Below are 144,179 nucleotides of genomic sequence, written 5' to 3' on the forward strand. Positions count from 1 at the left end.
AACGGCATGGTATTGGTACCAAAATAGACATGTAGATCAATGGTACAGAATAGAGGACACGGACACAAACCCAAATAAATACAATTTTCTCATACTAGACAAAGGTTCCAACAATATGCAATGGAGAAAAGATAGCCTCTTCAACAAATGGTGCTGGGAAAACTGGAAAACTATATGCAATAGAATGAAACTAAACCCCTATCTCTCACCCTACACAAAACTCAACTCAAAATGGATCAAGGACCTCGGAATCAGACCAGAGACCCTGCATCTTATAGAAGAAAAAGTAGGTCCAAATCTTCAACTTGTTGGCTCAGGATCAGATTTCCTTAACAGGACTCCCATAGCACAAGAAATAAAAGCAAGAATAAACAACTGGGATAGATTCAAACTAAAAAGCTTTCTCTCAGCAAAGGAAACTATCAGCAATGTGAAGAGAGAGCCTACAGAGTGGGAGAATATCTTTGCCAACCATACCTCAGATAGAGCGCTAATTTCCAGAATCTATAAAGAACTCAAAAAACTCTACACGAAGAATACAAATAATCCAATCAACAAATGGGCTAAGGAAATGAACAGACACTTCACAGAAGAAGATGTACAAGTAATCACCAGATATATGAAAAAATGTTCAACATGCCTAGTAATAAGGGAAATGCAAATCAAAACTACCCTAAGATTTCATCTCACCCCAATTAGAATGGCAATTATCAAGAATACAAGCATCAATAGGTGTTGACGAGGATGTGGTGAAAAAGGAACACTCATACATTGCTGGTGGGGTTGCAAATTAGTGCAACCACTCTGGAAAGCAGTGTGGAGATTCCTCAGAAAGCTTGGAATGGAAACACCATTTGACCCAGCTATCCCACTCCTTGGCCTATACCCAAAGGACTTAAAATCAGCATACTACAGAGATACAGCCACATCAATGTCCATTGCTGCTCAATTCACCATAGCCAGATTGTGGAACCAACCTAGATGCCCTTCAGTTGATGAATGGATAAAGAAACTGTGGCATATTTATACAATGGAATATTACTCCGCAATGAAGAATGATAAAATTATGGCATTTGTAGGCAAATGGTCGAAATTGGAGAATATCATGCTAAGTGAGATAAGCCAATCTCAAAAAACTAAAGGACGAATGATCTCGCTGATAAGCGGATGAGGACATATAATGGGGGGTGGGACGGGCTAGCATTAGGTTTAGGGTTAGGTTTAGAGTTAGGCCAAGGAGAGCAGTAAGAATGAAGGAAAGAAGGACTGTGTAGAGGGAAAAAAGGGGTGGGAGGGGTGGGAGGGGTGGGAGGGGTGGGGGGGAGGGGGAAAAATGTAATAAACATCATTACCCTATGTAAACGTAAATAAATAAATAAATAAATAAAAAAAATAAAATAAAATACATTCATCTTTGGCATAAAAAAAAAAAAAAAAAAAAAGATCACAAGCAACAATAGGTGTTGGCAAGGATGTGGTGAAAAAGGAACACTCATACATTGCTGGTGGGGTTGCAAATTAGTGCAGCCACTCTGGAAAGCAGTGTGGAGATTCCTCAGAAAGCTTGGAATGGAAACACCATTTGACCCAGCTATCCCACTCCTTGGCCTATACCCAAAGGACTTAAAATCAGCATACTACAGAGATACAGTCACATCAATGTTCATTGCTGCTCAATTCACCATAGCCAGATTGTGGAACCAACCTAGATGCCCATCAATTGATGAATGGATAAAGAAACTGTGGCATATATATACAATGGAATATTACTCTGCAATGAAGAATGATAGAATTATGGCATTTTTCAGGCAAATGGATGAAATTGGAGAATATCATGCTAAGTGAGATAAGCCAATCTCAAAAAACTAAAGGACGAATGATCTCGCTGATAAGCGGATGAGGACATATATTGGGGGGTGGGAAGGGTTAGCATTAGGTTTAGGGTTAGGTTTAGGGTTAGGGATAAAGAGTGTGGTAAGAATGAAGGAAAGAAGGACTGTATAGAGGGAAAAGAGGGGTGGGAGGGTGGGGGGGAAGGGAAAAAAAATAATGAATCAAACATCATTGCCCTATGTAAACGTATGATTACACAAATGGTGTGCCTTGACTCCGTGTACAAATGGAGAAACAACATGTATCCCATTTGTATACAATAATAATTAAAAAAAAGATAAAAAAATAAATAAATAAAACTCTAAACCTTACCCACCATCTTCTAAACCAATAAAATTCTGGGTTGTCTAAAGACTATTGGATATTCCTATTCCCTACATCAATAGAAACACTGCCCTCCTAGTTAATGCCAGACTATTGAGTATCAACATGACACTCCATCTGAAATATCAAGGTGGCCACCTATTCTAGCTAACAACCTTGGATGATTTATAAAATTCCAAATTACAGAAATGACAAAAAACACACTGACTAGAAGGACAGTACAACTCTTCAGTCCTATCAAAATAATCTTACTAAAACTTCATCTCGTCTGCCAGTATGGGGAAATATTATAACCTAAACGAGATTCAAGTTTCAGGTGCTCCTCTATGTTAAGAGGTAACAGAATTCGGGTTATAACCTGGGAACATTAGAAAGCCATCTTTGCAACCACACCTTAAAAATTACCCCACTGAACAGCCACTTTAATCTCATAGTGATCCAAGCCACCCGCTTTAGAAAACCAGTATGGGTCTCATTGAAATCATTTTTAAATAAGGACACATTATTAAACAAAATATCAGCCTATTGTCAAAATAGAGCTTCTACTTGCACAGCCATCTTCCCTTGGGAGGTCAGCTCCAACCTAGTCACTACTGAATGCTTAACTACTACTCACTTACGAAAACTCAACTGAATGGATTCCCATTGACATATAAGGGAAGTTCTTACATTGGGAAAATAAAACCTAGGGGACAATACCAGACCACCCTGTGGCCCCTTCCAACCTCAGATGGAACTGTGTGGTTAGAAACCTATCCAAATGAGAATCCAAAAATAACAAAATAATTCACATTTTCTATCAAACTTAGCTTCTTTATGGAGACACCAGAAATCTTCTCCTTGTGTGGAACAAATTCTTACTTTTGTCAATCAGCCAACTGGATGGAGACATATGTACTGATATATCTAGCTCCGAATATAGATACAGCCCCTAAAACTCAATCTTTAATCACAACTTTAATGACAGCTAATAGAGTAAAAAAAAGCTATACAACTGATTCCCCTCCTTGTATGGTTGGGAATAACTGAGGGAGTTGGCACAAGGGTTGGGGTGCTAACCACTTCCCTCTCCTATTTTCAGAGTTTGTCTAAAAGATCTCTCTGATAGCATAGAAGAAATAGTAAAAAGCATAATGACCCTCCAAAATCAGATAGAGTCATTAGCAATGTCACTTTCTAAAACAGGGGTGGGGGACTTGATGTGACAACTGCTGCAAAAGGGGGATTTTGTCTCTTCTTGGAGGAAGAATGCTGCTTTTATGCAAACCAATCTGGGATTATTATGGATGTAGCAAAAATATTAACAGACTATGCCCCCAGAATCCAAGAGCAATTGTTAGAGTCACAGGGATCATGGTCAAAGTTGTGGAACTGGATGTCTTTGAAAATGTCATTAAAGGTGTGATTACTACCCCTGGTAGGACCCCTTGTGATGTTCCTTCTGGTTCTGTTGTTTGGATTCTGCCTGTGAAACCAAATAACATAGCTTATCTCTTCTCGTTTAGAAGCCCTCAAACTCGAGCTGATACTGCAGCAAGGCTGATCCTACAAATGGACCCAGGTACTCCACTGTCTCATCTTGACCAGATAGGGTGAGAGTTCCATAAATCCCAAATAGGCAGGGACAACAGTTCCCACTGTCAACCTGAAACAACTGTAAGATGAGACCACCAGCTCCTTATTCACCCAGAAAGAATTTGGGGATTGCATCTCTCAGGGGGAAATGTTAGATAGGATGTCAAGATGGCAGAAGCAGGGTATAAGAAAGATGCTGCTGGAGGACAAGGCAAGAAAATGAATCATCATGTCCCTTAAGTCCCAATACCATGACAACTCCCACCACTGAGATTTATCATCATGACAACTCCCAGCACAGGTTTGATATTTCAAAATGACCAATGGCGGCAAAGTGGTCAGTATTTTAGTTAGTTTTTCTAAAGTACCAATGGGGAAAATTGGACAATATTCTAATCAGGTATCATAAGGTAACCAATATGAGCAACTGGGGTAAGGGTCTTCAGTCCAGTCCATATAGAAAAGAGAACATCTCACAGCTTGGCATATAAAACACTAATTTTCAGACATTGGGGCCTTGAGTCTCTTTCTCGCTGGGTCTGCTCTGCTCTACATTATGGAGAGCTACTCTCACCTTCACTTTTAATAAATCTGAATTTGCCTGTTATTTTATGTGTCTTGCTCCATTCTTTGTTTGGGACACCAAGGACCTGAACCCCAACTGGACACCCCAACAATAACAAGGGCAAGAAGAAAATTATGGTTCAAAGCTAATAATACTTTTAAAAATGTCTTTCAATACTACCTTTTTGCTTTTCAAAATTACACAAGCAAATGAAGGACTATAACTTGCTCTTTCTTATTCTAAAATTTTTCATAATTAATTTCTTAATCTAACTGCTATTTTCCCCATCTGACTTTAAAATAACAAAATGCAGCTACCTGACCTGGTGGCTTAGTACCTAGGGACAAAGACCTGGATTCCATTGCCTTCCCAAAACTTAAAATGAAGAAAAACATATTTCATTCATCAATAAGTGAATGATTATACTCTTCTTGAGGTAAGGATGAGCATAAACAAATCTACCTCATAATCAACAACTGCTTCTTAACTACTCTGGTCAAATTTCTGATAATTTTACTTGTTAAAAGCAGTTTTGTTTAAATTCTTAAATTCTGAAACCACTAATAGTTTCCTGTCTGAGGGTAAGATTTTGACAAGAGGTAAAACATATCTGGAGCTTTAAAAAGCCAATAGGTATGAAATGGACAGCAAAGAGAGACTCCAGGACCCACTGGGCACTAAACATGGCCCAGTTTCAGTTTTGTGATGCAGCTGGATCTCACAATTCAGAGGCAATTAAAATTACCAACAGTCTGCCTAGCTATGCTTCCTTAGAACTACCTAGGCCCTGCTACTGTTCATAACAAACACAGACTGTTCTCTCCCAATCTAACAAACTATCATGGAGAAGCAGACCCAGAGAATGGGAGATTGATTTGGAGTTTTGCCACAAGCTGCTGGCATTCTGAATCTTCTACATAAACTTCTGAGATCATTCAAGAGAACTCAACAAATCATTCACTGAGGTTGCCAGAAAGCAATGAAAACTTCACTGAGTTGTCTCTTGGAGCGCTCTGGGCAGTTTCCCATAAGGAGGAGGAACAGGGATGTGTGACAACACCACATAGATGTTGTCTAGGAGACTCTAGCCAGGGCTGGCAGGCAGGTGCTCTGGCACCTTCACCACCACTGGTCCAGATGCCCCAGTTAGGTACCAACATAGAGCAAGCTGAGCAGGTACAGCAGGAAGATGCTGGTCTGGGGAAGAGGCAAATTCAAAGTAATGCAGGCCCTGGAGCTGCTGAGATCACATACTCAGAGACTCTCAGCACAAGGATTCCTGGAGGAATTGAGGCCGTGAGTGTGTGTGAGGACTGCCAGAGTGTATCAGCCTCAAGTTATTCCAAACACTACAGAGGATTGTTGTCTCCCATATTAGACTGAGAGGATCGCTAATATCAGGCTCAGAGTCAGTTGGAATGAAGCGTGACTCCTGTGATGTGTAGGCATTTCACACTTCGGCTGATTTGGAGGAAAACACACAAAGCAATCACTGGCAAAGTCATACAATTGTGTTAGCTAACCTGACCCGGTGTCCTTGTTGTATCATTAATTTTTGCTAGTTTGTGATTATTCTGCTTTATTTTCATTTTTATTAGCAGAACATGACTTCATATCTTGGGGCAAATAGTGTTGTCTATTAGTAATAAAAAGAGATACTTTTACACCTTGTGAACAATAACTCCAAGGCAAGTTGCTCACATCTTTTCTTGTTCATAGATTTTTCTGCAATTATTTAATTATCTCATTCTGATTAGAAATCTAAAATATGGAAGGTAATATTAGGAAAACCCAAGAGATTTTTTTATAGCAAAACCAATTTTAGTCAAGTTTTCCTTTAGATATTAAACTGTAATATTTTTAACTTGAAATTTCTAAAATTAATTTGGCCATTACTTAATATTTATAGAGTACTTTAAAATTTCCTAGTGTTTTACAACCAATGCTGAGATTTTCTTTGCAACATTCCAAAAAGGTGTAAGCAGTAAAATTTTTCACCAGGAACAGAACAGGAAGTTCTGAACTGCCATGAAAAAGAATATTTTTATAAAGCATTTTGGGTGGTGAATGTGATAGGGAAGTCAGCTGCTTATCCATTTTACCAATTTAATTTGGAGTAAATTCTGCCAACATTTATTTGAACTCAGCTGTGACAATAATCTTCCATGGTTTAATTCTGATTAGTTCTAATAAACCCTGGCAAAGAACTAGAGTTTAATATTAGTGGTCTTGAGATCAGGGGGTTTAGAGCTGGAAGACTCAGAGGTCAGTAATTGCAGAATAACTCTGAAAAACAGATGGAATGGAATTAAAGTTTTCCAAATATATTTTTTCTTCCACTCTTTACAGTTTAAAGTCTTTTGGTACAGAAATATTATTTTCCCATGTCCAAAATCCACAAGACTTCAGTATAAGCCCGTTTCCTCTGGTTTAGCTCTCTCACCAGAAGTGCCAGTTTCTTGGACCACATGTCCTCAATTGAGTATTTTACTCTCCACTTTCAGGCTCCACTGAGACTGATTAGGATAGTTCCTAGATAATATGCCACTGCATACATAGTTTGAAAAGAAAAATGATAACAATGGTAGAGAGAAGACAATATTCTACTCAAAAATCGCAATATTACAATGCAACTGATTTGAATAAGCATTTAACAAGTTTCTACTATGTGCTTAATATCACATAGTATATTATTCATAAAAAGAAAGTGACTTCTTTCAAGAAAATAGAATTACATCATGAAGATAAAAAGTACAATTTGACCATAAAAATCACAATCAATTAATATAAGGCAAATATAGATTGCATAGATAAACAGTTAAGATGGTCACTGTGAAGTAACAAATATTTTAATAGACGAGAAATGACTTTAACTGAAACTCAAAAGAGAAGTCTACCTGAGAAGAGAAGGAAAACATACTGTCCATCAAGGAAGCAACAATTAAAGCACTGATTAATTAGAATGCTCCTTCTTAGGTTAGTGATGGAAAACACCTACATGGAACAGGTGTTTTTACTGGGGAGAAAAGAAACTTAGATTGAATAAGTTAGAGAAATTTTCCCTTCAGGCTCTGTAATTGATGTACTTGTTCCAGATGTGAGCTTTGATTTGGCTTGAAGAAGAATTCATTAAGGCAAGACAATTAGGAATGGTGTTGGGTGACAATTCATTATCTCATGTTCATAAGACACATATAAACAAAGAAACAGAGACAGAAAACCATGAAGGCAACGGTTTAATGGAAGAATATTTTAAGACACTAAAAAGAAAACACAAATTAGTTTAAGTCCACTAAAGATAGATTTCTTAAGAAATAAAGAGAAATAAAGGTAAAGATATTTAATTAAAAACTTTCATCATCAGACTAATCTGTCATGCTTTCAACTGTTGTATAATTCTAAGTTCCTTCCCAAGATTTCTTAGTTTCTGTACTGTGTTCTTTTCTTATATACTCCACAACGACTCCATGTTTTTGACTATTTGTTCAGTAACTTCAAGTCTTTCCAACATATACACTTATAAACAGGTATGGGTCCCACATTTGCTTTTCAGTTCTTGAACTCTGCTGGGTGTTGATAATAGAAGTTTCCCAGCCATCCCCCATATGCATTGCATCAGAAAGAGAATTCCTACATTTTTCCAAGACCCAGAAAGTCAACAGACATCCCCCACGTCCTCTAGAGGCTATCAGATGGACTAAGTCTTGTTTTCCGTCAGCAGTTTCTCTATAGCAGTCCTCACTTAATCTCTCTGCCTCCAACTCATCTATCTTCATTCCTAAAAGAAATATTTGATAAAGCTAGTCCACTGCAACAAAAATGTAATGGACTATTACTATTATTATTTTGGCTGTAGAATATATTCTGAATCTCACAGCTTAACCATCAAGATCTCATTCTCTCTTTACAGACGTCAAACAACCCTGGTGTTTTTCCCTTTCTGAATTATGATGTCTGCTTTCCAGTACAAAAACCATGACTACATATATTAATCCATATTTGAAAATCCTCTTTGGTTCTGTCTCTTTAGAAAACTAATTTATTGTTTTAAAACCAAACTCAGAGGTGTCTTCTTTGATTCCCTCAGTCAAATGTAATAACTAACTCTACTAAGAAGCCATCCATTTACATATAGTTCTATTGGCAATTTATCAAACACTACACTTATATATCCTTCCATTGGCAGTTTGTTGAACTATCAGATTTTCAGTCCACAAGTTTCACACACATAGCAATTCAAAAAATATTACAAGATTTTAATTGTGGCCTTTAACCTAAAGTAAGATGGTAATTTCTGGAAGAGAGCAATTTCTAAAGTAAGGAGTAGTATATACTTGTCCATTTTTTATAAGCCTATAAATTTATTGTTTATGGGATCCTTCCCTCTCTTCATACTCACACTCTGTACAATGCCAATGCATTAGACATATATTAAAAAATAAAAAAGAAAAGAAGAAGGACCAAAGAAACAAAAAGCTCTATGTAATTACATGGTTTCTATGACACAAAGAGAAACAAACAAAAAATGAATTGAGCTCAGTTGCAGTGCTATTCTTGCAGCAGCTGTTATATGCACACTAATTACATAGATTTCTAATAAAATATTGCTATTACTATATTATTTAATACAATTACCCTGGAAAGAAAATTTGGAAAAAGTAGAATAACAGACTCCAACATCACTTAGGTTTTAAAAAACTAGATGATATCATAAGATTCAGGCACTAGTCATATAGAACAAGTAAGTCTATTTTTCCAGAACTCATATATCTCATATAGCTATTATGAAGATTAATGAAATAACACAATAAAATGATGTTATACAGTTCCCTATTTTGATTGCTACTATGATTATAATTGTATTACTTAAAATTGTGGAAAAGAGTATTCAGACTAGAGTACAAGACAGACTTAAGTTCCAACATTTGCCAGTTTGTGACCTAGGATAGTTACTTAATTTTGCTAAATTCCTATATTTTTAAAAAATTTTACCTAAAAATAGTTTTAGGTAGAACTTCACAGTTTTAAAATGAGATGGATATTGCAACTAACATGAAAACTAGCACACAGCAGATACTAAAAATAATGATTCTTTTAATTTATGCAAAACGGCACATTTTTCATTTTTATTTTTACTACCATAGCTTTTTATAAACACAATAGTTTCTCTACTAATTATATCAGTATTTAATAGTTTTTTTCCTCATGATAGATATAAATTTTTCAGTGTTCATTTTTGTTAGAGGCCTTTCAGTGGGATGACGTTTAGGCTCTGACTTTTCTAAAATTAACAATAAACATAGCGTCTATTTGTGGGTGTAGGATTATAAAATTGAAAGAAATTTCAAGATGTAGCCTCTGTGATTGCTCAGTGAGTGGTCAAAACCCCTCACAACTCTAGTCATTTTTGTCCCTTCCTCAAACATTCCAGTGGATCTCAATTATCACCTTACCATCAATGTGTTTCCAGTATTATCTGGATTTAGCTTAAAGAGAATGAAATCTTGTACACAGAAAAAATTCATTGCTTTATTTCTGTTCTTGCTAATTTACATATAAAGCACTGTTATTTTTTTACCAGTTCTGAAGGAATTGACAGACAAGTGTGAATCATACAGAGAAGCGAAGGAAATGAGAATGCCTCATTTATTAAAATTCACTTATTTTTTCCAGTGTTCTGTTAAATTGTTTGCATGATGTATACATTTCTAGTTGCCATGTGATGACTAGTACAGCTGAAACAATGGTAACAAGACATTTATCTACATGGTTTCAGATTTAAGTGAGCATTCAGAACATCTTAAATAATAGTCCCTATGTATCTTTCTTCAGTGCAATCAATGCTTCTAGGGCATGTGAACATTTGATCTTTAGACATTGCTCCCAGACAGCCAAGAGGAGACCTCTCTGTCATTAATTTCATGTTATACAATTAGGTCAATTAACTGGTATAAATAGAAATGACATTGAGCTTTCCTTCTCTTCCAGCAGAACGTAAATCTTTCAACAATCTTTCCTCCTGGAATTGTCATTTATTAGAGTTGAAAAAATTTCTTTTGATTAATGACCTTATTTGAAGAAAAATGAGTTTTACTAATCAATATTTTCCTGTGGAGTGTCAGTTTGGGAGTAAGACCTCCTTACTGCAGTTTATGGGTATTTATGATTTCTAAGTATCTGCTAAACTTCCCAAATACACTGACTGTAAGTTTGTTATGATTCATTGATTTAAAAATATTTTGCATAGTTTTACAGAGGAATGGTTTAGTACAAAACATTATTGGTAATATTGCCTTTCTCATAAGTCATTACTTTTGTAACACTGAATCGAAATCTTTTTCCTCCTGTGTATATTGATATTTATTTGTATAAATACAATTTAGATTCAGTTGAATCAGTATTGACTGCCTAACCAAAAGTTCTCCTCTTGCTACTTTTCAAACTTTCATTTAAACTGCTTGACTATAGTTGTGGTCAGAAAACAACGATCATAAATTTCATTAAATACGTTGAACTACTACATGTCCAAAACCTTCCAAAGAGATTTTATGTGTGTACTGAGACACACATTTAGTGCTCCATCAGGAAGTTCACAGTTCTGCTTCATCCTTCTCTTCCTGCTTACACAAGAGTTTGAAGGTCATCCAGAGATTAGAGTCTTTCTTATGTGTTTCCCAGGGATGAGCACAGCTTTGCTTTTATATGTATACTTTCAGACTATCAGGTCTATGTCAAAGTCCTGCTTTTCAAATCCCCCTATGAATATCTTCTTTGCTAGCACTTTTTTTTTAAATGTTGATTCTGTCTTGTTAATCCAAATTGGTACCAAAGCCTCAGGCAACTGCAATATTAACCACCTGCTGCTGATTGTTTTTGACAAACTTCCTAGGAATAAGGCTAATTAAAAAAAAATATGACTTGCACAGAGCAAGCTGAATCAGGACAAACAGAGACAAACTCTTAACATTGGAGCTTTTCAGGAAACTTGAATATAAGACAAACAATGACAAATCTCTGGGGATGGGGCCCTTAGTCAGCTCCCAACTTATTCTGCCCTCCGTGGTGGCTAGGCTGAAGGTTTTTATAGCTACTGGGGTTGCAAAGGATCTGGTTTTCAACAGACAGTATATATATTGGGAAAGGAGAATAGAAAATGGGAAAGTTAAGACATTATAAAGTTTGCTGTTTTGATCAAGATTAAGCTGCTTTTCTTGAATAAATGCTCTTTGGATTCTTCCAGGTTTTTATTTAATTCACACAGTTCTGAAGGAGTTGATTTTGACAAGTTTTGCCACTTATCATTTCTTTTATAGAAGAGTAAATTTTCAGGATCCTTCCTCTGCTATTCTGGAAGTACTTCTCTCTAGATGCCAGGTTTTTGTTTTTTGGGTTTTTTGTTTGTTTGTTTGTTTTACTTATAGTTCAGTGCTCTTCCTCTTCCCCTTCCCAAATATTTATGAAGGGCCTAGGAGGTTGTTCTGTACTTTGAGATCTGGCTATGTAAGCAATAAAGTCACCAAAATAAAGACATGCCCCAAGTTTTATAAAACCACCACGAATCTCTATGGGAGATGCTTTTTTTGCCAAAAAGAAAGAAAGAAAGCCTCAGCAGTCCTAACGTTTAGATGTAGAAGTGGAGACACTGTTTTAACAATCATCCAACTGCACATTTTACAGATAAGAATATTATGGATTGCATGATTTTGTCCAAATCACAATATCTAAACTGCAAGAGCCAGGTGATTATTCCTCCCTATCTCTCATCCTCAATTCAAAATAAGTTAGACAATTAACACACTTTGTTAAATTCTAAGAGTATCTTACACTAATTGTCTCAGAACAGATAGAATATAAATATACTTCAGTCCATTTGTGTTGAGATAAGAAAATAACACAGATGGGGTGGTTTATAAAGAAGAGAAATTTATTTCTTGGCAATATGGAGATCCATTCAGTGCCCAGTGAAGGACTTCTTCACATGACAGAAGAGACAAGTGCAGTGAGTGCCCTCAGATGAGGGAAGAAAGGGAACAAAAAGAATTTAAGCCAGTTCTCTTTAACCCTTTTATAAGGCTTTGTCCTCATGATTTAATCATTTTCCAAAAGGCCCCAACTGTTAATAAAACCACAATGGGATTGAATTTCAACACATGAATGTTTGGGGCATTCAGAACGTAGTATTTGGGGAAAAAATGATTTTGGTTTATGAATTTATAATCTAAGAATTAAATAGGATTTACACACATGAAAAACAGAAATGTGATTAAAATATTAAAAAATAGGAACTAAAATATTTTGATTTTTAGTTTTCAAATGATTGATTTAATTAATCCCAATGAGAGAATCAGGAAAAGATTCCTATATCTAGCTCATGAATTTAGGCTGTAAAGGAAACGTTCACCCCAATTCATGACAGCCATCTTGCCCAAAGCACCAGTTATCTTTCCTAGATTTTTTAGCCAGCTTCATTTTTTCTGTAGCAATTTACTCATAGGCTTCTTTCAGTCCTTGATATTTAATGATATATTTCATTTTATCCACCTGCTTTTCCTGATGAACTGTGTTCACCTCTGTTTTAGTTAGCTTTTGCATCTCTGTGACCAAAATACTCAACAAAAATAACTGATAGACAGGAAAGTTTCTTTAGGGCTCAGTGTTTCAGAGGTCTCAGTCTATACATGACCGACTCTAGTGCTCCATGCCTGAGATAAAGCAGCACATCATGGAGGCAAAGCCTGGTGTAGGAAAAGCTGCTCAGCTCATGGTGGGTTCAGGAAGTGGGCGGGAGAGAAGAAGGAAAAGGAGAAGGAGGAGGAGGAGGAGGAGAAGGGGCTGCAGGAAGAAAAATTCTTCCAGGGCACACCCCTAGTAATCCACATCCTCCAGTCAGACCCTACCTGCTTACAGTGACTACCCAGTCAGTCCATTCAGATTTGTCATAATCTAATCATTTACCTCTGAATATTCCTGCATTATCAGGAGCTTTTAGGGGACAGCTCATATCCAAACCCTAACAACCTCTAAAAGCTGATATTGCTATTCTGTGTCCCAAAACCCCTAAATGAGACACATAATATGAATCTAACAATTGTTTCTTCAATGGATAAATTAAATAATACTTTAGTTGGCGTTTACTTTATTGGGCAAATAAAGACTTGAAATGCATACGAGCCCATTGTCTTCATCCTAGAGGTGAATGTAAGTGGGTTTAAATTGATAGACCATCTATTGATATTCAAGGGGAAAGACTCAGTTCAGTTGGTTTAGATGGAGGGATTACCAAAAGCAATCTACTGGTAAGTTGTTTTCTTAGATGAAAACAATTTCCCAAACTGTGCCTGTTAAGGTTGGGTAAGTTAACTTTCAAAAGTCAAGAAAGACGTGCACAGATAGAGTGAGGTGGCAATAGAGGGTACAGATTAAGAATGACTTCTTCTTGACCTGCATCCATCAACTGTACCTTGATGAGCTCTTAAACCATTTACTTTTAACAAAGGATAAACACTATGCAATCCAAGGGCTTGGTACATGATCACTCCCATCCACTATTTTATTCCTGCCTATAATTTTTAAGTTTGTTTTTTTATCAGCAGTGGATTAAAAGTCTTCCTCTTGGCAGAAATAAGGCTAAAGGATTTCATTCTTGTGACACATCCACTCTCACAGATCATGTACCATAATAAAGATGACATATCACCAGGTACAAAATCACTTAAAACTCAGAGGAAATGAGATTTCACATGTATGAAATGAAAACTTTAAAAAGAAATTTTTCCTTTTTAAGAATAGAATTATTGCCAGGTTTGGTGGTGAATGCCTGTAATCTCAGTGACTCAGGGGGACGAACCAGGAGAAGAGATTTCAAAGCCAGTCTCAGCAACTTAGCAAGGCCCTAAGCAACTCAGCGAGACCGTGTCTCTAATAAAATATAAAAAAGGGCTGGGGTTGTGACTTTGTGGTTAAACACCCTTGGGTTCAATCCCTGGTACCCCAAAAATAATAATAATAATAATAAGGAAAAGAAAGAAAGAATAGAATTATCAATTCAATCAATGAAAGAACCTCATTTTTAAACCTCAGTATGAATTGTAAATATGTATTTTCATTTTTATGAAAAGAATAGTCCTACAAGGAATTAGTTTCTTGTTAAAAAATCTATGAGAACTATACATTATGAAACTAAATCACGGCGATCCAAGATGGCGGCCTAGAGGGAGACTGCACCCCCGGTCGCTCCAGAACCCAGGAGTTAAGAAGGGGAGGCATTGAGAGACTCGGACTGAAGTGGAGCCACGGGTGAGTCTGCCCACTGGGTAAAGCTCGGCCCGGGTGGCAGGCCCAGATAGAGGTGGCTTATCGGAGCCGGGCAGGGCAGCTAGAGTCATCCACAGGCAGTCCTGCGCACTCCGGCCCCGCCCACACAGCCAGCTTCTCCAGGTTCTCGGAACGGAACTGGCCCGCTAGTGAGAGCCTGTCTGAACAGAGCACGCTCCGAGTCCCGGAGCTGCTGCAGTGCAGTGTACTCCTGCAAAGAACCAGCGGAGAGGCTCGATCTGCAGTCAGTCTCAGGGATAAGGTCAGGGCAGCCGGAGACCTCTTCAGGCGGCTCTGCCCACTCCGGCTGCGGGCTCTCTTCACGGGGCGATCCAAGATGGCGGCCTAGAGGGAGACTGCACCCCCGGTCGCTCCAGAACCCAGGAGTTAAGAAGGGGAGGCATTGAGAGACTCGGACTGAAGTGGAGCCACGGGTGAGTCTGCCCACTGGGTAAAGCTCGGCCCGGGTGGCAGGCCCAGATAGAGGTGGCTTATCGGAGCCGGGCAGGGCAGCTAGAGTCATCCACAGGCAGTCCTGCGCACTCCGGCCCCGCCCACACAGCCAGCTTCTCCAGGTTCTCGGAACGGAACTGGCCCGCTAGTGAGAGCCTGTCTGAACAGAGCACGCTCCGAGTCCCGGAGCTGCTGCAGTGCAGTGTACTCCTGCAAAGAACCAGCGGAGAGGCTCGATCTGCAGTCAGTCTCAGGGATAAGGTCAGGGCAGCTGGAGACCTCTTCAGGCGGCTCTGCCCACTCCGGCTGCGGGCTCTCTTCACGGGGCGATCCAAGATGGCGGCCTAGAGGGAGACTGCACCCCCGGTCGCTCCAGAACCCAGGAGTTAAGAAGGGGAGGCATTGAGAGACTCGGACTGAAGTGGAGCCACGGGTGATTCTGCCCACTGGGTAAAGCTCAGCCCGGGTGGCAGGCCCAGATAGAGGTGGCTTAGCAGAGCCGGGCAGGGCAGCTTGAGTCTTCCCAAGGTAGTCTTCCACACTCCGGCAGTGGGCTCTTCCCACACGGCCAGCTGCACGGTGCAGGCCCACAGTGAGAGCATTTCCGCACAGAGCCAGTTCCAAAACGTGGAACCAGTAGGGGGCTAGGGGCAGTATTCTTCGAATGAGCTGCTTTATCAGATTCCTCCAAGACATCAGGCTACTGAAGGCTGGGAGGTGATACACTGGAAATCTAGTGGGACACTATAAGCCAATAGTGGAAAACTGCAATATCTCAAGGTCCCATTGACAACTGACCATTATGAGAAAACAAGGGAAGAAAATGTCCCAAACAAACCTAGATACTACATCAATAAAACCCAATGACAGCAGAGCAGAAGAAATGACAGAAAGGGAGTTCAGAATGTACGTAATTAAAACGATCAGGGAAGCTAATGAGGAGATGAAAGAGCAAATGCAGGCATTGAAGGAGGAGATGAAAGAGCAAATGCAGGCATTAAATGATCGCACCAATCAACAGTTAAAGACCAAATACGGGAAGCAAGAGATCATTTCAATAAAGAGTTAGAGATACTGAAGAAAAACCAAACTGAAATCCTTGAAATGAAGGAAACAATAAACCAAGTTAAAAACTCCATAGAAAGCATAACCAATAGGATAGAACACCTGGAAGATAGAACCTCAGACATTGAAGACAAAATATTTAACCTTGAAAACAAAGTGGAACAAACAGAGAAGATGGTAAGAAATCATGAACAGAATCTCCAAGAACTATGGGATATCATGAAAAGGCCAAATTTGAGAATTATTGGGATTGAGGAAGGCTTAGAGAAACAAACCAAAGGAATGAACAATCTATTCAATGAAATAATAACAGAAAATTTCCCAAATCTGAAGAACGAAATGGAGAACCAAGTACAAGAGGCTTATAGAACTCCAAGCATACAAAATTACAACAGACCCACACCAAGGCACATTATTATGAAAATACCTAACATACAAAATAAAGACAGAATTTTAAAGGCCGCGAGAGAAAAGAATCAAATTACATTCAGAGGGAAACCAATAAGAATATCAGCAGATTTTTCAATCCAGACCTTAAAAGCTAGAAGGGCCTGGAACAACATATACCAAGCCCTGAAAGAAAATGGATGCCAACCAAGAATCTTATACCCAGCAAAACTTACCTTCAAATTTGACGATGAAATAAGATCCTTCCATGATAAACAAAAGCTAAAGGAATTTACAAAAAGAAAGCCAGCATTACAGAACATTCTCAGCAAAATATTCCATGAGGAAGAGATGAAAAACAACGATGCAAATCAGCAACAGGAGGCGCTAGCCTAAAGGAATAGCCAAATAAAGGAGAAACCAAATCATGTCAAAAACAAATATGAGTCAATTGACTGGGAATACAAATCATATCACAATAATAACCCTGAATGTTAATGGCCTGAATTCATCAATCAAAAGACACAGACTGGCAGATTGGATTAAAAAGAAAAATCCAACAATATGCTGCCTGCAAGAGACACATCTCATAGAAAGAGACACCCATAGACTAAAGGTGAAAGGATGGGGAAAAACATACCATGCACACGGACACAGCAAAAAAGCTGGAGTATCCATCCTCATCTCAGATAATGTGGACTTCAAACCAAAACTAGTCAGAAGGGATAAAGAAGGACATTACATGCTGCTTAAGGGAAGCATAAATCAGCAAGACATAACAATCATAAATATCTATGCCCCGAACATTGGCTCACCCACGTACGTCAAACAAATCCTTCTCAATTCCAGAAATCAAATAGACCACAACACAATAATACTAGGTGATTTTAACACACCTCTCTCACCACTGGATAGATCGTCCAAACAAAAATTGAATAAAGAAACTATAGATCTCAACAACACAATCAGCAATTTAGACTTAACGGACATATATAGAATATACCATCCAACAAAGAATGAATACACTTTCTTCTCAGCAGCACATGGATCCTTCTCTAAAATAGACCATATTTTATGCCACAAAGCTACTGTTAGTAAATACAAGAAGATAGAGATACTACCTTGTACTCTATCAGATCATAATGGATTGAAATTAGAAATAAATGACAGAATAAAAAACAGAAACTTCTCCAATACCTGGAGACTAAATAATACACTATTATATGATGAATGGATAACAGAAGACATCAGGAGGGAAATAGAAAAATTCTTAGAAGTAAACGAGAACAAAGACACATCATATCAAAATCTCTGGGACACTATGAAAGCAGTACTTAGAGGAAGATTTATTTCATGGGGTGCATTCAAAAAAAGAAGTAGAAATCAACAAATAAACGAGTTAACACTACAGCTCAAAGCACTAGAAAAAGAAGAGCAGACCAATACCAAAAGTAGTAGAAGACAGGAAATAGTTAAAATCAGAGCCGAAATCAACGAAATCGAAACAAAAGAAACAATCGGAAAAATTAATAAAATAAATAGTTGGTTCTTTGAAAAAATAAATAAAATTGATAAACCCTTAGCCACACTAACAAAGAGAAAGAGGGAGAAAACTCAAATTACTAAAATTCGGAATGAACAAGGAAACATCACAACAGACACGAGTGAAATACAAAACATAATTAGAAGCTATTTCGAAAATCTATACTCCAACAAAACAGAAAACCTTGAAGACATCAACAAATTTCTAGAGACATATGAACTACCTAAACTGAACGAGGAGGACATACACAACTTAAATAAACCAATTTCAAGCAATGAAATAGAAGAGGTCATCAAAAGCCTACCAACAAAGAAAAGTCCAGGACCAGATGGGTTCTCAGCCGAGTTCTATAAAACCTTTAAAGAAGAGCTCATTCCAATACTCCTCAAACTATTCCATGAAATAGAAGAGGAGGGAACCCTACCAAACTCGTTCTATGAAGCCAATATCACCCTGATACCTAAACCAGACAGAGACACATCAAGGAAAGAAAATTTCAGACCAATATCCTTAATGAACATCGATGCAAAAATTCTCAACAAAATTTTAGCAAATCGCATACAAATATATATTAAAAAGATAGTGCACCACGATCAAGTGGGTTTTATCCCAGGGATGCAAGGTTGGTTCAACATTCGGAAATCAATAAATGTCATTCACCATATCAACAGACTTAAAGTTAAGAATCACATGATTATTTCAATAGATGCAGAAAAAGCATTTGATAAAATACAGCATCCCTTCATGCTCAAAACACTAGAAAAAATTGGGGTAATGGGAACATTCCTAAACATTATAAAGGCCATCTACGCTAAGCCCATGGCTAATATCATTCTAAATGGTGAAAAACTGAAAGCGTTCCCCCTAAAAACTGGAACAAGGCAGGGATGCCCTCTTTCACCGCTTCTATTCAACATCGTCCTTGAGACTCTAGCCAGAGCAATCAGACAAACCAAAGAAATTAAAGGGATACGAATAGGAAAAGAAGAACTCAAACTATCCCTGTTCGCTGATGACATGATTATATATTTAGAGGAACCTGGAAATTCCACCAGAAAACTTTTAGAACTCATAAGTGAATTCAGTAAAGTAGCAGGTTACAAGATCAATGCTCATAAATCCAATGCATTTTTATACATAAGTGATGAATCTTCAGAAAGAGAAATTAGGAAAACTACCCCATTCACAATAGCATCGAAAAAAATAAAATACTTGGGAATCAATCTCACAAAAGAGGTGAAAGACCTCTACAATGAGAACTACAGAACACTAAAGAAAGAAATTCAAGAAAACCTTAGAAGATGGAAAGATCTCCCATGTTCCTGGATAGGCAGAATTAATATCGTCAAAATGGCTATACTACCTAAAGTTCTATACAGATTCAATGCAATTCCAATTAAAATCCCAATGATGTACCTCGCAGAAATAGAGCAAGCAATTATGAAATTCATCTGGAAGAATAAAAAACCTAGAATAGCTAAAGCAATCCTCAGTAGCAAGAGCGAAGCAGGGGGTATTGCAATACCAGATCTTCAACTCTACTACAAAGCAATAGTAACAAAAACGGCATGGTATTGGTACCAAAATAGACAGGTAGATCAATGGTACAGAATAGAGGACATGGACACAAACCCAAATAAATACAATTTTCTCATACTAGACAAAGGTTCCAAAAATATGCAATGGAGAAAAGATAGCCTCTTCAACAAATGGTGCTGGGAAAACTGGAAAACTATATGCAATAGAATGAAACTAAACCCCTATCTCTCACCCTACACAAAACTCAACTCAAAATGGATCAAGGACCTCGGAATCAGACCAGAGACCCTGCATCTTATAGAAGAAAAAGTAGGTCCAAATCTTCAACTTGTTGGCTCAGGATCAGATTTCCTTAACAGGACTCCCATAGCACAAGAAATAAAAGCAAGAATAAACAACTGGGATAGATTCAAACTAAAAAGCTTTCTCTCAGCAAAGGAAACTATCAGAAATGTGAAGAGAGAGCCTACAGAGTGGGAGAATATCTTTGCCAACCATACCTCAGATAGAGCGCTAATTTCCAGAATCTATAAAGAACTCAAAAAACTCTACACTAAGAATACAAATAATCCAATCAACAAATGGGCTAAGGAAATGAACAGACACTTCACAGAAGAAGATGTACAAGTAATCAACAGATATATGAAAAAATGTTCAACATCCCTAGTAATAAGGGAAATGCAAATCAAAACCACCCTAAGATTTCATCTCACCCCAATTAGAATGGCGATCATCAAGAATACAAGCAACAATAGGTGTTGGCGAGGATGTGGTGAAAAAGGAACACTCATACATTGCTGGTGGGGTTGCAAATTAGTGCAACCACTCTGGAAAGCAGTGTGGAGATTCCTCAGAAAGCTTGGAATGGAAACACCATTTGACCCAGCTATCCCACTCCTTGGCCTATACCCAAAGGACTTAAAATCAGCAGACTACAGAGATACAGCCACATCAATGTTCATTGCTGCTCAATTCACCATAGCCAGATTGTGGAACCAACCTAGATGCCCTTCAGTTGATGAATGGATAAAGAAACTGTGGCATATTTATACAATGGAATATTACTCCGCAATGAAGAATGATAAAATTATGGCATTTGTAGGCAAATGGTCGAAATTGGAGAATATCATGCTAAGTGAGATAAGCCAATCTCAAAAAACTAAAGGACAAATGATCTCGCTGATAAGCGGATGAGGACATATAAGGGGGGGTGGGAGGGGCTAGCATTAGGTTTAGGGTTAGGTTTAGAGTTAGGCTAAGGAGAGCAGTAAGAATGAAGGAAAGAAGGACTGTGTAGAGGGAAAAGAGGGGTGGGAGGGGTGGGAGGGGTGGGAGGGGTGGGGGGGAGGGGAAAAATATAATAAACATCATTACCCTATGTAAACGTAAAAAAAATAAAAAAAAAAAAAAAAAAAAAAAAAAAAAAAAAAAAAAAAAAGAAGAAACTTAAACCAAGAATCAATTTGCTGTGGTTGGCAAAACAAATACTTAATAAAAATTGACTTTAAAAAAAAAAAAAAAAAAAAAAAAAAAAAAAAAAAAAAAAAAAAAAAAAAAAAAAAAAAAAAAAAAAAAGAAACTAAATCACATTATATTATCTATATGTGCCATCCATTACTTTTAAAAATGCCAGGTGATCTATTTTGAGCTCCCTCAGTAAAATTAGATAGTTATAATTTATTTTATATTGGTTTGGGAACACTTACCATTCCTTTCTTGCTATTAAATATTATTGAGTTTTTATTGTTTTATTATTAACATCGTGTCTTTAGTCTCTTGATTTTTCTTTAACTTCAATGTCATGTAATAACTACAAGAGTCCATGGGGGAGAAATAAGTCCCCACAGTGTTGTATTTTGATGCCTTTCTGTCCATTCTGATGAAGATAAAGAGGTGGTTACTGTGAACTCAGTTAAAATAACTTCAATCTTTCCATCTGAGAGGACCTAGAATCCATTTTATGCAGACGTGTGTGTACATTATTTCTAGAAAGGTTAAATACAGTTGCACGTATACTGGAAGCCAACTCTTTCTCCTGACGCCAGCATGGAATTTGAAATCAGAGCACAGCCTGATTTGTTATGTATGTTGCACCACAACTGTGGAGGTGCAATTAGAAAATGGCTATTCTTTATTTACTTCAGAGCCTCGTTGAATTTCATAGTCATACTAGATTTATTTGATTCTTTCTTAAATTCATTTCTTCAAGTTTCTCCCACACATATAGCTGAACATAATTGTATGCAAAATGACATTTGATAAATCATTGTCTAGTAAAAACTGTGGCAAATACATTGTGGATAGAAGCATGAAATGACAAATTAGAGAATATCAAAATTGAAGTTCTCTCAAAATTTCATTTGCTGATCTGGTGTTTTCCCTCTTTCATGAATAAAACAATGTAAATGTTTCTTCCATAAATTCTCCATATCATGGCAGTTATTGAGATCATTCAGACTTTAACATTTCTCAAGAGAAATGATTTTCATTAGGAAAAAAGAAAAGGAGGGGAAGGGATGGAACTAGGGAGGAAGGAGCAGAGGGAGAGACAGAAAAAGAGGGAAGGAAAGAAGGAAGAAAGAAAGAAAGGATGGAAGGAAAGAAGGACAAAGGAAGTAGGTAGGTTGGTTGCAAGAAGCAAAAATAGTATGTGGAAATGTTTTGAATTAATTATAGAGCAGCATATTTTGCCCATTTATGCCAATATTGTCCCAAAGTAAAAAGAGTAACAAAAAGTATTCTTCTACAATTGCAAGCTTCAAAACTCTAAAAAGTTGGGCAGACATATTAGCTCTAGTGTTTTATATTTTTTCATATAACTTAAAAAGTTATGGATCACTACCACCTTCTCCCCAACAACTACAGTTACAGACATCCTCTGAAAGAATCCTACAGACTAAAGAGCATCTAAAGACAAATATACAGCTTAGTGTTGGTGCTACTTAATGCTTGCATTTTTGCATGCACCTGTTGGTTTGATGTCAAAATGAATTCAAACTTTGGAAACAAGAACAGTTATGGTCTCAGTCTCTCCTTTTATAACTTACTAGTGTGTATGTGAGTGTGTGTGGTTTGTATACACATGTGAATAAGAGAGAAAGGGATGTGCATAGAGAGATACAAAAAGAGATAGAGGAATTTCTAAATGTTAGGAAACTTGGTTGCTAGTAAGTTGATGCATTTTCTTGCTAATGTAGATATTAAGAAGAAAATGTGCAAATTTGGGAAAACATGGAGTGTTCTTATTCAGATAAGGGACATCTGTGGAAATTAAGATTGTTAAAAGAAAGTTTTTCAAAGTATAAAGACTTTTGTCATCTTTGAATTTTTACAAAAGAATTGAACTTATAACTCTCTGTAGTTTACTAAGAACTTAACAACACAATTTATGCAACTTAGCCAGAATAACTTCTTTTCCATTTCTGTTAGAGCTTAGAATATTTAACAAAATCTGTTTTTCCCTCTTGTGCCACCTCTGCACTGATTTCTCTCATTTTAACAAGAACACACCTGATTAAGGAGCAGATGTCTTATCTCTGGGTGGTTGGTCTATTTTTACATAACTATTATATTACAGAAAAGAGACTAAATTTGCTAATGAGATAACTGTTCTTTAAGTCTTTGATCTAATCATTTCCACTCCTGAAGAAGTAAAGTATCATATTCCATACACAAAACCAAGATGCTGCCATTACCAAAAGCATCTGGGACTTCACAGGAAAGAGATCTGAGCTCAAAACGAAAAGCCTTCCCAGTCTACTAACTCTGGGAAGGTTCCTAACTGCTGCCACTTTCAGAATTCAGATCTGTGATACACATGGATTTGATAAGAATATCTCAGGATTGCTATGGGGGGAGCTATAATTGCCATAGAGATTTTAACAACAATATCATATTATAAAATTATGATTGTAATTGGGGTAAAATTTTGTCTCAGTCCCAGTAAGGCAATGGCTCCTTCTAGCCACAAAGAGTTAAAACTTTCTACCCCATTCCTTTCAAAATATGCAGAGAAATGTTACTAAATACTCCAATTCTAGGATCCATTACTCTATTGAGAAAGACAAGGAATTGTAATACTGCTGAGTGGTTTTCATCTATAAATTTATTAATCAGCTAGTCTTACAAAGATAATGTAGGAAGAAATGTCTTTTAAATGAGAAAACAAAAATACTCAAGAATATAAGAAAAAAAGCTACAAATGCAAGAACTATTAACAATTTGCCTAATGAAACAAAATCACATTGTTCCATCAGGAAAAAAAAAAGAAAAAGAAAGATAAATACCTAAAGGTTACATAAACATGTTCAGCCTTCATGAAATTTCAAAGTTGATTGTCAAATAGTAAGGTGGTAAAATCCAGATAACTAATATTTTATGAGAATAATTTTTGGTTGGAATATGTGAAAGTTTACTGATAAAGTACTTACCTAACAAGCGAAGTTCTGGGTTCAATCCCTAGCACCACAAAATAATAAAAATAAAAATAGTAACAATAATGATAAGCTTACCATTCAAAAAGAAACTTTCATTACTTGAAAACTAAAAATATTTTTAATTCCCTCATGTGGTCCCCACAGATATGACCTCCTTTGGTTTCAAACTACTGAAGACAGTTGAGTACCATACTGGCATTTCAAGAAAAAAGTAACTCAGTGTAAGAGAAGAGAGCCAGATAGCAATCCACCTTACTGACTTGAAAACCAGAAAACTTCAGATAGACATCTGCTCTTCTTTTAATCCAGTGCCACCCTACTCCTCCAACCCCTCAGGGAAAAGTAAGGTGGCTATCAATCATACAACATCTGTGCTAGAATGTACTGGATACCTAGGGCAACGACTGAGAAAAAGGGTTTTCCTGGCAGCCACTAAAGCAACTACAGAGGGCCTTGTTCAGTTGTCCACCTCACGTGGCTGTCTCATTATTCTGCCTTAAGCACTGCACTTCATCTCCTCCATGCAACTTTCCAGCAGAGAACAGTAAGGACTAGGAAACAAGTAACTCCAACAGAGAGGTGTCCTGGAGAGAAAGCAAGCTTGAAGGGAAGGGTTGAGAAGAGTGCATCCACCTGAGTCAGGCCCAGGTATGGCATGAGCCTCTCCCCACTTGAAATACCCCAAGGGTGTCACTGTCAAGTAACTCAAATTCCTCCAGTAATTATGAAGTTTTTATTGGTGAACAGTGTGTGCTTTACAAAAGCCAATAGTAAGATTTGATCCCCAAGATTGAATATGTATCTTATTACAGCCACGACCACATTCATGTTTAGGGTCAAGAACTGAATACATTCAGAACTGGGGCCGTAGCTCAGTGGTAGAGCACTTGCCTGGTATGTGTGGGGCAATGGGTTCGATCCTCAGCACCACAAAAAAAGAAAAGAACAACCTGAATACATTCAGATTCCAAACACTAATTTCTAGAACTTCAATCACCGTTTAGGCACAATTATACTTGGGATGAGGGATTTTACAATAAATAGATGTATTACCACATAGATTAAGTCACTGTTTACATATTCAATATTTAACCAAGGTAAAGATTGATATTTCATCATTTATTTGAATTTTCAAATGAACTGATAGTGCCTTATAAGCCAATTTTGGGGAAATTCTAAAAATCATATATGACAATGTTATAAAATTAAATATTTGAAGATATCAAATAACTTAAAACACATGCTTTTTATTGATTTAAATTTTAAGTGGGAAGAATAGCTATTGATTATATTTCCCTTAAACACTAAAATGTTTTTATGGTAAGAAGAAAATTCTTCAAAATATCATTTGAATTTTGCTGAACACAAAACTTTTAAGAAATGTGTTTGAAAATTAATAAATCCTGGAATTTTCTCTATTCCTAAGAAGAAATAGTTGAGTCAATACTAAGACCAAGGAATCCCTTCAAAGAACACTATGTAGATAAATGTTAGGGTTTTAGAAACAATGATGTCAAATTACAAAATGATATCATGACTTTATAATCTGTCATTATAGTTTTCCTCTTTAAAACAAGAGAAGGCATTTGAGTATGCAAAACAGAGATAAGAGACAAGGTTCCATGCTGCCATCCATCTGCAGAAATTTATGCTGGCAGAAGGAGATGAGCCTGGAAGAACCGTGCAGAGGTAGACATGCGCCACTGACCAAGACTGATTCTTGGATAGCCTGGAAAATGATCAACAGACTGAACAGCAAGATCTTATTGACAGAGATAGGATTATATGCATAAAACCATTCTTGTGCTTTTAGCCTCAAATTCCTTTATTATGCACAGGTCTAAAACCAAAATGCTTCATCACGTTAAAATTTTGTTTTATATTATGGTAATGGTGTGGTCGAAAGAGTGGCTTCCCAGGTTTGTGTACAATGTTTTGATGGCTATACAGTTATCTGTGGTTTGTGACAAGCACTTTTAAAGTAGTCCAGAAAGCTGACCTTTTGCTGCTCACTTGTGTTTTGAAATAACTTATATGTATCTCATTTCTTTAGTTAATTGTAATGTTGGTCCATTGCAGTAATAAAATGGTTATATATTGAGTATCTAGGATGTACCACTCTGAACTGTTATATTATAACTGTTTATAACTTTGTAATGCTTTCATAAATGTGATTCATTACACTAATAAACATGCAAGACAACTTCAGCATCTTGCTATTTCTTTGCCCAAGTTGCTCTGGCCTTGATACTCGAAAGTGAATTTTACCTCTACCTTGAGTAGAACTTTAGAAAGTCTATGATTCAGTTTCACAAAATTATTTTATTTTGCAATATTATAGAATCTTATCATAGAAGAAAATTATAACAATGAGTTAAGATTGCTTAGAGTAGGAAAATATAAAAATTATAATAGGGTGAGAAAATGGAACCTGTTGTTAAAAGTTCAGGAAAAGAATTATTTAGGCTTTAGGCAAGAAGCGATAGTGAATTATGTACTTTTTAATAAATAAAGAATTTTTGGAGGGGTGAAGCAGAAGAGTATGGTGAGCATTTAGGTCAAATTGCAGGGTTTACATTTGATAAGGGACAGCATAAGGGCCTAGTTTCTGCTTTCAGTGTTTGTGGCTACTTGTCCAATTAAAAGTACTATGCAAATATTCTACAATTATTCTGTGGAGGTCTTGAAAAACAGGCAAGCATTCCATTAATGAAGAATTATGTAGCCATGTTTTTTAGTTTTTATTTGTTTTGATCTTTTATAATGTAGAATAATAGAATGCTCTATGTGTGGCTTCAGCTGTCCATTTTATCTTCATCCTACTATGCTATAGCACTGATGTCACTATTTGGTGCCAACCAGTTCCCAGAATAGATCTGAAAAAATCAGGTAAGACATTGAAGCACCATCTTCATCCAGAAATTGAATTAACTTAGCACTGGGCAATAAAATGACTACTGAGCTGAGACTTTTCCCAGCCCTACCCCTTATGTGTCAAGTTCATATGATGGTATGGGGTGGAGTCATACTTGTTTTCTTAATTCCTCTGAAGTCTAATTTAACTGATATTCTACTTTTTTCCCTAAAAACTCCAAGAGAGTATGATCTACACTTGTAACTAACCAGTGCCTACTATGATCAATTAGTGTCTCCCTAACCATGGGCACAACCATAAATACAACAGTCAGATGCCTGACTTTCTAATCTGTGAAATAATGATGATAAAGCTTGTATTACTTGCTTGATCTGAGAACCAATTGAGGTTGTATGACACATAAAATTGGAAAATGGCCAGGGTTCTAGTCTTGGTTCTTTCCTTCTTCAGCTTCCAAGCATCCTAACAGACTAGAAGCTCTAATGATGTCCCCCTCCCATTGCTGCTGTCACCACTTTGATGCTGATGATAGCAAAGTTTACCAGAGCCCTCTAAAGTTGGATATTATAGATGGGTTAGTCATTCCAACTCTATGTCTAGATATTTTGAGTGTTTGCCATCACTTCCCTTTACCTGCCACTTAGGACTCAGCATGCAACACCAATGAATCAGGCTATGTTGAGACAATATGTATCTGTGATCATAAAAATATGTGTACTTATGAGTCCAATTAGGATAGGATGTGCAGACTTATCTTAAACTAAATGCTAAAGTAAGTTCCCCAGCCCAGAAAGCATTTTGGGGTTCATCATACATAGTTGTAAATATGTTATGAGATAAAGCAAAGAGGATGGGGTAATAAAAAATTATACAATTGTAAGATATGTTAAAATGCATGGTATTATTCCAAAATAGACTATGATGATTTATGCATACAAATTCTCATCTCTAGAGTAACCACTAAAATTGGATAAGGGAAACAAAGAGGTATAGATAGAATCTAATAAAGGTTATAAAGTAGAATGATAAAAAACATTATTAATCCAAAGAAAGCAGAAAATGGGAATCTAAGGGGGAAAAAAAGGAACAGATAAAAAAACAAATAATCAGATGGTAAACTTAAATAAAACAATTTCAGTATTTACTATTAAATGTAAATGAGCAATATGCGCTAATTAGAAGGTGGAAATTTAAGAATGAAATAATAAGACCAAGCAAGCAAGCAAAATTCAAATATATTTTTATAAAAGTGATATACTTTAAATAAAAAGATTCATATAGAAAGATACAGAAGGGTTGAAAGTAAAATATGGAATAAGAATAAACACCAATCATAAGAAAACTAGTTTGTTATATCAGATAAAGTGAGCCTCGTGACAAAAATTGTTACCAGAGACAGAGAACAAACTAGAGAGATAAAGCAACAACTTATCAAAAAGTTGAGCACAGGGCTGGGGATATAGCTCAGTTGGTAGAGTGCCTGCCTTGCAAGCACAGGGCCCTGGGTTCAATCCCCAGCACCGCAAAAAAAAAAAAAAAAAAAAGAGTTGAGCACAAAAATATCAATTGTATTTCAGTGTGCTAGCTACCAAAAAAATAAGAAATAAAAATAAATAGTACAAAAATACATATCACTTAAATACAAATTTGGTGATGCACAAAAACCACATTAAAAACTGCAAAGCACTGCTGAGAGAGTTAAAGGATTTCAGTAAAAATATAGGTATACCATGTTTCTATGTAGGAAGAAGCAATAGTTTAATTATGGTAATTATACCTAAATTGTTTTATAAAATAAATACTGCAGACATAAGAGGGCATTCATTCTCTTCTCAAATTCAGCACAGGCATTCTGTCTAAAAATAATTTGAAAATGATTCCTCCATTCTCCTCTTCAGCTTTCACCAAGACAGACAGCTCACTTGCAAGTGACCTCAATAAGCATGGGAAGGCAAGCACCTGATATATGTGATACATTTTGCTTCCCTTTTATTGCTATCCTCTGGCTAGGCATTGCATATTGTAGGCTCTTAGAGAATAATCATAAATAAGTAAAGGAATAAAAAGGAAATTAAGTAAATCAGGGTATTGTTAAGTGACAGAAACTATACAGGATTAGCGGCATTTCAATAAATGGAAATAAGTGAGACTAACTAGGAATTGGTGTTGGGACACTGATTAATCCTTTGAAATCAAAAGTAATTTTGTTCCTCACTTTATACCTATTCCCAAATATATTCCTTTGAACAAACCACTTAGTGTAAAAATGAATGAAATCATAAAAAGAAATGTAGATTAATATTTCTATCTCAGAGGAAATAATATAATTCTAATAAAAATGGAGACACAGTCATTATAGTCTATAATTTTAAATTACAAATATCATAGGAAAAGATACCTAAGACAAAAATATCAGTAACAACTATCAGGAGGAAGATAAGTAGGGAGTGGGAAAAAAAAGTGCATATGCTAAATTCTTCATCTTATGTAGTAGAAAATAAATTTCTGAAATGAATCAAGATCCAAGGTTTGGCTTTTTTATGATACAAAAAAGGTATCATTATTATAATAATACTAATAGTCATAGTAATAGAAGTAACATGATAATAACCTTGTGAGGCAAGCACTATTATTCTAATTTTATAGAAGAGGCAACTGAAACAGATGAAAACACATATAAAAGGTTAAACAGTAAGTAGCAGATTCAGGAACATCAACAAAATTAAATTAATAAAAATGAGAAGATTAATGAGGGTAGTGAGAGGAAACAGGAATGAGAAAGTTAAAACACAAATTTCTTCATTCTTCTGATAGGAAATCCAAGGATGCTATTTAAAGTTGATAAAATAGTAAAGAGACCTTTGAGTAGTCTTTTATTAAAAAGATAATCTCTATACAACTAAACCATATACTCTTCAAAATTATGAAAACAATCATTTAAATCCATACAATATAAAAAGTCCAGGTACAAAGATAAAACTATAAATTAATAAAGCTTTAAAAACTAGAAGATGCAACAGAATATGATAAAATTCAGATCAATCATGTATGTTAAAAACTAAATCATAGTTTAATAATTAAAGCAGAGAGCACATTCAGAATCAATTTATTAGAAAAATATAAAATTATCACTTATAAGATGTATTTAAAAGAAAGACATAAAAATTTGCAATATAAGAGTAAATGGTTTGAATGTGACCCCTGTAGTTCATGTTTTGGAATATCCATCCCCAATGTAGCAGTGTTGAGAGGTGGGGTCTACAAGAACATGGTCTGGGTCATGGAGCTGTGGTCTTCATTGTGGTCTTTGTCCTGGGATTAACACCTATGGTGGGAATGGTTTACTCACCTCCCTCTCTCTCAGGCATGTGCTGCCTTCTACCACGGTGTGACACAGCAAGATGGCCTTCACCGCATGCCATCCCCTTGATCTTGCTCTTCCTAATCACCCAAATTGTGAGTCAATAAATTCAGAGGGTGTGTCATGCTTCTGTAGCAGCACAAAGGGGACTAAGACAGGAGGTAAAATCAGTTTAGGGCCCTGTATACAAACACCCAAGAAAAGAGTCACAGTTGGAAAATTAGTTATTTCCATTCTATAGGGAGACGTAAATAGACTGATGAAGAATAAACACAGGGAGGTGGGAGGGGAGAGAAAGGGAAGGTGCTGGGAATGAGATTGATCAAATTAGGTTGTGTGTATGTAAGAATATGGGATAAAGAATCCCACCATTATGCTTAAGAATAATGTAGTGTTTTTAAAGGCACATGCACAAAAATTTATTTTCTTCATTACACATGTATCTCAGAGATATTTCCATTTCAAGAGCCACCTTGTTTGTTTAGTCACTCTAGAGACAGCAATAGTGTGAAGCAGATAAGTTCTGGGGCTGGATCTTCTGTCTTCTTACGTGATCTCAGGTAAACCAGTTAGGCTTGCAATGACTCGGTTTCCACATATATAAATGGGCAGATTCATACACCTGATGATTGTTGTTTAATTAGATGAAATAATATCCACAAAAATATTGGCATAGTGTGTGGCCCAATAATGGTTTTATAAATATTATTAATCATTATTGGTACCATCAGAACTGGAATATACTGCTGAGTTAGGCAATGGGGTTCTTTCCAATTTTTTTACTATTAGGAATGATGCTGTGGCTATTCATAAGTACATCTTTTTGTACCTGTATCTATAAGATGGGATCTTGGAAGAAGTAAGAGAGTAGGAATTTTGCAATTATAATTTTTGATTAATAATCCTAACCTTCCCTCTGAAAATACCATTTCTATTTAAATTGTATAAAAATGTTTATTCCCCATAGTCTTGCCAATTCTGATTATTAGTCTTCATATAATCATGCCATTTTGATAGATGAAATACAACTTCATTTTTAAGATTTTTGTTTTCCTAATTAATGAGATTGATATGATTGAGTTCATTTGTATTTCTTATTGAGTTACATAATCATATGCATTGCCATTTATCAATTAAGTGGAATATCTACATTTATTTGTTCAAATTCTTTATATATATTTTGGATATTAATATTTTCATATAATAAGTGTGGTAACATTTGTGCTTCCTTATTTCCATTCTGCCCTTTATTTTTAAACTTTCCCAAGGTGATTTTGCTGCAGTGAACCATGGTGCTTAAGCACATGTACTCTGGAATCAGATTTAGGTGGTCAAATCTTGATTCTATCAGATTTTACATGTATGACCATGTACAAATTATTTAAATCTCTGAGCCTCTTTTCTTTTTTTTTTTTTTCCTGGTGCTGGGTATCAAACTCATGGCCTCGTGCTTACAAGGCAAGCACTCTACCAACTGAGCTATCTCCCCAGTCCCCTCTGAGCCTCTTTTTTAAAATCAATATTATAATATCAACTAGCTTGTAGATTTTTAAGAGAATTAAACTTTTAGTCATTATTTTTTGTTTTACTTTTATTATTCTGAAAGTTTTTCATTTATACCTTGATTATAACAGTATGACCCCAAAAATACAAACAGAACTGTAGGTTATTTTTCTCATGTATATTTTTTATATTATTCATAGTGACCTACAACTATTTCATAATAAGAATAATTGAAATGCAGACCCTGTTAAAAGAAATAAAGAAAATCTGTGCCTGCCTCAATGAAACAGAATCTCGGCCCAGGGTGTTTGTCTTTCTATTGACAGTTGACACTCACCGCTGTGAATTTGTGTATGAAAAAGTATGTGTGAAAGTTCGAGAACTACATCTTTGGGCAAACAATCTAAGGAGTACTTCACAGAACAGAAGATGACCCATGGAAGAGTGTTGGTCATGTGAATTGAGACAACTTTTATTTCCTCAGTTACACGAAGGACTCTGAGAATCAAAAGGCTGGGTCTAGAAATGGGTGCTATGTTACTCAGGGTTCTCCAGAGAAACAGGACCAGTTAAATGAAGATTTATAAAGAAATATGTAAAAAGAGTTTCATTATAAGGAACTGGCTCATATAGTTATGGAGGCTGAGAAATCTAGACCCAGGAAAGTAGTAGTATGGTTCTATTCCAAGCTCTTGAGAACCCAGAGGAGATCCACGAGGTAAGATCCATTAGGTGAGTCTGAGTCCTAGGGCAGAAGACTGTGTCTCAGCTCAAAGACCCCCCCTAGTAAAGAAAAAGTTTTTCCTACTCAGTGGTTTATTCTAAATCAGTCCTTCAACAAATTGAATGAGTCCCACCCATCCTGGTCAATGCAATCATTTTACTCAGTCTAGATTTGACAATTAATCTTACCAAACACACCCTCAAAGACACACCCAGAAGGAAGTTTAACCAAATATCTGTGGCCTTCTAAATTTTTGAAAAGTATTCTTCTCAGATCTTTACTTATTTGTTAACCAGCTGAGCATGCCAGTGCCAAATTGACATACAAAATTGACTATTATAGGTGACAACAAAGATGTTAAAGACATTGCAAAGATATAAAAATGAAAAGGAGAAAAGTACAAAATTAAAACAGCAAAACAACCAAAGTCTTTTCCCTTGAGTCATTTATCGGATAAAGTTACAGTATATTTTTCTTCACTGATCTTTCCCCATCTTTTTACTTTCTTAGGCCTGAGAAAATTCATGTTGAAAATACTTTGACATTAATCTCTATCATTTGCCTTCAAAATATTGGGCTCTGGAAAGAAGTCTCTGGACTTGAATTAATGGTGAAGTTCATTCCTCTGTTAGTAAAATGGTTTTATGCTGTCAGTTCTGAATATAAGAATATTCATTTTTAGATTCAGTCATGTTTGTCTTCAAGCTGTTTCAACCCCCTTTCCTGCCCCAGGGAAATGAGAGAGCATGGTGTAAAATCTCTATTCCAGAAGACCTTCCATCGCATAGCTTCTCACTTGACCATACCAAATGCCTCTTTGCTAGTTCTCATCCCTTACCTCTAATATATGTTTGAGGTGTTTTGTTATCATAGTCTCCCTTTTATGCATATTTTAGACTTTGTCAATGTTGACATTAAACCAGACAAAATTATCAAGATATGGCAGAAGCCAGAGCAGAGAATATTATAATGAATGCTTGCCTTGGTCTTGACATTAAATTCATAAAAACACTGCCCTGATTTAATCAACTCTGAGAATCTGCATCTATATTTCTATCTGATATTGAGCTTTAAATCAGTTAAACTTTTCAGATCTAGCATAAAAACAATTCTGATGATTTCAGATATTTCTGAAATATGCTTGTACAATTGATTTTCAAATCAACTTAATAGGAATAAACTTTAAAATATATCTCTGGCCTTTTATTAGAACCTATCAAGTTAATCTGAGTCTTGCTTCTAACATAATGTTTTCCATATATCAGCAAATGAGTAAGGAACTTTAACATTTCATCTACTAAATTTAAGATAATTACCCCTTCCTTTATTCATTATGCAACAGAGACTTTATATGACTAGGAAATTTGACATTGAGAATTTGGCAAAGTGAACAAATAGCAAACCTATAAACTGAATTCAGGTGGCTGGGTGTAGTGGTGCACACCTGTAATTCCAGTGGCTCAGGAGGCTGAGGCAGGAGAATAGTGAATTCAAGGCCATCCTCAGTAACTTAGTGAGACCCTAGGCAACTCAGCAAGACCCTGTCTCTAAATAAAATATAAAAGTGGCTGGGGATGTTGCTCAGTGGTTAAGCACACCTGGGATCAATCCCTGGTACAGGAAGGAAGGAAGGAAGGAAGGAAGGAAGGAAGGAAGGAAGGAAGGAAGGAAGGAAGGAAGAAAGGAAGGAAGGAAACGAACGAACTCAGGTGTATCTAACAAGTATTTTTTCCCCAAAATACTAGAGACGTAGAATGTGGCAGAGTAGTAAGTCTTCCTCTTAGCATTATCATTTTTAATTTTTTGAAAAATATTCTTCTCAGATATTTACTTGAGTTATTTGTTAACAAGTTGAGCATGCCAGTGCCAAGGACAGAGCTCTCTGGCATGCCATCAGGGAATTTTCTTTTGGGTTGGCAGCAACCCATTAGTCAATAAGCTCTCAGAAGAGTAATTCCACCAGCCACAGAGTGACCTAATTTTGCAAAAGCCCAACCCATATATCATCATATTTACAAGTGTACAATGAAAGACTTTGTCAAAAAAATACAAGCTAAAATCTGAAAGATTCTATATGCAGCATTTCCAAAGTTCCATATACTTGAGAATAAATTCAGTTCACTCATTTTATCAAATTTATTTGGTTTTATTTTGGGAATATTTTCCAGAGCCCATAGGATTTTAGTGTCTACTATGACTCTGAAAGACAGTGTATTTGCTATAATAAATGTGGCCCAGAGATCCCATTTTTTAATAAAAGAATGTATTAGATTTATTACAAGATTGGTGTCTTGTGGAATATACTTTGCTGATTCCTTGATTCATCAATTAATTCAGTCCAGACTCTCTAAAGAAAAATATGAATTGCAGTTAACTGCAGTTAGTTTTGTATAAGTTTATGTATCATCCTTCTAAATTTATTTTTTTAATTTTTACAGACTGCATTTTGATTCGTTGTACACAAATGGGATACAACTTTTTGTTTCTCTAGTTTTTCACAATGTAGTTTCATACCATTCGTGTAATTATACATGTATATAGGGTAATGATGTCTGCCTCATTCCACCATCTTTCATACCCCTGCCCCCTCCTCCCTCTCATTTCCCTCTATGTAAAATTCCTCCATTCTTCTCTTACCCCCCATACCCCCACCTCCATTATGTGTAATCATTCACTTATCAGGGAAATCATTCAGCCTTTGGTTTTTTGGGGATTGGCTTATTTCACTCAGCATGATATTCTCCAATTCCATCCATTTATCTGCAAATGCCATAATATTATTCTTCTTTATGACTGAATAATATTCCATTGTGTGTACATACCACAGTTTCTTTATCCATTTGTCTGTTGAAGGGCATCTAGGTTGGTTCCACAATCTAGCTATTGTGAATTGAACTGTTATAAACTTTGATGTGGTTGCGTTACTATAGTATGCTAACTGGACAAACACTTTACAGATAAAGATATACAGGTGATTAATAAATATTCAACATCTCTAGTAATTAGAGAAATGCAAATTAAAACCACCCTAATATTTCATCTAACTCCAATTAGAATGGTTATTATGAAGAGCACAAGCAATAATAGGTGTTGTTGTGGATGTGGTAGAAAAGGCACACTTGTACATTGCTGGTGGAGTTGCAAATTGGTACAGCCACTCTGGAAAGCAGTATGGAGATTCCTCAGAAAACTTAGAATGGACCCACCTTTTGACCTAGTTATCCCACTCCTCAGTTTATATCCAAAGGACTTAAAATTAGCATACTACAGTAATGCAGCCACATCAATGTTTATGTGTCATTAGTAGTCTGAGAGAGGGAAATACATAGATACACAGTATTCATACATGTGTACAAGCATGTGTACACACACGCAAACATGCACACACACACAGTTAATAAAATTCTAAAATTCTGATTGATATTGGTATCAATGTTTCCTTCAGTCTCTTCCATGGACATCCTTTGTACGTATCTCAAGCCTTCTGTGCTGAAGCCACACATGAAAATTGATGCATAGCTTGCTGTGCTGGTGCGTACCTGTAATCCAGTTGTTCAAAAGACTGAGGCAGAAGGATCTCAAATTTGATTCCAACCTCAGCAATTCAGTGAGATCCAATCTCAAAACATCAAAAGGACTGGTGATATAGCTCAGTGTTAAAGCACTCTTGGGTTCAATTCCCAGAACCAAGAAACTACCAACCAAACCAACCAAAAAACAAACATAAAAAGTGCTGCTGGATCTGAATATCCATTTTTCCCTATGCTCTAACAATCCTGCCCATCTCCTCAGATAGTGTTGTTAGCCAAGCATTAACCATTACTGTGAGGCACTGTCCCATAGATAGTATACCACCATATCTCCACAGAATCTCCAATTTCTTGAATTAGCCAAAACACTGGGTAATGAAGAATACCTTCCTTATTTGGTTCCAAATTCTTCCCACTACTTCTGCATACTATCTTTGAGAACTATTATTCCATGTCTTCTTACTTTCTCTACATTTTCCCCAATGTTTTGTGTGTAATATGATACATTATTTGTGCTTTCAGGTCCATTATGGTTTTCTCATCATCTTCCTTTTAGCTACTAGATTTCCAAAATCAGTGCTGCCTATGAAATTTTGGGCTTAAAATTGAGCTACTTATCTCTTACAGTGTGGGAACAGATTAATTTACATTATTAAAATTTCATATTTGGCACATCTCTGTCACCCTTTATTCTCATCCATGCGACAGTAGCAAAGCTCATACAGGGCCAGCACCTTATTTCTTCTGCATCTTGAATCTGTTGCCTCCTCTAGGCTTTTGTGAGGCCACTCCAGGAGACAACTGTGGATCTCACATCTGGAAGAATGAAAGAGTTACACATGGGTGACATGATCTATGGGGCAGAGGGAGACAATTCTGAGGTCCTTTCTATATGTCAGGAGTTCCAGCAAATCCAAGCTCCAGTTACTCATAGATGGTCGCAGGTTGTGTGCCCTTTTATTGTTTTTCCCTCCTTTGTTTCACTCTCTGCTGGCTCTTCTTGCTGCTACCTGCTACTACTTATTAAATAAACAATCTACAAACAAACCCCTGACTTATGGCTCTGCCATTGAGGGAACCCAGGTGAGAACAGGAGGCATTATAGCCTTCATGTTTTGTACATTGAAGCATTCATTTTTAGCAGTTTTTACAAGCAGAAAACAGGTTTTCTTGCCAAAATAGGGCATAAAGTGCATCACCCAATATTCCAATGTGCAGTGTGATTTTTCTGATCTCACAAACAAATGAAGTTGCTAAATAGAACACTCATATAGGCACCAGACACAGCATGCTTACAACAGGAAGGGAAAACTGCTGGATGGGTTACTGTTCAGCTTAGCACAGGCCATATCTTAGAACAGGAAAGTCTTAGATAGAAATACCCTGCACCACAATAGAATAACGGTAATATAAACAAATAAGTTTTTACCAATTCCCTAAATCTGGAAGTACCTCTCCCAGTGTCAAATGCATGGGATAAACCACTAAGACATGTTGCCATGATGTCTAGATTGAGCCAAAATAATTCCTTTAGCCAGAGGGTCTAGGGGTCTGCTGAACTAATTGGAAACAGTTCTCATAATGGTTTTTATATAAATGCACATAATTGTCATTGTAGAGCTATTTGCAGACATTCTTTTTAATGTTTTAGCTGTCTTAAAATTCAAAATTAGAGTACACATATACTAATTCATAGAAATACTGGGTTCATTCAGATGATCTATCTTAGGTATAACAGAAAAAGAAGCTTAAACTGGTTTACATAGTCTTTTAAAAAGTTAAATTCCCCTTCACAAAAGACAAGTATGGTGGATTCCCAGGTTAACTGATCCAGCTGCTCAACGGTAAAAACAAGGACTCAGGTTCCTTGTCTTCAGGTTCTCCGATGCCGATCTTCTCTCACCCTGGCAACAAGGAAGCCACAGTGTCCCCAGTGTCATTTCTACACATGCTCATGTCTACTTGTGCAGTGAACACCTGAACTTTTCCTTAGGAGTGTGCATTCTGAAACTCTGATCTTTCATTAGCAAAAATTTGGTTATGTGCCTAAAACTAAACCTATTACTGGAAATGGGATTATAATCAACATGGCTAATTTAAACTAATAGTCTGAGCTGACGTGAGTATGGAGTTAACCCCAGAGCTCAAGGCCCACATTTTACTTGATACATGAGTCAAAGGCAGAGTTAACAAAAATGGATAAAGAGCCCCCTACACCAAATAAAGTTTGTTTTACTTCACACACAGCAGCACAACATTATTTTTAAGTCACTGAAAAACCTGACTCAGAAAGATTTCTAGCACAATTTTCCAAATCAAAGATTTTTCTGCAAGACTAGACCATTATCTGAACACTGAGCATGATGAGGTCATCATAAGCTGTGCTTATTTTTGTGTGTGTTTATTGGCTTCTGTGTCACAAAGTTACACGCTCATGAAGTTCTTAACGTTTCAAAGAGGACAAATCAATAACTGATGTAATAAACCTATCTCGTGCCTTTTAAATTATATTCCTTTGTAATTTATGTATTCCGTATTTTTGATTGGTTGTTTTGCAATTTCTGTCCAGAAGTCTAATGGGCATCTTAAGGTCAAACCCAACATGAATGAACACTTCCTAATGTGCCAGTTGAAATTCACACTGTGATGAAGCTCTGACATTTACTGGGGCTTCTTCCCAGTGTGAATCTTCTGTCATTTTGACAATTGAATCTCATTTGGAAGAAAAGGATAAAAAAGACAAATCTACATCTTGACACCTTCTGGAGGTGATGAATCCCTGTTTTGGGTGAGGTTCAAAATAATTGAGGAATGGAAAGTAAATGAGAGAACAGCCTCATAGTAGCTTCAATCTTAACAGTCTGTCAAAACATCTTGTCAGGTTACAAAACAATGATTTAAATCTCAAATGCAACTTATCTTTCACCGAGGTGAGGCAGTTACACATGTGCGTGTAGACATATATGCATGTGTATATCTGAAATATTCTCCAAGTTTGCAGAATATGCCATGTCTTCCCATATTGGTAAAAATGGAGGAAGTAATCATATTTAAAAATCTTAATCACTATGACACAGAAAATAGAACTTTGCTACATTTTATTACTATTTGAGATTAATTTGATTGACATTCTAGAAAAATAAAGACTTACTAGATTAGTCCCCAAGCCCCAGCTGTGCTGCAGATCACAAAAAAATGATAACAAAAATAAAATCAAATAACAGGGAATCTGTCTTTAGAGGTATGTTTTGGTATGTTTTGTTTTTAAATTTATAATGTATGTTAATGATTTGTCATGTCTATGCCCACAGGATAACCATCTTTTACTTTGATTCAAAACTACATGAAGAACCCAAGTCCCTTTGCTTTCTCCTGCTTTGTAAAATAAATGAAGCAAAATTTCTGTTGTATGTTTGCTCTCATTGTATTTCTCCCTTGAAAATAAAAATAAATATATAATTATAACCATTGCTTTACAAGGAACAGCTGCATAAAAAGCATGTGATTTGTTTCAATTTTTAACAAAACTTTTGATTACTTACTTTTAAGCACTGGAGAAAGCACAATAAATAAAGCAGACAAAGTCTTTTGTACCCTATAGAACTCACACTGCGGTGGCTGAATCCATGTGCACAGGTCCTTTGGGTGGGAGCCCTGATGTGAGCATTGATTCCTCATTCTCCAGTGGCCTCTATCCTGGGGCACTGGGATTTCTGTGTGCTGGGCAATGAAGTCAGTTGTCTTGCTCCTGGAATTAACACAGATGAAGCCCCCATCTGACTTTAAAAATGGGGAAAAAAGTACATTATAATTCCCTTTCCCAATTCTCAAAAATTGGCTTTCTCCTACTTTTTCTTTGAAATATAGACAGGTATATGACCTTATAACATGCTTCAGTACCTTGTGGCATTTTAAAAGTATTGTTTTTAAAAGTGAAATATTGTTATTCAACACTAAAAATTCAAACATATTTGTTGCCAATTAACTGTTCTTTCTTCATCTGTTTATTCATTGAGGAGAAAGTGAACATCTCTCAGATACATAGAAGTAGTAAAATCCGGTAGGTGATAGAAAACAGATCTCACAGGATCCTATCTATGCTATTTTTCACTGAAACTATCAAGAGAGAATGAGAAAATTTTACTTAACTATGGTTCTTAAATCAGCCTCTGAATTTAAAGAGAACTAGACAAATGTATAATAATATCCTTTGTATTGCTTGACAGTGACAAAGAGTGCAATAAGCACTTTTATACTTAGTCAACAACTATTTATTGAGCAACTACTATGTAAAGACATTCTTTTAGGTACTTGGTATATGGCCATAAAGAAAATAAAAATCCTTGTTCTTGAAAAACTGACATTTATTTTACACCCCTAACAACCCTTTAAAGAGAGTGCTAGTATTAATTCCATTCCACAAAAGATAGGTATAAAGGGATTTAGAGGTTAATTAATTTGGTTGATATCATATAGCTATTAGGTTCAGAGTCAGGCTATGAATTCAGGTCTGTATGACTCCAGAGCTTTAATTCTTAATTACTTTAAATAGAAAACACAATGGATAATAAATTCAAATTGACCACAAACTGGCAGCGACTTCCTTAATCTTAAAAACTTTATAATATGAAAATATGGAGCTAATTATAATAGAATTCACCTCAAAAAACTAGCTATTTCCTTCTAGAAGTTCATAGGTCAAAGATTTACAGAGTAACAAACATTGGAGGTAGCATGAAATAAGTGGTGCGTGCCCAGGACCGTGGAATCAGAAAGACCTGGCATCTGCTCTTTTCATGGTGTGTACTACATGCAATATTGAGCAATAATTGTGTAATACTCCAAAGCTTCCCTTTATGTACTGAATTGTATAATGCAGTAGATAACAACACTGAACAAAATGAGCTATTGTGCAGCTTAAGAGCAGAGGCTGCATGTCCATAACTTAGCATGGTGTATGACACACAGTTCACACTCAAGAGAGATTTATTTGCCCTTGTGTGTGTGTGTGAGTGAGTGTGTGTGTCTCAATTAGACAAAATTGTGGGTTTCATTGGGACATATTCTCATACCTATAAAAACACAATTTGATCAATTTCATTCCCCAGTATTCTCCACCCTCTCCTCCCCAACCTACCCCTTCCTTTGACCTAAGGGCCATCTTTCTAGTTTCTTGGTATCCCTTTTTTCCTTCTATTTTCAACATATGAAGGAAAACATATCATACTTTTCTCTGAGTCTGGCTTATTTCATTCAAAATGACTGTCTCCATTTTCATACACTTTCCTGCAAATGACACACATTCGTTTTTCTTTATAGCTGAATAACTCTCCATTGTGTACATATGCCATATTTTCTTTATCCATTCATCTGTGGGTGGACAACTAGACTGATTCCATTACTTGGCTTTTGTGAATTCTGCTGCAAATAACACGAGTACACATGTATCTCTAAAGTATGATGACTTTGATTTTTTAGATAAATATTAAGGGGTGGTAGAGGTAGAACACATATTTCTGGTTTTCCTTTTTGAGGAAGCTCCAGACTACTTTCCAGAGCAGGTGTACTAATTTATTTTCCCACCAACAGTGTATAAGTTCCTTTTTTCCCTGCATCTTCACCAGCATTTACTGTTGTTTGTGTTCTTGATGATTGTCATCTAATTGGAATCTCAATGTAGTTTTGATATGTACTTCCCTGATGGTTAAAGATATTGAATATTTTTTCATACACTTGTTAGCCATTTGTACTTCTTATTTTAAGAATCTCTGTTCAATTCATTTGTCCCCTTATTGATTAGTTTATTTGATTTTTTAATGTTGAATTTTTTGAGTTCTTTATATATTCTGGCTATTAATGCCCTAGCAGAAGAGTAGCTGGCAAAGATTTTCTCCCTTCTGCTAGTCGTTTCTTCCTTCTGTTACTTATTTCCTTTGCTGGGCAGAAGCATTTTAATTTGATGCAGTTCCATTTTTTTTATTGTCTGTTCTATTTAGTTATACATGGCAGCAGAATGCATTTTGATTCATTGTGCACAACGAAATACAACTTTTCATTTCTCTAGTTGTGTACGATGTAGAGTCACACCATTCATGTAATCATACATGTACATAGGGTAATGATATTTGTCTCATTCCACCATCTTTCCTGCCTCCAGGCCCCTTCCATCCCCTCATTTCCCTCTACACAATTCCACATTCCTCCATTCTTCCCTTACCCGCTCCCCAGTTATATATCAGCATCCACTCATCAGAGAAAACATTTGACCTTTGGTTTTCTGGGATTAACTTAGCATGATATTCTACAACTCCATCCATTTACCTGAAAATGCCATAATTTTATTCTTCTTTATGGCTGAGTAATATCTCATTGTTTATATATACCACAGTTTCTTTATCCATTCATCTATTGAAGAGTATCTAGGTTGGTTGTGAATTGAGCTGCTATAAATATTGATGTGACTGTGTCACTGCAGTATACTGATTTTAAGTCCTTTGGGTATAAACAGAGGAGTAGGAGAGCTGGATCAAATGGTCTTGATTTTATTTCTTTAGCTATAGGGGGTTCTGTTCAGGAAATATGCCTGTGCCTACATTTTGAAGAGTTTTCTCTATTTTTTCTGCTTATGATTGCAAGGTGACTGATCTTAAGACTGATTCATTTTGAGTTAAGTTTTATACAGGTGAGAGATAGGGATCTAATTTCATTCTTCTACATATGGACAACCAGTTTTCCCAACACCACTTATTAAAAAGGCTGCCTTCATTTCTTAAAAGAAGAAATACAAATAGACAAGAAATATTTGAAAAAATGTTCAACATCCTTATCAATCCAGGAAATGCAAATCAAAATCACACTAAGATTTCATCTCACTCCAATTAGAATGACAGTCATTAAGAATACAGATAATAGTAAATGCTGGTGAGGATGTGGGGGAAAAGGTACACTCAAACATTTTTGGTGGAACTGCAAATTTTTGTAACCACTTTAGAAAGCAGAATGGAGATTCCTCAGAAGAATAGGTAGGAATGGACCCACCATATGACCCAAATATCTCCCTCCTCAATATTTATCCAAAACAACTAAAATCAGCTAATGATAAGGATACATAGAAACCAATGTGTATAGCAGCACAATTCACAATATCCAAGTTGTGGAATCAGCCAAGGCGACCACCGAACAATGAATGGATAAAGAAAATATGAATATATACACAATGGAGTTTTTCTCAGCCATAAAGAAAAATGAAATTATGGCATTTTCAAGAAAATGGATGGAACTGGAGAACATCGTGCCAAGGAAAATATGCCAGATTCAGAAAGTTGAGGGACAAATATTTTCTCTCATTTCTGGAAGTCGAGAGAAATAAGGAATTTTTTAAAAGGGTAAAAGATCCCATTAAAAAAAAAACAACAGGAAAACTGTAAAGGAAAGGAATTTAAGGGAAAGGATGAGGGATGTGAAAGGGGAGGAATTTCAGAATGAAATTGACTAAATTATGCTATGTGCATATATGAATACATCACAATGAAGTCAGTTTTTATGTATACCTATAAAATACCAATTTTTAAAAAAGCAATAGAACAAACACCAATAAATTAGAGGAAGAAGATTTGGGAAGGGAGGAGAAAAGGGAAAGAGGAAATACTGGGAATTGAAATTGAGCAAATTATATTATATGCATGTATGAATACATCAAAATGAACTCCATTATTATGTATAATTTTAATGCCATAATTAAAACATACTTTAAAAAAAGAGGTTGTCTTTTCTCCAATGTATGCCTTTTGTAACTTTGTCAAGAATCAGATGATTGTAGGCGTGTGTTTGTTGTCTTCTGTTCCATTGGTCTTCATGTCTGTTTTATGAAGTTATCATGCTATTTTTGTTATTATGTCTCTGTAATACAATTGGAATTGGGTACTGTGATGCCTCTAGGATTGCTCTTTTTGTTCTGCATTGCTTTGGCTACTCTGGGTCTCTTGTACACTCATATGAATTTTTTTTCTGGTTCTGTGAATAATTCATTGGTATTTTGATGGGGGTTGCATTAAATCAATAGATTTTCTTTGGTAAAAGTGACCTGACTCTTTCTACTCTTATTTCTGTGACTAAAAACATAAAGCAGAAATATTACACATCTGTATTGTGGATATAGATGCCTGGTACATTGAGTGAGAATAAATTAAGACTTTTCATAGTTCTTCATTTTTCATAACTCTAGAAGTTTTTCAGGTGTGTAACCTTGAGAGAAGAGGTTTTCATCTTGAAGACAGCTAATTAACTGCCTTCTGCCTAATTTGTAATTATATTAAAGAATTCCTTTATGCTATATGATAGGTATCAAAATTCATAGGGAATTACCTTAAACTGAAAGCAATTTTAATATCAAGCTGGTTATGTTTCTTTCTGATAAATAATGCCTTGAGGGAAATTTCAAGTGTTTTTTTCAGTTTCCAAACTTAAAAAAATACTTCATAACCATAATGTTTTCTAGATTTAAAAAGTTAATTATCCCTCTCTGTGTATATGTGTCTTAGAGAGGAGATGATGTATGTAATTAATATACTAAAGAGAAAAGCCAAGAGAGACAAGACAGGTGTATTTCATAGAATGAAATTTTCACATACAAAAAACATACAATAAACAAAGTTCGTAAATGCATTACATACCAGAAGAGCAAAACAAATATGATATGCAAAATAATTCTGTTTTATATAAATAGGACTGTGTAGTTTATGAAGATCATACATATTTTTATTTTTTTATTTTTACATGCTGCATTTTGATTCATCATACACAAATGGGCTACAACTTTTTGTTTCTATGGTTGTACATGATGTAGATTCATAACAGTTGTGTAATCATACGTGTACATAGAGTAATGATGTCTGTTTCATTCCACCGTGTTTATACCCCCGCCTCCTCCCCCTCCTCATTTCCCTCTACGTAATCTAAAGTTCCTCCATTCTTATCTAACCCCCTATATTTTTCCTATGATTCTGATGTTGGGAACAGAGAGATCAAGACATTGAAGGGTTCTGTTATCTGGTGAGGGCTGCATCCTCCCGAGGGCAGGAATACTTTGTCCTAACATGACCAAAAGCTGAAGGGAGAGCTTCCCTAGCAATGCAAAAATCCTCTTTTCTAAGGACCTTCTCCCATTAAGAGGGGAGAAGTACTCATGTCTGAATCACATCTGAAAGTTTCCATCTCAGTACTATCACATTGAAAACCCCTACATTTTGGAAGAGACACACTCAAACCATTATAGGACTAAAAGGCATTTTACACACAAGGAAAATGTATATATAAATCACATTGAAGTCTTTGATAAATGTTCTAATATACTCATAATTCAATAACTGCAAACTAAAAACTTAAAATCTAACTCTTTAACCAATTTGAATAGTATATATCAAAGAATAAATTCATGGTCGCCATTGGCAAAGTGCTGGGAAACAGCATTCACTGTGAATCAGATATAAATTAGTGTATTTTCTCTGGAATGTAACTTGATATTATTTGAAAAATATTAAAATCTAAGTATCTTTACCCAATATTTTTATTTCTGAAACTGAAAAATCTTACCATTGTCTTATGGAAACCAAAGGTGGAAATATACATAAATGGCCACTGCATTGGATTGGCAAGGGAATTATATTAGATCCATACAATGGTATAATAGGTAATAGATCAATTCATATAATCTATGCTATAATTATCTCCAAATATATTAAAATAAAAATAAAACAAAATTGGGAAAGTTATTTAATATAGAAAGCTCATATTTGGGTAAAAACTGTACATAAATGTGTGTGCAAATGAATGTCAACATTGTGTAAATATTTTATATTTCCTTCTAAGTTACTAAAATATACATAAATAGGTACTGCTATTCAAAGAAAAAGATATATCTAAATAGAAAAAAATGATGGGGTAATGAACATGATAAAATAAATGAACTTATAAAAATTATTGATACAGTGAATTACATTTATTGATTTCCTGATGTTGAACCAACCTTGCATCCCTGGGATGAAACCCATTTGATCATGGTGCACTATCTTTTTAATATGTTTTCGTATGTGATTTGCTAAAATTTTGTTGAGAATTTTTGCGTTGATGTTCATTAAGGATATTGGCCTGAAATTTTCTTTCCTCAATGTGTCTCTGTCTGGTTTAGGTATCAGGGTAGTATTGGCTTCATAGAATGAGTTTGGGAGGGTTCCCTCCTCTTCTATTTTATGGAATACTTTGAGAAGTATTAGAATGAGCTCTTCTTTAAAGGTTTTGTAGAACTCGGCTGAGAACCCATCTGGTCCTGGACTTTTCTTTGTTGGTAGGCTTTTGATTTAAATTGTGTATGTCCTCCTCGTTCAGTTTAGGCAATTCATATGTCTCTAGAAACCTGTTGATGTCTTCGAAATTTTCTATTTTGTTGGTGTATAGATTTTCAAAATAGCTTCTAATTATGTTTTGTATTTCAGTCACGTCTGTTGTGATATTTCCTTGTTCATTCCAAATTTTAGTGATTTGGGTTTTCTCTCATCTTCTCTTTGTTAGTGTGTGTGGCTAAAGGTTTATCAATTTTGTTTATTTTTTCGAAGAACCAACTATTTATTTTGTCAATTTTTTGTATTGTTTCTTTTGTTTCAATTTCGTTGATTTCAGCTCTGAGTTTAACTATTTCCTGTCTTCTATTACTTTTGGTGTTGGTCTGTTCTTCTTTTTCTAGGGCTTTGAGCTGTAGTGTTAGGTCATTTATTTTTTGAGTTTTACTTCTTTTATTAAATGCGCTCCATGAAATAAATTTTCCTCTAACATCTCTAGTAATAAGAGAAATGCAACTCAAAACCACCCTAAGATTCCATCTCAACCCAATTAGAATGGCGATTATCAAGAATACAAGCAACAACAGGTGTTGGTGAGGATGTGGGGAGAAAGGTACACTCATACATTGCTGGTGGGGCTGCAAATTAGTGCAGTCACTCTGGAAAGCAGTGTGGAGACTCCTTAGAAAACTTGGAATGGAACCACCATTTGACCCAGCTATCCCACTCCAAAGGACTTAAAATCATCATATTACAGAGATACAGCCACATCAATGTTCATAGCTGCTCAGTTCACAATAGCCAGATTGTGGAACCAACCTAGATGTCCTTCAATTGATGAATGGATAAAGAAACTGTGGTATATACATACAATGGAATATTACTCAGCCATAAAGAATGATAAAATTATGGCATTTGCAGGCAAATGGATGAAACTGGAGAATATCATGCTAAGTGAGATAAGCCATTCTCAAAAAACCAAAGGACGAATGATATCACTAATAAGTGGATGATGACACCTAAGGGGGTGGGAGGGGTTAATGTCAGGGTTAGAGTTAGGGTTAGGGAGGGGAGCAAGAATGGAGGAAGGAAGGACTGTATAGAGGGAAAAGAGGGGTGAGAGGGGTGAGGGGGAAGGAAAAAAGATAACAGAATGAATCAAACAACATTACCCTATGTAAATTTATCATTACACAAATGGTATGCCTTTACGCCATGTACAAACAGAGAAACAACATGTATCCCATTTGTTTACAATAAAAAAAACAAAAAAAACACTGAAAAAAAAGAAAATTATTAATGTCTAATATATGAAAACTATTCTAATATAAAAAATGTTTGAAATTTGAATTTAGAATCTAAGAAAAATTGTTGAAAATTAAATATATGATTGCTAAAATAATAGAAAACAAAATAAAACTTGAATTATCTCCCATGGGAAAGAGAAGAGAGAACAAGAAACAGTGAACAAAAGTATGAGAAATTTTGAGGAACAATATCACAGATTGATGCATATCTATTTATTACATTCTAAAAGATTCTGGAAAAGATAAAATCTGAGAAAATAATCAAATAATTAACATTCCAAAGCCAAAGATACTAATCTTCACCTTATAAAGAGTTAATATAGATTTAAAAATAGACTACCACCTAAATTTGGGATTTCATAATATCTGAATTGAAGAAAAATGGCCTAAAATATTCTAGAGAATAATAAGGTTACCTATCAAAGAAACAAAACCAAATTAGTATCAATAATTTTATCTGCCATTCTGATTTCTATATAACAGTCTTGTCCAGAACCCTTGGAGAAAGGTAATTAGTGATCTATGATTTAACACTCAGCCAAAATATCAGTAAGTATGAGGATAAAGAAGGAATTTAATGTCACTACTAAACATGAAAGGATTATGCATTTATTTGCTATTTATCTCTACCTTTAAAATTGACTCAAGGATGCACTTTCGAAGAAAATAATAAGGCATGTTGTTATCAACCAAAAGAAACCAGTACTGAATACCAACCAAATAAATAAATAAATACATAAAGTTATCAATAATGGCTATATAATTATCAAATAAGAAATCATCTCAAATTTTCTCTGCAAGTTACAGGTTTCCAAGAACTATCTCTTTAACATGAAATAAATTGATGAGATTGAACAGATAATAGAAGATATTGAAATATTTTAATGATAGTAGTATAACAATTTATTCTGTTCTTCTGCACTAAGTAATATTTAACTTCTAAGATCATATTCCTAATATGTGTTCTTCCTCTGAAATTACTACTTGCTAATTCCAACATTACATGGCTTGTACTTCACCGCTGTAAAATACTTGCATAAATCATCTTATTTAACATGGCAGTGGAATATTATTAGTAAACATTTTACTTTTTCCAGATATAGGATTACATCCTTGAAAAAGGAGCAGTTTAATTTTTACTAGTAAATTCATTCAGAGCTGACAAAATTACTGAGATCTCCAAGAGGTGGAATGAACAGCATATAAAATGAGTTGTGGGTTAAATGGCAAGTCTGGAAAACTCCCATTAATCCCATAAACCTTTCCCAATTCTTTATTAATTTGAAAATACTTGAAAGCTAGGTGTTTGAAGAAACACCTCATATTACACTGGATGAGTTGAGTGTGAATTAGGAAAAACACTCTTAAGTATTACTTAAGGACAGTTTGAAAAATGTGAGATCCCTGGGATGTGGTTGCTGACATCCAAGCAGGGACACGGGAACAGATAAAACATCATTTTGTCACCAGCTTCATGGCTTCTACTCAAGTAATGTTTTGAAAAAGAAAGGGTTTAGTGTGTATAATTATCTGATTATATCGCACTGCTGTGCAGAAATTCTGATAGAAAGAAAACAGTTTTAAATTACTTTCTTTGGCCCTATGCATTTGGTTTCTGCATCTTTCCCTTCATCACCAAAGACCTACACAACTTATTAAATGCCATTTTAAAGCAAATTTAAATCAAAATTGATTCCCAATATACATAAGATCTGTGAAACCATGTATTATCTGAGAATAATAATTGAATAGTCCATAAACTCATAAACAGCCATATAAATTAATACAATCGTAAAACTTTCTGGCCTAAAGAAAAAATCCAGCATATTTTTTCAAACTATTGATGATCACTAACAGTTGCTATGTCAGAGAAAGTATCATAAAATTGTGTTAGGACATTAAAGTATGAGTTATATGAATTTTTTTGATGCTCTTCAGAACTATTACTATAGATAAATAAGTAGGATCATAGATGCATGATTGGGGTTCCAGGTCTGGGACCTAGTTATTGTTTGATTATCAAATCAACTGTAACAAAGTTTTAGATGATTAAAATAATCCACAGACTACAGACGATGATTTATCTCAAATCTAAAAAGTCTATGATAATCACAGTAGAGGATAATGAATAGTGCTACACTCAAGGCTCAGTAAATTCATCCTACATATGTTGGGCATAGTGCATCAAGTTAAAGGTTAGCTTTTTTTTTCACCTCAAGTCCAGGGAGAACTGTAGCTTACTGATCAATCAAAATGGCACACTTATTGAAATGTGAGGATGGAATTTAATGGCAACAGAAGCAACTATATTGTGGCAAAACCCCTTATTTCTCGTGTATTTCCTGTCATGGGTCTTGAGGAGAGAGAATGCTTGGCCCTTTGAGTTGAGGAACAACTTATTGTGAGTAGCCTGGATTTCTCTACCTTCCCCTTCTCTGGTTTCCTTAAACTCTTTCCTGTGACTAACAAGGCAAGCTGGAGCTGAGACCCCTTTTCTCAAACAGAATGGATCAAATCATGAGTGGTCTATTCCAATTCAATTCCAGGTGTTACAATTTGGATCTTTTATAGCACCGTGTTAGGCAATGCAGAATGATTGGAGGTGAAATGATTAGACTATGAGAGCTGTAACCTAATTAGTAGATGAATCCATTTGTTAGATTAATAATTTGAATAGGCTACAGGGTCATAACTATAAACAGGTGGGGTGAGGTTTGACTATGGGGGCAAGCCCTTGGGAATTATCTTTTGTCCCTGTCTCCTCTGTCTCTCTGCTTCCCAGCTGCCAAAGATGAGCAGCTTTTCTCTGCCACACCCTTCCACCATGATGTTCTGCCTCACCTTAGATTCACAGAAATGGAGTTGGTCAACCATGGATTAAACTGTTGGAATCATGAGCCCAAAAGAAACTTTCCTCCTCTAAGTTATTCTTGTCAGATACTTTGATTGAAATCATGAAATACAATTAACACAGAATATAAAGAGGAAAACTCATTTCTTTTTACATGATGTGGTCTGGCTTAAATGTTTTTTTTTTTCCTACTGAAGTCATAAGACCTAAGATATGAATACGGAAGTCAATGTTCTTATATGAGTGTAAATCTAAACAATTTAGTTTTCTACATACTCCTACCTAGCTGACCAAACTATACTAGAATTTGGGTGAAAAGACTAGCTAATAATGAGTGTCATTTTGCCTGACCTTGTCCCTTATTCCTCTACTTTCCTTGAGAAACTAAGAAAGGGAACAAAGAGATGTGGTAAAAGAAAGACCAATTCACATTTCCAGTTTGATGTCTCTCTGTAATTAAATGGGAAGTGGAACTGCTTTGAAGTTTTGAGTGGAGCAAATTTTGTATTTTTCCCCTTTATCAGGTTTCCCATATTTGAATTTTAGACATCTATAACAAATATAAAAGCAATTGTAATACTGTTTCTCTCAATATTGTATTTTCCTAAACATGGGATGACTTTGGAAAGAAAGATGTTTTCACAAATTTATTGTACAAAAGAAAAATATATTTATACAGTTCACAATGGTAAAGCCTAGAGAAATTATTATAAATGTGAACATAAAAATAAAGTTTGGGAAATATTCTTTAATATACTGAAATTGGCTTTCATAGGACTTTAGAGCAGACAAAATTTCTTCAAGTTCTTGACCAACATGTACAAAATATATGCACATACATATCATTTGCTACATTATAAATCCTCACTTTTAACCCTAGGCCAGTCCAAAGCAAAGAAAAAATTCCATACATTTAAGATAGAAAAAACACTGACTTGTGAAAAAAAATCGTCTATGAAAATCATCTACAAAAATGAATTTTGAGGAGTTTAAGATTTACTCAAAATATTCTTATTTTGAAGAATAAGATTTAAATCATATAGGTATTATCACTTTAAAAGCTAAATTATGGAACCAATCTAGGTGTCCTTCAACAGTTGAATGGATAAAGAAAATGTGATATAAATATATATATATATATATATTCTATTATAATAGAATATCACTCAGCTTTAAAGAAGAATGAAATTGTGGTATTTGCTGGTAAATGGATAGAGTTGGAGAATATCATGCTAAGCGAACTAAGCCAATCCTCAAAATTCAAAGGCTGGATGTTTTTTCTGATATGCAGATGCTAATTCACAATAAGGCAGGGTGTGCTAGGGAAGAATAGAGTCACTTTAGATTAGGTAGAGGGGAGTGAAGGGAGGGGAAGGGGTATGAAGGTAGGAAGTATAGTAGAGTAAAGCAGACATTATTACCTCATGTACATATATGACTGCATGACCAATGTGATCCTACAACATGTACAATCAGAAAAATGAGAAATTATACTCCATTTATATGTGATTTATCAAAATTCATGAATGCATTCTACTGTCATGTATAAATAATTAGAACAAATAAACAATTTATAAAAATATTTCATGATTACCCTTACTAAGTATAGTATATTTACTTTGATATAGTTCATAATTTGCTCTTTTTTTCACCTAGTTGTAGTCCAAAAATAATATTTAATAAGTTCTAAGAAGCATTCAAATACTGCTATGATAGTCAGCTTTCCATTACTGTCAGACAACAAACAAACCCTGAGCTAATCAACTTCTAAAGAAAGAATTATTTGTTTCATACTTTTGGGGGTTCCAGTCCATGTCTGGTTGACCACACAGTTTTGGACTTGTTGCAAGACAGCTCATCATAATAGGAAACTGTGGTGGGACAAAACTGTTCACCTCAGGACTAGAAAGAAAAAGGGAAGAAGGAGTTGAATCTCACAACTCCTTTAAGGGGCATGATCTGAGGACCTCCCACTAGGTCCCACATCTCCAAGGTTCTTCCACCTTCCCATGAGTCTTTTGAGGACAAACTATAGCACCAGGGAATTAATTTTGGGCTTACATAAACTACACATCCATGTGTTTCAAAAAGGCATTGTGATTTTATGGGATGGGTTACTCTAAGAGTTAGATCTGGGAGTTAGGACTTTGAATTCCCTTCTGTTGTTTTGTCTCTTAATGGAATTCACCTCATCACAATACCCCACAATCACAAAGAGACCACTAATGACTCACTAATAATGTGTCACTTCTGCTTCCACAGACCTCTTTCCAGAAAGCACTGGTCAGGTACAGGATGGCATGGATCCATAACTCCCAGTACCCCAAGTGATTCCTCTGCACTTAACCAGGGAGAAAGAGCACAGTGTAGTATGTTTTGGAAGCTGGAAATGATGAAGTTAGAAATATCCTTCATTTCTACAAATGATAGTTTTGCTCATTCTTAGTTTTCAAATGTCACATAGAATGAGGCCTGCACTGGAGTCCAGAAAGGAATTACCTCTGTTGATGTCTCATTGCTAATAGTCTGAGAATAAAACAGGATGTATATGAAATATATTGTCTAATATCAATATTTGAAATGTACTAGGTTGTATGTTTCCCTTTCCTACTGGCTATTTTCTTATTCTTTTCAGTTTGATTTTGTAATTTGCCAAAGCCCGTTGTAGCAGGGGTACCAGGTCTCCACAAAGAACATGTATTATGGATAGGAACTGTCGCCTCACTCTGCTATTCCCATTTTCAGCTGCTCATAAGACATACAACTTCAACTGGTAAACTATTATATTTGTAAATCCTGCCAGGTTCATTTAAAGTACATCTTTTTACTAATAGTGAAGAAATAAAAAGTATTATTTTATATTACCTTGAGGTAAGAAGGGGAGGAGTAAAGGAGATTCTTCAGGAAAGGAAAAATAATTTTTCTCAAGAAGTTTGTTGATTTTTTTATATTATCTTCCATAACTTTAAAATCATGCTTTGCAATTTCAGTAAAGAAAAAGTTTCTATTCAGAACAGAGATCACATAGGGTTGAAAAATTGCTAGGTTCTCATTTAAAGATATTTCTCCAAGGATTTTATTAAATACATATCACATTCATTTTAAAATACATTTACATCACTGCTTAAATTTCAATATGTTCTTGTTAATTCAAAGGCTTGTATACCAATGTTCATGAAACTTTATTCATATTAATCCAGTGCCAGCTAATGAATGTACAATGAAAACCTGGCCTACCTATGCAAAGGACAGTCCTTGACAGTAGAAAGGAAGAAACTCTGACTTAACCACAATGTTGATGAATCCAAAAACATTTTGCTCGGTGAATGAAGCCTGACACAAGAGTTACCACAGAATCATTTCATTTATACCACATTCAGGAAAAGAAAAACTAGAGTGACAGAAAGATCACGGATTGCCAGGGGCTAGGGTCAGAAAAGAGAATAAACAGCAGAGGGGCAGAAAGGAATTCTAAATTAGTGGAAATGTTTTATATAATAATTGGGGCAATTACACAACTCTGCAAATTTATCAAAAATTTGTGAGTTGTATACACTTAAGTTAGATAAACCGTGTGGTGTTAAACTACTTTTCAATAATTCAAAAACTTTAGTATAATATTGAGAGATTATAGCTGAAATGAAGTACCATTCAAAATGAGGTAAAATAAGTTACTAATAAGCATGTATACTTCAGCTCTGTTTTAGTCAGTTTTTTCACTGCTATGACTAAAGGATCTGACCAGAACAACTGTAAAGAATGAAAGGTTTATTTAGGGACTCACAATTTCAGAGGTCTTAGTCCATATAAGGCCAGCACAATTCCTTGGGGCTTGAGGTGAGGAAGAACATCATGGCAGAAGAGTGTGGCAGAGGAAAGCAGCTCACATATTGATCAGGAAACACAGAGAAACTCCACTCTCCAGATACAAAATATATACCCCATGGCCACGCCCCAATGAACCACCTCCTCCAGCCACACCCCACCCGCCTCCAGTTACCACTCAGTTAATCCCTATCTGGGGATTAATTTAGGATGGGGTTAAAACTCTCACAACCCAATCATTTCTCCTCTGAATCTTCTTGCATTGTCTCATACATGAGTTTTTGGGGGTCACCTATATTCAAACCATAACAAACTCCCAAGAACAACATGTATCAAAAGTCACATGGACAAGTCAAAATGTCAGTTCTACAACAAGCAAGATGTGCAAAGAGGGAATAATTTTAGTATTTACTTCTGGGGATGTTTATAAAAATTAAATGAAATAAGTGCTTAGCCACATACTTAGCACATTGTGAGAATTCAAAAATTCATTTATTATTATGACCCAGGCAAATTACTTAAGCAATTCTTTATAGTATTAACATGTTTTCTTAATTATTATTCCTAACATTTTATGTTAGTCCAAACTGCTACCTTGCAGTCAAGATCCTGTTTACTAAATTTCTGTAGTTCTTAACTTCTTCCTTCAGTCAACAGTGTCTACTGATTGCTTTCCCTTGTGCCAGATAATCTACTGAGTGTTAGGGATAAAGTATGTTTGTTTGGATGTGAGGTGTTCCCCAAAAGTTCATGTGTGAGACAATGCAAGAAGATTCAGAGGAGAAACGATTGGGGTTGTGAGAGTCTTAACCCAATCAGTAAATAAATCCCCAGATAGGGACTAACTGAGTGGTAACTGATGTGGTAGGGTGTGGCTGGAAGAGGTGGGAATTGGGGGCATATGGCTTTGGGGTATAAATTTGTATCTGGAGAGTGGAGTTTCTCTCTACTTTATGATCAACATGGGAGCTATTTCCCTCAGCCACACTCTTCCACCATGATGTCCTGCCTTACCTCAAGCCCAAAGGAATGGTGCCTTCTATGGACTAAGGACCTCTGAAACTGTGAGTCCTCAAATAAACTTTTCCTCCTTTAAAATTATTCTGATCAGATCCTTTTAGTCACAGTAGCGAAAAAGCTGACTAAAACAAAGTGTTAAGCCAATCACATATGTTCTCCTGCCCTCACGCAAAGGAGTAATTTAAGCAAACATACAATTAAATATAGAAATTTGAATTATAAAAAGTGTTACCATTTAGAGGAATATGCTAATGTGCTAGATAATAACAAGGAGGTAATTTAGGTGAAAATTATATGGAAGTCTTGGCTAAAAAAGGAATAGTAGGACTGAAACCAAAAGGATAAATCTGAGAAAAAGAACTACATATGGAAAAACACCAAAGATTGTGCAGCATTAATATTTGATTAACCTGAGGAACTAGAAAACAAAACAAAAACAACAGTGTTCCTGGTGAGTAATGAGAGAGGAATAGCAGGAGATGATCTTAGGGAGCTGGACATAGCAGATGAGAGGGAGACTGGTGGGCCATGTCAGGGTCACCTTTCAAGTACAGTTCTGCTTAACATAATACCTTTCAAGTGATCCTATGCACCAAATTTTATTCCCAGGGCACCCTATGAACTATTTCACTTAATCCTTACAACTCTATATTAGGTGTCTATTATCATGTCCACTTTATAGTACAGTGAAAGGAGCTTATTTAAATAATCTGCACAAGATGAAACAGCAAAACAAACAGCAAAACAAAGACAAGAATCTCTTGCTTTGGAGTCTGTCCACTTAACCACAGAGTTATGTAACTTCTTCTTATTTTATACTGCCATTCAGTTCAAGAGTAAACCACATGATAATAGGATCTACTTTACCAATTGAAATGGTCATTCCACCTGCTGTAGGAAAAAACATATTATAGAGGAACAAGAATGGATGCAGGGAGAACAGTTTGAAAATAAATCGCAATAGTCAAGGCAGGATTCATGGGCAGATGACCTGTCTGGTTACATGGGAGTCCACCCTTAGAAAGACATTGCTTTTGGCTTAATTCTGTGGTAGCTGTCTGAAAATTCTAAATAATTTTGAATAAGAGGTCCTAAATTTGCTTTGTGCTGAGCCCCAAATTATGCAGCTGGCACCAGCCATATTTCATGCAGGCAATTCTAATGAGTTGAGTTTTTAGATTCACTCACCCCTGATGACTTGAGCTCTGCATCACCCTTGCCAATATTCTTCTTAGGGGCTGAAGGGAGTTGCCATTTATTAAGCTCTGAGCTAAGCGAGATCCGAGGGCTTTACATAGATGATTCAATTAATCCTCACAACCACCTTATAAAGGAGATTCTATTATCTGCATTTTGTTAGATGAGAACACTATGGCTCAAAGAGTTAAGTAATGCAAAATAACAGATAGCTCTAATCCAAAACCATTCTTCCAAATAAAATCTTGTCTTTGAGGTCCTGGTTTATACTCCCTACCCTAGAGCCCCTACTCTGGTAGGAATACCTTACTACTGTCTGGAACCCTGGGGCAATAGTTAACTAGGCCAGTCACTACAGGCTGTTCTCCTAGATAAAGTTCACTGTCACATCTGTCACATACTAAGGCCTGGGCTGGCCTTTACTTAGGCCCGAAAGATCTGTAAATTAATAGATTTCTTTTACTATTTTTTAAATAAATAACATAAATTGTCATGAATAGTTCTGACAAATTTGCAATAATTTCTTCAATCCCTGGAGGTTGTATGACATTGGATACAGGGTGACACCACACTAAGACTGCTGACAACCACAAGGCCATTTTCATTTGTGCAGCTTGTCAGATCACTTAGTCTGTGAATGCCCCAATCCTCCTTTACTGAATCAGTCTGTCCAAACTTCAGAGGTTGGAATGTTTATCCAGAAACAGGGTGATGTTCAATTTCTGCTCCAATTCTTAATATCTCACAAATGTCCACACATTTCAGAATATTTGCATTATTAAGTCCAGCAGAAGGATAAAAATGAACTTCAGTCATTGAAAGTATTTCAATGAGTTTTATTATGTAATATAAACATTTTTCCAAAACACAAATGTAAAATATATCTTATTTTCTGCCCAAGTTTTAGAACTTAGTCACCATTAAAAAAATGTAAAATAAAATATATAATAAAAATTATTGTTCCAATAATATTTTTAAATATAAATGTAATGTATAATAAGTATACAGCTTATCAGTGTAATTTACATGACATTTTTGATCAACCACACAAAATCAAAATTAGTATGATAGCTATAATTACATGGAAAATAGTCAATATGTGTTCAAATTACTAATGAGAATTTGGTTTCCTAAAATCTCTGTTTCCATTTCATTGTATGCCTCTTAGAAAATAGGATTCTATTTCATTATTTTGGGTACTAGATAAAAATAAGGGAAAAATAAAAGTGCTATCTTTCGCTGAGAGGAACTTAATGGTGCATAATTTCCCATTTACTGGGTATTTATTGCCAAGGCAAGATAGCCACTTAAATTCACAATTTTCTGTCCTTTTCAAGAGTCATAGTCTTATTCTGACAGTATATGGATTTGTTCATTAGAAGCAAATCCAGGTGGCTGTTAAGGACATTGTACTAAGTATCATTCAGACTGCACACAAACCCTTCTGCACTGCTCAGAATGGAATTCAACTTGACACTTTTCATTTACATGAGGTTGACAGATTCTGCCTGTTGAAAAGTTTTCTGGAACTTCAAGATCCAACATAGACATTGATGCCAGGTGGATGATCTCCCAATTACATTAAGTGGAATGTGTCACCAATGTAGAGAAGCCTTCTTCATGGTTTATTTAACAATAGCACCAAGTAAAAGAGATTTTTTCTTCAAGACTAATGTCCTTTATTAGTCATCAGGTGTATTTTCTGTGTGCCATACCATTCCCTGAGTGTATAAAAGGAGTCATGAACATTTCCACATTCATCTCCATGTGCTTAAAGTGCTCTTAAGATAATATATTAAATACATGGGTATGAGGATCAACCACCATCACATTTACTATTCACGAAAATAGAAAAAAATATCAAAATGAGATTATTGGAAGATAAAGAAATTGTAAGGAACTTTGAAATCTCTACTTAGAAAGACAGAAGATTTGCTAGAAAATATTGGAGTCAACAAAACATATTATTTGCTCCATAAATTACATATCCTTTACAGATGAGAACTTTAAGGTCACTGACTAAAAGTGAATTCTTTTGATCACTCAAAAAGTGCTAGTTAAAAACTCTCTTTAGAGCTTATAGCTATGGTGATCGCTTTATTCATTGGCTACACAGAGATAATTTTAAAAGTAAAAGGAAAGGCTAATAATTACACCAAGGTAATAGAAATAAAACATTGACATGCACAAACCCAAAATATATGCTGTAATTATAGATTACCTTTGCCCCCCTGTCCATACTAAATTTAAGGCAGTCCATTCAACAATTAACAAAGAGGATATGAACATAAGATAATGGACAATTTAATGACTTAATCTAATTGCATATAAGCACCACATGTTTTGTTCTCAGAAGCAGAACTGTGGCTCAGTTCTACTTTGAAAAAAAAAAATAAGCATGAGCATGTAGTCTCCAGCTAAAATAAAGGAGGTTCAGAAAGAGAAGGTAATAGAAGGTAATACAGGAACCATGATATGGAGAATCATTTGAAGACCTAGAGGAGGTTCAGAATAGAAAGAAAGAAAATTTTCAAGAAAACCATCTGTGAATCCTGTGAGCACTGTCACAGATAAGGATGCCTTAAAGGTCAGAGATAGGATTAAAGGCTGAAATCCAAGGGAAAAAGACATTCTAGCTTAACAAGAGATCATTTGAACAATGGAAAGTATCTTATCAACAGAATCGTCTGTCACATTGGTTAGTGAGTTCCCAAATGGAAGGACACACTGAAATCTGGACACCTATTTATTCTGCTCATGAAATATGCAGTGTATGTAATGCACTTTGCTAAACAGTTCACAAGAAGCATCCCACTTAAAACTCCCAAAAAGTCGGGGTGGTGGGGTGTGGCACATGCCTGTAATCCCAGCTTCCAGATACTTGGGAACTGAAGAAGGAGAATTGTAAGATCAAAGGCAGATGGGTAACTAAGTGAGATCCACATCTCAAAAAAGAATAAAATCCTAACAATCCTATGGGATGGTCATTGTTATAATCATAATCATCAGTCAGGTTTTTTAATCATGACTGAATTCTACCAATCAGAATTTATTTCTGATTCAAATGGGAGAGCCATGAGCATCAAGGAAACTGTTCTGCAGTCTTACAAACCAAATGGGATTTACAAAAAAGCAGTACTTATAGCACTGAGAACTGGGTTAGAAAGTCAGAACCTCAGGCCCCACTTCAGACCCACTGAATGAAAAATAAAAATCTGCATTTTGTAAGGTGATTAACGTTTATGTTAAATTTTCCAAAGGTCTTCTCTAACAACATCTTCTACACTCTCTAAGTTCTAAATTACATAATCTAATTAATATATAATAAAAAGGAGTCACCACGATCAAGTGGGTTTTATCCCAGGGACACAAGGATGGTTCAACATCCGGAAATCAATAAATGTCATTCACCATATCAACAGACTTAAAGTTAAGAATCACATGATTATTTCAATAGATGCAGAAAAAGCATTCGATAAAATACAGCATCCCTTCATGCTCAAAACACTAGAAAAAATTGGGGTAGTGGGAACATTCCTTAACATTATAAAGACCATCTACGCTAAGCCCATGGCCAATATCATTCTAAATGGTGAAAAACTGAAAGCATTCCCCCTAAAAACTGGAACAAGGCAGGGATGCCCTCTTTCACCACTTCTATTCAACATCGTCCTTGAGACTCTAGCCAGAGCAATCAGACAAACCAAAGAAATTAAAGGGATACGAATTGGAAAAGAAGAACTCAAACTATCCCTGTTTGCTGATGACATGATTATATATTTAGAGGAACCTGGAAATTCCACCAGAAAACTTTTAGAACTCATAAGAGAATTCAGTAAAGTAGCAGGTTACAAGATCAATGCTCATAAATCCAATGCATTTTTATACATAAGTGATGAATCTTCAGAAAGAGAAATTAGGAAAACTACCCCATTCACAATAGCATCGAAAAAAATAAAATACTTGGGAATCAGTCTCACAAAAGAGGTGAAAGACCTCTACAATGAGAACTACAGAACACCAAAGAAAGAAATTCAAGAAAACCTTAGAAGATGGAAAGATCTCCCATGTTCTTGGATAGGCAGAATTAATATTGTCAAAATGGCCATACTACCTAAAGTGCTATACAGATTCAATGCAATTCCAATTAAAATCCCAATGATGGACCTTGCAGAAATAGAGCAAGCAATCACGAAATTCATCTGGAAGAATAAAAAACCCAGAATAGCTAAAGCAATCCTCAGTAGAAAGAGCGAAGCAGGGGGTATCACAATACCAGATCTTCAACTCTACTACAAAGCAATAATAACAAAAACGGTATGGTATTGGTACCAAAATAGACAGGTAGATCAATGGTACAGAATAGAGGACATGGACACAAACCCAAATAAATACAATTTTCTCATACTAGACAAAGGGGCCAAAAATATGCAATGGAGAAAAGATAGCCTCTTCAACAAATGGTGCTGGGAAAACTGGAAAACCATATGCAACAGAATGAAATTAAACCCCTATCTCTCACCCTACACAAAACTCAACTCAAAATGGATCAAAGACCTCGGAATCAGACCAGAGACCCTGCATCTTATTGAAGAAAAAGTAGGTCCAAACCTTCAACTTGTTGTCTTAGGATCAGACTTCCTTAACAGGACTCCCATAGCACAAGAAATAAAAGCAAGAATCAACAACTGGGATGGATTCAAACTAAAAAGCTTTCTCTCAGCAAAGGAAACTATCAGCAATTTGAAGAGAGAGCCTACAGAGTGGGAGAATATCTTTGCCACTCATACTTCAGATAGAGCGCTAATTTCCAGAATCTATAAAGAACTCAAAAAACTCTACACCAAGAATACAAATAATCCAATCAACAAATGGGCTAAGGAAATGAACAGACACTTCACAGAAGAAGATGTACAAGCAATCAACAGATATATGAAAAAATGTTCAACATCCCTAGTAATAAGGGAAATGCAAATCAAAACTACCCTAAGATTTCATCTCACCCCAATTAGAATGGCGATTATCAAGAACACAAGCAACAGTAGGTGTTGGCGAGAATGTGGGGAAAAAGGTACACTCATACATTGCTGGTGGGGTTGCAAATTAGTGCAGCCACTCTGGAAAGCAGTATGGAGATTCCTCAGAAAGCTTGGAATAGAACCACCATTTGACCCAGCTATCCCACTCCTTGGTCTATACCCAAAGGACTTCAAATCAACATACTAGAGAGATACAGTCACATCAATGTTCATTGCTGCTCAATTTACCATAGCCAAATTGTGGAACCAACCTAGATGCCCTTCAGTTGATGAATGGATAAAGAAACTGTGGCATATATATACAATGGAATATTACTCCGCAATGAAGAATGATAGAATTATGGCATTTTCAGGCAAATGTATGAAATTGGAGAATATCATGCTAAGTGAGATAAGCCAATCTCAAAAAACCAAAGGACAAATGATCTCGCTGATAAGCGGATGAGGACATATAATGGGGGGTGAGAGGGGTTAGCGTTAGGGTTAGGGTTAGGTTTAGGGTTAGGGATAAGGAGTGTGGTAAGAATGAAAGAAAGAAGGACTGTATAGAGGGAAAAGAGGGGTGGGAGGGGTGGGGGGAAGGGGAAAAAATGAATCAAACATCATTGCCCTATGTAAATTTATGATTACACAAATGGTATGCCTTGACTCCATGTACAAATAGAGAAACAACATGTATCCCATTTGTATACAATAATAAAAAAAAAAGCTACAGACAAAAAAAAACTAAAAATAAAAAATAAAAAGGAGTAAAACTACAATGATATGAAAATGTTTGCACTTGAGCCTAGGTATGGATTGTAGAATAAAAAAAATTCCAACCAGAACTTAGGCCAGTCATATGGATTCTAGATGTCTCTTCTTTTTATACATGATGACCATCATGCCATTGTACCAAGGGTTTACATGAAATTTTTATATATACATTTAATCATTTCATCAATTTTTATGCTTCTGTGAACCACCAGAGTGGCAATTTTAAAGTCATGCAATCACAAATATGTTTGGCAATTTCAAAGCCTCTTTCATTTAGAGATATCAAATGCCTTACTGATAATTGGACTTTAGGGGAAAGGTGAGAGAAAGTGGTGATTTGTAAATTTGCATTTGCGGTTAGCTTATTGAAGTATTACCATAATTTTGAGACGACTAATATTCAAAGGACAACATGGCTCTGTGGAACCTTTTATGGGATGGCACAATAATTAATTGGTTGCATCATGGCCAAAGGTTATTATCTGAGCAGCTGCTTCTTTACAAAGCCTGAATGATCTGTGGCCAAAGGGTTATCATGAAAGAAAAAAAAGGAGGGGTGTTTACTTGAGATAGTGGTCCTTTTTAATTAGGAATTAATTTTTTGCCTGGCATGCTTTTTCTGTGTAGACTCTTTGCAACCTTTGCCTAGAAAAGAAACAAGTAGTTCAACCAGGTGGCTGAGAGATGAATACAGAGAGTTATATTCTATGTAAAATTTGCCTTTCACCCTGAATATTGGACACGATGACTAATTGTTGAAAACAGGAAAAAAAAAAAAAAAACTTCAGACTATCAGTTCCCAACTGAGGACTCTAGATAGTTGCAACCAGAGGAAAAGGTCTTACCCTAATAGAGCTCTTTGAGGTTGAATAGGATCTTCTCATTACTTTGAATACTGATAGCATATTCTATTTTACAACTGTGTTAGTCCAGGTATTCAGAGAAACACAAAGGAAGAAGGAAGAGAATGTGCAAGGATTTTACTTGTAGAAGAGAACGTGGAGACTCCTTGTAGTCTGGAAGGTGCATCAAACCATGAGGCTAGTTTGAACTTGAGTAAAGGGGAAAGGAAAGGAAGGTTGAGTGGGCCCATTCTAGAATGCTGTGAGATATAAGGAGGTTTGACAAGGTCACCAGAGAGCATTGCAGCCAAAATCAGCTGTCAGATGTGTCCAGTGTCCACCCCTGGCAAGGGTCTTGTTAAGTATCTCTGCTACGTTTTCTCACCATCTGAGAGCAACTTGACCTTCATTGGAACAGGTAAATGGAAATAATTAAGTAAGTCTACTGTGGTTGGAGGTCCACGAGGGGCATTTTGTAGAAGAAAGATGGACCCACTGCAAACAGTGAGCAGGCCTTCTGTTTTAGTCAATAAAACTTTATTGGTACAGAACAACACCTATTCTGCTCATGTTCTCTGTGTCTAGTTGTAAATTATAAGAGTCAAGTATTTGCAACATAGCTTGGATGTCCCACAAGCCTAAAATACAATCTAGTCCTTTAAGTAAAAGTTTGTCACCCCTCCTCTACACTGCCAGAGTCCATTCCTTTTACCTCAAAAACTTACCTCTCTAGGAATATCTAATTCTCTCCACAGCTTTAGGGAATACTCCTTCACATATTCCAAAGGACTCGTCATATTCTGAAATTCACAAGAGGGAGGTTAGTGAGATACATATAGCCCCTGTCCCACAGCTGAACTTGGACTACTAGTACTAGTGGTCATCGTACATTTCTTAGTTTGGATGTGCTGCACATGCCTGTTTGCAGTTACAGTGGGCAAAAGGGTATCAGAAGTTGCTCCAGGGGTCACTTAGGCTCGACATACTCCCACCCCATGCCTACTTTAATAGTCTCACCTTCTACTGCTTACAAAGGTCATTTATAGTTTCCAGTGTAATGGCTATTCTGTTCATCCACTAGTCTCTGAACATGGAATATATCACAAAGCATACTGATGATAACTCTGAACACATGAAGTTAGCACTGTTAATTTGCAGTGCTTTGGTGCTTGCTTTCCCTCTGACTCTTGAAAATAGAACTACCACCTAAGGAGAGGCCAGAGTTGTACAGAAGGAAAGAAAAAAATTGTCCATGCAGAATGGTGGTAAATACATTCATTCAGAATGATAGTACTTAGGACCTTTCCTGCTGCTACCCCTTGGTTCTTATATCCATCCTATATCCATGTATGTTTTCTTTTTGGGACACAGAGCACTCTAGATGTCTCTGATTTAGTAAATATACTAAATACTTAGGGTGCTACCTAAGGCTTTTGTCTGATTTGGCAATTCAGCTGTGTTTCTAGAATCTCATTCCAATATTCTGTAAGGCTGACTTCTAGGGGATATGATGTGATACCTCTAGTGGAGCACAAGGTCATGGCCCAGGTCCAGCCTCCTTCATTGTAAAGTTGGTTCCTAGTTGGAAGCTACAGTGGATATAATTCTATGTCTTTGTGTATTAATATTAATATATTCTCAGAGAGTAATGATGACTGAGACTATGCCAGCAGGAAAAGTAAATCCATACCTGGAAAAGGACTCCCACCCCTGTGATGATGATGAACTGCTGTACATCCTTTTAGGATGGAAGACACTTAACATGGTCAATTCTACCAAGTGGCCAATTTTTCTCCTTAAGGAATAATGCTATATTGGAGCATTGGTGTTTTCCTCTGTCATTAATACTCTAAAGCCATTGAGAGACAATAATTTCCTGTACTCATCATGCAGTTTCTGTCACTGGTAAAACTGGCAAATGTCAACTGTGATTTGCTCTGTATGTCAATGATGGTAGATGCTTTCTTGTGGTTAACAGTATATGATATTTAAAACTCTTCATACATATTTTAGTCAGCTTTTCATCACTGTGATCAAAATACTTGAGGAGGAAAATGTAGAGGAGGAAAAGTTTACTTTGGTTATGGTCTTAGGGGTTTAGTCCATGGTGGGCCCACTCCACTACTCTGGGCCCAAATTGAGGCAGAATACCATGGCAGAAAAGCATGGTGGAGGAACAATGCTCCATTCATGGTGGTCACAAAGCAGAGGGAGAAAGGGGAAGGGGTTGCAAGGAAGATGAACCTTTCCAGGGCACATCCCAGTAACCCATCTTCTCCAATCATGCCCCATCTGAGTATAGTAACCTCCCAGTTAGTCTACTCAAAGTAAGATGGACTGATTAGGTTACATCTCTCACAGTCTAATCATTTCACCTCCAAACCATCTTTTGAGGGACACCTCATATTCAAACTGTAACAATGTGTTATGTCCACTTTCATTTTTCCATCCATATGCCAGAACTGCTTGTCTCTGATGTTTGATTTTTATCTTCTAAGTCACTGAACAGAAGGGAAAAACCATTGGTTACTGCCCAAGAATAAATATATATTCTTACTTTGACCCATATATTACTCAGTTATCTCCATAGAATCAAAACCAATAGGATATTGAGAAAGAAATAGAGATATATTATGAAGGCTTGCCTTATATAATTTTAAAACAGTTGTATGGTCATTTTGTGCCTATGGTTAAGTGTTCTATCTTCATCAGGGCCCAATAAAGCTAAGAGTTCTTTTTCAAAGACTACATACTTATTTGCTTTGAATGGCACTCTGTTGCTCCAGAATCCCAGAATATGTGTTGTTATTCTCCCATGGGGTCTTGCTCAATCTTCACACTGTACTTTTTCACATTAGAAACACTTTTACCACCACAGTCCTTGCTGAATCATGTAGGCTAAATGTCAGAGTGATTTGCACTCTAGCCTAGAGTTTCTGCATCAGCCTTTTCTGACCCCGGCCCCACACAAGCTAGTGACTTGTTTCACCTACTATATAGCTCCACTGAATCCAAAAAGGCACAGCAGGCACTACAAGAGGCTTAGAGGGCTGTGTGTGTGTGTGTGTGTGTGTGTGTGTGTGTGTTAATGGATATAAGATAAAGCTATTTTTCTTTCACTTTTGAGAGAATATCCAAATGCATTCTTGAACATTGAAGTACTATAAATCTCAATCATGTGGCCATTCCTTGAATTTTCTTTTAATTATCTGTCACTTTTTGGACTGTATGTGTTTTACCAATGCTTCTAGCTTACTATTCACCTCTTTCCCATTCTGTCCAGTCACTATGTCATCTTCAATGTAATGGATCAGTATAATTTCAGGTAGTATATTCATGCAGTCCAGATCTCTTTGGACCATGCGGATACAGAAGGGTAGAAAGTCAACAAAGTCCTGTGGGAAGACTGTCAGTAAATATTGCTATTTGTTTCACATGAACACAATCTGTTTCCAATCTACTTTTAATTGGAAAAGAAAATAACACTTAACACCAAATCCGTGGTAGCATGGCCTGAATCCAAGGTATTAATAATCTGTTGAAAAAATTATCTGACCTAGTAGCTGTAGTGAGGTCTATGGTAGTTTACAATCATTCTCCAGAATCTGTCAGATTCCAAAGGGGTAAGATTGGCTAATTAAACAGAGAGGTGATAGAAACACATGTCCTTCATGATTGAGGTACTCAGCTTTCACCTCTACCATCTCCTCTGGAATTTCATATTGTTTTTTATTTACAATCTTGTACAAGAAAGGCAGTTTTAGAAGTTTGTATTTAGACTTCCTTAAAATGATAGCTCTTCCTGTACAGAATAGTGATTGAATGGTTAATCTATCTGCCAAAGATATCAACTTTAATTTCACACTTTGGAATTAAATTAATGATTACAGGATGGGTCTGCAAACCCAGTGGACCCATGGTGAACCAAGTTTCCACTGTGGTGGCCTCTGTATGTCTCTCCTACAGAGTAAACATGATAACAGTTGGATTTAGGCCCCATTCCCCAGCATAAACCGTGAGTAAATTAGTGTAGATTCCTTTGAGAATAATTGAGAAGACAATCACATATACTTGCCATGATGTTGCAAAATCCCTTCCCTTAGTTAAATGGTTTGGGGTATAAAAATTACCTTAGGTTCATAAAACTATGATGTTTTATGGAGGCAACCACTCAATGCCTTTCCTACGTTTGTGCCTTCTTATGCTATTGTATTTGTTAAGCAAAACCTCGATATCGTGTCCCATGGGACACAACTGCCTATTAGCAATTGTACAACTCTAGCTGGTCAAGCCTTCTTGGTTGTCCATTGCTTTTCCTATTCATTACCTCTTATTTTCTAGAAGTTATATGTTGTGAACTACCTGGTCATTCTTATATTTGGTTATTCATTTGCACCAATCCTATGGATAATAATGAGTCCAACTATGTGACTGCCTCTTCTACCAACAGCCTTGGAATACGGAACCACATTAAGTGACTCTGTGATGCTAGTGACCTTTACCCTAGCTCATGACCAGTAGTAATGATGAATTGTGTGTTCTCTGAACCCTCTGGTGGAACATCATTATGTGACGAATCTTTTGAACTTAAATATACTATCCAGTATACCCACTTTTCTCTGCCTCTATATTCTTCCTCTACCATCTTTTGGGGAAACTCAGGCATCATTTCACTAAGCTATAGTTTATTTCAGGTATCTAAAAACTAAAGCAATAGTAATTTTGCCTCATCCCTTGAGATTCTTGCTGGGACATTAAACACTGAGACTCCAGAGAATGACTCCCAATCAATAGTGCTTGTTCACTCAGATGTATGACTGGGTCCCTTGATTGAGCATCCTCAAAATTTTATCCCAGTTTCTAAGATAGATGAACTCTCCTCTCTTAATAGGTTCCATGGACTTCTAACCAAATTATATTAAGATATAACCTTAATTACCAGTCTTGGATAACAGGAGAAGGTGGAAGGGGCCCCTGAGGGGGATATTTATTGCCTTTGGGGAAAAGACTTCTAATTATTTCAAGACAGAAGAAGTGTTAGCTATTGACACACCAAAGTGAGCCATTTAAGTGAGCCCTGAGAGCCAAGGGGGCATACAGAGTCAACACCCTGGGGGAAATTTATTCAGACTTCACTTTCAGGTTCCCAGATTTTCCTCACCAAGACCCTGAACTGCCTATCTCCACTGAGCATTCTGATGTCTTCAGACTGTGTGACTCTTACAATTAGATATTCAGCCTGAAGCTCAGCTGTAGCTGCTTTCTCACTGCAGGAGGTAGGGGCCTGTTTGTAATCAACCACAGAGGCTATCTGGCTCTTTCAATTAGCCATTGACTGCTTGCTAACAGTACTTGGTCTCTCATTATTCTTCCTCCAGTTGTCAGGAAGATTTAGCTCAGTAATGAGCCAATTTTGCCATCTTGTAGAAATTCTTTCTTCCATATTTTTAAATGCATCATCATATGATCACAACATTCCCTTCCACTGCACATCCTCTCTGGGAAATATTGATCATTTGAGCTATGTCATCTATCCATGCCCCATCTACCAATAAGGATGGAACCCTTTTTTCCTGCCAGTTTTCTCAGATCACTTGTCCATTTGTAGTCATCTCTAAGGAAAAACAAAAGAAAGACCAGGATCTATGGAAGACCAGAAGAACCACAGACCATAGTGTGGAAACTTAGATAAAGAAGAGATGAGGAAAGATGGAATGAAAGTGACTCAGACCAATGGGCAGTCCAAAAATGTTTGGCAGGGCTATATGAGAAGGCTTAAGCCAAAGTTAGGAGTTGGTAGGCTTCCATGTCTCTTCCACATTGGCTTGTCTTGTGGTCCTGTCACATTCACACCACGTCTGGGACTATACTTTGGTAAACACAAGAACAGATTTCAAAGCATATTCCTAGGGTCAGGGATATTCATAGACATGTGGCCTGTGCAATTCCCCAGGACCCTGCACTTAACTGAGTCCTGTACTTATTGTAGTGTTCTGATCTTATCTGAAAATCTTCATGATTTTATCTCTGAAATCATGTTTTGTAAATAAAGTTCATGTGCATGTGCACAAACAGAAAAACATATGAAATGTCCATCACTAACAGCTTTTGCTGTCTGATTCACATAGGTGGCTCATGATGCTCCATGAACACAAAACTCTTATAGACCCACAATATATGGGAGTTCAAGCAAGTCTCAAAACAAGTACAAGGCAAGTTTGTTATGTTTACAAATCAGTAAACAGAGGCACTGACAGTGGTAAGGAGGATACTAACCAGGACTTAAATTTCTGATTTGAGTATCCCATTCACCTTTGTCATGCAACACCGTTTTAAATGCAAGGATAAGAAGATTTGAGTTTTCTACAGATCATTGAATTATACTATTTTTATTTTGAAGCTTGTACATACATATCAAAGAAGGTAGTTTATTCTAAGAAATACATAAACCAAGGAACTATATGAACCTTGAGGAACTACCCTGCAGTAACTAATCCCTTCTGCTGAAAACAATGACATGAAAGAAAGAGAAAGATATGACAACCAAGTCCCCCATCCTTCCAGACCTTCCTTATTCAGCAGCAAATTGAAGGATCTTTGGTAGGATGTGTGTTTTCAAGAAATGAAATAAACTCTTGAACTATATTTGTGCCATTTTCATATTTTGACAAGAAAAAATACATACATATATATACGCAAACATATACAAGTTTCAAAGTATGACGTGTAATTAAAGGATGATACAGACAAGTTAAATATTCTTAGGTTTTCTGTTGAAACTCGCATTGCTCAAGATAAAGATGAATGGTGAAATTCAACCCACTCATTTAAGATTTTAATTTTTATTTGCTTGGGAAAACATTAAATATAAATATTAAAAAAAACACCATAAAAAAACACCAAAAATACCTACAAAAAAGATTTAAATAGATACTTTTTTTCTGTTTTTGAACAAAGGTTTCCACGTTTGCATTTTGAAAGAGTCTTTGCAAATTATGTAGATGGAAATGCCTGGGATTTTGGTGAATTGTGCTGCCTGTAATTGATGATCTACAGTGTGTATTCTCAGAGTTGTTACATGGGTTTTGGTATACAAGAAAATCCAGGATACAAAACCTGAGACCCCTGAATCTTGATTATTTACCTTAACAACCTACATGTGTTCTCAGGATAGATGCATGTTTGAAACTCTTAGGGGCATACTCTTCAACAATGTTCTATATGCTAAACCAATTTAAATGACAGAGGATATCAGTCATATTTAACAAGATGGTCCACTCCATCAATGTATCAAAATGTGACTCACCTGCTCAAGCATTTAATTTTTCGGGAGCAGATGTTAAAATTTTGTGCTTCTGATTCAGACTACATAGGTTGCAACTTTGAACCCACAGTGTACATGATTCTTTGCAGAAGTTCTAAAGGATTCAATTTCTTTATGGATAAAATAGGTTAATATAAAGAAATCTGGTGTATGTGTGTGTGTGTGTGTGTGTGTGTGTGTGTGTGTGTCTGAGAGAGAGAGAGAGAGAGGGAATTTTTCTGTTGGTCAGTGTTATGCATTCTTATAATTTCACTCCTGATTTCTCTAGAAATCAGAATCTGTTTCCCTACCTCTAAATCTGTGAAAATTCAACTGTACATTGAAGATCATTACTCTTGGGCAACTAAAGCTCATGGTATGTGAGAACCCTCAGACCTTTACCTATTCAATCCAGTCTTTGCTCAATGTATATTTCTAAAAATGACTTATTCCCCTGAGCAAATTAAAAAGCACTTGTTACCATTATATGTAATCACTTGCATAAACTGTATATGATCTTTTTATTATAAGGAAATAACCCTATGTAGTTCTGTAAATAATACATTATCCTATGCATGGAAATTTTTCATCAAAGAAAGAAAATAATATTACTTAGTGACTATTATAACCATTTATTAAGTTATGCAAATGCTTTATTATTAAACATAACATCTAACATTACTTGTTCCATTACATAACAGATTTTAAGGTGAGAAGTATTACAAATTTTCTTTTAATATATCATGCCCACAAGTTAACAAGACAGAAACAATTATCACCTTTTGCTAGCTAGAATTTGAGACTTTAAAAATAGAAATCATCATAGCTTATTTTCCCTCCCTAAAAGTTTAAATTAAAAGATCACAACTTGCTCGACATTCACTAGAATATGATATGTGAACAGAAGTAAACAAAACTGCAGGCCAGTTTGCTTCATTCTCTGGGATTTTGCCATGATCTTGATGAAAAATGGACTATCAGGTGGTCTACGGGACATGTGCCCTCCACTCTCGGCGTTTCTCCTCCTTGCAAATGCTCATATTTTATTGCAGTTTACGATCTTTTTTGCCTTTGGACAAATGTTTGTAGGCTAGCACCTTCAATGGTTCTTCCTTATCTCAGTATTATTCCCAGCTCAACTGGAGCCAAGCTAAATTTGTTCTGGGAAACAAAAACCAAAGCAAGTGTTTGATGAGGGGTCTCGCACATCTTCAACTCCAGGAGGATCTCTGAATCAGCAATTTGGAAACACAGCAACTATTTGATGCTCTTACCCTGGAAATAAAAATAACTTGGGGACCCTTTGAAACCTCTAAGGAAAATATTACTACTTATTATCTAGGAAAGCTATATTTGAGAGTAAGGGAAAATCTGAATCCTCTTGACTAATTAAGGTTTCATTTCTCATAAAACTCTGTTACACCAACCACAAGGCTCTATTCTCCGACACTGCTCTCCTCAGCACAGAAAAGTTTTCTTTACATGCCTTTGTTAAGTCTTTTAAGAAGTGATAAGAAGTGATATTACATAGATATGACATTTGAAAGGGAAGGAAATCCTGAATGTATACCCATTCATTGGCCTCTCTACTGCATTTTAATCCCAGATACCCACTAAGACACAACCATTGGGCAGAAGATTATGCCCCAAATATTTCAGTTTTGATTAAAACAATTATGAAATACTATTTTGCTTTCTTTTTGACCTATGACTTTTTCACTCCAGTTTCTATCTAGCTTCTGAAATTTGATTTTGCCTGCAGTGATTTTTGCACTTGATTTCCCTTCTTTTGGTATTTTACATAGACTTTACTCAGACTCATCTTTCTGGCCTTTTCTATTCCTACCCATCTTGTGTTTACTGGAAAATGTCAAAACTATTTACTTCCATATTTACTTGCCTATTTCAGTTAATATCAGATCATGCCAACCCACAGATAAAGCTCAAAATATTATTTCTTATCATTCACTTTACTATACGTCCTCACACACAGCTTCTTTCTGTATTTTTTTTTAAATACTGGGTATTTGCTATCACTACTTTTTCCAGTTACCATTTCCTCTGCTTGGGATGTTCTTTTGGTAACATTTTGTATATCTGGTTTATTCACAACATAGCTATCCTTTTTGAAAATGTATTCTACAAATATTCTCCATTCTGACACTGTTTACCTTCTAGGGAGCACTTATATTACTCTCTAGTGATAGTTTTAAAATACATGGTTTATCATCTGTCTCCATTAGAATGGAAGCTTCATGAAGAAATGTGTACCTTACCCATCATCATGCACCCAGCATCTAGCCTAGTACATAATTAATCATAAAAATAGGCAGTACTGGTGAATGAACTCAGGGCCTGTTATGTTCAGCAAGTGCTGTACCACTGAACAACCCCAGCCTTAGTATTTTATTTTCAGAGAGGGATTTGCTAAATTGTCAAGGCTGTCCTAGAACTAGAGATCCTCCTGCTTCAGCCTCCTGAGCAGCTGGGATTACAGATGTGTGTCACAAGATGTGTTCCAGCTTAAAACTTGTTTTACTAATGAATGAATGTGTACATGAATAAAGGAATTAATTGGTTAATTAATGGTGTGTAAACAAATGAGGTAGGCAATACTTCAGGCCTGAAAATTCAAACTGATTTCGTCCCTGCATCTTGCTTTATCCACATCTTACCCCAAATTACACATGAAAACAACCCTATAATATTTATAATGTTTTACCTAAACTGTATTGTTTTTACAACACTAGTTGAGAACACATGTGGACAAGGATAATAGTATTAGAATCTAATTAACTGTGATAATTAGAATAATATTAAATTATGGTTCAGAGATGAGTTAGGTGAGGGTTTAAAAAAATTATTGGAGATTTTCAAAAAGAAAAGATCTCTAGTAGTTTTCCCAGTAGCAATTCCACAACTCAAACCAATTTCACTAGAGGGAGCAAGAGAGAGGAATGAATTTTATATACTCAGAGTACATGGTAGAGGAACAACATTATAGTGACTGTTTTGTTCTGTTCAGACTGCTGTAACAAAACACCAGTGACAGAAATTTATATCTCATACTTCAGTGACTGGAAAGCCTAAGAACAAAGCAGATTTGGTGTCTGGAGAGGGCCTTCTTCCTGGCTCATAGAACCTTCTTGTTGTCTTCTCACATGGTGGAGGAGTCAAGTCAAGGCGGTCTCTAGGGTGTTTCATAAGGGCTTAACCCTACTCATGTGAGATACAACCCCTCCATGACATAATTGCCTTCCAAGGACCCATCTTCATACACCATCACTTTGGGGATTAGAATTTCAATATATGAATTTGACAGACATGAACTTTCAGAACATAGCAGGGACTCCAGGTAGGAATGACACAAGGTGAGAAGAGCTATTCAGCAAAAACCTGAAATGCCACCTCAGTAGCTCAGTAGCTCACTTGTTCAGTGGACCAAGTGGCTTGAAGAAAAGTAAATAAGTTAGAATAACAAACTCTCCTTTTTTTTATACATGACCAAGTTATCCTTTATCTTTTCATTTTTCTTAAGTGCTAGAAATTGGAGGTAGCAATTATCTACCAATTAGCTTATTTTTTTCTTATACTTTCATATGACTTTTACAGATCTATAAATTATTTTAAAAGTGATGAGAGACAAAAGTTAAAAGACACAGAAATTTGTGCTGGTCAGATAAATGTAATGTTTGAGAGCATGTGATCAATTTAAGAGCTGTTTAATTTTACTAAGAAGTCAATAAATAAAACTGCAATTTCCAGATTGTCTATGGATCTTAATTAATTAATTTATTTATCTTACACTGGGAAGACTCAATGGTTCTAATTTTCTACAATCTTATTAATTACCTAGGCCACTTTAGGAGTATGTATGGGAGCAATGTGTTTTTCTCTTCATTGGTCACAGACTGGGACTTACTCTGCTTTTCAAGATGGTATTTATAAGATGTCTTTACCAATTCCTTGTCATTTTAATTTGGGTGATTGGGACATAGGTAATTAATTTTGCAATTGACTCAATATTTTTAAAATTTGATTTGGTAGTTTGTGCCTCTTGAAACAAAATTAAAATCAGATGTAATTAGAGAAATATATCTTATACTAATTTTAAGCTTAAAATACAGCAATTCAGACCCCAAAAAAAAATCACAGAGAGATTTTTGCCAGTGTCAACCACACAATAGCACCCTGTTAAATATTTGAGTATCACAAGAAATATAAACAAAACAAATTAAACTTGGAATGGAACCTGAAAATTATCTAAAATACTAATTTTATAACATAAACACTTTCATATTAAGGAAAATCATTATATCATCATGCTCTTCCACTGATTTTCTAATTAAACAAACTTGAACCAAATAAGAATATTTAATCAGCACTCTAGCAGAATAATTCCCATATAGTTGATCAATGCAAAGCCTTATATGTTGGAATTGGTTTTCCTCAGGGTGGCATCTTGTGAATTACATGATGTCCATACTTCTAAATTCCTCTGATATGATACATAAAGTTGAGTTTTATTTGAAACATAACAACAGTTATTGGTATCAATGACCAGAGAAACTGAATGAATAATAGGTCAACACTCTGTTCTCTAAAATTTCAATTTTAAATGTAACCATCTAAGAAATACTCCTGTATTTCTGTCTTTTTTCCTTGTTTTTAATAAACAAATGAATAATGATTCTGGTTTTCTGCATGCACTATGGTGAAATACATGCAACTATTTTTAAGACATGCCTCTGCCATTCTAGGACTGTGTAATGATTTGAATTATGTTTTTCCAAAATTTGTTGAAGCCCTAACCCTTAGTATTTGAAAATATGACCTTATTCAGAGAGAGGGTCTCTAAAGAGTCAATTAAGTTGAAGTTATGTGGTTGGTTCCCAATAAGATATGACTGATGTCCTTTAAAAACAGGACATTAGGATACAAACAGAGTTAAGACAAAGTGAAGATGTAGGGAGGTGAAGACAGCAATCTACAAGCCAAGGAAGAGAGTTGTCAGAAGAAATCGATCCTGCCAATACCTTGATCTTGAATGTCTAGCCTCCGAAACTGTGAGAAATAAATTTCTGTTTAGCCACTCAGTCTGTGGTACTATATTTTTGTTTTTAAATGGCACCTTTGGCAAACTAACACAGGCTCTGTGATGACAGTTAACATGGGAAAGAATGAGGAGAAGAAAACAATCACAATTGTTCTGTAAAATACAAACTTAAAGACTTTTTGTTTATAAAGGGTTTACTATAACTTTTGTGAAAAAAAGAATGGTATATGATCATTTCTCACTTGTTTCATAAGAGGTAGAAGCTAAAGTCACTCATTAGGTCTCACTGTAATCTAATGGAGGATCTCATGAAAAATACTTAGCTCTTGCACAGTGAGCAATTAGTGTGTTTTGGCAGTACCATCAGCACATGCCATATATGTAGGAGCAGACTGAAGCAAAATCCCATCAAACCTCAATGTAACATCCTGAGGGGCATTCACAAAGAAGATTAACACTCCCCATGGGACAGAAGAGCACACTCCATTTGATTTTGATTACTTTCCTCATATTTAATTATAAAGGCTCTGAGATAACCCAGTGTTTTTAAGGTATAATTTCCCTGAGTGGATAGTACTAACTCAAGTGCCTTAATCTTCACAGTAATCTTGACTATCATCACATTCACAACTCAGGGCAGTGTTCAGTTTAGGAGCCGTTATATCAGGTCTTTATTTCCTTTATCTTGGAAGTCAAAAGAACAATTTTACACAATCTTATCATTATAAATTTGGATTTATGTCAAAATTGTTTTGCAACTAATCAAAAATTTTTCAAAGGAGGCACAGCCATGTCTCAAAACAGAGAGGCATGATGTGTGTCAGGTGTGGAAGGGATGCTGAGTAAAATTCAGGAGTTGCCAGTGCATTTCTTTTTACCTCATCACTGAAGACCCGTAGGTGGTGAACCTATAGATTTTGTCGATGTAGTCCTGTGATGCTCAAAAGGAACAGAAAAGAATTGAATTTTTAAAATGCCTTTGCTTGGCTAACAGAGAATCTGGAACTATTTGTCTTGTGTCCATAAGACAGTGTGGTCAGCAGGACAGACGCAATGCATGCCTCTTGGGGATGAAGAACAACAAATGGGAAGCCTGAAACTGACAGGCTGTAACTCACAAGTGTCTAAACCTTGCCCTCAGATACTCCTGGGCAGCTCCCACTGGGGCTTTAGCTGGGAAGTCAATTGAATTTCAGGGCCTGAAAGGAACTCTTGGTCTATTGGGAGCAACTATTCTCTGCTGAAACATGGACAGAGTTTTAGGTAATAATCAGACACTAACAGTAACCATCTGGACAAAGTACAATTGTTTTCTCTCTCTTTAAAGCCCACTTTAGACCCAGGAATGCATATCCAGAGGTATCTAAACTAAAATTAGATCTTGAGACTCTATTTTATATTGGTCAGTCATTACACATTCTGCATGTGAGCTTCACTTATCATTCCAGTCAGTGATGGGAATATTTTAAAAAGAGCATTCTCACTCTGTGAGAATCTGAGCCCTCTGACCCTTACCACCCAGGAGAAAGGGAAGTACATATGTAAAAGAACGTGATTACATAATGAATTATGAAGAAGAGAAATCAGTCATAAATAATCATCATCACATTCAAAACAGCTTCTATGGCTCTGTGACCAAAAGTGTTCCAATAAAATGACATACATATGAGAATTTTAAAAATAAGGGGCAATAGTGAATTCTTCATTAAATTGGGACACCAGGCACCAAAGAATGATATTCCATTATCTTCACATTTCTATATAAAATGTCTCAGGAAAATACAATAAAAGTAAAAGAGTTTTTCTTGGAACTTAAATCTAAATTATAAACACAAATGAAATCATAAACCCAGATTCCCATCCCCATGTGCTAAAAAGAACTCTGGAACAACAACAAAAAAAAAAGAATAGGTATGGGAATGTTAACCGGGAACAATATGAGGTAAGTAAATTTTAATCAAACATCTCATAAAAAGTGGGACATATAATTCATAGGAGAAAATGCAATCTGGCTTCCTGGAAGAAAAATTTGCATGAAAATTTTAAATTCATGGGTAATTTAACCCGGGAATGTTCTCTAAGCAAAATTCCCCTTAGTGCATAAACATAAACAAAAACAGCAGCTCATCATAGTTGCAGTTGTTTTTCAATACATAATGGAATGTTTAGGATTAAGGTAGAAACGAGAAATCCATTTTAGATTTCTTAATATTCAGTGATCAGATAAAAATAAAACTATAAAAAATTTTTCATAAGGAAGTTATAATATATCAGCACAATATTCCAATTAACTCACATCTTTCAGCTTGTTTGGTGAGGATTTATATAATATAACATGTACAGAACATATAAATCATCATTTCCAAATTTTGTTCTATTGGCACAGTTGAGCCCAAATAGAATCTGAAATTGGGATATGGCCACATATTCCTATAGTAGTTTATGAAAGACATGAATGCTGTACTGTTGTGCCTGGTCTCAAATGTTTTCTCATAATGAGCCAAATATACTGAACATCCTGAATAATTAGTTGTGATAATAAAACTCTGTCAGTAGAGATACACAGATGGTGAATATCTGCATTGGTGAATTATCCGTGGACAAAGAAATTATCCACTTACTACAAATACTATATCTGATTATATCCTCCCCCAAAATGAATTAGATAGTCACACTTGGAGTACTTTGCGTTGGGCTGGAGATTGCATTTGGCAATATCTCTGCATTCAAAATGAATTCAGAATGAAGAAGTGTTTGACATGCTTAATGAAATTTGATGCAGTTAACTTCTGGTATTTAAACTGCAGAAAATTTGTATAATAATTCATTTTAAAAGCAAAGTCAGGAAGGAAAGGAAGTGAGAGAAGAAAGGTAGGAGGAAGGAGGAAAGCACTTTGAATTCATGGGAATTCATACAGGTTTCCAGAAGAGATAAAATGAATCTGTTGCTATCTCTAGCAACATGAAAACTATCATTTGTCGATAGAAGTTATGGTCATGGTGGGTTTGTTCAATCAGTTAGGAACATTGGTGGAGAAAAATAACCAACTTGCCCTAAGCCAAGTTATCTTGAAAGGATTTTTTCTCATCAAAACATAAGATAACCAATGTTTGCATTTTTTAAGCCTAGATCGAGTTTGAATTTGTAAGAAAACACATACCCTTTGGCTAATCAGTGCTGATTTTATGATGAATGATGATAATAAGAAAGATAGATGAGGGTCCTGTTCACGACATACATGTAAAAGAAAAATTGTAGACAAACCATTTGCGAAATAGTTTCATTACAAATACAATGATGATTCCCTAATTCTTCCTTATCCAGACCCCTAGTTTGAAAATTTAAATAATCTCTTCTTTCTCTAAATAAACATAGTGATTTTTAATTTATATGAACTTCATATGCTTTAAAATATTTTTCTATCATGTAGGTCTAAAAGCATTTTGTGGAGATCCAGACTGCAGCAAGTCACATTGTCTCATACAATAACTTCTCCATTGCTGCCTCCCTGCAATGGCAGATAATAAAGTGATTGCACAATGCCTATGAGAATTAAATTATTTTAATATTTAAATATATTTGTGTGTATAGCTGGGCATGGTGACACACACCTATAATCCCAGTAGCTCAGGAGGCTGAGGCAGGAAGATTATGAGTTTAAACCAGTCTCAGCACAAGCAAGGTACTAAGCAACTCAGTAAGACCTTGTCTCTAAATAAAATCAAAATAGGGCTGGGGATATGGCTCAGTGGTCGAGTACCCTTGAGTTCAATTCTGGGTACCCCTCCCAAAAATCCAAATATATATATGTATGTATATATATATATATATATGAACATGTCATTACCATAGTGTTTCAAGAAAACATCCTGTATTCAAAAGTAATGAGTTCAGAAATTTTATAAGTAATTTCAATTATTATATTTAGAATTTTGCTTAATCCTAAATTTAAATTCATATTTGAAACTCCTATCTTAGAAAAGGGCAAGTAGTATAAAGCTTCTATTTTTTCTAACAAAGTTACAAAGATACACTTACTAACAATTGTTTTAAAGAGCCAACTCATGCAAGAAAACAAAAATTCTCTGAAATAGACATTTGTTTCTGTTTAGTTATGCATACATTAACTATGTCATCAGAAATTCTTCACTGGAAAAGTTTTAGTGAGAATAAAAAATACATTTTCAGAAATAATGTTGGCTCTTATAATTTTTATTTATTATCTAGAGATATTTCAAATATAGTTTGATGAGAGTTAATTGTTCGATAGTATTTGGTATAAAGGAAGTGGGAGATAAGGCATTTAATTGATGCATTAGTAGTCATTCCCACCTTCAAAAGTTGCAGGAGGCATTTTTAACAGTGTTCATTTTCTTTGCAGGGGATCTGCTCTGAACAAAAATGGAATATTCACTGTTTGTTCTATCCTACATTTATTCAGCAAGAGCCATTATCAGACAGCCCAAGCACACACCTTTACAGAATAACAAAGATGTAAAAAGCAGCCATGGCCTTCATCCTAAGCACAGAGCTTTCAGGAAGCCTCTCTTGTTTCATTAAGTGCTTCAGTTTTGTCGTGGGACTGTGTTGACTAGAGTAGATTCTTTCTTTGAGATGCACAGATGGCCTTTTTATATTTTTAATTTATTGTTGATCTTTGGTGATGGAGAAATCTGTGGATTCTTTCCCTTTCCTGAGTAATCTTACATTTAAATTTTAGCCTAATTATTAATTTTGAAGGAAATGAATAAATAGAATGATAGAACTACTTTCTGTGATTTCGTGGAGTAAAAAATACATCAGTTTTTTTTTTTTATCATAAACCTCTCTCTCTAGAATTTTATATAATCATTAAAAAATGTTCCTTGGACAAGAATTTAATATTTCCCTTTTTCTTTCTCTTTTTCTTGTCTTGTTTTTTAAGATTTGAAAAAAAAGAGGGGGGATAAATTCTGATGAAAAATTTCCTTCTTATTGCTAAGAATGGCAAAAAGAAAAAGTGTTGTTAATGAAGAGGAAACTTGCATCAAGGTGAAACGTACTTTAAAATAATTTATGTTTTTTTCTAATAGCAATAATGAACACAACATCTATAAAAAATTAAAAATATGTAAAACAAATAAAATATGCTCTTTGAAAATACTGTTGTGCCCCAGTGAAAGTGTCCTGATCCCTCCGGTCCTGTAATGTCCTGGAATACAAGTTGAGAATACAGGATAGGATCAGAGCTCTTTCTTCCATCTCATTCACTTCTGGTAACTCTAACCTGGAGCAGATATCCAGAAACACTTTATAAAGACTCCCTTATGGTAAATAATCTTTAAATATTCACTTAACAATAAAAAATAATAAATTACTTTGTTTACTATATGTGAGTATGCTCAATCCTAAATATTCCTACATACCACCAACATATTATTAACCAACCCAATTCATTGATTCATTCTTTGATTCATCAATGTATTTATCCATTCAATAAACAATTTCCAATTACCTAATATGAGCCACATAACATGATATCACCATAAAAATAAAGTATTTCCTGTTCTTTCACAACTTACAGTTTAACTGAGAAGGCAGACAGGAACAATTAATTAACACAAAATTGGATGAATGTTATGGGAGGAAGAAAGACTTCTCTGGAAATGCCCACGAACAATAAAGTCTTCAGTGAGTCTAGCGTCCTCCAGTGACCGCAGATAATTAAATGCTCACCTATTCTGAAGAATCTGTGTGGAAAATTAGGGGAATTCTTAGAACTGTAGCACAGTACTAGCCCAATATATCCTCTCTTCTATGTGCCTGGAAAATGTTGAAAACCCAGCTCCATCTGAGTTTATTGATGTTTTAGTCTTCCTTCAAACATATGTTCACTCAACTAAGCAAAAAAAGACAGGCTCAATAGTGTGTCCTTTCAAGGAAAGGACATTATCATCAAAATGATACTTGATAAAAAAAAGTTTTCAGAATCCTAATCAATACTTTCCTCACTTGAAGATTCACTTTGCTTTTGTTCACTTGATTTTTCTTTAAAACCAAGTATTATGTTGCAAATGGCAAACTGAAGTTAGTTTGCTACCTTTTCATTCAGGTTTTAAATATTCTATCCAAGCAGAAACTTCAGTTGGAGCCAATATAAATTTCTCCTCATGCCTATGACTCATCTTTTTCTTTTTCTATTTTCTGTAAGACAAGTATGGTCTCAAAAAATATTTAAATCAATGAGGATCCCAAAAGATGTGCAGAAAGGCCAGAGTTGCTGCACTCTCAAAGGAGGAAAAGATCATAAAACAAACTATGATTTGGTAAAAAATACGGAGCTTAATGGGGAAGGGTGTGGGGATGGGAAGGCTGGTGGAATGAGATGGACAGTATTCCCCTATATATATGTATGGTTACACTACTGGTATGACTGCAGGGTGTACAGCCAGAGGAATGAGAAGTTGTGCTCCATTTGTGTACAATGTGTCAAAATGCATTCAACTGACATGTATAACTAACTAGAACAAATTTTAAAAACAAACGTAAAAATATGGAGCTTACTTAATGGTACACCTAAAGAGATGAGCAAGACATGCATTTTATGCAAGCCAATGCCCACGCACTGTGGCTGTCACTGTTACCATCATAGTTTGCTTGTTTTCTACTTCCTTATTCCGTGTCTGTTAAATGCTGCACAGGACAGCACAATGGTGTGAAGTCAGAAGTTCTTCTTAGTAATCTCAGAAATACTACCAGAGGCAGCCCACCCATACCTGTGAGTAGGTAAGGCATGAATGTGTAAGAAAGGGTGAAAAAGTAAATGTACTCTGTTGTATTTTGATTAAATCAATGGTTTGTTCTTCAGGCCTATTTTGGTTGTAGAAAGGCTTACCTTTAACAACAACAAAAAAAAAGAGCAATTGCAATAATGAGTATGTGTTTTGACATTATTTTCCACTGTTCCCTGATTGCCTAAGCTTTCTTGCAGATAAAAGTAAAGGAGAGAAATAGGATAGTAGGCAATTTGCCATTTCTTTAAAAGCTGCAGGGGTTAAAAAAAGAAAAAGAAAAAGACTAAGTAAAACCTGGGAGGAAACTTTTTCTTCTTTTAGTTATGTTCTGTTCTTGCCTTTGTGTTTACATCATGTTCACAAATAAATGATTCCAATTTTTAGCTAGAATTTAAACCTCAAGTATTCCACTCACTTTGAAAAAGAACATAAAGGCACAGAATGATATATCTAACTTTTACTGTGACAAAATGTTCCCTTGGAAACTGATTTAAGTTATGGGATTTATTGGTTCATTTTCAATTAGGTTTCTACAAAATTTTGGTCTGGGAAATACCCAATTCTTGGTGATATAAAATTGACTTTGAAATACATTTTTTCGTCTGTCAATTAAGTAAATTTTTCTTGATGTTAGTAAGGGTTAAAAAGAACCTTTTATATGCAAATTAGGTTTTTTTAATTTAAAAAGTACTGCACAATTAACAATGATAAGAACTCGAAGAATATTTCCTGTCTCTGAGGTACCCAGCACTACCTTAGGTCCTTATATTATGAAAGCATTATTCTTGACCTCCAGGAATTCTGAATTTAGTAAGACAAATGAAAAGATTAATAAACTACTATATTCATAGAGATCATAAAATTGAAAATGAATATTTTAAGATGGGCAATTTTAAATAAGCCTTTTGTTCATTTGGAAGGCAGATGTGTACACAACATTGATAGTGATGATGCTATAATACTAAATATTTAATGTCCTCTGGGGCTGTATTGGTTAGAAGTTGTCCTCCTAGAACAGACCAGGACAGCTGACTGATTGTTAGGATGGGAAAATTGAGAAGCCTCTTCTGGGGAGGCAACCCAGTGGGTAAGCAAGAGGGACAAACTATCAGAAGCCTCAGGGTGAGTTGGAGGGACATTAAGTGCGGGACATTCTTTAGAAATTTATGTGGCATAAGTGACAATAATAAAACTTCAACTGAATTGATCAAACAATATGATTTATTGGCTTCCCATAACTAAAAAGTACTGGGTATAATTGAGAATAGCAGGCGAGGCAAGGCGATGCCAATGAGGTTATCACGAATACATTTTTCAATTTTTTCTCGTCTCTGTGTACTCCTCTGAACTGGCTTCTATCACAGGCAAGCCAGGGCCAGGGGCGAAAATGGGCAACCATATCGCCATGTTTACATTCTCTCAATTTTACCATTTTCATTCTTCAACTTGTCTGACAGTTGAAACAGTAGTAATTTAAGACCTACCTGTGGCTCACGCACCCCCATCCCAGAATCAACCTTTGTGTATCTGACACAAATTGTATTCAACTTCTATAAATACAATTATTAAAAGAAGTCAGAAGTTTCTTTTTCATTTAAAATAAGAAAAGGCATGTAGTTCAGGACTACTATGTCAACTCCATAGCATGAGGAGTAAGGATTGGAAGATATTAAACTTCAATTACTTGTATTTGATAAAATTATATAACTAGAAAGCATAAAATGCTGTACAGAGAATTCATTTTAAGGAATGTGGTAGGTTGAAATATTGTTGGATATTCAAAATATATAGCTTATAGCAATCAATTACATTTCTATACAGCAGCCATATAGAATGATAACATAAAATGTTATTTTCCATATTAAGAGAAGTATAAGGTACTAGACTAAATTCAAGTACTTTGAATATCATTAATAGAAAAATGGCGAAATTTTATGTAGATAATTTAAGCATTAGAGAGATATTCACATTAATTGATAAAAAATATTCAGTAGCAAAAAACCTATGAATATATTCCAAATAAATATGAAATTAGATGTCATTCAAATCAAAACCCCTACCAGAAAGTTTTTTCAAGAAACCTACCAGAAAAATATACAGAAAAGCAAAAAACCAAGAATCCTTTCAAGGAATTTGTCAATAAAATTTATATGGAAAGAATAAGAACTAAGAACAGATAAGACACAAACTATTTGCCCTACAGAAACCAGGTTAATAATGAAACTAAAGTAATTAAGAAACATGATATTGGGATAGACATAGAAATTGTCTCTAATGTAAAAAAATATAAAATCTATACATGTAAATATATTATATCGATAATGGGTGGAAGAAACTGCCTATTCAATAAATAATACTGAGAAAATTAGTTATTCATATGGAAAGAAATTTATGGGTCCTTATTTTACACAATGAGAAGTGAAAATCAATCCCAAATAAGTAATTTGGTTGAGTATGTGCAGAAAAATCTTTAACATTTTTAGAAGGAAATGAGTTTATGGTATTAATATAGGAATAAAAGGAAGTTGTTCTCACAGAACTTGAGAGTACAATTGGGTTCAAAGAGATAAATATGTTTAACCTGATTTAAACATTATACAATATATACATTAATTGAAACATCTTATGCTATCTCATAAATATGTACAGTTTTTGTTTTATCAATTTTAAAACGTAAATTAAGAACAACAAAAATTTAAGGTGGTGGATATGCTAAATACCCTGAGTTGATCAATACCCAGAATACATGTGACTGAAAATATCAGATTATACCTCATAAATTTATGCAAATACTATGTGTCAATCAAAAAAATTGAAAAAAGAAAAGAGATATATGAAGGGTCCTCCAATTGTGACTCACAGGCTATATCACACCATCATCTTATTTTTGTAATAAAGTTTACTTGGAACACAATTATACTCTTACATATTTTCTATAGGTGCTTTTACACAACGTCAGAGTTAAGTAGTTGCAACAGAAATGGTATGAACACTAAATCTTGAAATATTTATCATCTGGCCCTTTACAGAGAAAGTTGGCAAACTCTTCTCTAAATGGCTGATAGAGATTTTGCCTGTATATAGTAACACATTTTCAGGTGTTGTATTGTATATCTATGAAAATATAGATAATTTACATGTTTTATCTCACTTAATTCTGAATGTTTGATAAAATGTTATTATTTTACCCTAATACATATGAGAAAACTAAGACACAGAAAATTTAAATAACTTGCTCAATACCTTTCTGTATGTTAAGAAACAAAAATAGATCCTGTGACTTAAATCAAAACCCATTGACTTAAACTCTGACAGAGGAACCAGAGATTGATTCTAAATGTCTTTTATTTTTCAGAAACAAGTTTTTACTGTCAAAACAAAAGATGTTGGATCAATGGTCTGAAAGAAAATAAAAACTCAGATGTAAAATATATGTAAATTTAAAGTTATAAAAAGTATACATTTTGTACCAAATAATTGGGACAAAAATTTTTCCGATAGAGGAATCATACACATACAGAATGTTTTTCTCAATTGTGTGCATCCTGAAATAAGGATCTTCCTCTTGCAGAGCCTTTCCTTGTTATTAGTGTTTGAGAATATTGAAACAGGTCAATTATTCATAACATTTTATCTTCCACATAGGACTGTAGGAAAAGCATCAACTTAGTGAGTAATATAATTCTTAGTTTATTTGTAAACATCTATTCTTTCTGTGCATATATAAGATGAGACATACTTAGGTTTCCAGAAAAATTCCTTATTTTTCTTTTCCTTTTATTTATTTTTTTTTAACAAATGTGCCCAATCTCCAGACCTTTTAATTTTGTTTTTATTTTGACACAGGTTTCATTCACTGTGTTCCTTCAAGGCCTTACTAAATTGCTAAAACTGGCCTTGATCTTGCAATCCTCCTTCGGAGTTGCTGGAATTTCAGGTGTGTACCACCCAGGTCCAGCTCCAGAACAATTGCCTTAGATAGGCCTTTGATGAAGAATATGTGTGGGGAAAATCTAGTTCAGGCACAGCAATCCCTAAAGATATTGACTTTAGAAACTTAGGGAGTCCTGAGTAACACCCAAACATCCATCATTCAGTACAAGTATGATTTTAGAATATTGAGCTGTTGTAATTCATTACACTTTTTTTTTAAGTTGCAAAAACTCTGAAAAGGAAAGGTCACCTAACAATCACTAACAATATGACCTTTAGTCACCTCACTTGATTAGGTGTCAGTTTCCTAATTTGGAAGGTGAAGAAATTATAACCTACAGCTGTAGTCTTCTATCTCAATGAATTAACTTGTTAATAATTCAAGTATATTATGGAATAATTACAGAAAAGCATGATACTTCCTCAATGTAAAATCGCCTCAGCCTAGTCCCTCAAGGGAACTTCTGGTTTATCATTTAATTGCAATGGCACACAGTGAAAATATTTCAAAGCTGGATTCAAAACAGCTTTGGGGCACTGTTGTGCTAATGTGTGCTCCAGGCATCAAAATGCTTTAAGGGATTATTTTAGAGATATAAGACTTTTAACTAAAATGCGAACACAAGATTACTTGAAGGAGAAGAGAACTGAAAATGTGGGGAAAAATATTTTAGGTTGAATCAATCAATGTAACTAGGAGAACCTATGTGAGGGGATAAGTCAGGAGGGTGTAAGCAGTACAGCCCCATGGCACAGAATTATTCTTTCTGAAAGGGGACAGAACAGTCAAGTGCATTTTAATGTGCTATTTCTAAGAATGAAGAGGTAAAATTTCAGGGAATATAGACATTAATACATAAAACTAAAATTACTTATAAAACCATGTTTTATGTTATTAATTTGAAATATACTTTATCTGGTGAATAATTCAAGTTTAATATTTAGATTAGCTGAAATATTTTAATTTTACCCCAATTGTCTTCAGGAGTTGTGGAATTTAAGTTGTAAAAGGAGAAACTTGTTTAGTGGATAGATAATCCAGTTATTAAGGATTTAGGTAGATCTGGATTCTTTAACAATATAATACTTTCTTTTGAGATTCAAGAGTATAATAATGCTTTTCAGGTTTAGTGGTAATAATAATGCCTCCTCATCCTCATCCTTACTCTAAATATGGTTTCCCTATGCCACCTACACAATTATAGTTTCTTTGTAAATATGCCATCTGGAATATCCCACTGCACCTCAATAGGACCCTTGACTAATCCTCTTCATTTGAAAGGCAGGTGGTGCTAGTACCCATCTCCTAAGGTTGCAGTGAGGTACCAAGTCCTCCATTAATTTCTGTGTCCTCTGGAGAATACAGCATCAGACACTACTGAAGTGCTGATTCTTTACTTGAAGACAACCTTGATCAGCAAAAGCAGGGGAAAGGGAACTGAGTCTAGAAGGACAGGAAGCCATTGAGAGAGCATATGTTACCTTACTGGCCACTTCTTCATGACAAGCTATAAAGAGACAACCCAGACACAAAGCATTTCTCAATGAGCTGTGTAAAAAACAATATTTTGAACAGTCCTGCAGAGAGAAGAGAGAAAGGATACAGAATATCTCCTCTTTTGTTTTCCATTGGTCAGAGTTGGTCTCCAAGCACTTTAATTCCCTAGTATTCCAAATCATATGATCAGCTACAATGGGTCACCAGTGGCTACTACCAGGCCCTTTGGTATAGATTTGCCTCATTGTCCAGCAAAGACAAAGAAAGAAAGAAATATTAGGTCATTTGAGTCAACAATCGAGGCAGAAAAAAAATGATTATGTGATTGGAGGAAGAATGAGACATTGATGATTTAAGAAAAGTGTATAAGGTCTTTGAAATCAGACCAGAGACCCTGCATCTTATAGAAGAAAAAGTAGGTCCAAATCTTCAACTTGTTGGCTTAGAATCAGACTTCCTTAACAGGACTCCCATAGCACAAGAAATAAAAGCAAGAATCAATAACTGGGATAGATTCAAACTAAATAGCTTTCTCTCAGCAAAGGAAACTATCAGCAATGTGAAGAGAGAGCCTACAGAGTGGGAGAATATCTTTGCCACTCATACTTCAGATAGATCACTAATTTCCAGAATGTATAAAAAAAAAAAAAAAAAAAAAAAAAAACTCTACATGAAGAATACAAATAACCCAATCAACAAATGGGCTAAGGATATGAACAGACGCTTCACAGAAGATCTACAAGCAATCAACAAACATATGAAAAAATGTTCACCATCTTTAGTAATAAGAGAAATGCAAATCAAAACTACACTAAGATTCCATCTTACCCCAATTAGAATGGCGATTATCAAGAATACAAGCAACAATAGGTGTTGGAGGGGATGTGGGGAAAAAGGTACACTCATACATTGCTGGAGGGGCTGCAAGTTAGTGCAGCCACTCTGGAAAGCAGTGTGGAGATTTCTCAGAAAACTTGGAATGGAACCACCATTTGACCCAGCTATCCCACTCCTTGGCCTATACCCAAAGGACTTAAAGTCAGCACACTACAGAGATACAGCCATGTCAATGTTCATAGCTGCTCAATTCACAATAGCCAGACTGTGGAACCAACCTAGATGTCCTTCAATTGATGAATGGATAAAGAAACTGTGGTATATATATACAATGGAATATTACTCTGCTATAAAGAATAATAAAATTATGGCATTTGCAGGCAAATGGATGAAATTGGAGAATATCATGCTAAGTGAGATAAGTCAATCTCAAAAATTCAAAGGGCAAATGATCTCACTGATATGCGTATGATGACATATAATGGGGGGTAGGAGGGGGGCAAGAATGGAGAAAGGAGGGACTGTATAGAGGGAAAAGAGGGGTGGGAGGGGTGGGAGGGGTGGGGGGAAGGAAAAAATAACAGAGTGAATCAACCATCATTACCTATGTAAATGTATGATTATGCAAATGATATGCTGTTACCCCATGTACAAACAGAAACAACATGTATCCCATCTGTTTACAATAAAAATAAATTAAAAAAAAATAAAATAAAATAAATAAGAAAAGTGTATAAGGTCTACTTGGCACTTGGATAAGGCTATTGCTATTATTTTTATCACAATTCAAATCTCAGATTCTAATACCACCTTCACAACCATACTATCTTTAGGTTGTGCTGTGCCTCAGTTCCCACTCTGGGAGTGAACTGAGGGAAGAGGGCATACCATGCAAACCCTTGCAGAAAGGGCTGATTTTTGGAAGGAGAGGGCAGGAGGATGCATGACTGGAAAGAAGCAGTCTCCTTTCTGAGAAATTGGAACTGGAACAATAGAAGAGTGTTTTAGAAAGATGATGACAGATACCTTAATATTACTGAAGAAAATCAAAGTGGCTACTTGAAGTGAAAGAACAGTAAGACAATAAGCTACAGAGAACTTTGAGGAGCAATCCTGACTGTGACTCTAAGTTACACATAAAGTACAACCTACTTTATGTAGAAACAGAGAAGCTTCAAGAATACACATAAAATACATTTTCAGAGAAAGGAAGAAACTCAGCAAAATTTTCAAGAAGGAGCAGAGGCAAGATGCCACCACTTCTACAAGGAATGGACAAAGTAGCCTTGGCTCTAGTTCATTTATGTCATCCACCTCTACCTGGCTTCCTATGCTTGGCTTTTTGCAAATTTCATGACACCACATGTATTAGTCAAGAATTTTTTACACTATAAGTTACAGACTCTATGTAAAAGCAAAAAAAAAAAAATTGGCTCATATACCTAGAAGATCTATGGAACCTTGGGGTTTGACTTCAATCAAGAATTTAAAGAATTTAAAGCTTTAAGAAAATCTAATTTTCTCTTCCCCTTTAGCTCTCATTTTCCTTTGCAGGCCTTATTCTCAGTCAGGGTCTCTCCAAAATGAGAGCAATGATGATTCTTAATGCTACTTGGTATCCTTAATCTCTAGAGAAAGGACCTTAAATTCCAATATTCATGTTGATCCCACAAAGATAACTCTGATTTGCTTGTCTTGAATCATTTTGCCTTTTCTAACTTGATCAGTGATTCCAGAGAGAAAGGGTATTCTGGGAAGCCTAGTGTCATTGTCAGACACTTTAATATTGCAGGTGAATTCACAGTTAGTCTCATCAGGAGGGAAAGAAAACCTCTGAACAGAAAAGGTGCTGAACAGAACAAAGGCAAGAGATGAATTGCATCCTCTATTCTGGTTTGAGGAATCCAACAATTCCTGATAGATCATTCTCTACTTATAGCCCTTGGTATACTTAATCCTTGAAAAGGAACACACAAAAACAAAAGGCAAATACAAAAGATGTTTGAGCACCTAGAAAATCCATTGCTGGATTGGGGGGATCTGTTAATAAACAGGTACAAAATTCAAACAAAATATATACGTGTTTAGTGGGGTGCATAGAAGATACAGAATGCTTAACCAGGACATTTAGGTTTTCTTTTCTTTTTATTTTTTTAGTAAAATATTCTTTTAGATATGTGCCATAAATGTGGACTTATGTTCTTTTTAAAGATTACATTTTGAGAAGACTCTAAGCTAAAATGGTTGGTCCTGACTAACTACCTGTATAATTGTGGATGTTGAAAAGAGAAAGATATTTGAAAGGATAGAAAGAAAAAGAAAATGGACAGTTTGCAGCGGGGGATCCCTTCAGTTCTTGTTAGTAGTCTATCATACAATAAATATGGTACTGTTTTTTGTTACCAGAATTCTCTTAACAAACCCAAACTGGGACTAAGTTAATGTGAGAAGTCATTGCATAGGTGTCTGTTAGCTTGTCTATACTTTCTCTCAGCAATAAAAGTTTCTGCTGATTATGCTTTAGTCCGACCATCTGGATATTTATTTTAAAAATAGAGGAACATGTCCACTTTTAGGTAGCCTGGAAGCCTCTTGCTTCTCTGATATGTTTGATTTTTTGGGTCTTCAGCAACCAAATTTAGCTCATACGAATGATCTAAATTCTTTTAAAGATTATATTTTTAGACTTTAATTATCTTATATATTGTAAATACATGCTGAAATCTATTTGTAAATCTGATGTTGGGAAGCAATAACTATACATAACTATACATATATATATATATATATAAGCTAAATGTAATATGGCTAATTTTATAATATATGGTCTCATTGGCATTTGTCAGGCACATAAAATGCAGAAATAAAAGTAAGTTGTCCTCTTGTTTTTGAGAATTATTTAGTGTATGTGTACATATGTCTGTGTTTGAGTGTGCAGATATTATATTTTTTCCTTCTGAAATAGCTACATTTTATTTGAGAGAAACCAAGTTCTTTTGGTTTATTTTCTTTTTTTTTATTTTTTTATTTTTTTATTTTTTTACGTTTACATAGGGTAATGATGTTTATTTTATTTTTCCCCTCCCCCCCACCCCTCCCACCCCTCTTTTCCCTCTACACAGTCCTTCTTTCCTTCATTCTTACCGCTCTCCTTAGCCTAACTCTAAACCTAACCCTAAACCTAATGCTAGCCCCTCCCACCCCCCATTATATGTCCTCATCCGCTTATCAGCGAGATCATTTGTCCTTTAGTTTTTTGAGATTGGCTTATCTCACTTAGCATGATATTCTCCAATTTCGACCATTTGCCTACAAATGCCATAATTTTATCATTCTTCATTGCAGAGTAATATTCCATTGTATAAATATGCCACAGTTTCTTTATCCATTCATCAACTGAAGGGCATCTAGGTTGGTTCCACAATCTGGCTATGGTGAATTGAGCAGCAATGGACATTGATGTGGCTGTATCTCTGTAAATTTGTTTTTGGGAAAATAAAGGCACAGAGAAGGAAGTGGCAATCCCATACCAATGTTTTGGAAGATAAAACAAGCATTTCTCCATATGTATGTATGGAGTTTCATCACAATTAATCTAGAAATGACGCCATTTTAATATGATTAGATTATCTCTTAGTGAACAAAAGTATACTATGATTTGTCTCTACCTTTTTTACTTAAGCCAATATTTACATTTCATATCCAAAAAACCCTTGAAAGGACCATGAACTTTACCTCCCATTTCATCCTTCATTTGAAAATGTGAGAGATTATATATTTAATTTCACCATAGGGGAAAAAAATCCAATGTTGTATTCAAATGCTTAAGCATAATAAAGGAAGCCATTTGATAGGAATGCAAAAATTGTCAGATAAATGTCAATTTATGACTCTATAAACATTCGATCTGTCCAGAAAGTGTGTACTGATTGAGTCGGTTTTGACAGATAAAGAGCACTCACTGAATATCCTTTCCTGAGAAACATCCTTCATTAATATTTACATTTCTCTTGACAGTGCAGATGCTGCAAGCATAGGTTGAGTAAATATAGCCTTCATTTGGCAAATATACATAGTCATAGGCCTGCATTTGTCTAAGAATCCAATTGCTTTGAGTAAGAATATGGACCCGGTTGTTTCTGGGGACTCCCTATACATCAAGTGCAATCATTCAAGGGGGAAAAAATCCATGACACTTATTTGAAGGCATGGGGACATTTATAATCAGTGAACTTGTGATAGAAAAAGAACAAAGAGTAGCTTTAATTCCCACCCAACTCCTCCTTTTTTTTAATGTCTTCTTCATTTTTTATTCTGCTGTGAGTAGTCACTAAAAATATATCTGGTCAATAAAGGGCAAGTAAAATTGGAGGAGTTGCTATAGGAACACATGAAGTGATGCAGAGCAATAAGCACTCTAATTTATACTGTGTTTTCACGTTGTATTTCCATTGTAGTTAAGCTCAACTTCAGAAGACATTCCTTAAGAAAGAAGCTACTTGAAATGCAGGAGATTCTTTCTGAGAGAATTATGCTTACTAACTTTAAAAATAATAATTCCTAAATCTAAGTAGCACTACAAGCAGAAAACTGGTATGTCTTCTATTTATTCCATTATATTTTCAATGCATTTTGACCCAAATCAGTTTTGCACAGTGAAAGACCTAGGAATGCATTTTAATAGTGATGAGAGCATGGGTAATGAGGAGCTGCCAGAAGCTGCCTGAGCTCACGTCTCTCAGAGTACTGTCTTCCATTTTGATAGGCAGCATCTATATTCCAGCCCTGAGACCCTCCTCATTCCCAATTCTGTTGAATTATCCCACTCCGGAACTATGCTCTTCTCAATTGTTGTTTTTCCAAAGGTGACAGAACCGCGTGCCTTGCTTTTGACCTCCATTTGATAACTCCAGCGTAATCACTGAAGGCATTTCAGATCGACATACCCAAATGATTTCACATTCGCCAGACCCATGACTGAAAGGGCAGGGTCACTGCACCCAGAGACACATGGAACTTTTCCAGAGGGGACGAGGCTTTCTTTGTGATTATAATTGAGGGAGCGATTAGCTCAACTTGGGTCTGCTTATATCTGTTCATTCTCATGTGTCCAACTCCTAAGCTCAGTCAATTTTCCTTCTTTCCCCCCAAATGTGTAGGGGCAGGAATAGTTTCCAACCCAGTGATCAAAAAGCCCTATAGATCAAGATAGCTCAGGAAACAAGATCTTTTATAAAATCTTGTAAATGACATGGCTAGACACTAGAGTGTTTTCCTTATTTCTGTAGTAAATCTGAGACAAAGATCAAACGTTCATTCTTTCCTTTAAGAAGAAAAACAGTAAATTGTTTTTTGCTTGACAGGGGAGGAACTGTGGTTAGTTTAATAGTCTCATTGCTTCATTTGATTTGGTTCAGTAAAGTGGTTTTCACCTACAGCATGTAGTCAAAGCATGGAGGTTGGTGAGGTAAGGGAAACACAGGGAAAGAAATCCCTAATGAAGTGATGTGTGAGAGGGGTCAGTAATTAATAATGTATGCAAATTATACTTTGTATTATTAAACAATCAAATATTAGTTACTCACACAGGGTAAAACAGTCAAAAGTTCCAAATTAATTTATCCTACCAGAGGGCAATTAAACGATCTCTGTTCAAGAGATTTTAATCATGAGAGTGCATGTGCACACTCATACATCTGGGAGTGGGCAGAAAAGAAATACAAAAGCCATTTTTGTATGACATGTTTCTGACCAAATAGCAAGGCAGTAAGAATCAAGGTTGTGTTCATCAAATATCTACTGCTTGCTTTTTGCAAGCACATAGCATATACTATAATATTGTCTACTTTTTGGTAATTCTGGAATATATTTCAGACTCTTCCAAGGACTGAAACAAAGAGTTTATTTTTAAACCTTGGATTGATCAATAATATTGTTTTCAAAAATAAAGATTTAAAGTTGAAGCACTTCTTTTTGACACCCTCCAAGAAAATCACAAATCTCCCTATCATTAAAGAAAAGAAAAAGTATATTGTTCCAGGAATATGTCTAATGTTTACAAAATCCCATTTTAAGCTGAATAATCATTTAGTTTCAAATAGATGTCAAAGGGGACTTGGGGGGAAGGAATGGGAAAGGGAATTTGAGCCTTCAAAAGCAAATGGGACCAGTTTATAAATGGTGCCTCTCATCTCCAGAGCTATTAGCTGGAGGGCAATGCTGAATGTTTAGTCTAAAAAATGAATCACAATCACCCTACAGAGTAAAGGTTGCAGAGTTAACTAACAACATTAGATACTGCGCTTCCCAGTGCAACCCATCTTGTCTTTTTAACTCTGCTGAATCTGTCTAATCAAGAAAAAACACATTTTTTTTTTTTTTTTTTTGCCTTGAGAGGAACATCAGCAGTTCGACATCCATCACTGCATGCCCACACAGAAAAAGAACTCATTTTGCAATTAATGAATTGGCTTTTATACATGTACAATTGTTTACTATTCATGATTTCTCTTTGAGAGCATTTCTGTGGGATGTTACAGCTGATGGAGTTCCCCTTCAGACCAATGAGCAGTTTTCAATTCTTTTAACTTTGTTACACTTTTCCTGCTACCATTGAGAATTTAAAGACAACTCTGCCTAGGTTTGATACAATCTTCATATAACCACCCATTCTCTTGCCTGCCTATTCTCAGAACCAACATGAAGTCATAAAAGTTGGATGTAAATTTTTAAAAATCACCTTTTTTTCCTGCAATTGATACTGGTTTATGTGGCTTAGATAAACAAAGCAAGTGAAACTCACCTTTAAATTTCAGTGACTCACCTATCCTGGTCTGTGGATGCTTAGAATGGCTCACTGCAAGTATTGGGTCTTCACATTTAAAACCTCCAGCAAGGTTCAAAGCTTTAGACTTGCTCCCTGAAGACAGTGACCTTTCAGAAAGAAGTGAAAGAAAGGCTGAGCTCATATACTCCCAGACTCTCAATCAGATTTGTCATGTCTTCTGAGGGTAAGTCAGTGACTCAAAAGACCAGATGTACTTCCCTCTCTGAGCCCCTTCCTCAGGAAAATGAAGCCAGGAAAAGAGACCTCTTTACTCCAGTACAAGCTCCTTCCCAATCTGAGGTACAACACTCTAAGTCTGAAATTAATTTGCTTTAGTAAGTGTTTAAGATAATACTAAGAACTGATATAAACATTAGAGAAATTTGGTTGATTAATTTCTCATATTAAGTTACATTTTCACTAGCAGGGATATTTTGAAATTAGACATATCTATGTATGGATTTTGAAATTTTCATACTCCTGATGTCATTTTACTCTCACCTTAAAAGCAGCACACACCCACAAGTATGCATGCTCAGTTAGGTTACATCATGTTTAAAAATCATCAGATCTCCCACCTCATTTCAGTATCATCAAAACCGCTTTATGTATACAGAGTTCATCATCCTCCTGGAATGTTCAGCATGCCGCCATGTGTTATTACCTCCTATGCACAAAGGCCATGGAGAGCAGTCAAGGGCCTGTCAGCATTATTGGGCTTCATCTTTCTTATTATAAAAAAGGAATTTCAGATGACTTAACGTGAGATGCAGAATTAAAACGCTCAGAGCCTTTCAATATTCTCCTTGTCTTTGATTTCCAAATGCATTAGTTTTGCCAAAGATTATGCAAATAAGGAAAATATGGCATGAAGAAGGATGGCACGAAGTTTATGAGTCTCAACTATTCTCACATCAAGACAGAACAAATAACCAGGTTACAGAAGCTGCACTCCTTCAAATGAGCTGCACCCACAGTGATTTTATGTGATGAGATTAATGGCTAAGTTGATCAGAATGAGCAATCCATCCTTCCCTCGTATTATGAGCATTTGGAAAATGATCATTGAACACTTATGCAAGGTGCTAGGGATCAAAGATTAATAACCCAAAGTCTTAAAGGTGTTTCTGAACTAACAAAGGTCAGCTTATACTAAATACACTCTTAACACAAGTATATTGAGGTTTTCCTCGTTGGCTATCAACATAAGTTTCTGAGAGGAAAAAAATATGTATATATATCACATGGGTCCAGGAACATCATGGAAAGCAATCCTGGACCAAGTAGCAAGTTAACACTGTTTTGAAGGAGGAGTAGGATTTGGATCAATAGGAGGAGCTGTGAGGGAGTATAAGGGGGAACGTAGAAAACTCAAAAAGGCTAAGAATGAGGCTGAGATGAACTGCAAGCTTAGCCTGACTTCCCCCAAAATCAGAATTTGAGACTAAGGGCTCATATGATTTTTTTTAAGGACATTCTACTCTAGGAAATGGAAAAAAAAAAATATCAAGCCCAATGGAGCAAGAAAGAAAGAAGAGCCAATCCGAGGAGAGATTTTGCAACTGGTCAATTTTCCATCCGTGAGAACATACCCACATGGATCTAACTTTATTCTGAATCATCTGCCAATGAATGCAGAAAGGGAGAACAACTGGAATAATTCTAATACTGGTTTCCAACTCCCATTCATCAAAAGTTCTCTCCTTGTGGCAGAGCAAACCTCCAGGCTGGACCTACATGAATGTAGACACCAACAAGCTGCCATTGTAATTTCAACAAGAAGCCACAAGGCAATTATCCTTAATGCTAAATTCAATTTTAGGAAGTTTACTCTATTGAATATTGAAAAAAACAAGTGAATTAGAGTTGGAGTTAGGAAAAGGGGACTAGATTCAGGGATATATGTTGCCACACTTTTGTAATTAAGTTGAGAGGTCTCAGGATCAGGACTGTATCCCTGATAATGCGACTGATCACAGTTGTAAACCAGAAGTCAAGGGACCTGTCTTGCTTTCTGACCTTATACTGGGAGGTCAGTTTTCTGAATCTCAGCTTTCTTGTCTGCAAAAGGGGACTAATTGATCTCTCCCTGCTTACCTCATGAAGTAATGAAACTCAAAAGATTGTGTTTTAGGAAGCCTCTTGTAAAATGAGAGAGGTTATTGTTATTACCTGAAGGTATTGTTCACTGTTACTTCCTGTAGAGTTATAGAGGGTCAAGTATCAGGAAGAATCTTTAGGTTAATAGTGTTATCCTCATGTAAATGTTGTCTTCTTACTATAATAAAATAACTATCATTGAGATAATTACCTAGATGGTTACAAACCCCAGCAACTAAAATATGCCAAAATGAAACAAACAAAAAAATTCTGTGTTAAAGGAACAATGTTGTTCTCAACTAAATTCTTCAAATTTACTGCTTACAAAATTCAAATACCCTAAATTCTAAGCTCTCAATCACAATTTGCTTTGTAAGCAACAAAATGTCTTCACCTATAACTACAAAAATTTAATAACTATTGCTTTATTCTTACTATCAAAAATAACTTTTAAGTATGAGATAATTATTTAGATGAAAAAGTCCCTAAAATTCCACTGGAGTCATTCATCTTGTTTTTAGACAAAAATACATTCTTTTAGCTATATTATCAAGATAATTATTTTAATGTCCACCTAAGAAGCATGCATAAATCTGCCTTTATTCATATTTCTATTAGCTACTCAAATCGCTAAAGCTATATCTGCTATAGTTTTGTCGTTAAACTGCTCTTATTTCCCTCTTTCCACATTTCACTTTTATCCTATTTCACCTTTAAACACTGGAAAAGGTGAAAAGGTAGAAAAGGTGGATCTCAGATGGCACTTCCAAGTCACTTGAAATACCAGTAACCCCTTTCTCTATTTTTGGTATCTTATAGGACCTTGGTCTGTATTAAACACATAGATGTACACACACACATACCCCTGGTACATTCCTTTAACAGGGAGATTTGCAATAACTAACACATTAGGAGAGTTATTGCTGGCCAAAGAATCAAGTGATTTCTATTCTAGTTCTGGTTCTTCCACTGATGGGCTGCCACCTGGGACAAGAAATATAACTTGTCTGACCCTCAGTTCTAGCAGTTGTTAATCAACAAATTCAACTGAAGATATTTTCTAGCTCTGATATTCAATGATGATTCCAACAGGACAATGAAATGCTTTTCTGTGAAGATGATATATAATGATTAAGGTTTTCATTAACTAAACCAAATATAGGAAAAGCAGCCACCACATTAAAATACTCCATGCTCATTTGGACCAAATGTTCTTGAGTTGCTTAATTCCTATCTGCCTGAGTTTTGAATTCTTAACTGCAGGGGCAAATTTCCTGATAAAAAAGACAGCTGAAATTACAGAAGCCAAGCGTGGAAATCATATGCCTTGTCATCCTTTCTCAAGGCAAAATAGCATCTGGTACACAGGAATATACAGCTTTGGCCTATTCACTATACTTACTTTCCATTTCCTATAAGTTTTTCATACCCTCTGGGCTGGGATAGCCAAGCCAACCATGAATCTCTTAGTGACCAAAACTACTATTTCCAGAGCTCACAAAACCCATTCTGTTATCAAAGTTTCCTCAGTTATCTTTTTCCTCACTTATTATTCCACCCCACCCTCACTAATACTATCTCCCTAATATTCTCTGGACTCTTTTGTTAAACAGTGAAGCCTTTCAATTTAATCTTTAGTAGTCACTCCTTAACAATGAAACATACACACACACACACACACACACACACACACACACAACTGTAAGCTGCCTTATTTCGGAAATAATTTAAAGGTATCTCATGAAGAAACCCACAGAGTAGAAAAATTTTAGTGGAGAAGAAATTTGAGGTAATGAAAAATTAAGGGGAGTAAAATGTGACATGGCACCAGGAGATAAATACAGAACATTTGTTCCATAAAATCCTATGCACATAGTAAAAAGAGAGCTAAAACTTGTCACTATCTTTCTGTCAGTCAGCAGGAATAGAAAAACATGACTAGTTATGTAATTCACTCTTTATAAGATAAAGATACATCAATTGCTCTGGGCAAGTACAAAGAAAAATTATTCTCCCAGACCCCTACAAGAAGGATTCTCAGTTAAGTTGTGAACCAGCAACTTAATCCCTACAGTAAATATGTCATAGAACCCCCAGAGGGTAGTTTTTGATGACATCTTTCAATACAAGCTGATGACATAAGCCAACAGGGCAATATAATAAAAATCAATAGCATAGGAAAGTTGATAAAATGTGGTGATCTGGTTTAATCCAGGGATAGATTTTCACATTACTGAGAATATTTTTAGTCTCTCTCTTGATTGCAGTACAGCCAGAATGAGTGGTTTGAATGGGTTACAGTTCAGTGACCAGTCATGTTTTATCAATCTGCCAACCCATGAGAACTGCCATTTTTAATGAAATCTGAGTTAAGAGGAATAAGAGCCAAGATGATGGGCCAGGCCATTCATGTGGGATCACCAAGGTCCGACAAAGTCTCCTTGGAAGGAAAGGTTACCACACAACCATAGAGCACAGGGTAGGACACCAACTTCTCTGTTCCAAAACAGAACTGTAATTTAAGTTCGTGAAAATTTTAAAGTAACTGAAACCAACAAGCAACCTTTTCAATTAAATAACAGACCAAAGCTCTAGAAAGCATCCATTTTAATTCTAGAGCAAACTAACTTCCTGGTATGCCCTAGAAGGATAAAAATTTGTTGGGAGTTGCATTCTTAGGCATTAATGGGTTGAGACAGTCTGTCATAGAGCAGCTTTATTATTTATAAACCAAATTGGAATGGAGTCTTGTTGAAACAAACATGACATCTTAGTTTTGGAAGAGTCTATTATGTGATCCTTCTACTATGACATTCTTTCTTAGTACTGTTTTAAAATCATGCCATCTGCACATGAGAAAATACTTAACATCCAATGTTTTAGATCTCTGTGGAGGGGTATCCTACTTTGTAATTATTTAGATGCTTCCCATATATTTTCTGGAGATTCCCTGAACACTAATTTTCTTAATTCTTCTTTTCACCCTTATATTTCTCCAATACTAAAAGAGTCAGTAAATTATCAATAAATGTTGACAAATGTTACTGAATTATAAATATATGCCAAAGTAAGACATTCATAATTTATCCTGCTGGAAATCATTAGAGTAGAGATCACCTTTCTAGATTAGTGGTACAATTTTTTAAAATTCCTTACAAAAAATGTATATACTCTAGGTCACATTCAGAAATTATGATTGATTCAGTTTCTGGTGCGTTTTCAATGTCTTTCTTTCATCAATCATTCCAGATAATTTGAATGGAAGAGATACAGGAATTAATGTTTCAAAAACTTTGCAGTAGATATTAGTGTGGATTCAAAGGTCTTGAACTATATCCAGTTCCTGTCTGTTATGGTTTGGATATAAGGTGTCCCCCAAAAGCTCCTGTGTTAATGCAGGAATGTTCCGAGTAAAGTGATTGGATTGTATGAACTGTAACCTAGTTAGTTTATCCTAGATTAAATGAACTGACCAAGTGGTAACTGTAGCCAGAGACAGAGCATGACTGGATCGGAGGGTCACTGGGGATGTACTGTGACCCCTTCCCTCCCCCACCCTCTCTCACCTCTCTCTCTCTCCTGTCTAAACTTATGAGCTGAGCACCTTTCCATGATGTCCTGCCTAACCTTGGGCCCCACAGCAACGAAGTAGACTGTCTATGGACTGAGACCTCTGAAATCATCAGTCTCAAATAAACATTCCCTCCTTTAAGTTGTTCTTGTCAGGCATTTTAGTCACAGAGACAAAAATAAAATAAAATAAAATGAAAACAAAAACAAAAAACTAAAATACTATCCATGATCAAAGGACAATGTAAGGTGATCAATAAAAGCTGTAAACAATATGTTAATACTAACAATTACTCCTCAAGGTAAGAAAATATAAAATAGAGATCATAATGGAATACCTATGTCAAAAATCTATTTATACTCCATTTATGTATAATTTATCAAATGCATAAAAGTATTCTACTGTCATGTACAACTAATTAGAACAAATAAAAAAAGTTTTAGGGCTGGGGAGATAGCTCAGCTGGTAGAGTGCTTGCCTTGCAAGCACAAAGCCCTGAGTTCAATCCCCAGTACTGCAAAACAAAAAAAAAGTTTTAAAAAGTCTATGATTCTTTTGTAAAACAATTGCCTAAAAATCTCAGGTTTATAATTTATCAAGCAAAGAATTTTAGAAGGAATAGATGTTAAACCATTAAGCCTATAATTTGGGATAAAGGACATAAAAAGTAAGCTTAACTACATTCTGGGTTTACCAACAAGGGATATGGAAACTCAACCAAAAGGTTGCCTGGGATTCACAAATTCCAGAGCATTAGCAAATCTTAGCCAAACTCAAACCTCCCACATAGGTTTATTTTTCCCAATATTTTATTTGGTTTTGTTTCTTAATTTAATTCTCAAATAACCTCTGGGACTATCTCATGGTTATGATTTAAACTCTGATAGGGCAGAAACCTGAATTCCTTTTATTTTAGCAGTCAGATAAAAAAGATCTGGCAATGCTATTAGTTACAGGTAGTGTTTCTGAGAAGAGTGTCTCTGGATGAACCACACGGATGCAATGAATCATCCTGTGTAACAACTGCGTGAATTTAAACGCTTTACCTGGTGACATCAATTATTCACTCAAATAATTTTTGAGCTTTTACTAAATGTCACAAACTCTGACAGGTGTTTAGAAGGCAAAAGTGAATTAACTCAAGTGTCTACTTTCAAAAGTTCACAACCTGTGATTCAGTGAACAATATTGATAACACAGTGACATAGAAAAACAGGTATTCTGAGAATACAGACCCAACAATGGTACGATCTCAGGCTCAAAGAAAGAAGGAAATGTTATAAAATGGCTGTAGAAGAGATAATGCCTCTATGAAGTGTCCAATGGGAAGAATAAGAATCAAAAAGCTATGGGTAGAGAAAGGCAACACAAGCAATCCCAGAACATGGAACTAAATTATAAGACTTGAGCTGGACAGACATGAAGGAACCAGATCATGATGTATTTTATGATATGGAGTATGTGCTGCTTTAAAGTTCGACAACGGAATTCCCAATGGAGCAGAGAAACATCACAAAAACAACATATTGGAAGCCAAATCTTATTTTAATTAGGCAAGTCTGGCTTACATGAATATTCTTTCACTTAGGAATTTTGGTGAGAGACAGAGAGATCATTAAGCCCGTAGATTTTATTGCTACAAAGTGCAATTATACCAGAAAAACACTAATCCATAGAGGGATATGACAAAATCATAAAGTATAAGGATTATTCTTTGTTATTTTTCATTCCTTGTCCTTCCTCTCAAGATAAGTGAACATGTAGCTAAACTAAATAGTTAATGAGAAGCCTTTCTCCTAAGGCATCTCAGATGGAAGGAGAAAGATCAGTAGTTGGTCATTTGAGTAATTTTATGGAATGATGGGATCACACCTAGGGAAAAAGAATTGTTTTCATAGATGCTGGAAGAATTTTGGTACTTTGAAATGTTCTAGGAACACCTTCAGCATTGCATGACCTTCTGGACTCTTCCATTCCTGTTTCTGTTTTCAAGAATATACTGTGTTATTACTCTACTCATTTTTCCCTTTTCCATCATTTCCCTTCACATTAGAACTGAAAGTATCTTAAAGTGAAGAATATCTTTGGGTAGAACCATCGTTTTTAAAAGAAATTAGGTGGAGACAACCCACAATTAGAGAAGCAGTCGGCATACATTAAAGGGCAATCCTCCAGATTTATCTTTCACTCATGAATGACCTCATCATCGAAAGAAATTAGCATAATTTATATCAATAATATGTTTCTGTGATGTGTGAAGAAAATAATACCCCACAATAAATTAAAGATGCCTTTATGACTGCATTTTATCAGCTTCTTTACCCTTATTTATATTTGTATTTAGAACTGCAAAGTCACATTAATAGAGTCATAAAAATGGTCCATGAGCTAAAACTCTGGTCAGTTTATAGCCTAACCCGATGGGTGCTCTCATATCTGAATGAGTAGCATAGCAAGGCCTCGCTGTGCTTGACTTGTTAATTACAGCACTGGCCTGACTGTTGAGAGGCTGCCTCTAAACCTCTACAGTCCCAAGCTAGAGGTCACCTAAGCAGAGTTACAATCTTTTGTGTAAATTGGTCAATCACTCTGCCAAACAGATTCATTTCAGTTGCCTTTTAAAGTGACCTTTTGACTTATAATCATCCACATTCTCTTCATGCTTTATTTCATTTTATTTTACTAGAGAGCATTTTAGAATGTTTGTCATGAAAGGAGCTACATAAATATTAATGTATTGATAGTGTTATGGTTTTTCAAACCCATATTTCATTTCATGGATTTTAAGAGCTACAAAATTTACTGACTATACAGAAAATATAGGTATAATGGACTTACTAAAATGCCCCCATTGCAATAAAATATATGAATTATTAATCCCAAGAAAGTCAGTATGATCCTGTTTAAATGCCAAACTTTCTGAACCAATCTTGGAATATTTTTTTATTAACAGAGATGAAATTTGGGGTGACACATAAATATAATATACCCTCTTATTTTTGAAATTTAAAGTTAATTTGGAGATAAATATTATAAAGTAAAGAACATAAATTAGGATGCATACAGGGTAAAAAAGGACACTCTAACTTAAAGATTCAGAGTCAGTGCTCTGAACCACATGGGGCCATGAGTTCAAGTAACAACAGGGACAATAATTGCCTTATACTGGGAGGTATCTCCAAATTAAATGTTTTTGATAAAAATTACAAAATCTCGTTTAAGAAGCTTCCACATAGCAAAAATGGAATGAAAATAGCTCAACCTGTGATAACTTTTACCTGATATAGGAAAGGGGACAATTTAAAGAAAGGAAGATTCTTTCTGTATAGTACAAATGCTATGTTGAAGTATAGAACTGTCTATATTTAACTGCATAAAGCTGTGTAAGAGTGATAATTTACTCAGTGGTTTATCATCATGTAGCCTGTGAAGGCCAAAATCTATAGAGAAGAAAGTGAATGAACTGACTATTCCTCCCAAGTGTTTGACAATTTGTTCAACAGGTTCTGCATTGTGCTAAGTTCTACAAGGGACAGAGAATGAGGATATAGGGCTTCTAAATTTAGTGACATTAAAATATTCTTCAGAAAAACAAAGCAAAAGTGAAAAGAGAAGCAAGTTATTCTGCCAGATGAGCATATAAAAACATTGGCAAAAGTGAGTCATGAAGACTACTTAGCATGGAGATGTATTGACTTTGGTTTTGATGGAAATGATCTTTGTGAATTAATGAAGAAGAAATAGGAGGATATATTCAGCAGTAAAATGAACTGGTCAGTCCCTTTTGAATGAAGGATTACACAAAGCTTCATTTTCATCTCACATGATGGAACATGCATTTGTCATGGAGTAGTAATATGCCAATATGTCAGTAGAAGTTCCCTCCCCACCACTTCCATATCATGATATTTTTTTATAAAACTAATTATAAGCTATGACCTGTGCTAATAAAATAGTATACATTATAGTATACACTAAGGGCTGCATCAATTCTTTAAAATAAGTTCTTTTATCCTTCCTTTAGCAAGTAAAGTAAGTTTTATAAATTTGTAAATTTAATTTGTGTCACCAACAGCACAGGGTGGAGGTGAAGAGAATTTCATCTAAATTTTCCAAAAGCTTCTCTCAAAGTGCATGTCATTGGCACAATCACTTAAATTTTCCAGATTTCTGCTTTGAAAAATGAAGGCATCTAACCAGGAAACCCAAAGGTTTCCATAACTGATGTTTAGAAATCACTTAAGTCCCACTCTCTACCTTCCCATTTGCTTTTTTCAAACTCTCTCTATTACCCTCTACCCCCACCCCCATAAAAAGGAGTAGGCAGGCCATGGGCTTTACTCTTGCAACAAATCCTTACATATGGAGGGCAAAGTCAATTGAATGTCAACATTATCATGGTTTTTGCAAAACATAACTTAATAAATAAAAAAGGAAAAGCTAAAATATAATATGCAAAGATGTCTTAGAACACAATTTGCCTGTTAATTAAAAAGAAAATAACCAAAAGACCATGCTACAGGAAAAACAAATTTTATAAAAAATGATCAGCCAAAACATATTCTTCCTGAATTTCAAAAAAAAAAAAAATTTAAGGCAGAAAATATCAGAAATTTGAAAAGAGTGAAATGGCAAGAGGAAGAGGGAGGCTGGTCCCATACAGTAACCCCAATATTAAGGACATTCTGAAGGGAAAATATGGTGCTAATCCAAAACTACTTTACAGGGCTTGACATTCAAATGTAAAGAAAATATTCTAAATAATAAAGAATGCAATTGGAAGTTATGATTTTTTTCCACAGTTAACATGATTACAAATTGAGTCACTAGGGATAGATGGAAAAGATAAGGGTTTGAAGGAAAAGAAGAGGGGTAGGTGCAGGAAGAAGCAGAGGTAAAGAAGGAGGGGGGAGATAGTTTAGTCGAATCCAGGGGAGAACACATGAAGGTTATGGAAATAAAATTTGAATAGATAAATGGGTGAACACTTTCATATATATATATATGTGTGTGTGTGTGTGTGTGTGTGTGTGTGTGTGTATAAAACACTGTATATAAACACTTGAAGGCCAAAGAATAATCACTTAAAATTTTGAAGTAAAAGGGGCATGGAGTATCCTGAAATATCCTAACAATATAAAAAGGCTCAAATTGGTTTAAATATGTAATTTCCCCTATATAAAAAAAATAAATAAAATGAAACAAAACAATCAAGAAAGATTTAAAATGAAGAAATAAATTTGGATCAATATTATTAGGAAGAAAGTTGTAGCAATATCATTGTTTTCCAAGTTTAATATATATCACCAAAGATGTTAATGAAGCAAGGAGAACATAGTAGGAGATTATAAGTTTCATAAATCTTCATACAGCAAGTAAAAAAGCATTGCATTACATAAATAATGAAATACAGCAAATACACAGAAAAATCAATAGAAACATATTAATTTATATTAATAGCTCATGAAAAACCTAGTAAACAAAATTTTAAAATGTAGCTTTTCTAAGTATATTCATATTTATTTTATATTTGTTATATTTCTATTTTATTTATTCAATTCAAATATTAATATTCAAATCATATTCTATACCTCCCAAAGAGAAGATATACATTCTTTTTTAGTATCAAAACATATTACACTTGACCATATTTCTTCTTCTTTTTTTTTTTTTTTTTGGCTGTACACGGAACTTATGTTTATTGCAAACAAGAGAGAGAGAGAGAAAGAAAAAGAAATGATCAGAAAAGCATAACATATAAGGTGAAGAATTTAAAAACATCTTACATTCTGCCCTAATGGCAGCATAATTAATAGCAACAAACGCCCGTCTTGCTTCCTGCTGCAACCATAGAGTATTTTTGCAAACCTGAGGAGTAAACTTTGTGAAATACGAAGTATGAAGGAAGAAAGCTTGGGGGGGTCTTCACTGCAGACTTTGGACTCCCAGTGTTTTGGACGGGCATCCCCTGCATAGCTTGCCAGGACAGGTGACTTCTAACTAGGGAGTCCTCTATAGTTGGACTGGGAGATAACTTCTTTTCTTCTGAATGAGTGGGCATTTTCAGGCCTCCATACTTTTTTCCAATACAGCCAACAAGTTGCACATAGTCCACACTGCATATTAGTTGGGCCCCAAGAAAACCATTGGTGAGACTGTGTAGCATAGCAGCTCTGACAGGCTCGCCCTAAGAGGGGGTTCTGGGGCTGGAACGTGGTCCCCACAGCTCCATTCACAGCGCCAAGCTTGCCATTGCTGATAGATATTTGGTTGGAATTTGGTTTGTAAATTGGGATATATACTTGTTTCAGTTTACTATCAGCTTCTGCTGCTTTTTGATGTTTCTGCTGCACGTATCTGTCAGTAGTTTTCCAAATGTAATAATATTCAATGATGCTAGTCAATGACTTCCAAGGGAGAAAGTCTTGGAGTATATCATTGAAGTCCTTGCCATATTTTTCTAGTACCTCTTCAAATAAGCTAGCTTCAGAGGCAGACCATTCATTCTTCCATTTCATCTCTGCATAAAACAGGTCCTCCAAGTGGTACTAAGATACTAATTGCACAGCTCAAATCATAGCTGTGTCTATACAATGTATCCATAGCATGAAAAATTGTGATGTCTTGGGAAACTGCAGCTGCACTCATGTGCAAGCTAGGCTGCCTCACAGAACTGCTGCAGCTGCTGCAGTCCAGGGCTCTAGCGAATGTCCCAACAGCCCGAGCTACAACTAAAAACTGATCAATCTGTCGATCTGTAAGTGGGCTATTTGGATCCCAAACTTTAATTTCCATTTTTGACTGTTTTCTCTCATCTGATTCTCCTTCCAAGAGCCTTTCTGGAATGTCTGCTTGGTATCCAGGACACACTCTGATTTCACCGTTGTCAGCTAATAGTGTTTTCAATGAGGGGTCATAGACCAAGGAGTAGAAAAAGGTATCCTCTTTCTCAAGATATGACAATACTGATTCTGTCTCATTCAGAAGGGCAACACTGCATTTTTCCCTGATATGCATTGCAGGTAGAGATTCATACTGGCGTGACAAAGAGTTCCCTATGTTTCAACTGATGTCTCTGTTTATTAGTCAAGTCAACCTCAACTGTTGTTTCAGATACTTCCATTTCTTTAGCATGCTTGTCCGCAAGCATTATGAGAGTGTTGGATATATCTCCTCGTCTATAAAAGCACACTACCTTTACTTTCACGTTGCCACTTGTAGTCCTGTTAAGTTCTTCTATTCTTCTGATTAGGTATGGGTTGCTGGAAGAATTCTCAAAGTAGACATAATCAGGAAAGAGGGAGGAGAGTGTAGTGAGCAGGGAGAAATTGTTTGACCTTATTTTTCTCTTCTGCAGAAGGCTGGGAAGGCAGGCAGCAGAGGAAAAGTCCAGCTGTGCTCAACTCCTCACCTCTGCCTGAGGCTCCCTGGGTCCCGCTACACACCACTCTTGGGGGTCAGAACAAGAAATGCAGGGGGGCATTAGAAAGGTGCAGGGCCCTGATCCTGCAAGCAGGCCTGTCCAGCTGTGCCCTGGCAGGGCCCCCATGGCGCCCACCCCGACTTCCACTGAAGGAGGTAGTGGTAGAGGGGGTGTCCTGTGCTCCCCGGCCCCCAGTTCCTAGAAGCCACGTGAGGGAAGGGCCAACCTGGTAGGGGGCTCAACGCGCCCTGCTCCCATGGGGTTTCATGGAGGTGGGGGATGTCCGATTCATGCCTCCTGGCAGACGCCGGGCCCTAGGGCAGCGCTGGGGCAGCCAGTGGGCCCCAGCGGGCCCCAGCCACGTGCGGACCCCACGGCAGGAGGGGAGGTGGGGGCAGGAAGCCCCAACTCCTGAGCGCCTCGGAGCCCCCGCCCCTGCGCCACACGCTCAGTGTTTCTTGATATAATGATGTGATTATATATTCTCAAAGTCTGCAGTCAGTGTTTATACATCATATCAATGTAAAAATTCCTATATTTAATAACAAAAGTGAAAATAAATCTGTCAAAATACTTTTCAAACAGTTCCTACATTAAAGAGTAAACCAAACTCCAGTTTGCAAAATTATAAGAAATTAATGGGGAATATCAAAATATACATGATATTGCTAAAGCTATGCCCGAGAAGAAAACTTACTATTGAACTCAACAATTTACAAGAGAATTGATTAAGAGTCTGAGTCAAGAAGATAGCCTTAAAAATTATCTATAGGGCAAAAATAAAATCCTAGAGAAAGGAGAAGAAAGAAACTAATAAAGTTGGATTTATTCACTAAGAACAGGAAAAATAGCATTAATAAAGAGGTAGTTCTTTGAAAAGGGAAATATAATAAATCATAGACATGACCAAGAATAAAGGGAAAAACAAAAAATAATAAATTAAAAATAATAAATGGAACACTACTCACCGATCTTGAGGAAATTAAAAGAATCATAATAGAACTTATTAAAGGTTCTGTATAAACTTTTTTAAAACTGGGTTACACAGATTATTTTCTGTAAGAATGAACCACAATTGACCACTCAAGCATATGACCCAAACTTCAACATAAATGGTTTAACACTAAAATTTTTATGAGTTTACATAATAAATGATTCTGATATTGTATTGTATCACAGGAAAAGAACAAAATCTTTAGACTTTTTTTCTTTTTGTGTGTTTTTTTTCTGGTATTGTGGATCAAACCCAGGAGCATTCTACCTTTGAGCTCCATCCTCAGACCTTTATTTTGAGAGAGCTCCTAAGTTGCTGGCTAAACTCAAACTCAAATTTTCAATCCTCCTGCCTCAGTCTTGGTCGTCAAAGGGATTCCAAGTGGGCACCACCATGCCCAGCTCATACTTTTCTTTTGATATCACATGAACACTAATATGTGATGTGATAATAAATACACTATAGATAAGTATTGAACAGTTTCACAAATGAATATTGATTTTTCACTCCAACTTTTTCAAATGGAAATACAGAAGTCAGTGGTACATATGAATAACTCATTAAGAACATAAGAAGCATATGACCAAAATACAAATTTTGCTCAAAAATAGGAAGTTTATTAATGTAATATATGATATGAATAAGTCAGATGAAAGAAAACAAATTCCTCTCAATGTCAATCAGATGTTTATCAAAATTTAAAAATATATTTTTGATTTAGCAAAAACAAAATGAGTAGACTAGAAGTAGAGGACTAAATCCATAGCCCAGTAAAATATGCAGATTTTAACCAAACTTATCATAATTTTTTACAATGAAAAATTGGAACTACTCTATGGAAGTCAGAACCAAAAAAGTTAAAAGGGGAAGAAAGGAGGCAGGTCAGGATGTTAACTTATTACCACTTGCTAGTTAACCCTGTCAGGGAAGTACTAAGATGATAAGCGTTTGCTATTTTTTTCAGCTTCCTGTTATGTGATGATAGAGATCACACCACTGCTACAGCCAGTTTCTCACTTTCCTGGTCCTTGTGGTCAATTGAAAAAAAAAATGCATGTGAATTAGTCTGGAGATTGCAATTCAAAGAAGCAAAAAGAAGGGAAAATTAACAAGATGAATGTGCAGACAGTGGCAACAAGCTAGCAATTCCAGGTTTAGAAGTGCTGTGCCAAGTCCTGGAGGTATTGATGGTATACAGTGGTGGCAGGGCTATCACTAAAAGGATGGCTTGGCATGATTTTCATTTGTTTCTTGCTCACAGTCCTTTGTTAATCTTCCAACTAATTCCTTGTCAGAACTCCTTTTTAGATTAAAGGAATCAGAATCAGGTATTATTGCTTCACTTAAGGACCCTGATTGCCGGAACTAGCCAGCACAAACTGATGATAGAAAATATTGAAGTGACAATATTGAATTGAAAGACAAAAGCCAGTAAAGACTATAAGATGATGCAATTGTCTATTTAGCAATCTTAAGAGACATCTGAAATAAATTAGAAAGAATAGAGATCATTAAGATGTAATCATATTCATATGTAAAACTGATTCAACATACTCTGATAGAAGAGAATAGCCCATTTGTGATGGTACTCAGAGAAAAAAAAAACAATACTTTGAAATAAATACAACAATGTGTAAGACCTATATGGGAAATGTATACAAAAATATACTACATAATATAAAATTAATACCAGTGGCTCAGGAGGCTGATGCAGGAGATCACAAGTTCAAAGCCAGCCTCAGCAATTTAGCTTTAGCAAAGTGAAACCCTGTCACAAATTTAAAAAATAAAAGGGGCTGGGAATTTGGCTTAGTGGTTAAACACCCTGGGTTCAATCCCTGGTACTGATAAATAGATAAATAAATATTATATTTAAGTAAATGGAAAGACATGATGTTTTGAATAAAAAGACTACAAACACATTAATTCATTCCAAACTATTACATGTATGAAACGTGGTTAAATAATGAAAAGTAAAATGTGATCATGTTCCCATTTTAAGAGGCCAAAATATCTCTAATCATCCTGAGAAAATAAGATTGATCAAAAGCAAACAATCCTACTAGATAATAAAATATTACACAAGTATTAAAACCTTTGGCATATTAAAATATTAAATCCACCTTATATCGACATAGTAAAGTACTTTGGAGCTGCAGGAATAAAAAGTGCTTGTACGGAACAGAATAGAGGCCAAAATAAATTCTAATAAATATGGGATTTTGGATTACTAAGAATGCAAACCAGTGGGGAAAAGAGATTGAAGGACTAACTCACTGACTGGTCTCTGAACAATAGGCTCCACTGGAAATCGTGGGAATCAAATCTTTTCTTCATGCCTTAGACTTGTGGTTCTGCCATAGCTGGGAAGGGCTGCCAAAACACCTCAGGCTGGGTGGCTTGAATGACAGTGATGTATTTTCCCACAGTTTTGGAAAATGGAAGTTCAAGAACAAGGTGATCATAGGATGATTTCTTCTGAGGCCTCTCTGGTTTGAAGATGGACCTCTTCCTTGAGTTTCTTTGTAAGGCCTCCCCTAACCTCCTAATCTTCTCTCCTTAAAAAGATGATAGTCTCACTGGATTAGGGCCTACCCTACTGACTTCATTTTGGTTTAATTGCCTCTTTAAAGGCCATGTCTCAAAATACCTTTGAGATGTTGTAAGGTTGTAGGTATTAGGACTTTGAAAAATGAATTTTGGGAGATCACAATTCTGTCTACTGGTTTCCCAAGTCAATCAGTCAGACCAGCAGAAATCTTAAAGCTCAGCCAGAAACTCTGAAGTGAGAACCACCTATCTATAGTTTAAGAAGACTGCCAAGTGATTCTGATGCATTCTAAAGTTTAAAAACCACTTCTTGAACAGTAAAATTTCCAAATTGTTCAAATTTGGACATAAGCAAAATTCTAAGAGTTTATACTGGGTTAAATAAGTGACTCCAAAATTCTTGTCTACTCAGAACCTTGGGTCTATGGAAATAGGTTGTTTGCAGATGTAATTAGTTAAATTAAAATGAGGTTGTACTACATTAAAGTGGATCCTAATCCAATGCTTGGTGTTCTTCTGGAAGAAACTAAAAAGAAGAACAAAGGCCATGTCATGATGGAGGCAGTAGGTGGACAATACATCTACCAGCAAAGAACATCAAGGAGACTTTTGGCAGCCAGCAGAAGCCAGGAGGAAATGAGGAAAGCTCTTCCCCTAGAGCCTACCAGAGAGTGAGTTCCTCCAGCATTTTGACTTCAGGATGCCTTCTCTCCAGAACCCAGAGAGCAAACTTCTGTTACCACAGGCATCTGGTGCCTTGTTTCAGCAGCCCTAGGAAACTAATGGAGTGGTCTATGAAATTTGAATTCATTGTTTTTGAATGGAAAAAGTGTTTTCCAAAATGGTACAGACATCATTACCCTTATGTACATGTGTGATTACACAAATGGTATGAATCTACATCATGCACATGTATGAAATGTGGTTAAATGAGAAGTTGTACCCCATTTGTGTACAATGAATCAAAATGCAGTTTGTAAAAATAAAAATTTTTTTAATTAAATAAAATAAAAAGTAAAAAAATACATAGGACATAAAACCTAGAAAATAAGAATATTCCTCATAGTAAGTAAAATGCAGTATCAAAAGACAAATAATAAATTAGAAAATATATTGGTAATACACAGGACAATAGGTCACTTTCTGCTGAGTTCAGTGACACACGCCTGTAATCCCAGTGACTTGGGAGGCTAAGGCAGGAGGATCACAAATTCAAGTCCAGCTTGGGCGGCATAGGAAGATGCTGTCTCAAAATAAAAAACAAAAAGAACTGGGGTTGTAGCTCAGTGGTAGAGCACTCCTGGGTTCAATCTCTAGTACCAAAAAGAAGGAGTAGGAGGAAAAAGTGAAAGAGAAGGAGGAAGAGGAAAAGGAAGAAAAAGAAGGAGGAAAAGAAGTCACTGCTTGGTTTACAAATGGCTATAGAATTAAATAAGAAAAGTTACAATTGGAAAAAATGGTGACATGTGAAAAGATACCTTATAGAATCAAGAATAACATCATGCCAACAAAGTCTTAATATATGGTTAATGGCAATATTAAGTCAATGGAAATTAAAACAATACAAACTTTTCCTGAATCAAAATGATACCTAAAGTTATAATATTCATTGCTAGCAAGTTTTGGAGATATAGGGTAACCTTTGTATTCTTGGTGGAAAATAAACTATATTCTTTTCATAATTAATAATATCTATTTGATTTTTAAATATATGTAGCAATGCCAAGCCTAAAAATTTAAACAATGATTTCAAGATGTTTGTGAAAGAATATTTCTTGCCGGATTGTTTTCCAAGAAAAATATGAAAACCTGTAAACAACCTATACATCCACCTACGTCATGCTAAGGAATTTAATTATGAGGTTTCCAAACTAAGGAATAATGAGCAAGCATCAAAATGATGGGATCAATTTCCCCATATTACTATGGAAAACCATTCAATGTTTTAATTAATGAATTCATACAGGGATAGAAAAGTGATGTTTCCTTAATTCTGTTTGCATAAGTAAACTAGGATATGAAATGTTTTTTCTGGAAGAAATCATAGGGAGTGATTAGCAGTGAATATTTTTGATAACAGGGTTTGGGGGTATGAGAAAAGAGGTGCCTTTCTTCACATAGGTCCTTCTATTTGGTTTTCCTATTGTAAGCATAACTATTTAGAAATACACAAAACTGACATAAATATCATGGCAATTTTTATTATTTGGATGGTGTGATTAGGGGTTATTTTAATTTTTATAATAATTTTCTATACTAAAAAATTTTAATTGCAAAAACATATGATGAAATTAACTTTTCATTTAATTGCCTAATGAAGTTAAAAATAAAAAAGCAACATTGGCTAATTTCCTACTATCTATTTCCGCATACTCATCAATATAATATAAAATACTGATTTAATATTGGCAGTTGTTATGTTGTGATGATAGGGATTGAGTCCATGGCTTCATGCATATTAGGCAAATGCTCTGCCATTTCACAACTGAGCTGACTCTGAATCAACTTCCCTTCTGCAATTTTGTCACTATCAACTAATCTTGAAGTCATTCTCTGGCAGATTTCTGTCTCACCCCCCATTGAGATGAGAGGAGTTAAGCTGAAGAAATAAAACTTCTTCATAAGTCTCTCGTTTAATAATCAAGGGGCAAGAATTTTACATGATATAAAGAAATAAAATAATCACTAGCCCAACAGACATTTATCGTAGAATTTCAAGACACCCATTTTGAAATGTGGCACCGTTGGTGGCCTGTGACAGTAAACAATTATGGGCGATTTGGAATCTTGAATTTTCAAACAGAGACTGTCCCTATTATCCTTCACTCTAACATTCTCTGTCAAGCAAGGTGGGAAAAGATGTGAGGAAGGAAGGATGTTTAGATAATTCAAGGTAAATAATTTGCTTCACATCATACTTGATGGATGGTAGCCTCTTGGTCAGGGGCTCTGTCTCTAAATCCCAGTGCCACTGCGAATCAATTTATCACCTGTGGCAACTCAGCTTCTTTGTGTTTCAGTTTTCCAATCTAAGTGCTGGACAATATAGTACCAACCTCTTCACAGGGATGTTGTGTATATTAAGTAAACTGATGCAAGTGCTTAGTACAGGGTCAGAGAGGAAGAAAGTCAGCATTTTTCTTCAAACATTGACCATAAAAATTATCAAAAATATACATAGAATCCAGGTTTTAATAATTGGGAGTTATATTAAATGAAACAAATATCACAAACAAGTCCAAAGGATCATGCCTTTAAACTGCATTGTAGATGACTATGGGTTTGGAGTAAAAATGACTATTTCAAAAAGAACAGACATGCACATTTACATTATGCTATAAAAATCATAGATTTTCTATGTATTAGATCCATTTCCACTTCCCATACCACATTTTAACTTTTGATTCAAAATAAGTAAGATTAAAAACCAACAGCATACTTAGCAAGATAGAAATAAACATTTCCCCATATTTCAACATGGAATTGCACTTTTCACTTATAACTAATTCATGGTTACATATTAGGTGCTCTGGGACTCGCCTGGATTTTAGTGACAAGATAAAGGATGTTTGGTTTTCACAGTGCCAGTTCCCTTGCTTGTTTGAATATTTGTTTTTTGAACCCTGGTGAGTTTGCCCTCCTAAGGGAGGTGATGTCCTGATAATCCACTAAATTCATAAAGTCATCCTGTTTTTGCAGAACTAGCAACATGCAAAACAAAACATTTTTTAAAGCCTTCCTAAAATGAATTATATTTCATATTTAAAGATATTTTTAAAAGGCAAATAATACTTGTGTTAACCTCTTCCTCAGACACATTCTTTCAGAAGGACATATGAGGTCATCTGCATGAAGTTGAGCACCACTGTGTTGTCTAAGTAGAATGTAAAATGAGATGCTGTGTTCCTGCCCGAAATGCCCTAGAGTAGAGGGACTCAAGTTGGGATCCCTGGTACATGCACTGCTGAATTTGCATGTAACATTTTATGCTGTGTACCTCAGTTTCATTAGATCTTCTCGGAAGTCCTTATTTTAAAGTGACTGAGAACCATAGAACTACAGCCTGCAAATCCCTATATATTTTAATTTTCAACTAAATGATACCTGGAGTGCTTATTACCAAATCAATGCAGATCAAGAAAGGGTTGTGTAAAAAGTCATTCTGAAGGGTACAGTTTATGTTTAGAAGGAATAGTTTAGTAATCCACTGGTGGTAGGGGCTAATGAAACCTGCATTCTAAATCTAGCTAACTGAAGGGCTATCTGTTGAAACTGGAAGCCGTATTTTAGACCTGCTCATGTAGACTGGTCACTGAACAAGCATATTGTATTTGAAGTTGTATGTTAACTTATTTGTTATTATTTTTGCTTTTAAAATTTCATTTTACTTCTTATTTGGCTCAAATTAAAGACATAGAAAAGCATTTTTGCAAACCTAAACTGCGAAACCATTCTTACTCCTATTTAGTACAAACTAGATTGAGTTTTTAATAAGAAGGAAACTGGAGAATAAGTAAACCCTTGTGTTTACAGTACCTTTGCCCTTATAGCTGGATTTTTGTGTCTTTTACACAGGGGGAGAATTGGGTTTGAAATGCCTTTTAAAGAAAAATAAATATGAAATTCTAAAGAGGCATAGAATCTAAAGTGTAAGTCATTTGGGTACTTTTTGAACCATATTATGCTTTTGTTGATATTAATTGGAAAAGACACTGGAAAATCAAACTCTTGTACTATTGTTGCAATAGTACCCTGTGAAGAAAATATTGTGGATTGGTTTTGAAAATTTGGGCAACCATTTATGAATTCTTATTGTCTGTAATAAGCACTTGGAACCATCATTCAAATTGTTATGGAATTTGAGAACATATTCAGAACTTTCCTCTGGGGGTCTATTATGGAAAATAGTTAGAGAACTCCATCTAATCAGGATTAAATTATGAATGTTTTGACTCTATTTGGGGCATGTGAGACAAATTACACATCCAGGTCAGCACACTCCTTTTGGGATGAGGCTGCCTGTTTCTATGTTCAACCATGATCTCACAAACAAAGGAGAACATCTTTTTCAATAAAAGATTTTAAGTATACAATTTGCAGCATTGTGTGTAAAATGACTAGAAAATAATGTAGATAGGCAAAGCAGCACAAATTCCCTTCTGATTAGAGGTCATAAATGATGAACTTGCTATTTAAATCCAACTCAGGAAGGAAAATGGAAAACAGACTACATTTACCCTTGGTTCAAGTGCTCAGCCTTACACATATTTGCAAAGAAAAAATTAGAAGCATTCCTTAGGATGCACGCTGTAAAACAAAAGCATGCTAGAACCATGTTCTTGTGAACTGTATCCATTCTTTAGACACCATACACAATCCTTTATTTCTTAGTTATGTGTGGGTTATAAAAAGCACACACCTGAATGGTCTTCCAAATAAACCTTTCTCTCTTTGTCTTGGTTTTAACTTCAATCTTTACTCTTGATTTTCACTTGAGAAATATTTAAATACTTTGTGTTGTCACCCACACACACATCACACACACAATACATAATATATTTGGACTCAAGTACACATGTGCATTGGAAAGCTATATTATAACGATCCAAAATTGTCGCACCTTGCATTGGTCACCATTTGCATAACAAACCATTGTGGCAGTACATGCTTTGAATTTAAACAGTTGATTCAAAATAAAAATTATTAGCACCAATGGTAAGATGAAAGGATAGACCTTGAACTAAATGGATTCTGCCACCCTACGCAATAACTTAGGGTTTTTACTTGTGTTCAAATTTAAAACAATGAAATAGAGTACAAACTGTGAGGCATAGTATTTTTGTTTCAGATGTACACAGTTTTGTTCACATGATAAATATTTTACTTAATTTGAATAGTATCTGTAAAGTTAATATTATTTTATAATCTTTAATTGCCATAAAATTTTTAAATGAATCCAAAAAATTAATACAATTATTGATTTTTTTTCAGGATTATTACTGAAAATATTTTTCATATAGAAGGAACTGATTATATATACATGTTAATTATGCTACCAGTTGTAATCTTAATCTCCATATTAATTATAAAATTAGTATCTACTAAACTAAATATTTGAAGACTCACATAATCAATCTCATATTGTAATAGAAAAAGCATTCAAGAAGTTACATTACATAAATTGGCAATTAGCCTAGCTGTAACCCTGTCTCACAGAATCTGGGTGCTTATGCATTTTTGAGGCACACAGTTCTATCAGGTTGCATTCAGAGTTAGCAACTTAAAAGCAAATAAGTCTTAGAAGGAAAATTGAGAGATTCTTCCTCCCCTACACTGTGTTCACATGTGTACATACATGGACCAAATGACAGGATGGAGAGAGCTTCTTTCCCTGCACAAGTATTTTGGATGTGTCACTCTCATTCCTCTTTAACAAATTTAATAATTAAAAAAAAAAGACTGCCACAAATACCTTTACAAAGAACTTTGACTCCTCAGACTGGGTTATCTTCCTCCTGTCCTTTATCACATACATCATTGATATCATAAAATTATCTTAGTGATTGAAAATAAATACTAGTTTAAAACTAAAATCAGCTCAAGTTCCCTTTCTAAAAGTGTTTGTGTGTGTGTGTGTGTAGTTGGCTCTCTACTTCAGTGGGTTCCACATCCATGGATTCAATCAACTGTGGACTGAAAATATTCAGCAAAAAACTGTGTGTGTACTGGACATATGAACACTTTTTGTAATTATTCACTTAACAATACAGTGCAACAACTGTTCACATAGCCTTGAAGCTGTGTTATGACATTCATGCTAAGTATTATCAGTAATCTAGATATGATTTAAAGTATATGTGAGGATGTGCTTATGTTATACTCAAATACTACTCTATTTTAAATAAGGGAATTGAGTATCTGAAGCCTTGGGAATCCTAGGGGGGTCTCAGATCCAAGACCCCATGAATTCCAAGGAATGAATGTAAGTTTTTTCAGATGCAAGTACCCAGAAAAGTTACTTCTGGAGCTTTTCTGCTGTTCCATTTTTATGCTGGAAGTGACCAGTTTTCTAGTCTACTTGCATAAAAAAAGTAAACCTAAATGTGTTCTAATTATAATATCATCAAGATTAGAACTTTTCTGATGTGACAAGTCTGCACATCATCCCAAGGTACTGTCATTCTGTCATCTAAACTATGTGTTAAATAATATGTAATCTGCTATTAATAATGGGAAATATGACAGAAAGATATAATTGCTTTGTTGGCATAGCTTATCACTTCCAAAAAAGTTCACATATAATTCTTCTCCTAAATAAGTATGCGATATTTTTCTAAAATGTGGACCGTTTGGCAGAGTCATTTTTAAACTGGACATGTCCATACCCAAGCAAAAAAAATAAAATAAAATAAGAGAATGCATAGATTTGGAATCTGGTAAAATGTCATTACTTCCAAGAATGTGATACATGGCAATAATTAACTATTATATTCACCATGGATGTTGCAGACTGAATTCTGGAATGTTACTGGAGCAAGTCTTCTAAGCATATTTGACATATTTTGGCAACTTTCTTTATGAGCAATTCTTTATGAGGAAGAGTAGGCTAAAATTAACACAATAAAAATATTATAAATTATTTCTTATTCTCTCATTTTTTTCAATTTGTTCATTCGTTGCTAGTTTTAAAGCAGGATATCTTTATGTTCCTAGAAAAGATGAAGCCTCCCACTTCCCAAGAAGAGGTACTGGGGATATAGCTCAATGATAGAGCACTTGCCTAGCATGTGTGAAAACCTGGGTTTGATTTCCAGCACTGTCAAAAAAAAAAAAAGAAAAGAAAAGAAAAGAAAAGAAAATGGATTGAGGCCTACCCACAGGGCTTTTAACAAATTATTTTTAATATTAACAAGCATAATTTTTTTCTTTCTCCAAATTAAGGAGCTAGTTTAGTTACTCACAATGTTGTTATTTAGACATTCTTCAGACTAGCAAGCTGCAGCTCATGAACCAAACTGGGTGACTTCCTCTATTTTTAAATAAAGTTTTCTTGGAACCCAGCCATTCTTATTTATGTATTAATGGTCTTTGGTTGCTTTCTCACTACAAGGGCAAAGCTGAGTAGTTATGACAAACATGATGTAAAATATTTACAATTTAACCTTTATAGAAAAAGTTTGCTATTCCTTATGTCAAAACAGTTATTTATTGAGCACTTACTTTACAGTAAGCACTGTACTGAGCCCTGAAAAGATAACTGTTAAAAATCTCTACAATTTCTTAATTAAAGTATGAGAGATCTGGTAGCAGAAAACATGATAGGAAGAGTAGAGACACAAATTAGATATATTATTCACAGAGACAATGTAAGATCTAAAGAGAAGGTACTCCCAAGTAATGAAAAAACAATACTGAAGGAACCTATTATCTCTTCTTGGGCAACTCAAAAAGGCACTGAATCTTTAACCTACTCTAATTCCCATGACTCAAGATATTATTGTCTTCTAGAATCATGCAACCAAGAAAGCTATCAATATTTCACTAGGGGATCACATTTCAAAGTGATATCTGTCAAGGAGGGATCAATCAATTTTTATGTATTCTTTGGGCTTTGTTATATCTGGTAATTATTTTATATATGTCTGTTACACGGATAATTTAGAATATCCAGTATTTGTTTCACAGTGAAAGTTGAGCACAAAAAATAAACATGACATTGCTGACAAACTTACATATGATTTATTTTTATTTGGTTTCTGTGAGCAGTGACACTGTTTATGTGATGATTTCCAGATTTTGCTATGATATCATGACAGTCATCTTGTAACTGGACTGTACTAACTACTATCAGTCTTGGCTTGGATGTACATACCCAAAAAGAAATACAAAACACAAAACAAATATAGTTCAATTCAGCTGTGCATACATTCTAATTGCAGAAACATAAATATGAAATAAATGCAAATGACTTCAGTGTGTCTAAGGGGTTAAAATGTATCCTACCTACCCTGCTTGGGTTTTCTCTGACCTCCCATGTATTAGGAGAATATTTTTGCTTCTGAATCTGGGATCATTGTTTTTGTGTTGCATAAAATTAGGCGGGCAGCCTCAACACAAGGTGAAAGTAAATTTGCTGATCTTAATGAAGTTGCACTTTTTTATTGTTAACTTATTTTTATGGCTCATTTAGGAATTCAACTAAAGTTTTCAGAAAAACCTAAGGAGTCAAAATGTCTGGAATTTAGTATGGTTTAATTTTAATGTGAATAATTATATTAAATAATGACATCTGGAATATAATTTTATTGGTATCCTCTTTTCCTCCAAAACTATCATGAGGCAATAATAAAAACAAGGTTACAAGATACCTGAAAAGAATTAATTGAAGACAAAGATTGTGAATCATATCATATGGAAGGGAGGGAGATAGCCAGTGGCAGAAAATAGAGCAAGCACATTAGCTCACCTATGGTGAGCAAGTACACTGAAGTGAACACATAGAAATAAAATCTCAGATATAATGAAGAAATGGCTTTTGTATAGTGAGTTATTTTAATTATTTTAACTATTTTAAGGTTTTTAATTGAGTTCAAAATACAATATTGTCACTCTGTGTGCTTAAATATTATTCAAATGAAAATACTTAATGTTGGTTTTGAGGAAGTTTGTTGTATAAGCTGAACGCAAGTTGGCTTGTCTGTGGGTGACTGATGAGAACATAATTTTGATTAGGCAATCTTGTATGCCCTAAAGTTTTCTTTTGTATTTTTAAAAAATCTCATACTACTAATGATACCATAGAAAATAGTTGAGAAGGTTATTGTCCCAGCATCAAAGTACTAGAGTTACTATAATTACAACAATGACCTTACCTTTACAGAATCTGTGGAGATGTCCCTAGTCAACTTTTTGGGTCCCACTCTCTTGCACTACCCAAACTTCCACAAGAGTGTGAATTCAATTTGCATTGTAATCCAACCACCTGCCCCATCAACCTTTTTGTTTAGATTTTTTGAAATCTCACACCCTTTTATAAGGAACTTTTCAGAACACTCATAAAAGCTTCTTGCATTTGATAATAATGGAATTATATATGTTCTTTTATAACTTACTTTTAACTAATCATATTTTAAAATTCATATTTAATAATGTATTCAAGGGAAGTAATATCACCAATTGGTTTATAATATTTCACTATTTAACTATTTATACAACTGACTGATATTTGGAATTTTTATATATTTTTACTATTCAGAAGAATGGTGATAGTTTTTATGTCTAGTGTCTATTAGTCTAACACTTTCTCTAGTATAGTTATTCAAGTTGAAATCTAAGAAGTACTTGTGAAATACAAAATCAAATTATAGCATACAATCAACATTTTAGTGAAATATAGAACAATACTATAAATATTGAAAACATTAGACATAATAAGAGTAAAGATTGTTATATGGTGCTTTATCTCCATAGATGTGTGCTTATATGCATGGTCAAAATGTAAAGTTTTGAAAAAATTTTTAAATCTGTACTTAGTAATTTCATATGATCAGTTTTGGGGAAACAAATATTGTTATGAATAAATCAAATGTTATGAATCAAACGAATATATGATGTATGCTTCTAGGAACAGTTTATATTTTTCCTTTTTCTACATCCTCAAAAACACTTGTTGTTGACGATTTAAATTTTGATGTCAAGATGTCAAGATAGGAAAGACAGTAGAATAAATCAGACATAACTGTCCTATGTTCATATATGAATACACAACCAATGCAACTCCACATTATGTACAATCACAAGAATCAGATCCTAATTAGAATAAGTTATACTCTGTGTATATATACTATGTCAAAATACACTCTACTGTCATGTATACCTAAAAAGAACAAATAAAAAATTAAATTTCAGTGAACACATTCAATTTTTATCCATTTATAATTATGTTGGTCTTGGGTTTAGCATATATGGCTTTTACGATGTTGAGGTATGTTCTTACTATCCCTAGATTTTCTAGTGTTTTGAACATGAAGAGGTGCTGTATTTTGTCAAATGCTTTTTCTGCATCTATTGAGATGATCATATGATTCTTGTTTTTATATCTGATGATATGATGAATTATGTTTACTGATTTCTGTATGTTGAAAAAACCCTGAATCTCTGGGATGAACCCCACTTGATTGTGCTGTACTATCTTTTTAATATGTTTTTGTATGTGATTTGCCAGAATTTTATTGAGAAGTTTTGTATCTATGTTCATCAGGGATATTGGTCTGATGTTTTCTTTCCTTGATGTGTCTTTCTCTGGTTTTGGTATAAGGGAGATACCAGCCTCATAGAATGAGTTTGTAAGGGTTCCCTCCTTTTCTATTTCATGGAATACTTTGAGGAGTATTGGTGTTAATTCTTCTTTGAAGTTCTTGTAGAATGTGACTGAGAATCTGTCTGGTCCCTAGGCTTTTCTTGATTGGTAGACTATTGATGGCATTTTTAATTTCATTGTTGAAATTGTTCTCTTTCAATCATGTATGACCTCCTGATTCGCTTTGAGTTGGTCATATGTCTCTAGAAATTTGTTGATGTCTTCAATATTTTCTACTTTATTGGAGTATAAATTTTCAAAATAGTATCAAATTATCTTCTGTATTTCAGTCATGCCCATTGTGATATTTCCTTTTTATCAGGTATTTTAGCAATTTGGGTGTTCTCTCTTTTTCTCTTCATTAGCATGGCTAGGGGGTCAGTGATTTTATTGACTTTTTTCAAAGAACCAACTTTTTATTTTGTCAATTTTTTAAATTGTTTCTATTCTTTCAATTTTGTTGATTTCAGCTCTGAATTTAATTATTTCCTGTCTTTATTGTTTTGGGTGTTGATTTGTTCTTCTTTTTCTAGGTCTTTGAGATAAATGTTAGGTCATTTATTTGTGGACTTATTATTCTTTTAATAAATGAGCTCAATACAACAAACTTTCCACTTAGTACTGCCTTCAGAGTGTCCCAGAGATTTTGATATGTTGTATCAGTATTCTCATTTACCTCTAAGTAATTTTTTTCATTGTTGATTTCTTCTACTATTCATTCATCATTCCAACATATTCTAAATGAATAAAAATTGAAAACATTCTCTCTAAAAACTGGAACAAGACAAGGATGCCTTCTTCCACCACTTTTATTCAACATTGTCCTTGAAACTCTAGCCAGAGTGATTAGAAGAAAAAAATTAAAGGGATTCAAATAAATAAAGAAGAAATCAAACTATCAATATTTGCCAATGACATGATTCTATATTTAGAAGATCAAAAAAATTCCACCAAACACCTTCTAGAACAAATAAATGAATTCAGCAAAGTAACAGGATATAAAATCAACACCCATAAATCAAATGCATTTCTATACATCAGTGATGAATACACTGAAAAAGAAATTTGGAAAAGTACCCCACTCAAAATAGCCTCAAAAAAAAAAAAAAACCACAAATAAAACACTTGGGAATAAATTTAACAAAAGAAATGAAAACTATAGAATAGTAAAGAAAGAAATTGAAGAGGACCTTAGAAGATGAAAAGACCTCCCATGCTCCTGGATAGGCGGAATTAATATTGTCAAAATGGACATACCACCAAAAGTGTTATACAAATTTAATGCAGTTCCTATTAAAACTCCAATGGCATTCTTCATAGAACTAGAAAAGGCAATCATGTAATTCATTTGGAAAAATAAGAGACCCAGAATAGCCAAAGCAATCTCTAGCAAGAAAAGAGGAGGAGGCATCGTAATATCAGACCTCAAACTATACTACAGAGCTATAGTAACAAAAACAGCCTGGTATTGGTACAAATACAGACATGTAGACCAATGGTACAGAATAGAAGACCCAGAGACCAACCCACATAAATACAGTCATCTCATACTAGACAAAGGCACCAGAGAAAAGATAGCCTGTTCAACAAATGGTGCTGGTAAAAATGGAAAGCCATTTGTAACAAAATAAAATTAAGCCACCATCTCTCACCCTGTATAAAACCCAACTCAAAGTGAATCAAAGAATTAGGCACTAGAACAGAGACCCTGCACCTAACAGAAGAAAAAGCAGGCCCAAATCTTGGCCAAGTTGGCTTAGGATCTGACTTCCTTAAAAAGGCCCTTCAAGCTCAAGAAGTAAAGCAAAAAATCGATAAAGGGGATGGATTCAAACTAAAAAGCTTTTTCTCAGCAAAAGAAACAATCAATAATGTGAAGAGAGAGCCTACAGATTGGGATAAAGCATTAATCTCTAGGATATATAAAGAACTCAAAAAACTTAACATCGAAAAAACAAATAACCCAATCAATAAATGGGCTAAGGAATTGAACAGATACTTTAAGGGAGAAACAAAATTGATCAACAAATATATTTTAAAATGTTCAACATCTCTAGAAATTAGAGAAATGAAGATAAAAACTACTCTAGATTTTATCTCACACCATCCAGTCAAAATGGCAAATATCAAGAACACGAGCAACCACAAATGTTGGCGTGGATGTGGGGAAAAAGGTACACTCATACATTGCTGGTAGCAATGCAAATTGTTGCAACCATTATGGAAAGTATTATGGAGATTCCTCAGAAAACTTGGAATATAACTACCATTTGACCCACTCCTTGGTTCATACCCAAAGGACTTAAAATCTGCATATTGCTCTGATACAGCCTTATCAATGTTTATAGCAGCTCAATTCACAATAGCTAAACTACGGAACCAACCTAGGTGTCCTTCAACAGAAGAATGGATAAAGAAAATGTGGTGTGTGTGTATATATATATATATATACATATGTATATATGATGGAATATTACTCGGCTTTAAAGAAGAGTGAAATTATGGCATTTTCCTGTAAATGAATAAAGTTGGAGAATATCATGCTAACTGAAGTAAGCCAATCCCCCCCCCCAAAAAAAAAACAAAAGCTAAATGTTTTCTCTGATATGCTGATGCTAATTCAGAATAAGGATGGGGGGTAATAGGGAATAATAAAATTATTTTAGATTAGGTAGAGGGGAGTGAAGGAAGGGAATGGGGTATGGGGGTGAGAAGGTTAGTAGAATGCAATAGACATTATTACCTTATGTACATATATGGTTGTATGACCAATGTGATCCTACAACTTGTACAATCAAAAAAATGAGAAATTATACACCATTTATGTATGATTTATCAAAATGCATAAATGCATTCTACTGTCATTTATAACTAATTAGAAAAATTTTTAAATGTTTAAAAAATTAAATTAAAGTTTAAAAGCGATTACCCTGACCTTATAGAATTAACATGGAGTATTCTCTCTATTCATATTTATGGAAGAATTATTAGTTCATAAAAATCTAAAGAGATTGTCTTTAAAGTCTTCGGATTCCTGATATCTTACTAGGAAAACTCATGCAGTATTTTTATTTTCTCCATAGTAAGATATATTTTTCTATAAATATATCAATTTCATCTAGGTTTTCAAATTTCTTGGTGTAAAGACATTCATAATTTCCATTTATTATCTTTGTAATCTCTATGCCATCTATATCTATGGTGATTTTTCATTCTTAACATGTTTTTATTTATAAATTCTTTTCTCTTTGATAAATATTTCTGGGGCTATGTCTATTTAATTGCATTTCTAAATAACCAACTTTTGCTATATGCATTTTCTTTATTGCATTACTGATATTTATATCATTAATTGCTGCTTATATTTTCATTGCCCAATGATGAATTTGCATGCCACCTTTAAGGATTGGTAACCACATTTTATGCATAATGAGTACCTCAGGTCACACAACAACCTAAGGTGAATAGGAAAACTAGATAATAAGAAGAGTGATTCTAGTTAAGAGGTCCAAATCTGAACAGGTATTTAAAACAACCATGTAAAACATATAATCTACTGTTTTAAAGGTCAACTAAAATTGAATAAATTAAGATACTATATTTTGGTTTGTGAAATGAGGAATGGTCAGAGAAAAGGGCTCCGACCTTGAATAAGATTTTGTTTTATTTTGAGCTACATCGTCTATTAAGAACACACTAAGAAATTGGGATGGTCTTTCTATTAAGAACAACTATAAAAGTTAGGCATAAAAAATTATTTCTCTAATGCTTTAGAATACTACCAAAAATTATTTTTGTGGATGATAAATTGTCCTGAAAATAAAATAACAGGCACAAAAATGATATGAGAGAATATGCAAAAAAGAGAAACTCAGCACAAAGAGCACATAATAGAAACAGATCCACTAGAAACTGAAGAAATAGGAAGTATCTGACAAAATTTAAAATTGCTTGTTTACTCTATGCATGGATAATATTGAAAATTAATTGGCAATAAACTTCTTTTAAAACTATAGATTTGGGTAATTCACTGTCCTAAATTAAAAATTCAGTGGATGAATTGATCAATGTATTAGACAGAGCTGAAGAAAGTATTAGTATACTGGAAAATTGGTCAGAAGGCAATGACTAGAATGTCTAAAATAAAGAAGGAAAAACTAAAACTATGGAAACTGCATGAGAAAATGGGAGATAAAAGAATACAGTTAGAAAAATTAGAATATTTTAATGTAATTCCTGGAAAAATATAAAGGAAGAAGTAGAAGTTCTCTTTAACGAAGTAATGGCTGAGAAATTTCTAAACTTTCCAAACTGGTGAAAATATATGGCTACATATTTAAGAAGTCCATGACCCCAAACATACAGCCGCATTCTAGAATAACTACTAAGAGCATCTCAGAGAAAAATCTTTAAAGTATCTAAAGTAGAAAAACAAAATTTAAAAGGACTTTTGATGGGGAAACAACCTATTTCTCAATAGAAATAATGAAAGCCAGGAGATAATGGAATGATGTATCATAGAGAGAAATTAACTGTTAATCTAGAATTTTTTTAACCAGAGAATATCTCCTTTAGTAATGAAGAAACAATAATGATATGTGATACCACTATCATGTGACAGAATTCATTACCAATGGTCCTTCCTTAAAGGCAATATTGAGGATGGTTTTCAAGTACAATGAAAATAATCATAGATGGAATGCTGGGGATGTACAAAGTAACAAAAAAAATGGTTAAGTATGGGTATTGAAACAAGTTGTTACTGAGATCATTGTTAATAAGTAAAATATTGCTTTGGGATATATAATTATTTACAGGGAAATGTATATTTTTTGTTCTTTCTGACTATTATGGAGGGTTCCAACTCTTGACTAATCTTCATCACACCTTTGACCTCTCACATTATCCATGTGACTTTGGTGTGGACCAGCTCAATTTCATCTTGCAGGTTTAAAAGCCAAAACCTCACATTATTTCTGTTCTGTCCAAACCACAGGCAATCCTTGAGCACTTAAGAGTCAGGATTTCTAAATAGCCTACACATCCAATGGGCTACAAGCATTCATTAACTGCAAACTCAGAGGACCTGAAATACGAGAATGAAAAGAATTAGCATCCCTCCCTACTCCAGATTCAGAGACAATAAAATGATAACAATTTTATTTAAAGATTGAAATGCAATTTGTTTAAAGGTGACTCTGGTTTAGGCCAAAACTTGTGTTCACTAGGATTCAGAATCACCAACTGATCTCTGAAGCTGCTTTGTTTCAGCATCCACATTCTGAATACAGGAGCCATTAGCAGGCTGCATTTGTCTATGACACATGGAGAGATCCACGTTTCCCTGTATCACCAATGATGCAGCTGACTTGGCTCAGGCCCCACAGGACTAGTGGTGGGAGTCAAGTCCTATTCCTGGACCTTCTTCAATCATGTCATATACTAAAGACAATAAGGATTGAGTCAGGGAGTTGTAGAAAGAAGGACACAATTCACATGGGAGAAAAAGAGAAAAGCATGTGAAACTGACCATGCTATTTCAGTACAGAGGACTTTTACTTATTAGCATTAATTAGTAAGAAAAAATATGACTTAGTGAAACATTTAAATTTTGGAATATTTTTTAGAGAAATAGCTATATATTATCTAAATATACAATATAATAAATTGTCAAACAGATATGGTAGATTTCTTGAAAAACAGGAGTAAATTCTATGCCATTAGCATGTATGATATAAATGGTTGACTGATCCTGACTTCTAAAATCATTGTACATTATATATTTTTTTGAATATTCTCATACTTAGTGAACTTTTTGTATTTTGAGTAAAACTATAAAATTTTATTCAATTCATTTCCAATAGAATAAAACTTCAGTAATATACAAATAAATGAATTCATACTGTAATTATAAAAATGCTTTAGATGTTTTCCTATGTCTGACATATTCTATTTTTAAGCTATACATAACATCCTCATACATTTGGTAGCCAAATATTTTAAGTAAGTTATTTGTGTACCTTTACAAATAGAAATAGAGCAAAATCCAAAAGGGCTCAGATGCTCTTGAACATGATGTACTATTTTTTTCAGTTTTAAAGATCTATTTTTCAGGGTTGGGGGTTTAGCTCAGTGGCAGTAGGTTGCCTTACATGTAAAGGTGCTGAGTTCATTTCTCAGCCCTGAAAAATAAAAAATGAAAATCTAGTTTTTTCTAATGGCTTGCTATTTACATTACAAAACAATTCCATCTCCTATAATAATCCCTATTTTCTCAATGACTCTGTAGGTAGAAGATCAAACTACTTTGGAAAAAATATTTTTCAATCCTGGCTGATCTCTCTTTGTAGCAGTGCTCATGGCTAACATTCAAGGAGGAGAAACACTGCCAAATATTTTAAAGTTCAGAGGACAGTTCAGCCCTTTCTTGGAACACCTTTAGGAACACTTGATTCCATATAAGACACACTGCTTGCAGAGCCCAAGTTGGAAACAAAGAATGATAGCCCACTACTCAAACTTGAAAGAGAATTTTAGTCTCATTTGCTCAGCAAGATTGTCATGGAGGTACTCAGAAAGGAATCTGGGAGTATTTTATGCATCATAGTCAGCAGACATCAAAATATTCCTCATTTATTATCCTTCTAAAATTGTTGTCATAATGCAATTATGTAAATGAGGACTTGTAATCACACTGAGTATTTGTTCCGGTTTTGAGGCAAATACTTATTAGATCAGAGCAGTTTAAAGAAAACAAGAACTCACCACCAACAGAATTCAGGGAACGTGAAAGAGCATGAGAAATTCCCATTGGAACTGTTCCCAACGTGTTGCATAAATAAAGGTAGGGTTTGTTGAAACTTTCTTCCCACCCCCTCGTTTTCTGAGAAAGAGGCATGCATAGTTTGAGGAATGAAGCATGGCGCAGGCAGTCATCACCACCTCTTCTATCCTCAGTCCTGGGATGTGTGTGTGTGTGTGTGTGTGTGTGTTTCTTTTCATATTCCCCAGCTTTCTCTAGCTTTCTCCCACTCCTCATACCCTCCACAAAGGACTTCCAGCAGAGAGCAGCTGGTGCCCCCGTATTGGCTGCTTTCCCCAGACTCAGGGGGCTTTCACAGGAAATCAATGGCTGCTTATTTTCCCCTGTACTGCAGTTTTATGTGTGGACTGACATGGCCCCAACCATACTGATCCATTCTGCAGAGCTATTTCCATTCAGATGTGCCTCTTTACAAATAGCGGAAATTAGTGGAGGGCCAGTGTCAAACTGCTTGTCACATCTTGTTTTCAATCTGTTGAAATCAGGTTTATAGTGTCCTATTCAGAAGCCTGGGCTCCTTTTGAGTTGCACAATGCATTTCAGGAGTTCCATCAGGCGATAAATGCAGAACTTCACATTGCTATTAAAAAATAATCAAAATGATTAGGCTTTTGAATTTTTTGAAGGAACTTATTTGCATGGAATGTGTTGTTTTAATTGTACAATGTCATTTATTCCTGGTTATTCTTCTCCCTAATGTATAAAAGTATTCCTCGTTCATTTGTCAGTATTAAAGCTGCAATGTGTGAATGTGTTCTGGTGATTTAGTGGCACTGGATGAATGACTAACCCTGTACTATGAGCATGAATACAATCAATACCATCCACACCATGCTAGTATTCCCCCAACTTTCAAACAAAAACAATTAACATGTGTTGAATGCATACCATGTGCCTAGACCACCACTAAATGCTTTACAACTCATTTAGTTCTCACAACAACTCATAGAAGTACTTACTATTATGATCCCCATTTTATCGATGAGGTAATTGAGATTTAAAGTGATTAAGGAGCTTGCTCAAAGTGTCACAGTTTGTTAGAGACTAAGCTGAACAGTCTAAAATCCAGAGTCCGCAAAGTAACCCCCACAGGATATTCTTTCTAAAAACAGTTTGTTTTGGTTCAAGGTCATTTTGTATTTAGTGTGCAAAAGTACTCAGAAAGCTCAGGAAAACCTACATTTGAGCCTAGTACTAAAACTGACTACAATCGATGGAAAAAAATGTTTGTCCAGTCTCTTAGGTATTGCAGCTGAAAGACTACCAAAATAAATGAGCAGGTTTTATGAGGGTGCTAAACTGTGGTGGGAGAGGAGGAACTCAGGCTTAAAACAAGAAGATAAAGAGATCTCGACAGTGCAGGGAGTGTTCCTACACTCAGGAACAACCCAGGTGTTGAATATTCAGAGATCAGCCTTCTTCCTGCAATGTTTCTATGGGAAACAATGGCCGGGGGTACCACTGCAAGCTTCCAGAAGGAACATCACCTACTGAACACTTGGCAGTGGGGTTGAAATGGGATGCCAGCTCCTGTCTTGAAGTTGGTCTTCCTATCCAATTTGAACAAATTTTCCATTTCTTTAAGTGAAAGAAAAACTTAAGAAATGCTTAACAAAATGAATATTATGACAAAGTATTAGCTGCTTAAAAGTTTTTTTCTCATTTTCTTCCCTTTGCTAATATATCTTTGTGTCATTTCCAGAGTCTTTTTTCTATTACAAATAATACAGTAAGACTCCCTACATGTCTCCTTCCAGAAATGTTATAGGGATTTCTTTGGGTAATATACTCTGGAATGGTGATCCTAGATTATGAGGAACGTACATTTTTAATTTCAGTATATTTGGTCATATTGCTTTGTTAAATGACTGCAGCAATTTATACGACTTCCAGCAGTTATTAAGAGTCCTTATTTCCCAGTGGCCTCTTTAACATGTACTATTGTAATTTTGTTGCTTTGCCAACATGATATATGGAAAAATGACCATATTATTTTAATTTTAATTTCCAGAATCACTAGTGAAGTTAAGGATATTTTATAGTGATTGTAAACATTCAGGTTTAAATTCTTTGCCCATCTTTTTAAATCAGGTTACCATGTGATTGTTTAGTCATTTATGAAAATTTTCGCATACATTAGCATTTATACCTAAAACAAACATATTCTCTTTATCACTTGTATGTTCTTTTTTATGTTGTTTCTTAATTATACAGTAGTTTCAAATCTAAGTATACTATATTTTATGGAATTTTTCTTTTTCCACATGTTATTTTCTGTATCTGAGAAATTCTTGTATCAGTTCTTTTGTGTTATATGTGATAATAGGACTCATTTTAACATAATTATAACAGCATGAAATACAATTTGTTCTAATTCAGTCCCCAGTACTTCTCCTTCCCCTCCTTTCCTCCCTCGCCTGTTCTCTACCCTCTACTGGCCTTTCTGCTATTTACTTCTAGTTTTTTCTTAATTAGTGTCTTGAGGGTGTACATGATGTAGAGATTCACTGTTGTATATTCAAGTATGTACATAGGTCAGGGTTTCCCCTATCCCATTCCTCTACCCTTCCCTTTATTTCCTTTCTCTACTCCACTCATCTTTGGTCCATTCTTTTTTCTTAATCCCCTCCCCCATTTTGAATAAGCTTCCACATATGAGAGAAAACATTTCACATTTGACTTTTGGGGACTGACTTATTTTATTTAGCCTGATAGTCTCACTATCCATCCATTACTGGCAAATGCCATAAAGTCATTCTTCTTTTTTTTTTTTTCTTTCAGTTTATTTACATATCTTTTTTTTTTTTTTTACAGAATGCATTTTGATTCATTGTACACAAATGGGGTACATCATTTCATTTCTATGGTTATGTATGATGCAGATTCATACCATTTGTGTAATCAAATATGTACATAGGGTAATGATGTCTTGGCTCATTCCATCATTTTTCATACCCACCTCATTTCCCTCTACATAATCTAAAGTTCCTCCATTCTTTTCTCACCCCACATCCTCCCACCCCCATTATATATCATCATCCACTTATCAGGGAAAACATTTGCCTTTGGTTTTTTGGGATTGGCTTATTTCACTTAGCATGATATTCTCCAATTCCATTCAACTAGTATTCCATTGTGTATATGTACCATATTTTCTTTATTTATTCATCTGTTGAAGGGTACCTATGTTGATTCCATAGCTTAGCTATTGTGAATTGATTGCTATCAACATTATGTGGCCATGACAAAGCAGTATGCTGATTTTAAGTCCTCTAGGTACATACTGAGGAGTGAGATGACTGATGGTTCCATTCCAAGTTTTCTGCTTTCCAAAGTAGTTGCACCAATTTGCAATCCCACCAGCAATGTATGGAGTGTATCTTTTCCCCACATCCTCACCAACATTTATGGTTCCTTGTATTCTTGATAATTGCCATTCTGACTGGACTGAGATAAAATCTTAGTGTAGTTTTAATTTTCATTTCTCTAATTGCTAAAGATGTTGAACATTTTTTCATGTATTCATTGACCATTTGTATTTCTTCTGTGAAATGTCCAGTTCCTTTGCCCACTTATTGATTGGATTATTTTTATTAGTTTTGTGTTAGGTTTTTTGAGTTTTTTATATATCCTGGAGATTAATGCTCTGTGTTGCAGGAGGAAAAGATTTTCTCTCATTCTGTACACTTTTTTTTTAATATTTATTTATTTTTTTTAATTGTATACAAATGGGATACATGTTGTTTCTCTATTTGTACATAGAGTCAAGGCATACCATTTGTGTAATCATACGTTTACATAGGGCAATGATGTCTATTTTTTTTCCCTTCCCTCCCACCCCTCCCACCCCTCTTTTCCCTCTATACAGTCCTTCTTTCCTTCATTCTTACCGCTCTCCTTATCCCTAACCCTAAACCTAACCCTAAACCTAATGCTAACCCCGCCCACCCCCCATTATATGTCCTCATCCGCTTATCAGCGAGATCATTCGTCCTTTAGTTTTTTGAGATTGGCTTATCTCACTTAGCATGATATTCTCCAATTTCGTCCATTTGCCTACAAATGCCATAATTTTATCATTCTTCATTGCGGAGTAATATTCCATTGTATAAATATGCCACAGTTTCTTTATCCATTCATCAACTGAAGGGCATCTAGGTTGGTTCCACAATCTGGCTATGGTGAATTGAGCAGCAGTGAACATTGATGTGGCTGTATCTCTGTAGTATGCTGATTTTAAGTCCTTTGGGTATAGGCCAAGGAGTGGGATAGCTGGGTCAAATGGTGTTTCCTTTCCAAGCTTTCTGAGGAATCTCCACACTGCTTTCCAGAGTGACTGCACTAATTTGCAACCCCACCAGCAATGTATGAGTGTTCCTTTCTCACCACATCCTCGCCAACACCTATTGTTGCTTGTATTCTTGATAATCGCCATTCTAATTGGGGTGAGATGAAATCTTAGGGTAGTTTTGATTTGCATTTCCCTTATTACTAGGGATGTTGAACATTTCTTCATATATCTGTTGATTACTTGTACATCTTCTTCTGTGAAGTGTCTGTTCATTTCTTTAGACCATTTGTTGATTGGATTATTTGTATTCTTCGTGTAGAGTTTTTTGAGTTCTTTATAGATTCTGGAAATTAGTGCTCTATCTGAGGTATGGTTGGCAAAGATATTCTCCCACTCCGTAGGCTCTCTCTTCACATTTCTGATAGTTTCCTTTGCTGAGAGAAAGCTTTTTAGTTTGAATCTATCCCAGTTGTTGATTCTTGCTTTTATTTCTTGTGCTATGGGAGTCCTGTTAAGGAAGTCTGATCCTAAGACAACAAGTTGAAGATTTGGACCTACTTTTTCTTCTATAAGATGTAGGGTCTCTGGTCTGATTCCGAGGTCCTTGATCCATTTTGAGTTGAGTTTTGTGTAGGGTGAGAGATAGGGGTTTAATTTCATTCTATTGCATATGGTTTTCCAGTTTTCCCAGCACCATTTGTTGAAGAAGCTATCTTTTCTCCATTGCATATTTTTGGAACCTTTGTCTAGCATGAGAAAATTGTATTTATTTGGGTTTGTGTCCATGTCCTCTATTCTGTACCATTGATCTACCTGTCTATTTTGGTACCAATACCATGCCGTTTTTGTTACTATTGCTTTGTAGTAGAGTTGAAGATCTGGTATTGCAATACCCCCTGCTTCGCTCTTGCTACTGAGGATTGCTTTAGCTATTCTAGGTTTTTTATTCTTCCAGATGAATTTCATAATTGCTTGCTCTATTTCTGCAAGGTACATCATTGGGATTTTAATTGGAATTGCATTGAATCTGTATAGCACTTTAGGTAGTATAGCCATTTTGACAATATTAATTCTGCCTATCCAGGAACATGGGAGATCTTTCCATCTTCTAAGGTTTTCTTGAATTTCTTTCTTTAGTGTTCTGTAGTTCTCATTGTAGAGGTCTTTCACCTCTTTTGTGAGATTGATTCCCAAGTATTTTATTTTCTTCGATGCTATTGTGAATGGGGTAGTTTTCCTAATTTCTCTTTCTGAAGATTCATCACTTATGTATAAAAATGCATTGGATTTATGAGCATTGATCTTGTAACCTGCTACTTTACTGAATTCACTTATGAGTTCTAAAAGTTTTCTGGTGGAATTTCCAGGTTCCTCTAAATATATAATCATGTCATCAGCGAACAGGGATAGTTTGAGTTCTTCTTTTCCTATTCGTATCCCTTTAATTTCTTTGGTTTGTCTGATTGCTCTGGCTAGAGTCTCAAGGACGATGTTGAATAGAAGCGGTGAAAGAGGGCATCCCTGCCTTGTTCCAGTTTTTAGGGGGAACGCTTTCAGTTTTTCACCATTTAGAATGATATTAGCCATGGGCTTAGCGTAGATTGCCTTTATAATGTTAAGGAATGTTTGTACACTTTCTTAATGCTCTTGATTGTTTCCTTTGCTGTGAAGAAGGTTTTTAATTTGATACCATCCCATTTATTGATTATTGATTTTACTTCTTGTGCTTTAGGAGTCTTGTTGAGGAAACTGGTTCCTAAGCTGACATGATGGAATGTTGGGCCTACATTTTCTTCTAGTAGGGTTAGGGTTTCTGGCTAGGTCTTTGAATAACTTTGATCCACTTTGAATCAAGTTTTGTGCAGGGTGAGGGAGAGGGGTTATATTTCTTTCTACTACATATGGATTTCCAGTTTTCCCAGCACTTGTTGAAGAGACTATCTTTTCACCTGTGTATGCTTTTAGCACCTTCATCTAGTATCAGATAACTCTAATTATGTGGTATTGTCTTTGTGTCTTCTATTCAATTGCTCCTCATGACTATTTGGGTGCCAATAACATACTTTTTTTGTTACTATAGCTTTGTAGTCAAATTTGAGGTCCAATATTGTGATGCCTTCTGCTTTTCTCTTTTTTCCTAAAAAACTTTTTTTATTGTAAACAAATGGGATACATGTTGTTTCTCTGTTTGTAGATGGAGTCAAGGCATACCATTTGTGTAATCATAAATTTACATAGGGTAATGTTGTTTGATTCATTCTGTTATTTTTTTTCTTTCCCCCAACCCTCCCACCCCTCTTTTCCCTCTATACAGTCTTTCCTTCCTCCATTCTTGTCCCCCTCCTTAACCCTAACCCTAAACCTAACCCTAACCTTAATGCTAACCCGTCCCAACCCCCATTATATGTCATCATCTGCTTATCAGCGAGATCATTCGTCCTTCGGTTTTTTGAGATTGGCTTATCTCACTTAGCATGATATTCTCCAATTGCATCCATTTGCCTGCAAATGCCATAATTTTATCATTCTTTATGGTGGAGTAATATTCCATTGTATATATATGCCACAGTTTCTTTATCCATTCATCAATTGAAGGACATCTACGTTGGTTCCACAATCTGGCTATGGTGAATTGAGCAGCAATGAGCATTGATGTGGCTGTATCTCTGTAGTATGCTGATTTTAAGTCCTTTGGGTATAGGCCAAGGAGTGGGATAGCTGGGTCAAATGGTGTTTCCATTCCAAGCTTTCTGAGGAATCTCCATACTGCTCCATACTGCTTTCCAGAGTGGCTGCACTAGTTTGCAGCCCACCAGCAATGTATGAGTGTACCTTTTTCCACGCATCCTCGCCAACACCTATTGTTGTTTGTGTTCTTGATAATCGCCATTTTAACTGGGGTGAGATTGAATCTTAGCGTAGTTTTGATTTGCATTTCTCTTATTACTAGAGATGTTGAACATTTTTCATATATCTGTTGATTGCTTGTACATCTTCTGTGAAGTGTCTGTTCATTTCCTTAGCCCATTTGTTGATTGGATTATTTGTATTCTTGGTGTAGAGTTTTTTGAGTTCTTTATAGATTCTAGAGATTAGTGCTCTATCTGAAGTATGAGTGGCAAAGATTTCTCCCACTCTGTAGGCTCTCTCTTCACATTGCTGATAGTTTCCTTTGCTGAGAGAAAGCTTTTTAGTTTGAATCTATCCCAGTTGTTGATTCTTGCTTTTATTTCTTGTGCTATGGGATTCCTGTTAAGGAAGTCTGATCCTAAGCCAACAAGTTGAAGATTTGGACCTACTTTTTCTTCTATAAGATGCAGGGTCTGTGGTCTGATTCCGAGGTCCTTGATTCATTTTGAGTTGAGTTTTGTGCAGGGTGAGAGATAGGGGTTTAATTTTATTCTGTTGCATATGGTTTTCCAAAATTTTTTAATTTTTAAAATTTTTACAGACTGCATTTTGATTCATTGTACATAAATGGGGTACATCATTTTGTTTCTATGGTTGTACATGATGTAGACTCATACCATTCATGTAATCATACATGTACATAGGATAATGATGTCTGTCTCATTCCATCATTTTTCATACCCCCTCCCTCTCATTTCCCTCTACATTATGTAAAGTTCCTCCATTCTTCTCTCACCTCCCTCCTCTCCACCCCCATTATATTTCATCACCCACTTATCAGGGAAAACTTGGAATGGACCCACCTTTTGACCCAGTTATCCCACTCCCACTTTGTTTTATACCCAAAGGAGTTACAATTAGCATACTACAGTAATGCAGTCATGTCAATGTTTATAGCAGCTCAATTCACGATAGTTAGATTGTGGAACCAACCTAGATGCCCTTCAACAGATGAATGGATAAAGAAACTATGATATATATTTATATACATATATGTATATATATAAATACATATATATATATATACATATGTTTATATATACAATGGAATATTATTCAGCCATAAAGAATAATATTATGGCATTTGCAGATAAATGGATGGAATTGGAGAATATCATGCTAAGTGAAATAAGTCAATCCCAAACAACCAAAGGCCAAATGCTCTTCTTGTTAAGGATTGTTTTGGCTATTCTGGGCCTCTTATTTTTCCAAATGAATTTTATAATTCACTTTTTCTAGTTCTATTAAGAATGTCATTGGAATTTCGATGGAAATTTCATTGACTCTACATAGCACTTTTAGTATTATGGCCATTGGGACAATATTAATTCTGGCTATCCAAGAACAGAAAGAATATCTTTCCATCTTCTAAGGTCTTCTTCAATGTCTTCCTTAAGTGTCCTGTAGTTTCCAATGCAGAGGTTTTCACTTCTTTTGTTTGATTTTCAAGTTTTGTTTTTGTTTTTCTTTTGAGGCTGTTATGATGTGATAGTTTTCCTAATTTCCATTTCAGTAAGTTTATAATTAGAGAGTAGATATGTGATTAATTTGCAAAAGATGATCTTATATCCTGTTACTTTGCTGAATGTATTTATGAGCTCTAAAAGTCTTCTGGTGGAGCTTTTTTTGGGGGGTATTGTAAATTCAGGATTATGTTTCTGGCAAAACAGATAATTTGATCTCTTCCTATTATTATCCCTTTGATTTCCTTCTCTTGCCTAATTGCTCTGGCTAGAGTTTCAAGGACTATGTTATATAGGATGGGTAAAAATAGGCATCCTTTTCATGTCCCTGTTTTTAGAGGAAATGATTTCAGTTTTTCTCCCTTCAGAATAATATTGGTCTTGGGTTGGTTTTTAATAATCTTTACCATTTGAAGAATGTTCCCACTATCACTAGCTTTTCTAGTATTTTAGAAATGAATGGGTACTGTAATTTGACAAATGCTACTTCTGCATCTATTGAGATAATCATGTGATGCTTGTATTTAAGTCTATTTATGTGGTGAATTACACTTACTGATTTCAGTATGTTAAATCAACCTTTCATCCCTGGGAAGAAACCCCTTGGATGTTATAGTTTGGATGTGAGGCGTCCCCCAGAAGCTCACTTGTGAGAGTACAAGAAGATTCAGAGGAGAAATGATTGGGTTGTAAGAGTCTTAACTCAATCAGTGACTTAATCCCCTGATAGGGATTGACTGGGTGGTAACTGAAGTGGTAGAGTGTGGCTGAAGGAGGTGGGAATTGGGGCATGGCATTGGGTATATACTTGTATATGGGGAGTAGACTCTCTCACTGCTACCTGATCATCATCATGTGAGTTGGTTCCCTCTGCCACACTCTTCTGTCATGATGTTCAGCCTCACCTTGTGCCCTGAGGAATGGAGCTGGCCTTCTATGAACTAAGACCTCTGAAACTGTGAGCCCTCAAATCAACTTTTCCTCCTCTACAGTTGTTCTTGTCAGGTCTTATAGTCACAGCAGCAAAACAGATGACTGAAACAGTGCTTTATATTTTAATGTTGTCATATGCAATTTTCCAATATTTTATTAATAATTTTACATCTATGTTCATCAAGGATATTGTCATAAAGTTTCTTTCCTTGATATGTCTTTTTCTGGCTTTCATATCAAGGATATACTGGCTTTGTAGCATGAATTTGGCAATGTTCCCTCCTTTGATATTTCATGGAATAATTTGAGGAGGATTGATATTAGTTCTTCTTGAAAGATCTGGCAGAACTCAGCTGAGAATCTATCCTGTTCTTGGCTTTTCTTTGTTAGAAGGTTTTTGATAGCTACTTTAATTTCATTATGAAATGGATCTGTTTAAGTTTTCTATATCCTCATTTGGGTAGGTCATATGTATCTAGGAATTTGCCAAAATCTTGACAATTTTCTAGCTTATTGGAGTATAAATTTTCAAAATAGTTGCTGATGTTCCTCTGAATTTCAGCCTTACTGTGGTGATATTTCTATTTTCACCTCAGATTTTGATAATTTAAGTGTTTTTTCCTTTTTCCCTCTTTCTTTAGGTTAGTTTGGCTAAGGTTTTATCAATTTGGTTTAGCCTTTCAAAAAGTGAACTCTATTTCCTTGATATTTTGTATTTTCTTAGATTTCATTTTTTATTTGTTCTAGTTATACATGAAAGTATAATGCATTTTGATACATCAGACATAAATGTAGTATAACTTCTCATTCTTCTAGTAGTACATGTTGTAGAATCACATGGGTCATGTAATCATATATTTACATAGGGTAATAGTGTCTGATTTTTATATAATTTCAATTTCAATGATTTTGACTCTGATTTTAATTATTTTCTGTCTTCTACTGATTTTGGTGTTGGTTTCTTTTTCTAGGACCTTGAGATGTAATGTTAGATTATTTATTTGGCATCTTTCTATTTTTTAATAAATAAGCTCAATGATAATGAAGTTTCCTCTTAGAACTGCCTTTACAATGTTCCGGAGATTTTGATATGTTGTATGCTATTCTTATTTACTTCTAAGAATTTATTACACTCCTGATTTCTCCTGCTATCAATTCATCACTCAAAAGTGTATTATTTAATCTCCAGGTGTTAAGTGTTTTCCATTTTTTGTCTTATCATTGATTTCTAATTTCATTCCATTATAATCTGATAGAATGCAGGATATTATCTATATACTTTGTATTTACTAAGATTTGCTTTGTGGTCTATTTTAGAAAATGTTCCATGGGCTGATAAAAAGAAAGTGAAGTCAGTCATCAATGCATGAAATATTCTATAGATGTCTATTAGGTCCATATTATTAATTATATTTTTCAGTTATTTATTATATTTTTCAGTTCTGTAGAATCTTCGCTAAGTTTTTTTTTTTTTCCTCTTTGGGATAATCTCTCCAGTGATGAGAGAGGGATGTTAAGGTCATTCAGTATTATTGTATTGTGGTCTATCTTATTCTTACTATTGAGAAGGATTTTTTGGTTGTACACAGATGTTCCATTGTTTGGAGCATTAATTTTTACAAACATATACCTTGTTGACGTATGATTCCCTTAATCAGTATGAAATGACCTTCTTTGTATCTTCAGTTAATCATTTCTTGAAGTTTACTTTATCTGATATGAGAATAGCAACCCATTTGTTTACTAGATCCATGTGAATTATACATTTTTTCCAATCCTTTCACCTTCCATTTGTGGATGTTGTTGACTGTGAGTCTCTTAAAGACAGAATATTATTGGGTCTTATTTTGAATCCAATCTGACAACCTATGTCTTTTGATTTAAGAGTTTAGACCATTTACATTCAGTGCTATTATTGAGTGATGCCTTTTATTGCCTGCCATTTTTATTTATTTCTAATGTTTAAATTAGACTCAATTCTACATTAATTAACTATTCTTCCAGTGTAGTTCCTCCCTATGCTAATTTTCTTTTCTTTATGAAATATTTTATTTTGTGTGTTTTGTAGCATAAACTCTCTTGTTATGAATTCTTTTAACTTTATCATAGAAAATTTTTATTTCATCTTCAATTTTGAAGCTTAATTTTGCTGGTATGGAATTCTTGATTGGCATCCATTTTCTTTCAAAACTTGGTATATACTATTCCATACCTTCCTGGTTTTTAGCATCTGGGTTGAGAAATAGTTGAATTCTAGATTGCTTTACCTCTAAATGTGACCAGTCATTTTTCTTTTGAAGTTTTAAAAATTCTATTCTTATTCCATATGTTAGGTATTTTCATAATAATGTGTATTGGAGTGAATCTATTATGATTTTGTATATTTGGAGTTCTAAATGTCTTTTGCATTTGATTTTCCATTCCATTACTAATGTTTAGAAAATTTTCTGATATTATTTCATTAGAAAGATCATGCATACCTTTAGTTTTTACTTCAGTACCTTCATCTATCTCAGAGATTCTTTAACTTGGCTGTTTAATGTTATTCTAGATTTCTTGAATATTCTGTTCAAGGTCTTTCAATGTCTTGTCTTTATGGTCAACTTTATTTTCAAGATCATATATTTTGTCTTTGAGGCCTGAAAATGTGTTTTCAATGTGGTCTAATTTAGTGTTGACACTTTCAATTGAATTTTTAATTTGGTTTATTTATTCCTTCATTTCAAGGATTTCTGTTTCTTTCCTTTTTCAGAGCCTTTATCTCTTTATTGAAGTGATCTTTCACTTCCTGTGTTATCTCTCTGGTTTCACTCCTTACATCTTCTTTTAGCTCATGAAACAAACTATGAACTTTCTAAATTTCTTTCCTGATATTTCCTCTCCTGTGGTGGCAGTGAAGTCTGTTATTGAAGCATTATGGACTATTTGGGATGACTTTTTCTCTTGATTTTTTTATATTGTTTTTATTTCTACCCATCTATTGGTATAGTTTTGATTTCTTCTTTTAAGCACAGGACTATCTTGTGACCTTCTTTGTCTTAAGAGCCCTGGGTTGGGGGATTATCCAGATAATGATATTTTAAGTCAATATGTGACATCTGCTGATCCCAATATCAGTGCTACTTTAAGAGATACCACTGAGCCCTTTTTAATATAATCACTTGAGGGCCAAGTCTCATTCTATTCAACCTTAGAAAAAACAAAAACTTGTTACAATTGTTCTCTACATTTCCTCAAGTTCAGGTATAAGTCTATAATAAAGTTCTCAAATAGGTGAAAAATTCAGTTGTTAAATTTAGTAACCTTACTATAACCTTAAGTGAGGGCTAAAAGTGGGAAGGAAGAAAGACTGGACAACAATGGAGAGAGGAAAAAGAGATACAGAAAGAAAGAAAGATAAAAGAAAAGGAAAACAAGAAAAGATGTAAATGGACAATTTACACTGAGGTAGAAAGGAGAAAGAGAGGAATGGTTAGTATTTGAGATAGTAGCAGATAATGCAAGAGGATGAATAGGGATTAAGAGGAGCGGGTATGAACTACAGTTAGGAAAACAAAGATAGGAAGATGAATTCCAATCAATGCTTTTAACCACTAGATGTAATACATTCAAATGGAATGAAGTTACAATGTTGGTTATTGGCTAACAAATATAGTTCAAGTTAAAGAGTTATTTATACATCAAAGTTGACATTAGAGTTGTTGATAGTAAACCAGGTCAAGTGAAGAAAATTCTTCTTGATTCTTCATTTGGATTTCATTGGGGTTTGGACATTTAGCTGATGTCCATCAGTCTTTGGTTATGGATCTCTCTCAAGTTGCAGGAGCATTGTAGTTAATTTCCTCATTGCTATGAACCTTCAACCAGCAGTTTCTGGTTTGTCAACTCATGGGCCTGCATCTCACTGTTTGTACAGTGCAGTGTTGTAAATTGTCTGTTTCTACTGTGTGCAATTGTCCAGGACACAGGCTCTAGAATGTCCCTGTGGTTGCTGTAGGTCACCATATACTTGCTCCCCTCAATTGGATCCTTTTTGTGGTAATGAAGATCTGGGTGGCTGTCTGTGAGTGCAGGAATTCTGGTTGTTGGTTTCCTGCAGGTATTCTATGCTGCAGAAGTATTACCACTCTCGGAGGTACTGCTGTAAAGGGTCTCAGGTGGTTCATCTGGACTCTAGTTTCCAGTGACCCAGGTTGTGAATGCAAGATCCAGCAAGTATGATGCAAGGTTCAGCAAGTATCCAAACAACATCCTGTCACTTGCCAATTGTCATCATA

The 144,179-nt window shown here is 35.2% G+C and overlaps 1 pseudogene; it reads right to left on the reverse strand.

Moving 5' to 3' along the window:
- Positions 1-36,767: 36,767 nt before the first annotated feature.
- Positions 36,768-108,438, reverse strand: LOC124986395 (metastasis-associated protein MTA3-like; annotated as a pseudogene).
- Positions 108,439-144,179: the final 35,741 nt, after the last annotated feature.

Source organism: Sciurus carolinensis, chromosome 6 (assembly GCF_902686445.1).
Source record: "Sciurus carolinensis chromosome 6, mSciCar1.2, whole genome shotgun sequence".
Lineage (NCBI taxonomy): Eukaryota > Metazoa > Chordata > Mammalia > Rodentia > Sciuridae > Sciurus > Sciurus carolinensis.